Genomic DNA, 144179 nt, shown 5'->3' with positions numbered 1-144179 from the left:
AACTTTATGGTCCCCCTAAATGAGTCACGTGTGCACTATATATCAGAGGTTGCTACCACGTAGCTGACTGTGTGGGAGGTGCAGACAGGTGGTTTTTTTCAGATAACGACGGCTGTAGAGGACACGGAAGTATTAGTGTAACATCCAAAGGAATTCACCCCCCCACCCCCCACAGGCGAGAGTATTAAAATCATAGTAATAAACTATCGAAGCACATGCTACAAAGGGCCAGAAGTTGAAGCACTCCTGAAATGCAGTGAATCTTACGTAAGACGAGATATAGAAAACTGATTAAAACCTGCATTTGATAGCAGTGAGTGAGGAAACCTTAAGCGTATATCAAAGGAACATGCTACTGGGGAATGGGAGTGGTGTATTTGTCGCAACAGACAAGAAACTCAAACCTAGTGAGCCAAAATCACCTTCTGATATAATCGAAAACTTCAAACAAAGTCTCTGTTCCCTTTTATATAAGTGCCCTAGTCATATAGTAATCGTCGGTGGATACTTTAACAATACAACGACCGCCGGCCGGGGTGGCCGAGCGGTTCTAGGCGCTACAGTCTGGAACCGCGCGACCGCTACGGTCGCAGGTTCGAATCCTGCCTCGGGCATGGATGTGTGTGGTGTCCTTAGGTTAGTTAGGTTTAAGTAGTTCTAAGTTCTAGGGGACTGATGACCTTAGAAGTTAAGTCCCATAGTGCCCAGAGCCATTTGAACCATTTTTTAAAATAATAGACGCTCATGCACGGGATAATTTGTGATCAGAAGGATCATTCATGATGGGAGGGACCTTCCATGGCATACAAACAGTGCAAATAAACTTCTAAATAAACACTGATTACTGCATAGTAAGTGAAAAACGAACTATACTACCATAGGTAGAGAGATGCTGCACAAAATACATTTGGTTATCAAGAGAGCAATGCGTGAAGCCTTCAGTGACTACCGTAGCAGAATATTGTCAAATAATCTTTCAAAAAACCCAAACAAATTCTCTTCGTATGTACAGGCTGTTGGTCAAACCGAAGTTAATGTCCAGTCACTAGTGGATGAAAGAGGAACTAAACAGGAGAACAGCAAAGCAAAAGTACGAATGCTTAACTCGCTTTTCAAATATTCCATTACAAAGAAAAACCCAGGAGTATTGCCCCAATTTAATCCTCATTGCACAGAAAGATGAATGGAATAAATATTACTGACAGTGTCGTTCAGGAACAGCTGAATTTCTTAAAACTGAACAAAGATCCAGGACCTGACGGAATGGTTCAAATGGCTCTGAGCACTATGCGACTTAACTTCTGAGGTCATCAGTCGCCTAGAACTTAGAACTAATTAAACCTAACTAACCTAAGGACATCACACACATCCATGCCCGAGGCAGGATTCGAACCTGCAACCGGAGCGGTCGCTAGGCTCCAGACTGTAGCGCCTATAACTGCACGGCCACTCCGGCCGGCCTTGACGGTATCCCTATCAGATTATGTACTCAATGTGCAGCTGAGTTATCCCCTCTCTTAACCAAAACCTATCGTAGATACCTCGAAAGAAACACCGTAGAAAGTAGTTGGGAAAAACACAGATCAGACCGACTGCAACAAGGGTAGAAGACTTCGTTTTATTGGTAGAATGTTTGGGAAACGCAATCATTCTAAGAAGAAGATTGCTTACAGACTACTCGTGCGACCCATTCTAGAATGATGTTCAAGTGTGTGGGACCCATATTAAATAGGAATAACAGGGTCATTGAACATCTAAAAAGAAAGGCACCACGAATGGTCACAGGTTTGATTCAGCCATAGAAAAGCGTCACAGAATTGCCAAAGAAACTGAACCGGCAGACTCTTGAAGATAAACTATCCCGAAAAAGCTTACGTATTAAGTTTCAGGAACCGGCTTTAAGTGATGATTCTAGGAATATACTTCAACCCCCTACGTGTCGTTCCATAGGGATTGTGAGGACGGGATTAGATTTGTAAGTGAGTTTTATTAAATAACATTTTCAGGTTAGAGGATCTGGCGAAAGCACAGAAAGGAGTTCAAAGGGTGTAGGATAAATACAGCTCAAATGTAGACATAGCAACAATGATTACTGTAATTGTAAACTGTCGTAGCTTTTTTGGGAAAGAGTCATAGCCCCTGGCGCTAACAGAAAGAGTTGGAGCTCAAATAAATACAGGTAACGAAAGGTGGCTAAACCCAAAAGTAAGTTCAGACGAAATTTTCACAAAGGACATAAAAGTGTTCAGAAAGGATAGATCAAATACGATACAGTTGGTTACGGTGTGTTTATTGCAGCTGGAAGTACTTTATTTTTGTAGCGAAACTGAAGTAGCTATTTCCTGTGAATTAATGTTTTATAGGGAATATTTGACAACCAGAGTAAATTAAATTAATAATTGGTTTAATTTACCGACCTCCTGAGAAACTTGATCCGGTGCTGAAAAAAAATGTTGTTCAAAGAAAAATCGATTATCGTCTCAAAAATACAACCCACTCATACAGTTATAGTTAGTGGTGATTTCTGTGTACCGTCGTTATGTTGGTGTAAAAGACACATGGAAAGCCGGCGTCAGGTATAAAACATCGTCAGAAATCGTATCAAATATTTTCTCCGAAAATTATTTTGAGCAGTTAGTTGAGGAACCTCCTCGAAGCGTATATGGTAGCGAAAATATAATCGACCTCATAGCAACAAGTAGTCCTGACCGAGCAGAGTGCATCAGAGCGATAAAGTGATTGACGACCACAAGGTCGTTCAAGCTTGAGCCGAGACTGAGCACCGCAACATCCAAAGCCACCAAAAGTGAACGCAAAATGTATTTAAAGAAGCAGATCAAAATTCGCTAGACGTCTTCCTCTCCGCTCCTTCCAAACTAATTGTTTAAGCGTAGACCAGATGTGGCTCGAATTCAGAGAAATAGTATCGACGGCAGCTGAGAGATTTATACCAAATAAATGAATAAAAGATGATACTGAGCCACTATGGTGCACAAAACAGGTCAGAACACTGTTGCAGAAGTAACGAAAAAAAGCGTGGCAATTGAACACAAAATCCCCAGGATTCTTGTTGCTTACTAAAGTTCGAAATTTAGCTCAGACTTCAATGCCAGATGCTTTTAATAGTTTCCACAACGAAACTGTGTTTCGACATCTGGCAGATAATCTAAAGAGATTCTGGTCATGTGTAAAGTACACCATCAGAAAGACCCTGCACAACAGCAGTGGTAATACTATGAATGACGAATGCCACTAAGGCACAGTTTCTAAACACAGTTTTCCGAAATTCCTTCGCCAAAAAAGACGAAGTAAACAGACCAATAGATTCGTTTCAGAGTATGCTGCAATAGCTGCATACTTAGCAATCATATACAATCGCCAGCTCGTCGAAACATCCGTACGAAAAGAGTGGAAAGTTGCACAGGTCACATTAGTGCTCAGGAAAGGAAATAAGAGTAATCCGACGAATTACAGACCCATATCACTAACGTCGATATGCAGTAGGATTGGGAACATATACTGTCTTCCAGCATTACGGATTACCTCAGAGGTAACGGTCTATTGACACAGAGTCACCAGGGGTTCACAAAATATCGTTCTTTATTCGTTCTTTATTCGCACGAAATAATGAGTGCCGTCGACAGGGTAACTCAAATACATTCAATATTTCTTTATTTTCAGAAGGTTTTTGAAACCGTTCCTCGCAAGAGACGTATAATCAAATTGCGTGCATATGTAGTATCGTTCCAGACGATCAACTGGATTCTGATTTCCTGTCAGAAAGGTCACAGTGCGTAACAATCGACTGAAAAATTATCGATTAAAACAGAAGTGATATCTGAGTTCGAGTCTCGGTCCGGCACACAGTTTTAATCTGCCAGGAAGTTTGATATCTGACGTTTCGCAAGGAGATGTTTTAGGCCCTCTGCTGCTCCTAATTTATATAAACGATTTAGGAGACAATCTGAGCAGTGCTCTTTCATGATCCTGTCATTTACCGTCTAGTAAAAGCATCGCCGGCCGGGGTGGCCGAGCGGTTCTAGGCGCTACAGTTTGGAACCGCGCGATCGCTACGGTCGCAAGTTCGAATCCTGCCTTGGGCATAGATGTGTGTGATGTCCTTAGGTTGGTTAGGTTTAAGTAGTTCTAAGTTCTAGGGGACTGATGACCTCAAAAGTTAAGTTCCATAGTGCTCAAAGCCATTTGAACCATTTTTTAGTAAAAGCATCGGAAGACCGAAACGATTTGAAAAATGATTTAGACACGATATCTGTAGGGTGCGAAAAGTGGCAGTTGTCTCTGAGTAAGTAGAAGTGTGAGGTCATTCACGTGATTACTAAAGAAAATCGTTAAATTTTGGTTACACGATAAATCGCACGAATCTATAGGCTTTCACTTCAACTAAATATCTAAGAATTACAATTACGAACAATTTAAACTGGTACTATCACGTAGATGATGTGGGGAAGCCAACCAAAGACTGTGTTTTATTGTCTACTAGAGAGACTTCGTATACTACGCATCTTAATCATCTGATAGAGCGCCGCTTTTTCTTACCAGATAGGATTGACGGAAGACATCGAAATAGTCCAAAGAAGGGCAGCTCGTTTTGTATTATCGCGAAACAGGGGAGAGAGTGTCACAGATACGATAAGCGAGTTGGGGAGACGATTATTAAAACAATTGAGTTTTTCGTTGCAGCGAGATTTTTTCACGAAATTTAAATCACCATCTTTCTCCTCTGAAGTCGAAACAATTTTACTGTCGGCAGCCTAAATAGGAAGAAGCGATCATCGTAAAAGAATAACAGAAATTAAGTCTCGTACGGAAAGATTTGTGTGTTCATTTTTTCCACGTGCTTGAGGGAGTGGAACGGTAGGGAAATAGTCTGAAGATGGTTCGAAGAACCCTCTGCCAGGCACTTGAGTGTGAATTGCAAAGTAGTTTTGTTGATGTAGAATAGTGATTGTTACGTTTCCTCCACTGTTACAAATAGATCCAAGACTTTTCCGTGGGCTTATTGTAACTTTTAACAACACAGTCGAGGTGTGGCGATATGAATGAGTGCTAAACCAAGAGTTTATAAGAGCAGCCTTGTGAATATGGCTCTTCTCGTACTGAAAACGGTATTGTCCACACCATAATCATCATGAAGATGTAGAAGGAAAGGCAACTCTTGGTCACCAAAAACGTTGAAATACATTGAAGAGCCAAAGAAACTGGTACATCTGCCTAAATCGTGTAGTGCCCCCGAGAGCACGCAGAAGTGCCGCAACACGACGGGGCAAGGACTCGACTAAGGTCTGAAGTGGTACTGGAGAGAACTGACACCATGAATCCTGCAGGGCTGTGCATAAATCTGTAAGAGTACGAGGGGTGGATATCTCTTCTGAACAACAAGTTGCAAGGCGTCCCAGATATGCTCAATAATGTTGATGTCTGGAGAGCTTGGTGACCAGCGGAAGTATTTAAACTCGGAAAAGTGTTCCTGGAGCCACTCTGTAGCAATTCTGGACGTGTGGGGTATCACATTGTTCTGCTGGAATTGCCCAAGTCCGTCGGAATCCACAATAGACATGAATGGATTAATGTGATCAGACAGGTTGCTTACGTACGTGTCACCTGTCAGAGTAGTGTCTAGACGTATCAGAGATCCCATATCACTCCAACTGCACACGCCTCATACCATTGTAGAACCTCCACCAGGTTCAACAGTCCACTGCTGACATGCATGGTCCATAGATTCACTATGTTCTCTCCATACCCATACACGTCCATCCGCTCGATACAATTTGAAACGAGACTCGTCCGATCAGGCAATATGTTTCCAGTCATCAACCGTCCAATGTCGGTGATGACGGGCCCAGGCGGGGCGTAAAGCTTTCTGTCGTGTAGTCGTCAAGGGTACACTAGGGGGCCTTAAACTCCGAAAGCTCATATCGATAATGTTTCGTCGAATGGTTAGCAGGCTGACACTTGTTGATGACCCAGCACCGAAGTCTGCAGCAGGGGATGCACTTCTGTGACGTTGAACGATTCTCTTCAGTCATCGTTGGTTCCGTTCGTGCAGGACATTCTTCCTGCCGCAGCGATGTCGGAGATTTGATACTTTATCGGATTCCTGATATTCACGGTACTCGTTCAGGGTTTGATGGAGATCGTTTAAACGCATTAATCCACAGTGATCCACGTCAGTGTACTTGAGAATTGGCGTATGTGACGAACTGTGATCATTCCACCGTCGTGCGACATTTGTATGCAGTGGGAAAGGTTCAAAAAGCGGGTGTATGGGTACCGCGTGTTCTAAGCCTAAATCACAAAAACCAGCGAGTGGCCATTCGTGCATCTCTGCTTGCTCATCATCAATGGGATCGTGAGCAACACCAATCATTCCTGTCCTGCATCGTTACTAGTGACGAGAAATGGTGTCTTTATGCTAATGCAAGGAAAAGAAAGGAATGGTTGAGCCCAAACAAAGCAGCGCCTCCCTGTGCAAAAACCATCGCATCCACAAAAGATAATGTTACGCACCTAGTGGAACAGTGAGGGTGTGGTGTACTATGAATTGCTTCCCTGATGTGTAACCATCACTGCCGACATTTATTGTCAACAAATGAGACGTCTTGCAGACGCAGTCCAAGAATAACGACAGGAAGACTCCACGATAACGCCCTCCCACATTGTGCTAAACTGATAAAAAACACTATGCAGGAGCTGGGTGCGAAGTCATTCCACAACCAGCTTATTCCGCTGGTCTTGCGCCCTCGGATTTTCTCCTTTTCCGCTCTCTTCCTTTTCGGATAAAAATGTGCTCCATACATGGCTTCACAAGCTCTTCGCTTCAAAAACACCTGATTTACACAGTCGCAGAACTAAAAAGTTAACCAAAGTTGGCAGACTGTTGTAAATAGTGAAGGATAATACGAGCCAATTATTATCCGCAATTTAATTATATTCTTGTTTATTTTGGTAGTACTGTCGTTTTACGTTGATGACGCATGCTTTGTTTGTTTGTTGTTATATCTTTGCAATTTTCAAGCTGCTAGGTTAGTTTCGTTATCACTGCCGTGCTGTTAATCATGGCTGCTCCGCTGTCTATTTGCACCAAAGAATAACAACGTTCAGTGATCCGTTTTTTGTGGTCGGAAGGCGTATCACAGGCCGAAATTCATCGAAGACTTTCGGTACAGTACGGGAAAAGTGTCTGAAAATTAGTCGCGGTTCTGCCTACGAAATCATCCACAACAGACTTGGGTTTCATAATGTTTGAGCAAGATGGGCCCCAAAACAATTCACACAGTTGCATAAACAAACGCGCTTGGACATCTGCTAAAAACATTTGGATCGCTATGGTAACGAAGGGGACAACTTCTTAGACAGGATCATTTTTGCTGACGAAACATGGATCCACCACTACGAGTCGGAGGGTAAACGGCAGAGCATGGCATGGAAACATCCAAATTCGCCGTGCAAGAAAAAGTTCAAGACCCAGGCGTCTGCAGAAAAACTGATGTTTACGGTCTTTTGGGACGCACAAGGTCCAGTACTGGAACATTATGGGGAAAGAGGCACAACAATAAACAGTATACGTTACAGTGAGATCATTACTGCCAGACTAAAGCATGCTATTCGAAGCAAACGCCGAGGATTGCTGTCAAAAAATGTTGTGTTGTTGCACGACAATGCCCGTCGACATACTGCTGTCTACACTGCTGAAACGCTCCAGAAACTCAAATTTGAAGTACTGGACCATCCTCCATATAGTCCCGATCTTGACCCTTCTATCACTTGTTCGGTCCACTCAAACAGGCATTAAGGGGCCGTCGATTTCCCTCGGACGAAGCAGTGAAAGAAAGCGGTGCATTCCTGGCTCGCTGCTCAACCGAAAACCTTCTTTTATTACGGCATCAGGAAGCTTGTACAACGATGGACCAAGTTGGAGCGCAAGGAGACTGTGTCGAAAAATTATGTTCTTGTAAATTTCCTATTTGATTACAATAAAATTTTATAACTACTTTGCGGATAATAATTGACTTACCCTCGTATAATTTGAGGACTAAAGTCTCTGTTAAATGTATCTGTTGTGTTTATCAAACTTATGGAAAAACGCTACAAACTTATGCAACAACCCCATACCATACTCAAGTATTAATTAACACTTTTATTCTTTGATAGTAATGCATTGTTGGTTTTGTGATTCCATTGATGCAGCTATGGAACTAATGTCGTACAAGCAACGTGAGTTTCTCGTTAGAACATTATTTAAAGTGCTGACTGCTCAGCTCGTTCTCGCCATCACTTCAACGTTAAAACTAGAAAAGAATGGAGGAGGACCCATAGTGTCATTAGGATACTATAGTAAGGTGACAAAAGTCATGGGATGTTGTTGTTGTTGTGGTCTTCAGTCCTGAGACTGGTTTGATGCAGCTCTCCATGCTACTCTATCCTGTGCTAGCTTCTTCATCTCCCAGTACCTACTGCAGCCTACATCCTTCTGGATCTGCTTGGTGTATTCATCTCTTGGTCTCCCTCTACGATTTTTATTCTCCATGCTGCCCTCCAATACTAAATTGGTGATCCCTCGATGTCTCAGAACATGTCCTACCAACCGATCCCTTCTTCTAGTCAAGTTGTGCCACAAGCTCCTCTTCTCCGCAATTCTATTCAATACCTCCTCATTAGTTATGTGATCTACCCATCTAATCTTCAGCATTCATCTGTAGCACCACATATACACAAATGGCGGTTGTAGAGCGTATATGAGGTATAAAACGGCAGTGCATGGGCAAAGCTGTCCTTTGTGCTCAAGTGATTCATGTGAAAAGGTCTCCGACTTTATTATGGCCACACCACTGGAATTAACAGATCTTGAACGGGGAATGGTAGTTGGAGCGAGACGCAGGAAACATTCCATTTCGGAAGTCGTTAGGGAATTCAATATTCCGAGGTTCGCAGTGTCAAGAGTGAGCCTAGAATACCAAATTTCAGGCATTATCTCCCACCATGGACAGTGCAGTGGTTAACGGCCTTCACTTGGCGACCGAAAGCAGCGGCTTTTACGTAGAATTGTCAGTGCTAACATACAAGCAGCACTGCGTGAAATAACCGCAGAAATCAATGTTGGACGTAAGACGAACGTATTCGTTAGGACAGCGCATCGAAATCTGGCGTTAATGGACTATCGTAGCAAACGACCGACGCGAGTGCCGTTGTTAACAGCACGATATCGCCTGCAGCGCCTCTCCTGGGCTCCTGACCATTCTGTTTGACCCTAAACGACTGAAAACTGTGGTCTGCTCAGATGAGACCCAATTTCAGTTAGTGAGAGCTGATGCTAGGGTTCGAGTGTGGCGCAAACCCACGAAGCCATAGACACAAGTTGTCAACAATGGCCGGCCGGAGTAGCCGTGCGGTTCTAGACACTACAGTCTGAAACCGCGCGACCGCTACGGTCGCAGGTTCGAATCCTGCCTCGGGCATGGATGTGTGTGATGTCCTTAGGTTAGTTAGGTTTAACTAGTTCTAAGTTCTAGGGGACTGATGACCTCAGATGTTGAGTCCCATAGTGCTCAGAGCCATTTGAACCATTTTTTTGTCAACAAGGCACAGTGCAAGCTTGTGATCGCTCTGTAATGAGGTCCAGTTGAATCGATCACTAACTGGAAATGGTTATGTTCGGCTACATGGAGAGCATCTGCAGCCATTCAAGGACTTCTTCTTCCAAAGAACGTCACTGGGCCACAATTGTTCAAGATTGCTTCGTAGAACATTCCGGACAATTCGAGTGAATGATTTCGCCACCGAGATCGCCTTACATGAATCCCATTGAACATTTACGTGAGGTCATATCGTGCACGACATCCTGCACCGGCAACACTCCCGCGATTGTGGACGACTATAGAGACAGCATGACTCAATATTTCGGCAGGGGACTTCCAATGACTAGTTGAGTTCATGCTACGTCGAGCTGCTGCACTACGCCGGGCAAAAGGAGATCCGACACGATATTAGGAGGTATCCATGACAAAAGTTATGGGATACCTTTCTTCACCCCAGCGTGCACTGCAAATGTCGAAGTCTAATACGTACTGGTAGACGTTTCTCCCCCCCATGAACCATAGACCTTGCCGTTGGTGGGGAGGCTGTCGTGCCTCAGCCATACAGATAGCCGTACCATAGGTGCAACCACAACGGAGGGGTATCTGTTGCGAGGCCAGACAAACGTGTGGTTCCTGAAGAGGGGCAGCAGCCTTTTCAGTAGTTGCAGGGGCAACAGTCTGGATGATTGACTGATCTGGCCTTGTAACACTAACCAAAACGGCCTTGCTGTGCTGGTACTGCGAACGGCTGAAAGCAAGGGGAAACTACGGCCGTAATTATGGTTAAATGATGATGGCGTCCTCTTGGGTAAAATATTCCGGAGGTAAAATAATCCCCCATTCGGATCTCCGGGCGGGGACTACTCAGGAGGACGTCGTTATCAGGAGAAAGAAAACTGGCGTTCTACGGATCGGAGTGTGGAATGTCAGATCCCTTAATCGGGCAGGTAGGTTAGAAAATTTAAAAAGGGAAATGGATAGGTTAAAGTTAGATATAGTGGGAATTAGTGAAGTTGGGTGGCAGGAGGAACAAGACTTTTGGTCAGGTGAATACAGGGTTATAAATACAAAATCAAATAGGGGTAATGCAGGAGTACGTTTAATACTGAATAAAACAATAGGAATGCGGGTAAGCTACTACAAACAGCACAGCGAACGCATTGTTGTGTCCAAGATAGACACGAAGCCCACGCCTACGACAGTAGTACAAGTTCATATGCCAACTAGCTCTGCAGATGACGAAGAAATTGAAGAAATGTATGATGAAATAAAAGAAATTATTCAGATAGTGAAGGGAGACGAAAATTTAATAGTCACGGGTGACTGGAATTCGGTAGTAGGAAAAGGGAGAGAAGGAAACGTAGTAGGTGAATATGGATTGGGGGTAAGAAATGAAAGAGGAAGCCGCCTCGTGGAATTTTGCACAGAGCACAACTTAATCATAGCCAACACTTGGTTCAAGAATCATAAAATAACGTTGTATACATGGAAGAAACCTGGAGATACTGACAGGTTTCAGATAGATTGTATAATGGTAAGACATAGATTTAGGAACCAGGTTTTAAATTGTAAGACGTTTCCAGGGGCAGATGTGGATTCTGACCACAATCTATTGGTTATGAACTGCAGATTGAAACTGAAGAAACTGCAAAAAGATGGGAATTTAAGGAGTTGGGACCTGGATAAACTGAAAGAACCAGAGCTTATACAGAGTTTCAAGGAGAGCATAAGGGAACAATTGACAGGAATGGGGGAAAGAAATGCAGTAGAAGAAGAATGGGTAGCTTTGAGGGATGAAGTAGTGAAGGCAGCAGAGGATCTAGTAGGTAAAAAGACGAGGGCTAGTAGAAATCCTTAGGTAACAGAAGAAATATTGAATTTAATTGATGAAAGGAGAAAATATAAAAATGCAGTAAATGAAGCAGGCAAAAAGGAATACAAACGGCTCAAAAATGAGATCGACAGGAAGTGCAAAATGGCTAAGCAGGGATGGCTAGAGGACAAATGTAAGGATGTAGAGGCTTAACCCTCCAGGGGTAAGATAGATACTGCCTACAGGAAAATTAAAGAGACCTTTGGAGAAAAGAGAACCACTTGTATGAATATCAAGAGCTCAGATGGAAACCCAGTTCTAAGCAAAGAAGGTAAAGCAGAAAGGTGGAAGGAGTATATAGAGGGTTTATACAAGGGCGATGTACTTGAGGGTAGTGTTATAGAAATGGAAGAGGATGTAGAAGTAGATGAAATAGGAGATATGATACTGCGTGAAGAGTTTGATAGAGCACTGAAAGACCTGAATCGAAACAAGGCCCCGGGAGTAGACAACAGTCCATCAGAACTACTGACAGCCTCGGGAGAGCCAGTCCTGACAAAACTCTACCATCTGGTGAGCAAAATTTATGAGACAGGCGAAATACCCTCAGACTTCAAGAAGAATTTAATAATTCCAAACCCAAAGAAAGCAGTCGTTGACAGATGTGAAAATTACCGAACTCTCAGTTTAATAAGTCACGGCTGCAAAATACTAACGCTAATTCTTTACAGACGAATGGAAAAACTGGTAGAAGCCGACCTCGGGGAAGATCAGTTTGGATTCCGTAGAAATATGGGAACACGTGAGGCAATACTGACGCTACGACTTATTTTAGAAGCTAGATTAAGAAAAGGCAAACCTACGTTTCTAACATTTGTAGACTTAGAGAAAGCTTTTGACAATATTGACTGGAATACTCTCTTTCAAATTCTGAAGGTGGCAGAGGTAAAATACAGGGAGCGAAAGGCTATTTACAATTTGTACAGAAACCAGATGGCAGTTATAAGAGTCGAGGGACATGAAAGGGAAGCAGTGGTTGGGTAGGGAGTGAGACAGGGTTGTAGCCTCTCCCCGATGTTGTTCAATCTGTATATTGAGCAAGCAGTAAAGGAAACAAAAGAAAAATTCGGAGTAGGTATTAAAATCCATGGAGAAGAAATAAAAACTTTGAAGTTCGCTGATGACATTGTAATTCTGTCAGAGACAGCAAAGGACTTGGAAGAGCAGTTGAACGGAATAGACAGTATCTTGAAAGGTGGATATAAGATGAACATCAACAAAAGCAAAACGAGGATAATGGAATGTAGCCGAATTAAGTCGGGTGATGCTGAGGGAGTTAGATTAGGAAATGAGACACTTAAAGTAGTAAAGGAGATTTGCTATTTGGGGAGCAAAATAACTGATGATGGTCGAAGTAGAGAGGATATAAAATGTAGACAGGCAATGGCAAGGAAAGCGTTTCTGAAGAAGAGAAATGTTTTAACATCGAGTATAGATTTAAGTGTCAGGAAGTCGTTTCTGAAAGTTTATGTATGGAGTATAGCCATGTATGGAAGTGAAACGTGGATGATAAATAGTTTAGACAAGAAAAGAATAGAAGCTTTCGAAATGTGGTGCTACAGAAGAATGCTGAAGATTAGATGGGTAGATCACATAACTAATGAGGAGGTAATGAATAGGATTGGGGAGAAGTGGAGTTTGTGGCACAACTTGAGTAGAAGAAGGGATCGGTTGGTAGGACATGTTCTGAGGCATAAAGGGATCACCAATTTAGTATTGGAGGGCAGCGTGGAGGGTAAAAATCGCTGAGGGAGACCAAGAGATGAATACACTGAGCAGATTCAGAGGGATGTAGGTTGCAGTACGTACTGGGAGATGAAGAAGCTTGCACAGGATACAGCAGCATGGAGAGCTGCATCAAACCAGTCTCAGGACTGAAGACCATAACAACAAGTTCTAGGGGACTGATGACCTTAGAAGTTAAGTCCATTAGTGCTCAGAGCCATTTGAACCATTTTTATCTCTAACTATTAGTGAATAGAGTTACTGACTCACGAGAAAAGTTTGTGTACACAGAGTGGTCCATTGATATTGACCGGGCCAAATATCTCACGAAATAAGCATCAAACGAAAAAACTACAAAGAACGAAACTCGTATAGCTTGAAGGGGGAAACCAGATGGCGCTGTGGTTGGCCCGCTAGATGGCCCTGCCATAGGTCAAACGGATGTCAACTGCGTTTTTTAAATAGGAACCCCCATTTTTATTACATATTCGTAGTACGTAAAGAAATATGAATGTTTTAGTTGGGCCACTTTTTTCGTTTTGTTATAGATGGCGCTGTAATAGTCACAATTGTATAAGTACGTGGTATCACGTAACATTCCACCAGTGCGGACGGTATTTGCTTCGTGATACGTTACCCGTGTTAAAATGGACCGTTTACCAATTGCGAAAAAGGTCGATATGGTGTTGATGTATGGCTATTGTGATCAAAATGTCCAACGGACGTGTGCTATGTATGCTACTCGTTATCCTGGACGACATCATCCAAGTGTCCGGATCGTTCGCCGAATAGTTACGTCATTTAAGGAAACAGGAAGTGTTCAGCCACATGTGAAACGTTACCCACGACCTGCAACAAATGATGATGCCCAAGTAGGTATTTTAGCTGCTGTTGCGGTTAATCGGCACATCAGTAGCAGACAAATTGCCCGAGAATCGTGAATCTTAAAAACGTTGGTGTTGATATGGTACATCAACTTCGATTGCACCCGTACCATATTTCTATGCACCAGGAATTGCATGGCGACGACTTTGAACGTCGTGTACAGTTCTGCCACTGGGCACAAGAGAAATTACGGGACGATGACAGATTTTTTGCACGCGTCCTATTTAGCGACGAAGCGTCATTCACCAACAGTGGTAACGTAAACCGGCATAATATGCACTACTGGGCAACAGAAAATCCACAATGGCTGCGACAAGTGGAACATCAGCGACCTTGGCGGGTTAATGTAGGGTGCGGCGCTATAGGACGAAGTATAATTGTCCTCCATTTTATCGATGGCAATCTAAATGGTGCAAGGTATGCTGATTTCCTACGTAATGTTCTACCGATGTTACGACAAGATGTTTCACTGCATGACAGAATAGCGGTCTACTTCCAACATGGTGGGTATCCGACACATAGCTCGCGTGCGGTTGAAGCGGTATTGAATAGCATATTTCATGACAGGTGGATTGGTCGTCGAAGCACCATACCATGGCCCGCACGTTCACCGGATCTGACGTCCCCAGATTTCCTTCTGTGGGAATGTTGAGGAATATTTGCTATCGTGATCCACCGACAACGCCTGACACCATGCGTCAGCGCATTGTCAATGCATGTGCGAACATTACGGAAGGCGAACTACTCGCTTACTCACTGTTGAGAGGAATGTCGTTACACGTATTGCCAAATGCATTGAGGTTGACGGATATCATTTTGAGCCTTTATTGCATTAATGTGGTATTTACAGGTAATCACGCTGTAACAGCATGCGTTCTCAGAAATGATAAGTTCACAAAAATACATGTATCACATTGGAACAACCGAAATAAAATGTTCAAACGTACCTACATTCTGTATTTTAATTTAAAAAACCTACATGTTACCAACTGTTCGTCTATAATTGTGAGCCATATTTTTGTGACTATTACAGCGCCATCTATCACAAAGCGAAAAAAGTAGTCCAACTAAAACATCCATATTTCTTTACGTACTACACGAATATGTAATAAAAAATTTGGGTTCCTATTTTAAAAAACGCAGTTGACATCCGTTTGACCTATGGCAGCGCCATCTAGCGGGCCAACCATAGCGCCATCTGGTTTCCCCCTTCAAGCTAGACAAGTTTCGTTCTTTGTAGTTTTTTCGTTTGACGCTTATTTAGTGAGATATTTGGCCCGGTCACGATCGATGGACCACCCTGCATACATTGTGTCATGCCAAAGCCAACGTAGCCGTTGAGGGCCTGCAACCTACATTACACCACAGAGAACAGGGTTGTCTATGTCCAAGGTGTACCAAAAGCACCATGGTAAACGCCGGCTATTTACATACAAGATAATGGAAACAGACATTCCGAGCACTACTTCCTGCAAGGGGAGCTCGAGCCACAGCCTACAGGAAATATCACTACGTCAAAAACTGACTGGCGGAAGACAGCTATTTAGGGGCTAGAAGCAGCTCGAAGTTCAGTTCACTCCGGTTGCTGACCTCGTGGACTTCGACCACTGAACATTACGTCTTCGTCTCTGAATTGGACTTTTACTAGTGTGTGTGTTACCACGAACCTTTGTGGAAAATTAGAAGTTAACTTTTGTTGCCTCAATTAGGAGACTTTTACTGGCATCGTTATTGTTATCTTTCTCTTGTTGTTCAGTCATCAACCTTGTAAACAAACATAATTAAAAGTTGTGTTTGTGAAAAATTGCGAATTGTCAGTCACTAGACATTGCTTGACAACTGTTAAAGAACATCTGACGCCTTCAACGCTTTCTAAGGAACAACTTGCCAGTTCCTACAGAGCAATCGACTACTGCTACGGAACAGCTGACTAATGGAAGTACAAGGAAACGTAGAGGGCGGGACGTGTTAAATGTAGCGAAGCCTGTTTACGAACACTCTGTATGCATTCGATACATCATGCAGTACGGTGGTGAACGAAGGTTGTTGTAGAACCAATTAGTGAGACATTCCATGTGGTATGACAATATGTCTGTAAGACGTCATTTTAGTGCTTACGATCATGGACGAGAAATTGGAGGGCGCGAAGCCTGCCAGAATGTCACTATTGTGGCCGCAGCAATAGCTGTGCCCGAAAGTGTCATCTCGCGATTAAAAGACCGCTACAGGTGGGAATGCTACGCGAAAGCACTCAGGTGGTCATAGACAGACCACTACACCCCAAGAGAACCGACATGTAGCCCTAGGGACGAAAAGGAATAGACCTTTCACTCCTAGACAGACAGCTGTAGATCTTGCGACTGCTATTTGCACACGTGTCTGTACCAGAACCATTTCGCGCGATTGAATGAGACTGGTTTGTATGTTCGGAAGCCCGTTAAATGCATCTCATTTCATAAACGTCATCGTCGAAAAAGAGTTTGTCGGTCTAGGCAGCATGTTGTTTATGGTCAACAACAGTGGTCCAAGGTGATGTTCTCCGACGAATCCCGCTTCACTGTGGCAAGTGATTCTGTCCACCACAGTTAGTATGGAGATAGATGGGAACACGTTGAACACTACAGAATATTCATGAACGTCATCGGTATGGCTAGACGTTATGATATAGGAGAGCATTATGCACAGCGGCCTTTGTGCGAAGTACCGTTATAGCACAGCAGTATTGCAGGGAGAGAAATTTGGATCACGTCCGTCTATTTCAGTTGTGATAGGTCGCGAGTTTCTGTTTATGTATCACAACGCCGCCCATACAAGACCGCTGACTTGTCGGACACACTGGAAAGTGAAGAGAATGAAAGTATGGAATGGTCTGCGGATTACCGGGACCTGAATCCTATAGCGCATGCCTGGATTGCTCTAATCAGACGTGTTTCCCACATAAATCCCCTCCCCGAAGTGTACAAGCATGTAGTACACGTCACGCCAATTTGACTTTTGTTGAATGCCGTTTTCAAGATATCGCAATTTCAATGGCGACTGGTTTATTACCAGAAACGAGTAGTTGTGTAGTTACGTAGCAGCAAACGCCACATTGTTTAAAGAATCGAACCCCCATTATAAGACAGAGTCTGATTACTTTATAAATAAGTTAATGAGTAACGTGTTCTCAGTTCACGGTGTAGTGGTAGCTGGCACGCTATCTCAGTGGGTTCGGTCAGTGGACTGGCTATCCTCTGTAAAGAAAATTAAAATAAAATTTAAAAGATTTAAAAAAATCTGAGTCAGTTTTTTACTGATGGGATGTGAAGGGGTCATGCGGCACCCTCACAGAGCAGATACCGAAAAATGACAGTGGAACAGATTGGTAGAACGTAAAAAAGTGATTAGCGTTTCTACCTGTAGATGGTGGGGTCCTGGATTTGATTCACAGCCGGATCGAGGATTTTATCCACTCGGGGAATAGCTGTGTTGTCCTCATCACCATTACTTCATTAACATCGATGTGTTAACCACTGGAGTGGTGTCAAATAAAAAAAGTTAAAAAGAAATAAAAGAAAGAAGACACGGTTAGTGCAGCCTCACAACCCCACATAAGGTCTCCCAGCTAATAACGCCGTAGATTACGACAGCATTTTCAGTTTTTAAATTCGGTCAATAACTACTTGAAATATTAAAAATCTAATTTTCGTTGCTCCTGGAAGCTGTTAGATAGGCTATTACTTGATTCCGGGTTCTGGGTTCTCGATTAGAGGCTTAAGGTGCCTTGTCCAAGGTGCGACAGTGGCTTGCGGCAGCGACAGGATCTTCCCGGGGCGGAACGTGCTCGCGTATGTGTAGTCTTAGTTTGGGCTGCGACGAGCGGCTGGTGCCGACGCGACCACAGCACTGCACCAGTGAGTGACACTGTTGCGAGGGAAGCCGTGCGACTGAGATGTTCTACGTAGTGTTCTCCAAAGAAACCTACAGGCACCCACAGAAAGTAATTCTCTGTGAGTTAGACTCTCAGCATCAGTGTCTTTAGACTTAAAGCATCAGAATTACAAGGGCGCTTTATTCCAGCAACGTCACATTTGGAAAAGCGCCGTTTGGTCGAAAATTCCTTTGCTTGTTAAAAAAGTTCTTCTCTTTATGGAGCTGGTAAATAAATAGGAGACATTTTGTAAACAAATACGAACAGTACTTCTTCGACAATTCTGATGTATTCCGTAGAGATTCGGAAGGAAAATGCTGTAGGTGTGTAAGATTCTCATGTTGACAAAAACCTGAAAAAAGATAATTAAGCTAGTATGCTTTTTCAATAAACCTGTATTTCACAGCATTTTAAGTGATATTTTCAATAACATATGGAGAAACATTGGGTTCTCATGTCGGAGAAATAGAAGAGAAGGAATGCTTGGAACATGATCAAATGCCTCGGCGAAACCAAAGAAATGAGTTCTGTTTCACCACTAGATTTTCCTGGATACAGTTCAACACGAAAGACAATGAGTAACGTTCTTGATTTTAAGCGTACCACGTTCATATGCCAGCAATTTACGTTTCTTTGCCTTCAGAAATAATAAATTTGGGCTGTTACAGCGCTTGAAAAAAATTTAAGGGATCGCCTAAATTTCGTTGAATCCGCATGGGTCCCTAAAGTAACAGCATTTCAGTCAGTAGTTTACGAGATGTTATTAGACCTGTTAATTACGAGTTTTCAGTTAAAATGTCACTCCTGTAGTTCTAATACCTTGGGAGATCAAATGTTTTACCGTTTTGTAAACAGAGCTCGAAACATCCTGTTTCTCTGACTGAAATGTTTCCTTCGTCGAAAAATGCTGCTCCTAGAGCTGTGAAATTTGTACCGATGGTTTATTACAGCATACAAATATTAATATAATGTGAAAAAGGTACTTCTCATTTCGTCACCTCTCAACCAAAATTTTTCCACTATAAATTCAGTGGCAGAATTGGCCAGTTTCGTTCTGGGATAACTCCCGATTCCAACATCTAGATCTATTTTGACTGCGCATCCATTACAAACAAGACACGGAGAAAACAACTGCGTCGTCACAATTCGTCTAAATGTTGCCAATCGGTAGTTACTGCGAGACCAATTTTGTCACAGAATTTATAGGGAAAAACAAGTTTCTTTGAGAGGTAACCAGATCAGTAGGAATTTTTTCCCTCGTTGTCTTATTTTTTGTGATTTATATGGTATAATGGAGCGGCATTAAAGATTGCATATCACTAAAACCAGTAGTTATAGAGAAATAAAACATTTCAGTTCGGAAAACAGGATTTATATCTCTATCTACGAAACGGGAAAACATTAATTCCCCAAAAGTATCAGAGCCACAGCAGTGAAATTTTAACTATAAAGTCGTCATTCAGATCTCTAATAACACCATGTGAAACATTTAGTGAAATGTTGTTATTTAATGGAGACAAGGGGATTCAACGAAATTTAGATGTGTCCTTGGACTTTCTGGAAGCATTGTATTGATACATCTGGCGAACTAAAACAGGAAATACTTTGTTGCAGATCTGTCTCCAATATTTGACTCTTTCTGTCGGAAGAAAAGACCGACAGTACTATTTCAAAGATTGTGACTGATTCCAGAGGTAATACAGAAGTTGGTTGGTTGGTTGATTTGGGGGGAGTTACCGAAGAGCGAGGTCATCGGTCCCATCATATTTAGGAAGTGCCTTTCAAAGGAACCATCCCGGCTTTTGCCTGAAGCGATTTAGGAAAAGCGTTAATTAAATTTTTGCTACATTTTGTAGGTTTCTTAAAAGCAGCTGGCCATTTTAAAAAATACTATTTATATTAAGTTCTCTATCGGTTCGTTTCCATAAACCCATCGATCGTGGGAGGGCAAATAAGGACTTTTATCACAATGATCAAGTACCATGGAGAAGTTATTACCTAAACAATGTGCAAGAATGTTGACAAATAACTATCTTCCAAACGTTTCACTGTATACACCTTAAAGGAGGAATATGACACCATGTAACAGGAAGGGGTTCAGTTAGTATCTGCAAACATTCGCTCTTAATAAGAAATAAGGAATTACTTAATGCTTCACAATGCATAAAACCGTTGAGACTTGTTAAACTTCTACAAGTGTGAAAAAATTAAAGAAAAAATTTAAGAATTTTAGAAGGAAGTTTGTGTATCGGAGAAGAAAGTTAGCGTCACTGCGAGTTTTAGAAGGAAGTTTGTGTATTGGAGAAGAAAGCGTCTCTGCGAGCTTTTCAGCAGCACTGATGGGTTTCTTAAAAAGGTTACACGTTTTCTTTCCTGTTAAGTTGCAAAATACTTGCAAAATATCATGAAACAAAGTCTGAATCTGGTGTCATCCTTTAAAAAGTGCCTGATAATCAAAATGTTACCAGAACCTTCAATGGCATATGTCGCAGAAATACTATTAATCCTCGTCTTCTTCTTCCTGTTGAGAAGCCACTATAATGTTCCCGTGTCATCCTCATCTTCTTCTAATAGAATATCCACGAACGGAAATTTTGCAAGTTTGCGTTTACTTTGCCACAAAATAGTATAAACAGGTGATAGAAAAGTAGAAAGTATGTGTAGAATAGAGAACGTAAGCAACGGCGACATGCAGAACGGCAGACGAAAATGTTATTCATTTTTTCCAACTTAACAGATTTGCACACACTTTTCGACAACTGGTAAATGTACTCACTATGGGGTGTGGGCACCTCTGGCAGCAATATTGACCTGACAACGAACTATCATCCTGTGAATAATGTGATCAGTATCATGTTGAGGCAATAACGCCGAGCCGGCCGGAGTGGCTGTGCGGTTCTAGGCGCTACAGTCTGGAACCGAGGGCCGCTACGGTCGCAGGTTCGAATCCTGCCTCGGGCATGGATGTGTGTGATGTCCTTAGGTTGGTTAGGTTTAATTAGTTCTAAGTTCTAGGCGACTGATGACCTCAGATGTTAAGTCGCATTGTGCTCAGAGCCATTTTGTGTCAATAAAACAGAAATATACGAGACATTTCCAGTGTTTACTAAATTCCATAATCAGCTAGCACATAGACAATAATGTCTGTGAACATTCAAGGGCTATTGAAGGAAGCCGATAAACCTTTTTACAAACAGATTTAATAGGATTCAACGAGTGCATGCAGACTGCTAAAGTAACTAAATGTAATCACTCAGGGAAACAAATTAGTAAAAATAGACGGGAAGTCAATTGATGTCTTACTCCAGAGTAATAAAAAAACTGTCTTTGGATGCGTCGTGGCTGAAAGTGTATGAAATATTTCTGGAAAAACGCTATCAGTTTCCAACTGACTAGTTCACACGACTAGATTCACAACGTGATTCAGAGATGTTTTATGCCCGGCCCATACGGCAGGGAATGGTTCTTAACTAGCCTGGACAATATACTGGGTGATCAAAAAGTCAGTATAAATTTGAAATCTGAATAAATCACGGAATAATGTAAATAGAGAGGTACAAATTGGCACACATCCTTGGAATGACGTGGGGTTTTATTAGAACCAAAAAAATTCAAAATTTCAAAAAATTTCCGACAGATGGCGGTTCATCTGATCAGAATAGCAATAATTAGCATAAAAAAGTAAGACAAAGCAAAGATGATGTTCTTTACAGGAAATGCTGAATATGTCCACCATCATTCCTCAACAATAGCTGTAGTCGAGGAATAATGTTGTGAACAGCACTGTAAAGCATGTCCGGAGTTATGGTGAGGCATTGGCGTCGGATGTTGTCTTTCAGCATCCCTAGAGATGTCAGTAGATCACGATACACTTGCGACTTCAATTAACCCCAAAGCCAATAATCTCACGGACTGAGGTCTGGGGACCTGGGAGGCCAAGCATGACGAAAGTGGCGGCTGAGCACACGATCATCACCAAACGACGCGCGCAAGAGATGTTTCACGCGTCTAACAATGCTTCGTTTTTTTTTTTTTGTTCTAATAAAACCCCATGTCATTCCAAGCATGTGTGTCAATTTGTACCTCTCTATCTACATTATTCCGTGGTTTATTAAGTTTTCAAATTTATACTGACTTTTTGATCATCCGGTATACACACAAACTTTTGAGATCAGGTCCGATGCAGGGGGGTGGAGGGGGGGCGGCCGGGGGAGGGGAGGGGGGCAACGGCCAAGCGGTATCTGTGCACTCGCGACGACGGTGGGTGTGCGGGCATAGCCAGCAGGCAGCCCCTTTCGCCATGGGGCGTGAGGTATCTGTTGCTGCCGCAGTCCGAAGTCGCACCTCGGACAATACAACTGTAGCGATACAGATTACACATTAGCCCATTTTTAGTACCAGTATCTGCATTTCTGTTGTAGGAATAGCTGATAGATGGTGCTACAGCAAAGTTGTCGATGCGTGACAGTGCGGTTCTGCACAGGTGGTGGCGACCATGTCGCGGCCAGAGTCTCCGGAGCTGGGGTCTGTGTCGCTGTCGGTGACGGCGGCGTCGGCGTCGGAGGCCGAGGAGGGCGACGCGGGGGGCGAAGCGCCGCGGCGGGGCCGGCAGCGGGACGACGCGGCGTCGCAGCAGGCGGCGCGGCTGCTGCTCAGCATGCAGCGCGAGTCCGAGGTGCTGCGCAGCTTCCTGCGCTTCGACATCGGCGGCGCCGACTCCGACGGGGAGGCGGAGGCGGGCCGCGCCAGCCCTGGCCCCGCGGCCAGGGCCTTCCGCCGCGCCGCCGCCGCCGCCGTCGCCGTCTCGCCCACAGGCTCCGCGCCACCGCCCGGCGACGCCTCCAAGCGCGTGAGTCCCGCAGCACGCGTAGCTGCATTCGAGCACAGCGCTTCTTCCAACTGTCTTTCGTATCCATTTATTCGAACCCAAACGTTATCTGTTACTCATCTTCCAGTTGGAGCTCACTTCTATGTCTGTGTTTTCTAATATAAAAATTTGTTTTTGTACAGGTCTGCTAATTCGGCAATCGCTACGCTCCTGGGACGCCGCGTCGGGCGTAACCTCAGCATCGCCGTCGAGGCACCCACCGTTGCGGAAGGACGCGCTTTGCGTGAAATATGGGCCGATTTCGGCCGAAAATTTCGATTGTTTGTATTAGGACGTCAGCCGAAGGCCCCTTGTGGGGTGCCAATAGAGTATAGAGGCGCCAACGGCCACACCGTGTCGAATAGACCGGTTCTCGTCCGATCACTTAAGTTAAGCAACATCGCGCCCGAATGACCGCCTGGGAACACCGGGTGCTGTTGGCTCCTTGAGTGCCTGGTACCGCGCGCCGCGTAATTTGAATCCCCGCCAGGCATCACGGACGTCGAAGACCCATAGAGGGCTCTGTACCATCGCGCCGTTAAGCTGTGGCGGCGCGCGCCTCCTGGTCCGCATTTAGAGTGAGGGCGCCACAGTGGAACACGTGGTTCCAGCGGCCAATAGCGGCGTTCCCAATCGAGTACTTAAGCGCCTGCCTGTCGCTCAGCCTGATATGCCCAAACCTCCCCCACCTGTTTATCTTCTCCAGTTTGCTGATGACACCGCCTTCCTTGCCCTTTCTCCTGCCCTTCAACGGTCCCAACGTACCCTCCAAACCCACCATGACCAGTGGTTCCTTCATATTAATCCCTCCAAGACCCAGGCGATCATCATAGGCCGCACCACCAGCTCCTTCCGCCTCCATGATTTCTACCTCGCCATTTATGGCCGTCCTATCCACCTCACTCCTACCCTCAAATACCTTGGCCTCACACTCGACCGCCACTTCACCTGGACATCCCATCTCCTTACCACCCAACAAAAAGCTCACAACCGCCTCCACCTCCTGAAAATCCTGTCCAGCCGGATGTGGGGTCTTCATCCTGCCACCATCCTTCACACCTACAAATCCTTGATCCGCCCCATCCTCTGTTATGCCAGTGTGGCTTGGATTTCCGCCCCTCCCAGGTTCTATAAATTCCTCCAAATCTTCGAACGCCATGTGCTCCGCCTCACCTTCCGCATCTGCCTTCCGTCCCCCATGCGCATCCTCTACGATCTCATCCCCTTCCCCCACCTCCTCCTTATCCTTCAACACATCTGCACCCTATATATTGTTCACCGCCTTGGTCCCCCTCACCCTCTGGTGTCTCCCTTCCTCTCCACCCACAACCAGTTGCCACGGCTTTACCGTTGTGTCCCACCCTCTCTCCATCTCCACACCCTCCCTCTCCTTTCCCAATGCAACTTTCACCATCTACCCCTCCCGGATGATGAGCTTCGCCCTCACATCTACCCTTCCTACCAACTCTAACCCCTTATTCCTGCCTCCTCCTCAGGGCTCCCTCTTCTCCCCCTCCATCCTCCTGAGCGGCTTCCCCCTCCTACTCCCCCTCCCTCTCTTGTGCCCCCTTTCAGTGTCTCTGCACTCCCTCCTGCCCTGTCTTCCCTCTTCATCTCCCGCTCCACGTGTCTCCTGCCTCTTCGTGTACCCGCTGACGCCCCTACTCTCTTCATCCCGCCGCTTGCCCTGCTGCCCCTTGCTCTCCCCTCCTTTTCCACCCGCACGGCCACTCTGGCCGGCGGAACCACCTTTACAACGTACCCCGTTCTTAACGGGGTAAGACAGATCAAAATTGAACTGACCAAACATGTACCGTCATATCTTGTCATCGGCGGATGTAGGGCGATCATAATGTATGACGGTCAGCCACGCACTTGCTCTGGTCGTAGCCAAGAAGGGCACGTCCGGTCGGGTTGTCTCCGACGACGGCTTACTCAAATCCCGACAGGTGAATCTATGACTCCTTCTACGGTGACGACCCTTCCTCTCAATTACGCCGAAGTTGCACGGGCAGCAACCCTTTCTGATGCTGACCACATTAGTCCGATAGCCGCCCCCGATAGCGAGACCATGATGGATTCTGCAGTACAGGATCCGGCCTCTACAACGGCGCCCCCACCTGAAGATAATCATCGACCGACCTTGCAAGAAGGTGTGGATGCCAGGATGGACATCGACCCACGGGTTATGCCGACAGCGGCTATTCTTTCCCTCGGCAGGTCCCACCTGGCAGTTTTATTCTTCGTCGTGTGCGCTACAAGTGGGTTTTAAGTGTGTTGTTCTGGAGTGTTTTTAATACTGTGGCTGACTTTTAACCTGTGCATGTCCATTCAGTGTCTTCTCTGTGTTTTACGAATCGCCAACTGTGTTTTTTTTAACTTTCTGGTGACTTTTTTAACTGTCCCCCATGAATGTCTCCATGTCAATCTATTTTTACCTCCAATTTCTCCCTATACTCTGTTTTATGTTCCCCTTTTTTATCGCCTTATATATGTACCATTTTATTCTTATTTTATTTGTCATGTCACTCGGCTGAAGAGCGGCGGATTGTGCCACTGACAGCCCTCCCCTGCCCATATGGGGCAGGGGAATTAAATCACAATAAAGGAAGAAAAAAGCTCAGCCTGCCAGTCTAACCTCGCGTGCGTCTCAGGACATATCGCCTCTCATTAGACAGCGTATTGACTCTCGTGTTTTCTTTATGAGTGGACGTGATTGTCTTGTTTGGTTCGTGACTCTGTTGTCTGTTCTTGTTGTGTCGTAAGGTCCTTCGTTGGTCGTGTCAGTCCTCTCCCGTTGTGTTGTTGTTCGCGGGCCGCTCCGCGGGTCCCGCCGCGTTTCCGTCGCTAAAACCCCACGACCGTTCCGGTCGCCGTTACAACAGAGTGAACAAAATTTTATCTTAATCCGGCGTCCGCGTTGTCGATACGACTGCACCTTTTTCTTATCTACCCGTTTCGCTGAATTTACAGCATTTTCAGTGAGTTTTCTGATTACATGCTGTCAAATAAAAGGAAAATTCATTTTTACTCTCTGTACATAAAGAGTTTCAGTTTTAAGTAAGATATTTACAAACTGGAACAAAAAAGTTATAGAACATACTGGAAGATTAAAACTGTATGCCGGACGAAAACTCGAACTCGGGGACCTTTGCCTTTCGCGGGTGTGTGCTCTACCAACTTTTTTCCCTTGTGACCTTTGCCTTTTGCGGATAAGTGCTCTACCAACTTTTTTTTTTCACGCGAACCTTTCCGCCACTGAAAGGACAGAGGGAGAGGCATGAGCCAAGTCGGAAGGCGTCGCAGCTCGAGACCTGGCCACCATGTCCCGTTCCCTCTCTCTGGAACCAAGGAAACCGTAGGGAATCAGGACTAGTAGAAGCACAAAGCAAATCAAAGGCACAAGTTTTATTTTCTTTAAATTTTTTACACCACCACGCATTGAAGGAAAGACATACCGTGCAGGAGGGAGTGTCAATTCGCACACTCGGCGAGATTATCCTTGCATATTGTCTCAGAAATGATTCCAATGGCCAGACAATCAGTACTTAGAGTAGAAAATTCGTCAGTCAACTGCTCATTGCAATAACAACCCAACTCCGGTATGGGTTAACAAAACAAACAACTGCACAATGTCATTCATTAAGGAATTGCCAAAAATCAAGGACATTTTTCTCGTCATCAGCAAACAAGTAGTGAACCGTGTGTCCACAAGTCCACTTCATAAATCTCCTCTTTGTTTACGGGAAGTATTCCAGATCCGGAAGGAGGAGAAAGTGAGGAGGTATCTGATGAGGAGTCGACGAGTATAAAGGCCAGCATCTGTTGCGCCAAGAACCAGACACCTATGGCCGACCCGCACACCAGACATTGCTCATCTGTGTCCAGAAAATCAAAGGCATCACACATCAAGGTGTCTGGAAGGTGAATCCCATGGTGGACTGACCAGCACACTTGCTTCCCACTCACAGTAACCTACCATGCAGACTGGACTTGAGTGGCAAATTAAGGGGCACACATCTATCGCCAGACTCTCGAGTAGACGTGGGTGTGCTTACCCTCAATCACATTCGGTATCCTGTTCTGCTGAGGAAAGTCATAGACCACCTCATGTTTATCAAGTGCATTGGCAATAGCACATTACGTACATAGCTCAGTTCGAGGAAAAAAAGCGAAAGTAAAAGAAGGGCAGCGGCACGTCGGAAAGCTGTATAGTGGCTGAGAGAGAGCATGGAGCGACGGTCTCACAAGGGGCTGGTGAGGCTTGTGGGACAATGTCACCACAGCACTATCCGAGAGCTGACGAAAAAGGCTATAGGTCTGTCAGGGACTTGATACAGGCCTAAACCGCCGCTGCACTGTGGGAGTGTGAGGGTCTCGTACTGAATTTTGAACAAGCCTTGGCAGACGTACGAACCCAATGATGCCAGCATGTATCGGACCATGGAGGGTGGAAGGGGGAGTGTCTGTGCCATATGGAGGATACATGATGTCAAATATACATTAACATATTGCGTCCGTTGCAGGAGATCAAGGGCTCATAAATGATGATCTAGGAGTTCAGCTCGTAATTGGGACAGTAGGCGGCGGCCGTTGAGGGCTATCGTGCGCCGCAGATCACCCACGAAATCGAGTCCTAACCATCGGACAGTAGCAGCTACACCCAATGCAGCAGAGCTGACGTCAGGAAGCACTGCACCTACAGACACAGCAGTCAGTTTTTGGACATTAAAGCAGCTACTAGAAGCATCGCCGTAGGTGGTAACACGCGCCAAGGACCCCCTGACTTCGGCATCACTATAAAGAACGAGGACGAGATCATCTACATAAGCAGGGCAGCAAAATACGTGGTCACCAAGAGATTTCCTAGAGAGGCGTTGATGGAGGCCGCAGAGGAACAATTCCATGGCAAAAGCATACGATAGTGCTGATAGCGGGCAGCCTTGGCGCACTGAACGATAGATCAAGATGGAAGGCGCGAGATGGCCACTATAGAGCCGGCGAAGGAGACGCACTACGACTTTGACGGTAGTATCAGGGTATCCCACAATGCGGAGCTCCCCTTCCAGGTAGTCGAAAGCCTGCCTGAAGTAAAGAGCGGCTAAAAGCCCAGCAAGAGCGATTACGTCTCAATAGGGCAAAGGGCAGTGAGAATATTATTAGCACTGCCACAACAGATTTGATCAGAGGAAGCCACGTACCACGCCGTCCGGTTAAGCTGTGTAGCCAACAGCGGTGTAAAGATATGCCTGTCGGCGCTGAGCGACGTCAAGGGACTATGTACCCTGAGGCTTGCGGATGGGAATGAGGAAACCGTCGAGGAAATCGTCGGGGATCTGCACGATAGGTGACAAAATGTTGACAAATTTCCGTCCATGCCAGTACTAATAGGAGACGAAATGTCCGATAAAACTCTTGTAGGAGGCCGTCAGGGCTGGCCAGCTTGCTAGAAGCCGTCGTGATAGCATCACGCTCCCTAACATCGGCGAGTATATCCATTATTGCATCCCCAAAAAACGAGCCAAAGGAAAGTCGGGAGACTGCCGCAATGGTGGTGGGGTGACGACGTTGCGCAGAGTGCAGTGTAACATAATATGTGTGTAGCGCAAGCCCTATATCACGTTCGTTATCTAAACGCCGTCAACCATCAATCGTAAAAAGTTAACCAAAGTCTTCCAGTGGTGTAGCCTTGGCACAGGTCACCATCGCTTGATGCTCTGGGGAATACAGCACCATAGTACATTCCCCCCAAGAAACATGGACCTTGCCGTTGGTGGGGAGGGTTGCGTGCCTCAGCGATACAGATAGCCGTACCATAGGTGCAACCACAATGGAGGGGTATCTGTTGCGAGGCCAGACAAACGTGTGGTTCCTGAAGAGGAGCAGCAGCCTTTTCAGTAGTTGCAGGGGTAACAGTCTGGACGATTGACTGATCTGGCCTTGTAACACTAACCAAAACGGCCTTGCTGTGCAGGTACTGTGAACGGCTGAAAGCAAGGGGAAACTACAGCCGTAATTTTTCCCGAGGGCATGCAGCTTTACTGTACGGTTAAATGATGATGGCGTCCTCTTGGGTAAAATATTCCGGAGGTAAAATAGTCCCCCATCCCGAACTCCGGGCGGGGACTACTCTGGAGGACGTCGTTATCAGGAGAAAGAAAACTGGCGTTCTACGCAGCGTGGAATGTCAGATCCCTTAATCGAGCTGGTAAGTTACAAAATTTAAAAAGGGAAATTGATACGTTAAAGTTAGATATAGTAGGAATTAGTGAAGTTTGCTGGCAGGAGGAACAAGCCTTTTGGCCAGGCGAATACAAGGTTATAAATACAAAATCAAATAGGGGTAATGCAGGAGTAGGTTTAATAATAAATAAAAATATAGGATTGCGGGTAAGCTACTACAAAACAGCATAGTGAACGCATTATTGTGGCCACGATAGACACAAAGCCCACGCCTACTACAGTAGTACAAGTCTATATGCCAACTAGCTCTGCAGATGACGAAGAAATTGAAGAAATGTATGATGAAATAAAAGAAATTATTCAGATAGTGAAGGAGGAAAATTTAATAGTAATGGGTGACTGGAATTCGGTATTAGGAAAAGGGAGAGAAGGAAACGTAGTAGGTGAATATGGATTGGGGCTAAGAAATGAAAGAGGAAGCCGCCTGATAGAATTTTGCACAGAGCACTTCATCATAGCTAACATTTGGTTCAAGAATCATAAAAGAAGGTTATGTACATGGAAGAAGCCTGGAGATACTGACAGGTTTCAGATAGATTATATAATGGCAAGGCAGAGATTTAGGAACCAGGTTTTAAATTGTAAGACGTTTCCAGGGGCAGATGTGGACTCTGACCACAATCTATTGGTTATGAACTGTAGATTAAAACTGAAGAAACTGCAAAAAGGTAGGAATTTAAGGAGATGGGACCTGGATAAACTGAAAGAACCAGAGGTTGTACAGAGTTTCGGGGAGAGCATAAGGGAACAATTGACAAGAATGGGGGAAAGAAATACAGTAGAAGAAGAATGGGTAGCTTTGAGAGATGAAGTAGTGAAGGCAGCAAAGGATCTAGTAGGTGAAAAGACAAGGGCTAGTAGAAATCCTTGGGTAACAGAAGAAATTTTGAATTTAATTGATGAAAGGAGAAAATATAAAAATGCAGTAAATGAAGCAGGTAAAAAGGAATACAAACGTCTCAAAAATGAGATCGACAGGAAGTGCAAAATGGCTAAGCAGGGATGGCTAGAGGACAAATGTAAGGATGTAGAGGCTTATCTCACTAGGGGTAAGATAGATACTGCCTACAGGAAAATTAAAGACACCTTTGGAGCAAAGAGAACCACTTGTATGAATATCAAGAGCTCAGATGGAAACCCAGTTCTAAGCAAAGAAGGGAAAGCAGAAAGGTGGAAGGAGTATATAGAGGGTCTATACAAGGACAGTGTACTTGAGGACAATATTATGGAAATGGAAGAGGATGTAGATGAAGATGAAATAGGAGATATGATACTGCGTGAAGAGTTTGATAGAGCACTGAAAGACCTGAATCGAAACAAGGCCCCGGGAGTAGACAACATTCCATTAGAACTACTGACGGCCTTGGGAGAGCCAGTCCTGACAAAACTCTACCATCTGGTGAGCAAGATGTATGAGACAGGCGAAATACCCTCAGACTTCAAGAAGAATATAATAATTCCAATCCCAAAGAAAGCAGGTGCTGACAGATGTGAATATTACCAAACAATCAGTTTAATAAGTCACGGTTGCAAAATACTAACGCGAATTCTTTACAGACGAATGGAAAAACTGGTAGAAGCCGACCACGGGGAAGATCAGTTTGGATTCCGTAGAAATATTGGAACACGTGAGGCAATACTGACCTTACGACTTATCCTAGAAGCTAGATTAAGGAAAGGCAAACCTACGTTTCTAGTATTTGTAGACTTAGAGAAAGCTTATGACAATGTTGACTGGAATACTCTCTTTTTAATTCTAAAGGTGGCAGGGGTAAAACACAGGGAGCGAAAGGCTATTTACAATTTGTACAGAAACCAGATGGCTGTTATAAGAGTCGAGGGACATGAAAGGGAAGCAGAGGTTGGGAAGGGAGTGAGACAGGATTGTAGCCTATCCCCAATGTTGTTCAATCTGTATATTGAGCAAGCAGTAAAGGAAACGAAAGAAAAATTCGGAGTAGGTATTAAAATCCATGGAGAAGAAATAAAAACATTAATGTTCGCCGATGACATTGTGATTCTGTCAGACACAGCAAAGGACTTGGAAGAGCAGTTGAACGGAATTGACAGTGTCTTGAAAGGAGGATATAAGATGAACAACAACAAAAGCAAAACGAGGATAATGGAATGTAGTCGAATTAAGTCGGGTGATGCTGAGGGAATTAGATTAGCAAATGAGACACTTAAAGTAGTAAAGGAGATTTGCTATTTGGGGAGCAAAATAACTGATGTTGGTCGAAGTAGAGAGAATATAAAATGTAGACTGGCAATGGGAAGGAAAGCGTTTCTGAAGAAGAGGAATTTGTTAACATCAAGTATAGATTTAAGTGTCAGGAAGTCGTTTCTGAAAGTATTTGTATGGAGTGTAGCCATGTATGGATGTGAAACATGAACGATAAATAGTCTGGACAAGAAGAGAATAGAAGCTTTCGAAATGTGGTGCTACAGAAGAATGCTGAAGATTAGATGGGTAGATCATATAACTAATGAGGAGGTGTTGAATAGAATTGGGGAGAAGAGAAGTTTGTGGCACAACTTGAGTAGAAGAAGGGATCGGTTGGTGGGACATGTTCTGAGGCATAAAGGGATCACCAATTTAGTATTGGAGGGCAGCGTGGAGGGTAAAAATCGTAGAGGGAGACCAAGAGATGAATACACTAAACAGATTCAGAAGGATGTAGGTTGCAGTATGTACTGGGAGATGAAGAAGCCTGCACAGGATATAGTAGCATGGAGAGCTGCATCAAACCAGTCTCAGGACTGAAGACCACAACAACAACAACAGTACATTCCTAAAGAACGGTGCAGTAGAAATCCTGGGTTTGCCGCAGCCACGCAGCGATTCCCTTCTATAACCATTCAAGGCCTTTTGGAGGTAGCATTTGTGCAGAGGATCCACCATGACAACGAAGACTGATATGCATTGCAGCATCAACGACAAGCTGTCCACATATTCTCGATGAGCGGCAGGCAGTTGGCTGAAGTAAGATAAATTTTGTTCAATTTCCATGGGCTCTGGTCGTGCCATAACTTTTGGCGGCAGAGATTGACGGCACAGCTATAGGCGTCAGGTCAGAGAACGCAATGGGCCAGACGTCAGCAGCCTCCATCCCACCGACTGTTTTGCTGGAGATATAAACACGATCGAGGCGGCTGGAAGAATGTGTAGTGAAACGCCTAATCCCCAGATGATCATCATGAATATGCTCTAAAAAGTCCGTAACGTTGAGTCTCTGGAGAATTGCCTCTAGCTCCACCCATGGCGAGTGACGTGGCGATTGGTCTGTTAGCCCCTGAGTGGAGTTGAAACTGCCTCCCATGATCAGTGCATGCTACTGGCCCAGGAAGAGAGGCATGAGAGTCTCGGAGAAGAAAGTGGAATGTTCGCGACGGTGACCCAAACCAGATGATGCAAAGGCGTAAATAATCCTGACGCCTCCAAACCTGAGTGCCATACCTCGGGCATCTGGGAGATAGGAAACAGCGTGAACAAGGATACCGTCACATGAGAGGACTGCCACCCCACTACCAGTAGGGGAAGCAGAGGGACGTGTGGCTGAAGGGTAGATCACTGTAATAGGGTTGGAGTCGACCGGACCAAGGGGGTTCCCTCATCCTGTACACCTCGAGAGCGTCCATCCTCAGCATCGAGGTCGTCTGCCTAGTAGGCAGACGTCTCATCACGCTGGTTCAGTGGAACAGTTTCAAAGGTGTACCCTCAGGCAGCGTCAGACACAGGAAGGTGGGCAACTGGAGACATATTCTACATTATCCGGTATCAGGGCGTCGAAGGACAGTGCATTATCAGTAGGAGGATAGTCATCCGGTGCACACATTCGACGAAAGCAGTTATCAGAAGGGGTGCGACGCCGCCTCGTCCGTTACCTCAACGACCGTTGCTTCCTAAGATGCTGTTTCGAACCGGATGGTGGATGGCTTTTGTCCGAAATGTGAAAAGTGGAGGTCGGTGCAGCTCGACGGCCACCGAGCGTCGGTACTTCCGCTGTCAGTAATGTTGGAGACACAGGCCAAATATCCATCGCCTCGGCCAGAGGAGTCGACTCCAGTGCCGACTGAATCAGAGTGGATGCAGCAGGCAACCTCGCTGCAGACGTGTACGATAGAGGTAACATAGTGAGAGCCGAAGGGAGAGCGATGTCTCCAGTCTATATCTGAATCAGTCTTCGTCGAAAGCATTCAAAAAGGACGGTATTCGGTCTCGCTGCAGAACTTTGCGCTGACAAATTCCTGTATTCGTGATGAAGCTCTCCATTTGCTCAGAATTGTTTGTTGTTAAAAAGTTTAGTATGTTCTCAAGACCATTTACAGTTCGTGTGGGTTCGTGGACCAACAGCAAAAAATTACCAATACAGTAACCGGTCCGACCACAGCATTGGGCCGATCTGCGGCCACTTGGGACGTACTGGAAATCCGTTGTGTATCTAAGTCCGTTGGCAACAGCCAGAAGTTGAATGACCGAAGCCAGCACCCACTGGAGCTTTGAGCGAAGACTCCAGCTCAGCTCACATCCGAGCGTGGCATTGACAATAGCTATACATACTAAAGAAGGTGGAAATCTACACTACAAAAACACAAAAAAAGATTAAATTACTCAGACATACAGGCTAGACTAAATAAGTTACTTGTTCCTGCTTAGAAGCTCGTAATATAATGAACAAGTAAACAACCAGCACGGCCACTGATACACGACTGGTGGCGAGCCCCTTGCTGGAATGTCTACAGTGCCCGCTGTCCTTTCAAAACATACAACAATTGGTTACAGACGGAGTAAATCTACGCTAGAGTCACCAAAACGAGAGACAATACCTCTTAACTACAGAAACACTCAATAAATTTAAGGTTAAACGACGGAAGCTCACAGACATAGATAAGTAAGTAACTCGCTTCTACTCAGACCAGTAAAGCGCCGATTCTTTAAAGAATGGAACTCCCATGTACAAAATAGCTTCAAACGTCTGATTACTTTACAAATGACTTAATTTGTTAAATAACTGACATTAAGCACGTAAGCGAGAAAGGGTTTGAAATTATGTTCAAAGGTTGCTGGAAGCACTCTCATTATGAAACACTGGCTGACTAAAGTCTGCGGAATTTGTGCTCCATTTTAAAAGAAAGCTAGTATTTCACAAATCTCTATATTTATGACGTATCTCCTGAAGTATGTGCCGTAGAATGATATAATTTTGGAGGTACAGTGAGTGGTGCACGTCGATACTGCCTGCAAAATCCGCTGCGAAAAGATTTGGTGGCAAGCAAGTAATAAATTGAAATGTCATGCCTGATGCTAAAGTTCTACTGCAAGAACAACGAAAATGTAGTAAACGATAAACTTCTCCCCCTTCATCCTTTTGTGGGTGGCGGAAAGGGGAGGTTGTCAGTGTGATAAAGTTTCAAAAAGGTTTTAAATTATGTTTAAAGATTGATGGAAGTCGCTAAGTGCTCTGATCTCAAATACTAGATGAATATAGTGAGGATAATTTGCGCTTAGTGATTTATGCAGAACCTTGCAGAACTTGCACTCCTGAAAGAAAGGATATAGGATAGTTCTGCAAGGTTCGCAGGAGAGCTTCTGTTAATTTTGGAAGGTAGGAGACGATGTACTAGCAGAAGTAAAGCTGTGAGGACGGGGCGTGAGTCGTGCTCGGGTAGCTCAGTGGTAGAGCACTTGCCCGCGAAAGGCAAAGGTCCAGAGTTCGAGTCTCGGTCCGGCACACAGTTTTAATCTGCCAGGAAGTTTCATATCAGCGCACAATCCGCTGCAGAATGATAATCTCATTCTTACACTGAGGGGACAGAATTCATTAAATACAGGGAAAAATCATGGGTCTAAATTCTAGGGGGAAGCCAGGAGACGTACTGGAAAATCTCGTTTCCTTCCCTTTTCATGTAAGGGTACCTAGCGCTCCTAACGACCACTAGTACTGTTACTACTACTATTATTACCAAGACGATGGCCGGGCGCTGTGGTCTAGCGGTTCTAGTCGCTTCAGTCTGGAACCGCGCGATCGCTACGATCGCAGGTTCGAATCCTGCCTCGGGCATGGATGTGTGTGATGTCCTTAGGTTAGTTAGGTTTAAGTAGTACTAAGTTCTAGGGGACTGATGACCACAGATGTTAAGTCCCATAGTGCTCAGAGCCATTTTTTTGACAGAGTGAAATGTTTCTTTTTGCTGGGAAGAATATAGTCTCTAGTTCTACACGTAACTGAGAGCGGCTGAAGGACGCACTATAATGAATCCAAACCGCCTACAGAGAAACGCAGTAGGCATAATTGGCGGATGGAGTAAGATCGCCTAATGTATGAAAGAGCAATTTATCACGATGTGGAAGTCTTGCTTCCCCAGCTGTGTTACAATATTATCCAATACCTCGATGTATACCTGTTTGTATTTTGACATCAATGGACTGCCAATGCATTCATTCATCACTTCACCTCTATTCTTGGAAGCTTCAGGTTGCTTATCAGCCGAGCGTTTCGTGGGATTTAAGTCGATCAATTTAACTTCATTTCCTAAGTTCTTTTCGTGTAAGCTATTCATTCTGAGACAGCATTGTTACAAAACTGTGCATCATTGTTTTTTTCTGAAGAACGTTGAAAAGCAATTCAGTTTTTAAAAAAGCTTGGAAACCAGAGAAAAGTAAAACAAAGTCAAAGTATGGGAGGCGAGTTTCGAAGCCACAAACTCATGCAGTCGTTCCACTAAAGTCTGGACTGTCAATTACTCCATTTAAAATCTCAGTTACCCCCAGACGATTCTTGAAAGGCATATATTATTCTGGCGTTACTGTTCCATTTCGTTTCACTGTCGGAAGGAATGCGTTTACTGATAATACTGTCGACAGTTGCTATGCGATTGGAAGGCCGGTGGAAGAAGACAAGAATACCCTGAAGCATGGATTTAAAAAAATCCTTAGATACTAGTATTATACGAGAAAAGGGTCCCTGCAAAACTAAATTTAAACGATGTGCAAAACAGAGAGTAAAAAGAGCTTCCGCAGGGGAGAATGGCAGTTTCGTAGGTCATTTAATTTTCCTGCTAGAACGGAAGCACCATCATAGGTTCGGACCACCAGTTTGTTCTTCATATCATACTTCAGAAACACACCACTCATAACAATGAATAAAGTAACAGCAGTCCTAGCTTGGCTAACATCATTGACATCATCAAAAAATATTCTTGAATGTCACCGTTGGAGTCCACTCGTCTCAGAACACTAGAGCATTGTCTGAAAAGTCTGTTGTTTCGTCCACAATGCAGGCATAAAACGAAGTTCAATCCAAACCTGAATGGATATATTCACAAATCGTCTTATTTATACGTTCAATCAGTTCGTCCTGTATAGTTTTTTAAATCCCTGAAGATAGCCCATTTTCTTCCAGCTTGCTTTCGAATCTTCGTTTCTGTTTAGCACAAGCTAAAAAATGGCTCTGAAATTTCCGAGATCCAGGGAATCTTCTGTCTCGTCTTGACCTCTGAAAGCTACCTCCCACTTACACGAAAGAGTTGTGACGTCAGAATTTTCATGACGTTCTGTTAACTTTCACTTCATTGTTGTCTGATTTTCATCAGTTTGTGATGTTCATTAAGTAGGTCTGAAATACTAAACACTTGTTTGCATAGTTCTTTATATGATGTAAAATTACTTACATGATCTTTAGAAGAAGCAAGCCGTGCTAAACCTAGATTCTTCAGATAGTCGAATCCCTCAGCAAATTACACAGTTTTGTGTTTTTTTTTTATGCTTACGGGCAAACATGGTGGGCAGAGTAATTTAGTTTTGTAGGGCTAACACATAACTACTTGTGCTGCTCATAACATAAACTTCGGAAAGCACTTGTCGTTTTGAAGGTGTAGCGCCGGTGTTTTGACGTCCTTTCTTCAAAATTTTATGTCGTTTAGCTTCACATCCCCTTGAAAACGAAAGCTCTTCCTTGTACATTAGGGTTAAGATTTCAACTTTGATGTGGTCTCTACTGCTGGCGGCTAGGAAGAAATAACACAAGCTAATGTCTTTCACTCTCGCTGACAAAAGTGCATAAAGATTTATTGTACAAACTATTATTGCTGCTGCTGCTGCTGCTACTTCCGCCACGGAAAAGAGAGGAGGCCTAACGTCTGTTGCCTTCTCTGATGAGTCGCCACTGAAGGGATAGCGATATGCACATATACAGACGACGGTAGTATCGCGTACGCAACGCATAAAAGGGCAGTGCACTGGCGAAGCTCTGGTGGTTCATCTGAAAAGTTTTCCGTCTTGCCTATGTATGGCTGCACGATAGGAATTAACAGACTTTGAACGCCAAATGGTAGTTGGAGCTAGACGCATGGAATATTCCGTTTCGAAAATCGTTAGGGAATTCAGTGATCCGAGATACACAGCGTCAAGAGTGTGCCGAAAACACCGAATTTCAGCCGTTACCTCTCACGCAGGACAGTGCAGTGGTAGACGGCCTTTACGTAACGACCGAGAGCAGTGGCATTCGCGTAGAGTCCTCAGTGCTAAAAGGCAAGCAATACAGCGTGAAATAACCGCAGACATCAGTGTGGGACATGCGACGAACGTCTCCGTTAGCACAATCAGGCAAAATTTGGCGTTAATGGGGTGTGGCAGCAGACGACCAACGCCAGTGCCTTTGTTAACAGCACAAGATCCCCTGCACCGCCACTCCTGAGCTCGTGACCATGTCGAAGGACCTAGGCGACTGGAAAATCGTGGACTGGTCGGATGAGTGCCAATTTCAGGTGGTAAGAGCTGCCAATGGGGAGGTTACCATGAGAAATAGATTGAATAATCAATGGAAGGATAACATTCTACGCGTCGGGGCGTGGAATGTCAGAAGCCTGAACGTATGCCAAGGCTCAATCTAGATATAATAGGGGTCGGTGAAGTGAAACGGAAATAAGGATTTCTGGTCAGCAATGGTCGAATGTATAGTGTCCATATCGCAGACGAGCAGTCATCGACAAGTCTTGGAGCGGGTGGTCGGACTAAAGGCCTGGCCAGACAGAATCCGGCCTGCCGCTGCGACGGACGGCGCAGCGGTGGGCCGGACATGTCAGCGGCCAGGGACGCCACACAGGCAACGGCCGGCCGGCCGGCCGCAGCGACTCTTGATGCTTCAGCTGTTACACTGTGGAAGGGGCCGAACCCCATTATTAAGCTTGCATGCGTAGTGCGATTGTCTTGCGTTAGACGATTTGGAATCTTCACGCGGGACACGTTATCTTTGTGCGAGTTCATTTTTTTTTTAATTGCAGAAATGAGTAGCTTGCACTAGCGATACGTAATGGCACCAAGAACAGAAGATGTTGGGTGCACGACATTGATAGCAAGAGAGAAAGCTTAGGAGAATACCATCGTCTGTGTATTGATCTAGAGTCTGACGAAGATAGGTTCTTCAAATATTTTCGTACGTCGCGAGAATGTTTCGAGGAAATGCATCGCCTGATAAAAAGGTAGCACCGAGAAGTGCACAATGAACTGGAGAAAACCAATTGATACAAGGCACAGACAAGCCGTTTGTTTGAGGTAAGTTTTACCGTTTGTGGCCTCTTTGCGCTTGAATTAGAAGTCATATAAATTATTCCATTTCAGTTTTGCTGTATCATATGAAAGGTTCGGCGGAAGAAAGTGCTATCCCACAACGTATTTACTAGTGGAGTGATAAATTTATCTGCAGTGTTTACGAATACAGCAAACGATAGTAACATCTAGTTCCGTATGTCCCGCTAGAGAGAACTTTCTACTTATAGATTGTTTTGTTTCATTGTATTCATAACATTGTCATTGAATTTAAACAAACATACATTTGGTCGTTAACTTATCTATTCGTTCTATCGGCATAATTGATTTTAATCTCTTCCATATACTTGACTACAGGCGACAGTCAACAGATCATAGCTTTTTCTTTTCGGTTAGGACGTTCAACAGTCTCAGAAATTGTGAAACAAGTGTGCCAAGCAATATGGACTGTTCTACAGCCCAAGTATTTACCTACTCCTACAACAGAGATGTGGAAGAAATCTGAAGAAGGATTTATAGAACGGGGGGTTTCCGAACTGCCGTGGAAGCATAGACGGAAAGGCTATCAGGTTAAAATGCCCGAAGGATAGTAGATCCCAGTTCTTCTGTTACAAACAGTTCTTTTCGTTAGTTCTCCTGGCGATCGTTGAGCCATACTACCGAGTTTACAGTAGTTGATATTGGAAGTTATGGACGTCACAGTGACAACACTATTCAGCTTTCTATCAAGAGTATATCGAGGACAAAGGTATTCTACCTCCAAATCAGGATCGCGTGTATCATACAAAAAGTTGTATTCTCTCACCTCCTCTATAAGTCTTTCTGTGTGCATGCACTACGAGCTGCAAGACAAAAACCGCCTGACGCCACTGCTTCTAGTGTGACAGCAGAGCAGTTGAAGGCGCCAACAGATGCAGGCAGCCGCTCCGGCTTGCTGCGAATCTGTAATCTGTGACAACCCGGCGGCGGCCGCTGCGGCAGGCCGGCTGCTGGTGCGTCAAAGCCGCACTCTGTGTGACCGCCGCCATACAGTAACGAGAGATGCAACAGTGCGGCCTGCCGGCTGCGGTTCAAGGCCACAGGCCGGACGGCCAGGCCGCATTCTGTCTGGCCAGGCCTTAAGCGGTGATTCGGACAATCCGAGGTCGGACTAGCGAGGTTCTACTGTTCTTCTCAACGTAGTCACCTTTGCGACGCACACGTTGTAGATATTGTCACAGTAAAATGTTTGATTTTTTTGACGAAGCCACAATCTCACCTATGCTTGCACAGCTTCATTATCGATGACAGTGATCGATGACAGTGAACCCAAGGCACCGGACTTCTACATATGTCTTAGCCCTCGTGTGTGGTCTGGCATTGCCATGATGAAGGAGCCTACTCCATGTGTGGACGAACTCTTCACATTCGAAACTCGATTACATCACGCTGTTTCTCACGCACCGACATAGTTACGTTGCACACCGCCATGTTACACGTTATAGTTCGGAGCCATCTAGCGGCAGGGGGCTACCAATAAGTCAACATGAAGACATGATGTAGAATGTTAATCACGGTGATTTTATTTAAAAAGCTTTAAGAGTTTTCACGTAAAAATGTGGAGACATTACTTTTCAGCACGCCCTTATAATACAGGAACCATTTTCCGTGATTCTGCCCACCTTCTCCTAAATCCGCAATAAGATTCATAAGCAGGTTTCTTCGCTTACAATTTATCCCCTCTTCAGTCATTGTTATCAGTAAAGACTGATATATTATTTACGTGTTCAATTTTATGTTCAGTGCGGGTTGTTGTTTCGAGCAATAAACTCTGAGAATTAATGAAATCCGTTTACTGAGAGTAATTCTACTTCAAGTCAGTTCCTTGCCTCCTCCAAAACGTTACCTCCCCGTAAAAAGGCGGTGGAAAAGCTAGTAAAAGACAATGGAATAGTGAAGGATGACCTTATGTTCGCATAATCCAAGCCACTTCCAAATGTAATCGACTTCGCTCACAAGGAGCGTTCCTTTCCGATAGTTAAATCAGCGATCGTTTTAATCAAAATTCCGATCGACTCACAACATACGCACAGGAGTAAACATTCGTAATAACGATGCATGTGGCTTCAGATAACTCAGTTTCCTATCTCTTTTCGAAACTGTAGACGTCTTACAGCAGCTGTGAAATGGCGCCCAAAATACGCTGGTGGCCATTAAAATTGCAACATCACCAAGGAAGCATGCATGTAACATCAAATTAACGTTAAGTGTATTTCATGTTTTAATACGAAAGTTTAAGTCCAGCTGCACAAATCAGACTGGAGTAGCGGCCTGTACAATCCGTATGCAAGAAAAATTGCATAGGCGTTTCTCATTCACAAATCGCAATTCAATGTTGGTTGTTTGTGAAAATATTGTGTTATGCCTGCTTTAAGAAGGAGAAACATCTACCACTACGTGTTGAAATACAACTGTAGAAGGATCGTGGCCTTTTAATGTTGGTTTTATGGTTCCTGGGACATTTATGTGAATATGGAATCAGTTCAGGAGGGCCATTCACGTAATCAGGCTGTGTCTCAACGACCCCCTCCGCGCCTAGCACCCGAGAGGAAAGAGATATTGTTCGCTACACCATGCGGGATCTCTCAGCTACGTCGCAGTCAGGAAATGGGCCTGTTTGCAGTTAGACCTTTATCAACACGGACTGTCAGCTCGGAGAAAGCAGTAGCGACTTCCGTTGATGTTGCAGCAGGGACAGTCGCACCGGCAGTGGTACGTTCAACGACACGACTGGTCACAGAAGTACTCCATGTCGACTTCGCAGACGAATTCCGTATCTGCTTATAACGTCAAGAGGGACGTGCCGATTTGTGCTGGCTCCAAGGAGAACGAATGTCAGATCACATTAGTCGTCTTCATATGGGCCCAACACATGGCGTGATGTTATTTGGTGCTATTGGGTACACAACACAATCACCTCTGGTCCGAATAGCCAGTAATTTGTTCAACAGGCGTCATATTTCTGACGAGTAAATTCGGTGGCTGTACACTATTTTACAACTCTTCTGGATGTTATCTTTAAAAACACGTTGCCCTTGCTGTTCTGCCCTGCCGCCAGACGGTGTGTGGTTATCTGCCACTCTGCTACCCTCTCACCCAGTGAAAACATTTGGTCGTGTGTTATCGAGAGACTGATTTACCCCCATTTGCCAGACACTGCGTTTCATGAACTCTGGCGTAGGGTTGAAGCAGCATGTTATGGCTTACCTATTCTGTCATCCAAGCTCAGTTACGATCGATGCTCAGCTGGGTTGGAACCAATGTCGCTTCCAGAAATGGCAACTCTGTATTCACACCATGTATATTCACGAACCACCAACATATGTAATCATGTGTTCTTCGCACAATACTACGCATGCACAATAAGTAAAGTGTCGGTATTTGCCATCCTTCCTGATGTCGACTTTTTAATGGCGAACAATGTACAGGTTGACCCAAAAGTCCGTTAACGTTTGAAAAGTCAACGTTCAAGGAATAACGTAGGCAGAGAGGTGAAAACTGACACACGTGCTGTAAATGACTTCGGATTTTATTGAAACCAAAGCAAGTTCACAAAATGACGCAGATACAGCGCTTCATATGATGTTGTTGTTGTTGTCTTCAGTCCTGAGACTGGTTTGATGCAGCTCTATCCTGTCCAAGCTGCTTCATCTCCCACTACGTACTGCAGCCTACATCCTTCTGAACCTGCTTCGTGTACTCATCTCTTGATCTTCCTCTACGATTTTTACCCTCCACGCTGCCCTCCAATACTAAATTGGTGATCCCTTGATTCCTCAGAACATGTCCTACCAACCGATCCCTTCTTCTACTCAAGTTGTGCCACAAACTCCTCTTCTCCCCAATTCTATTCAGTACCTCCTCATTAGTTATGTGATCTACCCATCTAATCTTCAGCATTCTTCTGTAGCACCACATTTCGAAAGCTTCTATTCTCTTCTTGTCCAAACTATTTATCGTTCATGTTTCACATCCATACATGGCTTCACTCCATACAAATACTTTCAGAAACGACTTCCTGACACTTAAATCTATACTCGACATTAACAAATTCCTTTTCTTCAGAAACGCTTTCCTTGCCATTGCCCGTCTACATTTTATATCCTCTCTACCTCGACCATCATCAGTTATTTTGCTCCCCAAATAGTAAAACTCCTTTACTACTTTAAGTGCCTCATTTCCTAATCTAATTCCCTCAGCATCACCCCACTTAATTCGACTACATTCCATTATCCTCGTTTTGCTTTTGTTGATGTTCATCTTATATTCTCCTTTCAAGACACTGTCCATTCCGTTCAACTGCTCTTCCAAGTCCTTTTCTGTGTCTGACAGAATTACAATGTCATCGGCGAACATTAATGTTTTTATCTCTTCTCCGTGGATTTTAATACCTACTCCGAATTTTTCTCTTGTGTCCTTTACTGCTTACTCAGTATACAGATTGAATAACATCGGGGAGAGGCTAAAACCCTGTCTCACTCCCTTCCCAACCACTGCTTCCCTTTCATATCCCTCGACTCTTATAACTGCCATCTGGTTTCTGTACTAATTGTAAATAGCCTTTCGCTCCCTGTATTTTACCTCTGCCACTTTCAGAATTTGATATTCCAGTCAACATCCTCAAAAGCTTTCTCTAAGTCTACAAATCCTAGAAACTTAGGTTTGCCTTTCCTTAATCTAGCTTCTAAGATAAGTCGTAGGGTCGGTATTGCCTCACGTGTTCCAGTATTTCTACAGAATCCAAACTGATCTTCCCCGAGGTCGGCTTCTACCAGTTTTTCCATTCATCTGTAAAGAATTCGCGTTAATATTTGGCAGCCGTGGTTTATTAAACTGATAGTTCGGTAATTTTCACATCTGTAAACATCTGCTTTCTTTGGGGTTGGAATTATTATATTCTTCTTGAAGTCTGAGGGTATTTCACCTGTCTCATACATTTTGCTCACCAGATGGTAGAGATTTGACAGAACAGGTTCTCCCAAGGATGTCAGTAGTTCTAATGGAATGTTGTCTACTCCCAGGGCCTTCTTTCGACTTCGGTCTTTCAGTACTCTGTCAAACTCTTCACGTAGTATCATATCTCCTATTTCATCTTCATCTACATCCTCTTCCATTCCCATAATATTGTCCTCAAGTACATCGCCCTTGTATAGACCCTCTATAACTCCTTCCACCTTTCTGATTTCCCTTCGCTGCTTAAAACTGGATTTCCATCTGAGCTCTTGATATTCATACAAGTGGTTCTCTTTTCTCCATCTGAGCTCTTGATATTCATGCAAGTTGTTCTCTTTTCTCCAAAGGTCTCTTCAATTTTCATGTAGGCAGTATTTATCCTACCCCTAGTGAGATAAGCCTCTACATCCTTACATTTGACCTTTAGCCATCCCTGCGTAGCCACTTTGCACTTCCGGTCGATCTCATTTTTGAGACGTTTGTATTCCTTTTCGCCTGCTTCATTTACTGAATTTTTATATTTTCTCCTTTCATCAGTTAAATTCAATATTTCTTCTGTTACCCAAGGATTTCTACTAGCCCTCGTATTTTTACCTAATTGATCCTCTGCTGCCCCACTACTTCATCCCTCAAAGCTACCGATTATTCTTCTACTGTATTTCTTTCCCCCGTTCCTGTCAATTGTTCCCTTATGCTCTCGCTGAAACTGTACAACCACTGGTTTAGCCAGTTTATCCATCTCCTTAAATTGCCACCTTTTTGCAGTTTCCTCAGTTTTAATCTACAGTTCATAACCAATAGGTTGTCGTCAGAGTCCATATCTGCCCCTGGAAATGTCTTACAACTTAAAACTTGGTTCCTAAATCTCCGTCTTACCATTACATAATCTGTCTGAAACCTGTCAGTATCTCCAGGTTTCTTCCATGTATACTTCTTTTATGATTCTTGAAACAAGTGTTAGCTTTGATTAAGTTATGCTCGGTGCAAAATTCTACTAGGCGGTTTCCTCTTTCATTTCTTATCCGCAGTCCATATTCACCTACTACGCTTCCTTCTCTTCCTTTTCCTGCTATCGAATTCCAGTTACTCATGACTATTAAATTTTCGTCTCTCTTCACTATTGAATAATTTCTTTTATCTCATCATACATTTCTTCAATTTCTTCGTCATCTGTAGAGCTAGTTGGCATATAAACTTGTACTACTGTAGTAGGCGTGGGCTTCGTGTCTATCTTGGCCACAATAATGCGTTCACTATGCTGTTTGTAGTAGCTTACCCGCACTCCTATTTTTTATTCATTATTAACCATACTCTTGCATTACCCCTATTTGATTTTGTATTTATAAACCTGCATTTACCTGCCCAGAAGTCTTGTTCCTCCTGCCACCAAACTTCGGTAATTCCCACTATATCTAACTTTAACCTATCAATTTCCCTTTTTAAATTTTCCCAACTTCCTGCCCGATTAAGGGATCTGACATTCCACGCTCCGATCCGTAGAACGCCAGTTTTCTTTCTCCTGATAACGACGTCCTCTTGAGTAGTCTCCGCCCGGAGATCCGAATGGGGGACTATTTTGCCTCCGGAATATTTTACCCAGGAGGACGCCATCATCATTTAACCATACAGTAAAGCTGCATTCCCTCGGGAATAATTACGGCTGTAGTTTCCCCTTGCTTTCAGCCGTTCGCAGTACCAGCACAGCAAGGCCATTTTGGTTAGTGTTACAAGGCCAGATCAGTCAATCGTCCAGACTGTTGCCCCTGCAACTACTGAAAAGGCTGCTGTCCCTCTTCAGGAATCACACGTTTGTCTGGCCTCTCATCAGATACCGCTCCATTGTGCTTGCACCTACGGCACGGCTATCTGTATCGCTGAGGCACTGAAGCCTCCCCACCAACGGCAAGGTCTTTGGTTCATGGGGGAGGGGGGGGGGGTTAGTGACTCCTATTAGGAGGGACGAGGGAATAGAGTAGTTTGACGAAGTGTGGCTGCTGCTCGCTCCGTGCTCTTAGTGGCAGTAGCTGGAGTCTGTCCTCGCTGAGGTCAGACACCGCCGTGCCGCCACTGCCAACTCCACAGAACAGTTTTATGGACATCAAAGGACAGGACGCCGTAACGCCGCCCGAGCAGTATAAGAATGTCGGTTGCTTTTGTTACAAGTTTTTGGCGTATCCAATCAAATGAGTCGCCGCTGCCACCGTACCTCCGTACCTAGCACAGAGAGGATGACCTATCGTCGGTCCGCTGATATAGTCTTTCATACAGTCTGATACCACCCCCCTCGCCCAGACAGAGCGTTGGCGTCATTTTATGTAAGTTATTCTGAGATTTTACGGAACTTTGCTCTCTTTCAATTTTATGTGAACTTTGTGCATCGTAAAGAACAAATAAATGTCTATCGTTTTCAAACTAGATTTAGATTTCAAGATACCTTAACTGTCTTAAAACCTTTCCGTGCTTAGGAGGCCCATAGATAACAGATACAACATGTAGTATATTGAAGTTGTTGTTTTTGCTATGAAGGTGTTTTCGTTGTGTGCAGCAGCCAAACATAAGCAATTGATGTTTGAAGTTAAAAGAGAGACCCCATTGAGTTTCGAGGTGATTCACATTATTACAACTAAGCAACCCACATGTCCTGTCTAGAATAGGTAACGCGCACAAACAGGGGAATTTGCGGGAAAGAATTGTCTTATTTACAACGAGTTAATTTAAAATGGTTGTGAAAATACGAATTAGTTTCTTTATTTGATCTTGTAGGGTTGATAAATTCGAAATATATTTTACAGAGCACGTTTTACAGATCTATTTCTGTTGGTCCTCAACGAAATTTTGCTGACTTTCTCCAGGTGTCCGCACAAGCCGAGGTTTCGCTCCACTGCTGCGCGCGAACCGAGCGTGCTAGGCAGCCGTACAATCGACTGCCGCTCCCAGGCCGGCCCGTAGTGGTCGATTGCCACGAAACTCACGTCTACGAAGATAGGGCGGCCACATTAGCTGCCTGAAATTGCCTCCAAGGAAAATAAGGAATGCATTACTATGCAGCTAATAACTATTTAATACGCCACATGTTGCACCACGTCTGTGAGAACTTAACACCTTGAAAATTATAATCTTCTTTGTTTTATGTAAAACTTATTTCCTAACATAACCTCTGCCTACATTTTTTTTCTTTCTCGTATTTTTCGGAATTCATGTGGTATTAGTACCACATTATTTGATAATTCTACGATGCATAGTCATAAAGTTTTAATTATCACCTAGGCAAAAGGAAATAGCGCCGCAATGATTCATGCTAAATTGGTAGAAGTGTACGGCAGTAATACGCGATCATATAACATAGTTGTTAGGTGGCTTATATGCTTACACTGTGGTCAGACGAGTTTGAATGACGAAGAACGAAGTGGTAGATCACCTCTCCGTGAAGAGCCGGGAAACTCAACAGAAGTGGACGCACTGTTTCTCCAAGAGCGGAGTATCGCCATGTAGACGATAATGAGAAAAGCTATAACCAGTCATGGATCACCTTTCAACTTCTCAGACGACATTTTGAACCTGACAAACGTCGCCGCCCGCTTGGTTCTGCGACTGCCCTCATCCACTCAAAAGTCACGCCTAATCGAGTAAGTAGTGGCAACGTTGCAGCTGTGTCAGGATAACTACATGACTTCCTTAGCCGCCTAATCACCAAGGACAAGCGCCGGGCGCATGACTATAATCCAGAGACAAAGGAGCAAAGGAAGCAGCGAAAACATGTGGAGTTACCAACGCCGAAATCCGAGAAGACCCAACCATCATGTGACAACGTAATAGAGATAGGTTTCTCGGACTGTCAGGAACCGGTGCTACATGTTTATGCTCGTAAGGAGTAAAATGTATAATTTTTTTTGAATAAAAATAAATAACATAGCGAATGATGTGAACTATAACTGTACTGGACTGAACTGGTTTCTACCTTTTACTTCTTGCGTGTCTGCATTGCAATCGTGGACGATACAAGTGAAACTCTGCCTGATAAGAATGAGTTGCCAAAACTATCTGAAATTGTATAACTGTATTTGAACTAACATTTACCAAACTAATCAGAAAACGTGAAACTGTATGTTAAATAAGCTATCCTAAAAACTCTGTATTGTGCAGTGCAGTAAATAGTGCTACAATGCGTGAGGTCACGATACGTGATTTGCAATTCCGACAGACGAAACTAACAGAATAAAAATGCTTCATAAAATTACAAAACTAATTTTGAAAGAATAAGTGACCAAAAATGTTACCCAAAAACTGCCCTGTAATTCTACGTGAACAATTGACTGAATAAACTTACAAACGCTATCTCATACATATGCAAATGTAGCACTGCACTGTAAGAATAAATCTGTCTACCTAAACGATACCTGACAACAATTTTGAAATGCAACACACGATTGTGAATGATTTAACTGTGTCCTGACTGTAATTTTAAACTGGCCCTGATAAATCCTTGCGGTTATCTGTGGCAACGGAAAGTCGGTACTACTCCAAGCGATGAACGCCAAAAGCACAGTGCAGCAGCAAGAACATGCAACCATTCTAAGCACACCATGCTTCACTTTTAAGCAGCTGTGTTCCACTTAGTGCAATGCGGCAACACGTAATGCAAAACCGAAACTTCCGTGGCGAGACGGTGGAGGATTCTGCATTTACTGAGTGATGTAAAAGAGACTAGCATTCAAAAAATTATATTGTAACTCTGCTTCCTTCTTTAACTATTACAACCATCTTTACAAAAAAAATCATTACTTCTTCTTAAAAAATATGATTATGCTACGAAATTAATCATTGAAATCATAAAGAAGTAAATGTATAACTTCAGAGTGCAAGCCATGTCAACCAGTAACTTTCCTTATTTTCTTTTGAGCACTGACAGTAACTAACTCGAACCAACAAAGAAAAATCCCGCTAAGGCTTTCGTTTTGCAAACACGTCATGAAAAATGAAATGATCGTATGGCATCGTTTGCCGGAAAGCCCCATTCGGGGTGTTCGGCAGCCGTATTGCAAGTCCTTTTTAGCTGACGCCGAGTCGGCGACTTGCGAGTCAATGATGATGGAAATGATGATGAAGAACCTGGACCCCCTGCGTGGTAGGTGGTAACGCTACCGCTACGCTACGGAGGTGGACTCCAAACACGTCATAAATTAGGCGCAGACAAGCAATGCACCAACAACATTGCCTGAAAATCTTCACACTTCTCAAATTTATCTTTATCAAATCATATTTCCAAAACTCATCACACTCTGTGTTTTTGTCTCTGAATTCTCCGAGCTACTTCGAGACCGCTCAAAAAGGATGTCTCTCAGCTCGAACAGGAATTCGGTGTTCTTGCTGTATTTAGAAGCTTTACATACCATTGTGACTAGCATCGTTAAAACACTCGACTGTGTTACTCTTAGTTTGCCCACAAGAACACTTCAAAATTGCACATAATATTCCTCAATAAAAAGCTGCGTGGCGTAGCCGAGCGGTCTGAGGCATCTTGTTACGGTCCGCGCGGCTTCCCCCGTCGGAGGTTGGAGTCCTCCCTTGGGCACGTGTGTGTGTGGGTGTGGGTGTGTGCGTCGTCCTTAGCGTAAGTTAGTTTAAATTAGATTAAGTAGTGTGTAAGCTTAGAGACAGATGGCCTTAGCAGTTTGGTCCCATAAGACCTTACCACAAATTTCCAGTTTCCTCAATACAATTCATGAAACAATATGCAACATCACAAATAGGCACATTTGGCGAAAACAGTATCTCGACATTCTTCAGAACCACACTCTTCACCTGCAAAATCAAATGCCACTTAAATCACATTCTTGAATTCAGCAGCTTGTGCGACAGTATTACATCCAGCCACCTGTCAGAAATATTGAGGCATAGGCTGGAGCAGACAGCTGGTTATGAATAACAGAATGTATTTTCATTATGAAAATTCTATTTCCTATTTTAGTGTCGAAGTCACTGCATAGAGTCCTTGTAGAGCCCGTCATCCTTCTTGCATATATTTTGTATTGCCGGGAGCTGTATACATCCGGAGGCCTACGCATTTAGTTGATTTTGGCGGAATGATCTTGCATACAGTGTATTTACCCGCAAATAAATCAGTTGCTATTGTTGTGTTCTTGTAAGCTCAGCAAGAACTGCAAAGTAGTACACATTTCTGATTATATGCCGCACTGTCATTAACAACGTTCACTAAAAAGGATTTTAAATGATCAGTGTTCGACATTCAGTGTAGTTGTCGCAGTTTTCTGGTTTATTCCTTCAACAAAATGGGGCCCAGACTGGCGAGTAACTTGGTCTTTCCGTACATCTCTGGCTGTCATGAAATCAGTTATACGTCTGCGGCATATTTTGTGTTCTTTCTTGACATGCGCTATGAAAGCTGCAGAACATTTAAACTTTATCTGCTCAATTTCTCTTGCTTTTTAGCATTGCCATAAATTCCAGATGCCAGTATTAGACTCATTCTCTTTCATTCTTTGGTATGTCAAATTGGGACAGAATGAGTTGTTATACCTGCAGTTTTCTGATTGCCGTGTTTCCTCGAGATGGATGTTCGTCACGCCTTTCTTCCTCTGCATAATCAAATGTTACTTTGATTAACGATGTGCTTTTCATAAACGGATGTCTCTTCAGTAACGACCTGCATGTCGCATCTTTACGTGAAGCTGTACGATTATCATCATAAATACGTTCAAGACCTTCTTCCAAAAATTTTATTAAAATAGTAACAGTATTGGATTTCTTTTCTGGTGAAGGTTCATAGCCATCACAACTTTAACTTCTCTTTGAGGCGTACTGTTTCCGTCACCGCCACCAGCGCTACCATCTTGAATACTATTAATTGCGTTTCCGTCTACAAAGTCGTTTTTCTTCGTCCACTATTCTGTCCAATGTAACTTCAGTTGAGCATTCAAATGACTTCGTGTTCCTGAACAATCAGAGCCACCAAAAACATTGCGAAAGTGTCATCATCCTATCATACGCTTTCTTCTTTTAAATGACGCCTTCTTAACTTGGATGCCATGGTATTTAAAACGTTTCAAACATTAATGATTTCGTTCATTTTTGCTGTATATGTACGATATTTTTGGACAACATGGTCGTGGAGAAAAGCAGAGAAGCAGGAAACTATCTGTTATAATGCCGCCAACCGGTTTCAACCCGACGTAGGGGTCATCTTCTGGGCGTTTACACCATTGGTCGACTGCTGGTGGTTTCACCCCTTTCTACATAACGGCAGGAAACTACGTAAGAAAATAGAGTGTATCAGAAAAGTTATCTGAAATTTATATCTTTGTTTTACGTGAGAGACATTTCTAGAAGTGGTCGACTTTTCGTTTTAAATGACAAGTCTGATTCACTTTGGGAAACAGCTATACAAAGGACACTATATGGCAAAAATGGTCAACATTTCTCTCAGTGATGAACCTCAGCCATAAAAAAGGAAAATTGTTTTCTCACTCCAGAAACTAATTTACAATATCTGAAAATGAATGTAAATCAAACCGTAAGTGGCAAATATTTCCATCAGCTGACCCCTCCATCACATGACAAGGGTTATGAGGATGGCTGTAAGTCATATTGCAATGACTGAATAACAGACACAGGCAAAAAAATTACTGGTAAACTAGTTTCCTGCCGTTATGTAGACAGGAGTGACACCACCAGTAGTCGATCAATGGCGTAAACGCCCAGAAGATGACCCCTACGTCGGGTTGAAACCGGTTGGCGGTATTATAACAATAATAAATGCGATTAAGATTGTTCTTGAATTATTGATGTACGATAGTATTGACACGCGTATACTGAACATGGCAACTGCTTGTTGAGGTAACTAATTTACTGGCGTGCTAGCTGCCACCCCCACCCCCGTCTCCTCTAACTTCCCTCCAAAACTGCGATCGCTGTTTTGAATAAGCCAAAAGATACGCAATAACAAGCCGTCGCAGGCGTTGTTAGCAGCGTGAGGTGGGTCTGTGCACAAATATTTAAATACAGATCCCCAAAAAAATGGTTCAAATGGCTCTGAGCACTATGAGACTTAACTTCTGAGGTCATCAGTCCCCTAGAACTTAGAACTACTTAAACCTAACTAACCTAAGGACATCACACACATCCATGCCCGAGGCAGGATTCGAACCTGCGACCGTAGCTGTCGCGCGGTTCCGGACTGAAGCGCCTAGAACCGCTCGGTCACTCCGGCCGGCTTACAGATCCCCGTTCGAGCCGAGAGATGTGTGACCATACCTGACTCTCTCACTAACTTCTTACAGAGTACTACAGCAACGAAAGTGCTTGTACTCACAACCTTTGTGGCGTAACATATCGGCAATTGAAGACTATTGTCTGAAAAATGTCCACGGTACAGATATGAAGTAGGACACATCGAATGAAAATATAGTGCTTACGTCATATTCCTTAAATACCAAAAATAATCTAGAAACCTTATAACTGTCCCTGGAGCACATTACCGCAAACTCCTGATGAGGTTACAGGAAGCTACCAAGGTTGCGAGGGAAACTAGCCAAGCGGCTTTTTCTGCTTCACGACAACGACCCAGCTCATTCTCCACAGGACACAGTCCCATATACTGCTTCTTTGAGCTGTCAGATTTTGCTTCACCCTCCAGTATTCTTCTGACATCTCATCTAGTGACTTCTTCCGCTTTTCCCAGATGAAGAACCCAGGATGACGACAAGGTGAGTTTCGACGTGCAATGTTCCCTCAACGGCCAAAAAGTCAGGTTTCTACAAGAAGGATCCCCTCCAAATCATCCATCGTTGGGAAAAAATTTGTCGTATTGAAATGTGAATATGTAGAGAAGCACACCATCGCCAGATCTGGGGGTTGCAGCTTCACTTTTACGACGCAGTAATTTCAAACTTTATGAGGACCTCTCGTGCTTCCAGAGCGCAATTTCACTTTTGGTAAAACTTTGGTATTGACGCCTAAGTTGACAGACGTTATATCACATCATGAAGGTCTGTACGACTACGATGAAACTGATCCTCCTAATTTATTTTCATTGTTGTCGTCCTATTGTTATTATGGTCTCCCGTCTGAACCTGATGCGGCTCTCCATGATAGTTATCGTGTTCAAGCCTCTCCGTCTCTGCATAAGTACCGCGACCTACATCCATTCTAACCTGTTTACTGTGATCTAGGCATGGTCTCCCTCTACAATTTTCACCACCCATACTTCCTTCCCTTATCAAACTGACAATTTTTTTGATGTCGCAGGTTGTGTCCTATCAACCGATCCTTTCTTTTAGTCAAGAAAATTTTTTCCTCAATTCGAATTCTGTAGCTCTTTGGATTTTAGTCGATCTACCCATCTAATCTTTAAAATTATTCTATGGCACCACATTTCAAAAGCTCTCACTGTCTTCTTCTGTATTGCATGTCCACGTTTCACTTTCATTCATGGTTATCATTCAGGCTTCATATACCTCACAGCTTTTTGGCAATTTCAGTTAAGTCAATATCAATGCATAGTCTCGCGGCGATATGACAGAATAAAATCTTCTCGTGCTTCCAGTCGCTTTACGTGATTATAGATCCACGAACTTTTTGCCAAGGGTCCATCGGGCATTGTCAGTTGGAGACTGTTACTATTAATAACCTGTGTTGTCGATATAAAAAAACTAAGAGTCAAAGAAGAAGATGTCCTCGTGAGTAAGAAAATAGTGTATCAGAAAAGTTATCTGAAATTTATATCTTTGTTTTACGCGAGAGACATTTCTAGAAGTGGTCGACTTTTCGTTTTAAATGACAAGTCTGATTCACTTTGGGAAACAGCTATACAAAGGACACTATATGGCAAAAATGGTCAACATTTCTCTCAGTGATGAACCTCAGCCATAAAAAAGGAAAATTGTTTTCTCACTCCAGAAACTAATTTACAATATCTGAAAATGAATGTAAATCAAACTGTAAGTGGAAAATATTTCCATCAGCTGACTCCTCAGTCACATGACAAGAGTTATGAGGATGGCTGTAAGTCATATTGCAATGACTGAATAACAGACATAGGCAAAAAACCTACTGGTAATAATTTTTGAAAAAAACTGTGTATAGTAATGGGGACGATGTTATTGTCGTTGTGGTCTTCATTCCGTAGATTAGTTTGCTGCATCTCTGCACGGTAGTTTTCCTATGTAAATCTCATCGTCCCTGTATAACTACTGCAGCATATATCCATCTGATACTGCTTACTACAGTCTCCTTGTACAATTTTTACCGTTCACACTTCCCTACAGCATCAAAATGATGATTCCTTGATGTCTCACAGTATTTCCTATAACCTATCCCTTATGCTGACAATTTATGCCACAAATTTCCTTACCCACCAATTCAGCGAGTCAGCTCGTAATGAGTAGTTCAGTCCATCTATGTAATTTCCAGCTTTCTTCTGTAACACCATATTCCAGAAGCTCTGTACTCTTCTTGTCTGAATTGTTTATCGTCCGCATTTCTCTTCTGTACAGGGCTCAACACGACACAAATACCTTCATAAAAGTCATTCTGACCTTAAATTTATATTCGGCGTCAACAAAATCGTCTTTTTCAGAAATTCTTTTCATGTTGCTGTCAGTCTGCATCTAACATCCCCTGTAGTTTAGCCATCATCAGTTACTGTTCTACAGCATATAGCCAACGAGTGTGAATATCGTCGTCAATAACGAGTCGTTCCTTCACGTCTACAACAATGAATGCTTTAACTTCGTTCTGCCAGCAATGTTTACATCTTTTCACGACGATACATGCAAGCTCCATTTCATGCCTGAACTTCATAGATTCGGCCACAGGTTCTATGTCCAACCTCTTTCCACACCACCTCTTTGGAATCGACGTCGTCTTTACCGACCATTATTGCTACTGATTCAGTAGCTTGGTTTTCAAGTTCTGGCACTGCCAAACCGACAAAGTCACAATCGTAACCGTCTTCGTGACTGAATAAAAAATTCAAACTTGTATCTACCGACGTTTTCCTCTGCTTTTTATAAAAAACATTCACATGGGACTTGATATAACAATAGTACAAAATCAGCTGTTACAAATTACATATGCGCGCTGCTGTAAATAGTAATTTTTGGTTTTACCTTATACTACATCGCTCAGACACCGCCATCGCTCTCCACGACCGGCCCAACCGCCCGACTGCGAGCTACTACTCCTACTACTGCTGCCGACACTGCTCTCTGGTCTGCGATTCTATTGTGGCTTACATATCGTAGGCAGCGTGTGAGCAATCCATCGAAATTACATCTGCTCGAGTGCGGTAGCAATAAATTCCTTAGTCATGGACCTCTTTCATGGACCTCTTACAAAGTCCCTGCGGTCGTGACTGCACTGGTCGCTATATATCCCTCTCAGTAAATTATTACATTGATGACTATATGTATCTAGACTGAAGGGGCCTTAGTATAAATTTTCACTCGGTGCTTCAGTCTGTATACATAAACTCACATCTGTATGAGACCACTAAAGTCTCTGAAATCGTGTCATTTAATATGCTACATTAATTCTCACTGATATGCATAATCAGGAGAAACATTCTGTTAGATTGGATATACAGGGTGATTTTTCCATTGATCGATGAGAGGATACGGAAAAAAACAGGTCTAATAAGGTCATGTCCGGAAATGCATGGTTTTCATGCTAGAGACAATTTATTCAATCATACATTGTTATGGAGACTGCGATCTAACACGTGCTGTACCATGCATTCATAGTTACAGTATGTGTTGAAAACGGTTTCCTTGTGCCTCAACGCATACGTGTACGCCCCATAGAACGTTCTGTCTCACACGTTCATATCGGCGAGGCTGCATCCGAACAGTGTCAAAGGCAGCATCAATACGCTGCTCCAGTGTCTCCACATCTGGAATGGGCTCTGAATACACGATACCTCTGCTATGGCCCCATAACGAGAAATCGCACGGACTGAAATCCGGTGAAGAAGCAGGCCATGCAACTGGATCCCCTCGTCCCTTCGATCGATCAGGGAAGACAGGATTGAGCTGTGTCGCGACGTTAACGGCGAAGTGGGCTGGAGCAGCATCATGTAGATGCCACATAACCCTTCGAAACATCAATGGCACTTCTTCCAGTAGGGGAGGCAAAGTCAACCACAAGGAGTACTGACAGTTGCAGGCTGTTAAGCGACTTGGAAGGAAGACTGGTCCCAGAATACGGTCGCCAATTATACCGGACCATACATTCCGGTTGGACCGATACTGATGATTCGCCGTTAGTATACCATGGGGGTTCTGCTACCGTCCCACAGATAACTGTTATGAAAGTTGAAAGGTGGCCTCAGCTGTGAATAGACGGATGACACAAATCCCAGGATCGTGGTTGCCTGGTGAAGAAATCAGTGATAAAACTGGTCCCAATGTGGAAAATCTGTCGCTAGCAAGCCCTGCACACGCTGTAAGTGATAGGATTGTAATAATTGTCATTGAGAATGTTCCACACAATCGTCTAGCTTACCCTGTACTGGTGGGTCAACTGCCTGGTACTGACACCGGGATTGCCTTCCACAGCGTTAATCACATTTCCTCCAGTTCTGTTGTTCAAACATTTCAGGTTCGTCCTTCATGATTTCCTGCTTCCTGAAACGACCCTGTCTCAGACAGATGGCAAAACACTGTTGTAAATACTGAATGCTGTGGTGGCTCTCGGCGGGGACAGGTCTCCTGATACAACCTTGCTGCCCACTGCCCGTTGCCATTTGCTATTCCGTTAGTAAACACCATGTCGACAAGCTCTCGATGCGAATACGGAACCATTTTGTACAACGCTGTATCACATCCACTACAAGGTGAGTCAGCAAGAGAAGTGAATCGAACACAACATTACCAGTTACTATGGCAAAAGAGGGCGCTAGGGCATGACGTATGCGGAACAGTACCACCCTCCAGGAGGAAACCGTGCATACTGAAACTGTGGCTGCATGGTACAGCGGTATCAGGCCGCCGTCTCTGTAACGAACTATTATTGAATAAATGGTTTCTAGCACGGAAACAACGCATTTCCGGACACAAATTCATTAGAACTGTTTCGTTCCGTACCCTCTCATCGAGCAATCGCTAGAGTTTGTTCAAATGGTTCAAATGGCTCTGAGCACTATGGGACTTAACTTCTGAGGTCATCAGTCCCCTAGAACTTAGAACTACTTAAACCTAACAAACCTAAGGACATCACACACTTCCACGCCCGAGGCAGGATTCGAACCTGCGACCGTAGCGGTCGCGCGGTTCCAGACTGAAGCGCCTAGAGTTTGTACACGGCGGAAAAAAACACCCTGTATACAAGGGGCAGGGGGGGGGGGGCAACAAAATATTGAAACAACAAACAACAACACATTACCATGCCTAGTATGGTGCGGGAAAAGTGTTGACTTTGAAAACCGCTGCCAGTCGTCTATGGATAGATAAATACAGTTCCTGTATTGTTTTCAAGGAAATTTTATACCATTCTTCCTACAAAATACAGGCTAGTTCAGCTAAGGATGGTGAAGGTGGGTAGCAATCGTGCACCCTTCTCTTCAAAGCAGACCACAAGGCACAATAATATTGAGATCTGATGACTGCAGCGGCTAGGGGAAATGCGGCAGTTCACCCTCGTACTCAGAAAACCAGTCCTGGACGATGCGAGCGGTTTGAAAAGGGGGTGTGTCGCCTTGGAACACACCATCACCACAGGGGAACACTCATTTTAGCATGGGAGGATCAGCCAAATTGATCACATAATCATTTGCAGTAATGCGACCTCGCAAACTAGATGACTATTCCGCAATTCACTCTTAAGCGCCTGGCAGATGTTTCATCGAACCACTTTCACCTACATCTCTAGCCTTCCTCTCTGTAACAGCGCTAACAGCTCGACTCTGTAACAGCGCTAACATTTATCATAGGTTCCGTGGAATATCAGGCTAAGGCTGCCCAAACCATCGCCGAACATCAACAATGTTCCTGTCTTGGGACGCAAATTCGGCCAGAACTTGGAAACTGTGAGAAACAAAACTCATCCGACAAAACGACTCTGTTCCATTGCGCCGTGGACCGGCCGCTGTGACCGCGCTGTTCTAGGCGCTTCAGTCCCGAACCGCGTTGCTGCTACGGTCCCAAGTCCGAATCCTGCCTCGGGCATGGATGTGTGTGATGTCCTTAGGTTGGTTAGGTTTAAGTAGTTCTAAGTTCTAAGGGACTGATGACCTCAGAAGTTAAGTCCCATAGTGCTTGGAGCCATTGTGCCGTAGTCTACTTTTAATGGCTTCGCCACCACGTTTTCTTGTTACGGGCGTTTTCATCACTGAGGAGTGGCTGTGGCATTCCAGTGCGCTCTGCAATTCCCAGCTTATGACGTTGCTTTCGTGTAGTTTTGGTGCTGACAGAGTTTGCGAGTGCGGCATTCAGTTCTGCAGGGACTTTTGCGACTGTCGTCCGTTTATTTTTCGCCACAATCCTATACGCTGACCGCCGTCACGATCATTTCACACACAATTTCGTCCGCGTTGTGATTTAGATGGTGATGTTTCCCCACCTTCCGTGTATGCAGCATAAATCTTCGATACGGTGCCTCATGAAACACCAAACGGATTACGGATGCCATCATCATAAGAACACCAACAATTTGCCCACATTCAAATTCTCTTGGCTATGACGTAATGCACTCTCAACTACACAGAACTCTATTCCAACCACGAGTGACACGTGCGTATAGGGGACAATGCAAAGGTGTCGCTCAAGGTCGTAATACAACAGCGGAAGCTGCAGGCTTGGCTAGCGTCTACATTTATGTTCATGCATACATCTTTCTCCGTGTTTCCGTATTTCTGTCCAGTTCCTGTACATATGACGAATAAATAATTTCACCCAACAGCTTGATGAGCGTTTTCATTTGGTAAGTCGATTTTCTCTGGGCTTAATTATTATAAATTTTATTACAGTTATTGCAAAGAGACGTAGGCCATTTCATTTTCAGTCATTACTTAATTAAATACTTCACTTCCATAGCCAGTCTATTTGGTCAGCGAACAGTTGAAAGGATTGCCAGGATCCATACAAGGAATCAGTCACCAGCTGCTATGGGAGAGTTCCGAGAAACGAAACGAGCAGAGGCAGCTGGAAAGAGACGACAACAAAGCGAAAATCAACAGTTGGGCAAGTCATTTATTTACCTATATGACTTTACAACGGAAATTTTGTACTTACGTACGTTTGAAAATCAAATAAAACAAGTATCTATTTCTCGTTGAACGCTGAGAATTTACTCTTATTTCAGTCATTTAACTTACTATTCTTATCATTTTTCTTAGATCAGTTTGCCGAATAGGTGTCGTCAAGTTCAAGCAGTTATTTGAGTTCGAGGAAGTTCCAGGAACATCTACTGATAATATTGACTCAAAAATCCCATCGCCACAAGTAGAAAGAGAAGAGGACGTCAAGTAATGACTCCGAATCTCGCTGCTGCCTTTGATACGTATGAAATCAGTGACAAGAAATAAGTTCACTTGCTAATAGCTACAATCAAAGCACTAGGTCTACTTATACGACGGTCGTCCAGAAAGTAAGTTCCGATCGTCGCGAAATGGGAAACACTGGGAAAATCCGGTAACGCTTTGCACAGATGTGTTGGGCAGTGTCTCTAGTATGCCCGTCGATCGTGTCGCGTCGCTCTTTTCAGTTTTGAGTGAACAACGCGCACGTAAAGATGCGTAGGGAATAGCGTCTCCCGCCAAGTATGAGGGTTTGGTCAGATATTTCGCCTGTGTCATGCAGCCCACATAACACAACTGTCGAGCAGTTCCTTCTTCATGCCAATTCTCGGCCGCGCACTGCAGGGGCAACGAAAGACGCTCCTGCAGCGTTTCCGATGAGAAGTGTTCGCTCAGTCCATAATTGGCTCCCCCTGAGTCTCATTTCTGCTCACAAGAACCGCTGGCTATGAAGACAAAATGTTTCCACAGACAACGAGCTGCAGACCAGTGCAGGTAACTGGCCGAAAGCACAGGCGGCTGCTTTCTAAGACGAGGATAATGGAAAGCTGATACAACACTACGGCAAAACTCGAAGTTGGAGCGGCGACTATGTAGAGAAGTAGGTGGAAGGTGTACCTAACTGTTGCAAATAAAACGTTTCTTGTTTTCACTGTGGTTTCCATTTCGCGACCGATCGGAACTTACTTTCTGGGCAACCCTCGTAGACGATTTTTCAGTCAACAGTTCTGTTTACAAGTTCCCAGAAAAACTGTCGGAGGAAAAGGTTACTTTAGTCAAGAATAAGTTTAGGAGTAAGAATTTGCAGGCTGCTACTGCCAATTGGAATGGTAAATTACTACCAGCATTAACAGGTAACGATACGGTAAAAGGACTTTCTCTCATTGTTTCAAATTGTGGTACTGAGCAGCTTCTTGGAGTGCCTGCATTGTCACCTGCGATCGGAAAACAGCAGTCTACAGCTATGTTTGAAATTCTTATTGAATAAAGTCTTCAGCTCTATGTTACAACATTAGTTTTTGACACAACAGTATCAAATACGGAAATTTTAGATGTGCATGTGTTACAATTGATACCCTTTTACAGAAAGGAGACCTCTTGTGTTTATTTTGCTGGCATAACACATATGGAATCATTCTGAAAAAGTGCTTTTGAGGAAAATACACTCTGCGGAAACACAAGTCTGAATGTAAAAATCTTTAAAGAATTTCAAAATACTTGATCTGTAAATAATGTTAATTAATTCCGAATTGGAACTCAGTATTTAAAAGCCAAGAAACACTCGAATGAAATTTATGCATCCTGTATAGTTGACTTTTCCAGATGTTTGAGAGAATAGCAACCTAGATTGAATTATAAGATATCGACGAGTGGATTTCAACGTCATTTCAAAGGTTGACTTTTTGATATATCTCGTGTAGCTTTACAAAAACTAAAAGTCATTTATCTTACCGATTTCCTGAATAGGTCCTCTCTTCATTCTTTGATCCACATCTGTCTTCTGTTTGAAAAATGAGTATGGGCAGTGACTTGAATCATGAGACAGAACCGTCAAGTGAAAATTAAAACAGTTGAAGCAGCAAACAACAGAACCCGATTTCGTCAATAATGGAATCGAACAATTTGTTTCTAACAAAACAAGACTATTTTGTACGAAAGTTGACTTGATTTCCATAAGGGAGATGAAAATAACGTTTCATCGCCGATCTACACGAAGTCATTAAACAGAAGGTTTGAATGACCTGGAAGGAAGAGGTAGCAAGCTCATGGAGGACTACAATGCATTATTTACAAAAACTGAGCAATATGAGTTTCCGGTTGTATTCGAGTATCGCCCTAAGTTTCCAAGACACAAATATGTGACTTTATCAAAGACTAATGATTTTTGGAAGAAAAATATGTATTTCATAATATTTGACTCACAAATATTGTATGTAGTTGAGTTACACAATTAATTATTGGAGGTAACACTAAAAATATCATAATTAAGTTGAAAGTTACTGTTTTATCAACAAATTCAATATAATACTTTCAGATTAAAGGTAAATGAAATTTTTATATGATTTTTTATTTTTTTCGTGTTAGGGTCTAGGAGCACGATTTCTCATTTTGATATACAGCTTAAATTATATAAAATCATCTTCTCGTGCAATAGAACCAAATTATGGTGTAGCACAAAGAAAATATGAAATTTGAAAAATTAGGGCAACCCTTACATCAGTTTCATGAATTCTCAAAAATCGCTTCCAGAAGATTGGGAGCTCCGTTGGAAATAACCAACAGCCATTTAACAAAGAATGTATGTTTCATTACATTTTTAAACTCATAATTTATGTATAATACATCAAATTAGATTCCTGAGCAGGCACCCACCAAATATAAAAGCGACAGATGATAAAAGGACACACCCAAGTGTGCTACAATATATAATGGGCAATCAAATGAAAACGAGACAGATGGAAATTAAGTAAGTAAACTGTCTATTATTTGAAAAATAATCTCCACAACTGTTAATTCATCTGTATCACTGTGAAACAAGACGGTCAGTGCCTTCATGGATACATTTTTGCCTAGGCCTGAGTCTCTTCATCTGAAGCAAATCGATGGCTACGAATGTCTTTCTTCAGAGCTGTAAAAATATGGCAGTCGCGTGTGGAGACTACACGAAGGATGTGTACGGGGTGTCCAGCGAAACTTCCGCAGCTTAGTCGAAACAGCCTTGACAACATGTGAGCCCGCCATTTCGAACTACCCCTTGTAATATACGGAGATCAGTTAACTGTTTGTGTGGCTTGCCCGATTCGCGATCAGCTAATGTTTGAATTTTATACAGTTGCACTCTGTCGCCAGACGTCTTTGTCTTCCGAGAAGGATGAGATTTAGCTGCTGACGTGTCCTCGTTTTTACAATAGAAACAAAGATCGTAGCGCGTAGACCACTGACGTATAATCAGTACTGGATGGAAAACTATTGAAAAACGTTGTGCGTCATCTTAAATGGGCCTCATCACATCCGAAGGAGAAAACTAAAGACTAACGTAATACCAGGAAAACTGAAAAAAAGGAGACCATGAGATGTCTCAGGACTCAGATGACGATGCCTCGGTCATGTTGTTGTTGTCTTCAGTCCGGAGACTGGTTTGATGCAGCTCTCCATGCTACTCTATCCTGTGCAAGCTTCTTCATCTCCCAGTACTTACTGCAACCTACTTCCTTCTGAATCTGCTTTGTGTATTCATCTCTTGGTCTCCCTCTACTGTTTTTACCCTCCACGCTGCCCTCCAATGCTAAATTTGTGATCCCTTGATGCCTCAGAACATGTCCTACCAACCGGTCCCTTCCCCTTGTCAAGTTGTGCCACAAACTCCTCTTCTCCCCAATTCTATTCAATACCTCCTCATTAGTTATGTGACCTACCCATCTAATCTTCAGCATTCTTCTGTAGCACCACATTTCGAAAGCTTCTATTCTCTTCTTGTCCAAACTATTTATCGTCCATGTTTCACTTCCACGGTCATGCACATTGATATTTGCTTCAGCGAATCGTCAAGGTCTCGCCCAGCATTCTCCAAGAAGTAGAAGAGAAAGAGGGAGACAGAAACCTCAGGCAAAAATGGCTCCTGTTCAGAGGAGCATAAACAGGTTGAGAAAATTTATAGAGGAACTGAAACTGTTAGTTCAGAGAACACCGCTGTACTTGAATCTCCACAAAACATATGCTGAACCTACTGACGCCCCTCCAGCGAACAGACGTCCTCAATAAGAACATACCAAAGACGAAGTGGGTACCTAAGTCAACGATTCATACAGGCGTTGAACAGAAGTGTGGAAACACCGCGAGAAATACATGCTTGAACATAAATGCAGATGCTAACCGAGGCTGCAGGTTGCGGTGTTGTGTTTGACCATTTACGGTACCTGTGCAATGTCCTCAATATCCTCAATACGTTGTTAAGTGTCAGTAGTGGTCATAACGGTGTTGTGTGTAGATGTGAGTGCGTTATGTCGGAGATGAGAGCATTCGAATGGGGGCAATTTGTTGTTGCTCGTATGGTGGGTGCATCCGTAACCAAAGTAGACAAAGTATTTGGTGTTTCAAGAGGCACCGTAGCGAAAATTTATACCGCATACAGGGGAAGAGGAAGAACATCAAGCGTTAAGTCAAACGTGGATAAGTGTATGTGTTGAGTGATCGTGACGATGGTCACTGAAGAGGATTCTGATGAAAAATAAGAGGACGATAGCTACAAAAATCAATGTAGAATTAAATGTCCCTCTCACGAACCCGGTCAGCATAAAAACAACATGAAGGGAGCTCCGTAAGCAGGGGAATGCGGGAACACGCAGGCATTTCAGAAACATATATCACTGATGCAAATGCCTGTAACGGGAAACGTGGTGCCGAAGCCACAAAAACTGGACTATGGAGCAACAGAAAAAATGTCATTTGGTAGAATGAGTCTTGTTTCACACTGTTTCGAGCTTCTGGCCGAGTTTAGGTTCCAAGAGTGAAATAGGGTAGGCATTCGGCGATGACTTTGGCAGACATATCGTGGTGTTCCATGGGTCCCATGAGTACTTTGCAAGGGCGCTTTACTGTAGGGATTGCGTATCCATTTTTGCTGATCAGGCCCACCCTTGTTACAATATTTGTTCCCCCATGGTAATGCTGTGCTCCAGGAAGACAGGGCCCCTGTTCATACAGCTCGCATAGTTTTGTGAACACGTGGATGAGTTGTCGCATCTCCCCAGGCCGCCAGTTTCACCAGATCTCAATGTTATTGGAGAAAAGGGTGCGCGATCGCTATCCATCTCCTTCATTGTTACGTGAAGCAGCCACTTTTTTTCAGGAGTAATGGTATAAGATCCCCTTGAGGATCATACAGGACAGGTATTTATCCACTCCGAGACGACTGGAAGCTGTTTCGAATGCCGGCAGTTTTCCTACACCATATTAGGCTTGGTAATGTTTTGTGTCTCCACATATTTGTCCACTCCGTGCACTATTCCACTTCTATCTTTCTAACGTCGTTATTCAAGCAGTTACTATTTCATTGTAACGTTACACTGTGCAACATCTGCCATCTAACGATCTGATTTCACAACTGTTTCAACAACAGATTTTAAGTTTGAGAGTTCCAAGGAAAGTATTAGGAAATGATTATCTGCAACAGGCCGAAGGAATACATCATCAAAGATGACTCCCACTAGATGAGTAACGTATTTCCATGCCAAAGGGGTACCGATTGTGCCCGAGAAGGAGGTTGTTAACTGAGGCCGGTTATGTCCCACAGTGGTAGCCCATAAACTCGAAAATTTTGTAACTAATTTTATAACTAACATAATCGACTTGAGACCCTATACATATTTAGCCTGGCAATAACACCTGTCAGTGCTTTGGGCTACTCAGATACTGACCATGTTTTGAGTAGTATTGTTCACTCCACGAGTACTTTATAATATGGTTGCAGTTAATAAACTCTTTTTCGCGCACAATTGGTGCCGTTTCGGCACGCAAATACGTTACTCATTTACTGATATGATATGGTACTCTTCGCACACTCACTTGGTTTTTACCTTTTCCCGTACCCACGTTACCTATAGCGACACAACTTGCTATGTCTTACTGTTTAGAAGGGTTCGTTATCTATGGATACTTCCTTTCACTCCCGAGGAAATAGTATGACATTGTCGGCTGAGAACTTGGAGGACTGCCGTTAGCTAAGCAGGACTTCAGATCCTTGTTGGTTTGTTTCACTGTGGCAATGCCGACGTGTTGTATCGTATTGAACTGGGGATCTACACTCCTGGAAATGGAAAAAAGAACACATTGACACCGTTGTGTCAGACCCACCATACTTGCTCCGGACACTGCGAGAGGGCTGTACAAGCAATGATCACACGCACGGCACAGCGGACACACCAGGAACCGCGGTGTTGGCCGTCGAATGGCGCTAGCTGCGCAGCATTTGTGCACCGCCGCCGTATGTGCAGTTGACGGACTTTGAGCGAGGGCGTATAGTGGGCATGCGGGAGGCCGTGTGGACGTACCGCCGAATTGCTCAACACGTGGGGCGTGAGGTCTCCACAGTACATCGATGTTGTCGCCAGTGGTCGGCGGAAGGTGCACGTGCCCGTCGACCTGGGACCGGACCGCAGCGACGCACGGATGCACGCCAAGGCCGTAGGATCCTACGCAGTGCCGCAGGGGACCGCACCGCCACTTCCCAGCAAATTAGGGACACTGTTGCTCCTGGGGTATCGGCGAGGACCATTCGCAACCGTCTCCATGAAGCTGGGCTACGGTCCCGCACACCGTTAGGCCGTCTTCCGCTCACGCCCCAACATCGTGCAGCCCGCCTCCAGTGGTGTCGCGACAGGCGTGAATGGAGGGACGAATGGAGACGTGTCGTCTTCAGCGATGAGAGTCGCTTCTGCCTTGGTGTCAATGATGGTCGTATGCGGGTTTGGCGCCGTGCAGGTGAGCGCCACAATCAGGACTGCATACGACCGAGGCACACAGGGCCAACACCCGGCATCATGGTGTGGGGAGCGATCTCCTACACTGGCCGTACACCACTGGTGATCGTCGAGGGGACACTGAATAGTGCACGGTACATCCAAACCGTCATCGAACCCATCGTTCTACCATTCCTAGACCGGCAAGGGAACTTGCTGTTCCAACAGGACAATGCACGTCCGCACGTATCCCGTGCCACCCAACGTGCTCTAGAAGGTGTAAGTCAACTACCCTGGCCAGCAAGATCTCCGGATCTGTCCCCCATTGAGCACGTTTGGGACTGGATGAAGCGTCGTCTCACGCGGTCTGCACGTCCAGCACGAACGCTGGTCCAACTGAGGCGCCAGGTGGAAATGGCATGGCAAGCCGTTCCACAGGACTACATCCAGCATCTCTACGATCGTCTCCATGGGAGAATAGCAGCCTGCATTGCTGCGAAAGGTGGATATACACTGTACTAGTGCCGACATTGTGCATGCTCTGTTGCCTGTGTCTATGTGCCTGTGGTTCTGTCAGTGTGATCATGTGATGTATCTGACCCCAGGAATGTGTCAATAAAGTTTCCCCTTCCTGGGACAATGAATTCACGGTGTTCTTATTTCAATTTCCAAGAGTGTAGAAACGACGGAGAGGCTTCGTCCCTCAGTGGTTCACAACCCCACAACACGCTACAGCAGTCCACTCAGCCCACCGCCGCCCCACACCGAACCCAGGGTTATTGTGCGGTTCCGCCCCCAGTGGACTCGCTCCCCCCCCCCCCCCCTCTCCTCCCCGAGAACTTCTCACACCAGATGAGTGTAACCCCAAATGTTTGCGTGGTGTAGTAATTATGGTGTACGCGTATGTGAAAAAGGTGTTTACGCAGCAACCGTTGACATAGTGTAACTAAAGCGGAATAAGTGGAACCAGTTCGTATTCGCCGAGGCAGATGGAAAACCCCCTTAAAAACGATCCACAGACTGGCCGGCACACAGGACATAGACACTAATCCGCCGGGCGGATTCACGCCGGGGACCGGTACGGCTTCCCACCAGGGAAGCAGAGCGCTAGACCGCACAACTAACCGGGCGGGCGCCGACGTGTTAAGTGATATAAAGGATACCAAATCATATCTTTTTATTTCGATTTATTGTATAACCTAAGCCCATAAGGTATTTGTGAATATTCTTAGCGTGCTCTTCGCATGCAGTTTTTTTTTTCTTATTATGTTGTCTGCCGTTGGGTTTTGCGTCAAATTGTTTTTTGATGCTTGACAACTACTTATGTCACCAGTTGTGATAGTACCTAGGCGGTAAATATGCATTTTACTGCACTTCGTAGATTACTGTGTGACATTTTACTTTAAATGAAGATAAGTCCTCATAGATACTAGGGGTTTCTTCATCTATAACATTTATATAGGATTTTATATTAAAATAAATAAACAATGCTTTGTTTCAGCAGAGTGCCTAATTGTATGCTGCCTAAGTTCTGATCTGTTTCATGTTTTTATATTCCTCTTCTAAATCAGTGGTGTTAAACCGTTTTATGACTAACAAATATGTTAGTCATATTGAATGAGAATGGAGGGCAGTACATCAGATTTCGGGAACCATATTTTTCCTTTTAGATAGCAAATTTAAACTTTTTAGGGACTTTCGTCTTAAATTACTTTAGTAATGGTGTTCATGACCTTAGTGTTGGACTCTCTGTTCATACAACCAATCAACAATTAGCATTAGAGAATGTAGTAAAACTTGACGTTTATCATTGATGACGACCGCAAACCAATGCGAAATGGCAGTAACTGATGTTTAGTGCTTTTCGTTAAATTTTCCTGTTATTTAGAAAGAAATTAGTAATGCGGTCACTAAATTGTGACCACTTACGCCATGAATGTTAATGTGTATCAGGTAGCAATTCTGTTTTAATTCTTTACGTCTGCCCTATCGTTTAATATATGAAATTATCGAAATAAGTAGGTAGACAAAGATCACACAGTCTTTGCATCTTACTGCCTACAAGTAGATTTTGGATGTGGTTTACGAGCACATCTGTTCCACAAAAAAGGTTTGATGGATAGTGATATGCCGTGCAAGAAGAAAACCAGCAGAACCACGAACTGGTACAGTACAGTTTCTTCCTTTTTTATTCTCTTCGCTTGCCTGGGAACTGTCATATATTCTGACCACGTGCAAGGAGATTTCGTAAAACTGAAAGGTTGCACGTCGTCACAGTGTGCATGGTACTTTTTTTTATTCTTTCTCGTTATTTCACACACTTGACCCTCACGGGTGGGGATGGACTCGCAGAGGTCCGACATTTCGCTCTTCATCCATAGATTATATTAATTTGATAAGATAAACGTCCCTTTTTAAACATAATAAATGTTTGATACAATCACGATGTGTCTAGTTTTATGATATGTTATGACGCGGTTGTGAGTGCTCCAGGTGCAGACAGAATTGTTCCAGAGGTTTCTGAACGAGGGTGTGTACGTGTAATGGGATTGAATAGATGGAGTGGTGGTGTCACGCCACGGGTGGGTTTTGTTGAGTAGAGGTTAAGGGTTGGAACGTTCAGTGGGCAGGATGGCTGAGGGAAGGATACGGTTGACAGAATCAGTGGGTTCCATGGGTGATCAGGAATCAGACGAAAGGAAAAGTTCGCTGTTTCCATGTCACCGAAGTGGAGAGGGTAGGATGTAAGAGTGGACAGATCAAATTCGGGTGGATAGCTAGTTGCCCGCATCTCGTGGTCGTGCGGTAGCGTTCTCGCTTCCCACGCCCGGGTTCCCGGGTTCGATTCCCGGCGGGGTCAGGGATTTTCTCTGCCACGTGATGGCTGGGTGTTGTGTGATGTCCTTAGGTTAGTTAGGTTTAAGTAATTCTAAGTTCTAGGGGACTGATAACCATAGCTGTTAAGTCCCATAGTGCTCAGAGCCATTTGAACCATTTGGATAGCTAGTTGAACATGAAGTGTGCCTGGTTAGGTGGAATACAGACTGGGATGCTAGGGAAAGTTGTTGTGAGGACATTGGAAAAGATGGATGTATTGTGGCGAAGAGGCCAATATCATCAGCTCTGGGAGAACGGCAGAGGGAGGTATTTCAGTGGAATGGGCTGTCAACTGGTCGGTTGGGTGGAAAAGGAAATGACGTAGTAGGTAAGCAATGTGTAGTGTGTTGTTGGTAGGCTGGCTCGGCCGCTCCAGCGTCGAGACGCCGCCCCCGCTCGCTGCCGCTGCCGGTGCCCATGGAGGGCGGGAAGAAGCTGTCGCCCTTCCAGCAGATCATGCGGGAGATCAAGATGAAGCGCAACGCCGCCAACTCGCGCGCCTCCCGCTCCAGGAGGTCAGTGCTTCCTGTTACTTTTCTTCTGCACTAGTCTAGGCCCCTGTTGTTCCTCAGCCTCGTAGACAACTACTGCTAATTTACAGCCTCGTCTGTTTCTAAGATGATCAGAAAACCACTACATTTGTGTGACAGGAATGTCTGTAGATGTCTTCCAAAGTGTATGATGTACCACCTGCCCTATCCGTTACAGCCAATAAGATCAATGAATGAAATATTAGACTGAAAAGGAGCGAACTAGACGCTTCGGAGCACTGTAGTTGATGTAGAGTTGGTGCCAGGTGACGGTTCAGCGTCGAAGCCATTGTGCTGAAGAGTTTTATATGTGCCAGTCTGCATAATGGAATCAGCGCAGGACTGTGGGTCGACGTCGAGACATTGCAGAGTGGCACAAAGAAGCTATCGTGTTTCGACGTGCCCACGACGTCACCGTGAACGAAGTTGCCCCAGATACTGGTGTACATTGGTGGGCTGCCCAGTGTCACTAGAATGAACTGTCACTCGCAGCCGTGTAATACGCCACAAGAAGAGTTGTCGCAGAAAGTTCCTTCGTGACAGGGATCGTAGACGAGTGTCAACACTGACTATGAAAATAAGTTTCAACGCCGACAGCGGTTGCTTTTGTCAGTGAATGCTGGTCGATCTCAGCTAGTTTTCGAGCGAACATTACGAAGGGAATGGCTTTCAGTGGACATTTGGAATCGGATACCTCGCAAAAGTCCACTTGTCACAGAGGCACTTCTCCAGGGATCCAAGCGATACAAAAATCAGCCAGGAGCTGACGGGAAGCGCGTCGTCTTATCCTATAAGTCGCCATTTTGCCCCTTTTCAAATGACGCAAGGCGTCGAGTGGACAGACTCTCTTCCTTGCCGAAATAAGGCCATTATCACAGCCAGAGGCGGTGTCACACGGTATCAGCGTGATTTTTTGTCCGTTTTGTTTACCAAATTCCGCCTTGAAACAAAACTCCGCATGGGGAAATCAAACAGTGTTGCCAGTATTTACTTCTACTGCTATACACTTGAGGACGTAAATGAAACCAAAAACGTTCAAAAGTTGAGGGCACGGTTATAGTTACGCATGGCCTCAAGTCCCGAAGCAGTCCATCTCAGATTCTATGAAGAACTGACGAGTGAATTAGCTCCAATATTAAGCATAATTTACCGCATATCTCTTTACCAGAAGGCTATACCCCTCCTTAACCAGAATTTATTTCTCACAATTTGTCAACTTCTGCATTGTGCAACCTTTCTGGATGTCTAAGGGAGGGAACTTGTTTGTGCCATCTGTCTACGACTCGTGTAAACTTTGTTCTGTGTGTTATTGTGTTCTAGCTGTTTGTGAATTTTATGAAGCGGAGTTTGGGCACCAGGCTACCATTTTCGTAAAACAGCGTGGAAAACTGCCTAGGGACAACACTCAGGATGACGAGAGTACTAGACCTGGAGTTGTCTACCCGCCGACCCGATTCGCTACAGATACGACACACACTCCCATCTCGCAAGCATCGTCATAACAAGCAGATCATGGAGATCGAAAACATTGATCATACCCACATGCGATTGGTAACAGTAAACTTATATTCTGTAGAAAATGCCAGCACCAGTTGTACTTTTCTTTTTAAACCACGACCGGTTTCTGTTTCCAAAGCTGTTATGTAGAAGTCAGGCGTCCTCAGAGGGCGTAGGAGCCTGACTGCTTTAAAGAAACAGAACAGCACAACTGGTGCTGAGACATTTTCGTCAAAACCATTACCACACTTGCGGAATCGTCACCAAGTGTTCCATATTCTGTATAAGAACTTACGTTAACTTTTAGTTTCAATCGATATCAATAACAGTTACGGTAAAGATAACCAAAAGTGTTCGCATTTAAAGGCATTCTGCTGTGTGGTGTGGATACCTTTTCTGTTGCCTGATGCACTCTTCAGATTTAAATCCTTTCCACTGGTTAGGATTAGTTTTGAAGATGCTGTGCAGCCAGGTCAGATCAGCATATCCGACGGCTTTTCCGGAGGAAGTTGTTAACAATCTCACCTAACCCACGCCACACAGGCACGAAGCAGAGGTGCCATATGTGATCAGCAAACACGGTATTAAGGGGGGGGGGGGGGGGAATTACGACTAATTTGGGTCTCCTTTATGTGACTGACAGGTACAAAAGATGTTTTTTAAAGTCTTGGATCATATAAAGAGCAACGAAATTGCAACTACGCGCTATATTCAAGTAACTTATAGTGTAACTCCTAGTGTTTATCTCCGTATGATATAAGAGCGAATTAACATTTTCTCTATGTGAATTGTTACCTTTCCTTTCAACCTCTATTGTTTTGACCTGTGTAATTTCTAATGGGTTTTCAGGCTGGTAACAGTTCGAGAGGGATTTGTCAAGAGGAGACCGAATTAAACTTACGGGCCCATTCTGCAGTATAAAGCATGAATTGCTAGAAGTATGAATATTGTGGACAATACTGAAAATCTTAAGAGTCGGGTGGAACGATAATGATAGATGCACGAGGGCATGCTGAAAATAATGCGTCCGAATTTTTATGTGAAAATCCTTTAAATAAAACTTACGTTATTAACAATCTACATCTTTGTTCTTCATGTCTACATATCTACAGATCTCTGCAGCTAGATGACTCCGAACATGGTGGTGTGTAACGTAAGTATATCAGTGCGAGAGAAACAGCGTGCTATAATGGAGTTTCGAATTCTGAGAGTTCGTCCACACAAGGAGCACCCTCTCCTTCAGCATAACAATGCCAGACCACACATCGAGCGCTGCGATATCAGCACAATCCGACGGCTTGGGTTCACAGTCATCGATCATCCTCCGTACAGTCCCGACTTGGTCTCATACGATTTACATCTGTTTCCAGAACTTAAAGAACGCCTTCGAGGACTCCATATCGATAGTGATGAGGCGGTGCAAGCAGAGGCGAGGCTGTGGCTCCGTCGATGAAGTCTGAGACTCTACAGTGACGGTACTAACAAACTGGTCTCTTGTGTTCGTCGATCGAGGTGACTAAATTGACAAATAATTATGTAGACATGAAGAATAAAACTGTACAATGTTAGTAACGTTTGTTTTGTTTAAAAATCTTTAAGAGGTTTAACATAAAAAATTCGGTGGCAGTAATCTTCATCACGCCATCGTAGTAAAAGACTATGATATGAAATCTAAAGGTCAAACATACTACTGATCAGGAACTCCAAGGGTAATAGCGGTCTCGTTAGCTGAACGGTTGGGTACTGAAATTTCTATGATAAAATAATGATAACATTAGACTGATTGATAAAATAATGTAAGAATTAGAAAAGACCTTCAGGTGTTGTAGAGTGGGGATTGAGATAGGTGTAGAGGTGTAGAAGACTGAAGGAGAGAGAAATGGACTGAGAGACTAGTGTATAGAATGGGATGTACTGAGCACATAGGACCCGCAAGAGACACCATTCTAATGCCATGCGAAACCTCATCTATGCTTGATAAGGGCCTCAGAAGGGGCGAGGAACAGTGGTCAGAAGCTCTTCTGGAATTCCATATGCCACTGAAATAGCTCCTTGATAGTTAGATGCTGTAGAGCTACCAAGTTAGAGGGATATTGATTGTTATGCTTCACTCGCTTTTCCAAATAGTCCCAGTCTCTTTCAGTGAGAATGTAGAGGCCTAGTCGAGATATTGCAAGAAATCTAGGTGTACGTCAAACCAAGAATCTATGCGCGCATCGCTGTCAACACGATCGTTGTCATATTGGAAGATGAAAGCGTCGACATCATGCCCATCCTGGCGGTTTAGACTTGGTCACCATAATGGCGAAATAAATAACCTGGTTCATATTGATGGTAACCTGAATGAGTGGGCCTAACTCATGGTACGAAAAACACCCCCTTAACGTGATAGAACCACCTTCGGCTTGAACTGTATATCCTGTACAAATTGCGGCTTCAGTGCAACATTGGACTGTGCTGCGCTGTCTGCAGGGCCAGTTCGAGAACATTTTTCACACACAAGTGACATAGTATTTGCCCCTCCTCTCCCGCCCCCCCCCCCCCCCCCTCTGACTTGAGTTGCCTGTCCTTGTGTCTCTCGCTCCTTAAAGCGGCCCTGCCCGTCAGTGTAGTCGACGCCTCGCATCATTTGACTCGTTGGACCGGACTACACGCCTCCAGTCATCTAATTTCCAGTTTCTGTGATGTTTGGCCCATTGAATACGTGCAGCTTCATGTATCGCTCTGATAAGTGACGTTTTCTGAGGTGTGTCGTTGGGCAGTTGGTTGAGATGGACCTTCGTTCAATGACAGCAACAACACCTGTCTCGTCTGAAACTGGTCTTCATTGAGAAGGTATGACAGCCGTCTCCGATCACTGTCGATTAGGACATTTTAGCAACCAGTGAGTGTTCTTACTTCGTGTTACGTGGCTAAAGTGGTACACCATATATTGTAGACACTTTGGACAGTTTGTCTTGACACACGTACTAATCCGGCAACTTCATTCAGGGTGCTCTAATAGTTATACTCAAACGTGATGGCTTCTTTCTGCTATTCTGATACTTCTTCTCCTTCTCTCATCTTACTGGACTGATTCCATACAAATCACAAACGCTTGGCAAACACACACAACTTTACTGCCGTTATGTACGTCTGGTAGCAGTTTTACAACACCTACAGCGGACCAATGCGACCAGTGTGCTGTTTAATGGGAATGACTAATATTTTATTGATGACCTTATGAAGAAGAAAGGACCAAATAAAGGTGGAGAGTTCTGATGCGAAATAGAATACTTAGGGATGCAAGAGCTAACGCTGATGAGAAGGTGAATATAGGGGCAAATTTCATTGTCTTGGAGAAGAAGCCTGTTGAATTTTCATTAGAACGGGGTTTGAATGCTTTACACGTGTAAGTTTAATAAAAAGTATTGTTATATACGGCCTGCATACCAGAATTGGGAATTAGAGACGGAACAGTGGGATTATTAGAGTAGTGTGCGCACTTATTGCGGGATGTGAGAAGGTGGTGAGTGTGAGAGTGGAGGGATGAGACGTTAATGAGATGATGAAGGGTCTCTGTAGTGGAGGGAAAACGAATTTGCGAGGTAAGGCGGAGTAATGTGTAAGCTAAAAAGCGCAGTTATGTCGTAGAGTTGGAGGTACGGAGAAAATGTGAGATAGCAACGGCTGTGTGTGTACTGCGCTATGTATCAGCTATATTGGCTGACGGAAATTAAGGGCAGTTCCCAACTGAAGCTAATGCATCAGCGCAAAAAAGAAAAACGAAGAAGAAAGAAGAAACAAAATGGTGCATTACTTGAGGATGGAGACACGTATCTGGAGCAGGGTGTGAGGATGGGAGGGAGAGGTGCGGCCCTCGCTCTCTAGAATGTTGCGTACAGACTTTTTATTCATTCCCGAATTCTCACGTATTTCTCAACATCATTGTCTGTGAATCCTACTGTAACGCAGGCTTAACATCGACTATTGGCAGAAGAAACACTGTGGCTTTAGCAACCAATATATAGTACATTGTATTTGTTTGGTTGTCGGCCTGTTGGCAGTCCCCACGCTTCTCTCTGTCGCTCCCTCATATAAGCCTTACCAAGCTGCATGAAGGAGTCGTTCCGACGCCGAGCAGAAAGTAAACTTGGATGTACTGTACGTGCACGACACCTGTCCCCGATTCCCTAAAAGACACCCACTTACCCTGCTGCACAAGGTAATCACACCAAATGTATAATATTCGTCTGTAGACAAAGAAGATCCATCAAGGTTTGCTGAAAGTATATTCAGTTCTAGACGATAGAGTGGTAGTACAAGACTTCGATGAACACAGGACTGTACTGTGAAGGTGCTGAGATACGCATCCGCCAAAGACGCAGACCCGGAATGGGCACCAAACTGACCAAAAAACAATAAAAAGAGACGGCTTGAGAATTAACCCGTAGAGGTAGTGAATTCTATCCCGTTTCTTTCTGTCTTCTGCCTCTGAGAAAAAGCCTTTCTGTCGATCCACTACCGTAAACCAACACTGTTGTCACAGTGGCATCTCGTACAAAAAACGTCATAAACAAACGACTGCTACCGAACAAAAGTCTTTCGCTAACATAGTTCATGTGGCAGCAGCGCGCTTGGTTCAAACAGCTGACGCCTCCACAGCTCGCGTTGTTCGACAGTGGAGTTCGTGCTGTTACTTCGCTACGGTATTATTAAGGTCACAAGGGATGGCGAGCGGGTGCTGAGGCAGATTTGCTGTTTGACAGAAGGCTTCCTATTTTTGACGATTTCTCTCAACTGAGGACTATAGCAAGATGCGACAGTAGATTGAGTGAGGAAAGAGGTGTAGGGAATTTGTAATTTACCTACCCCCTCAGGCCAGTACTGCTGCTCTGAAATTTCGAGCGATATTATCTGTTGCGTAAAGAAAAAAGTTCAAGAATAAGAGTTCTGTGGTTAATTAATAATATTACGGGAGTTCATGTTCTCGTGTGTTTGAACTAAATCATTTTTGTAAATGTTTCCTCCATAAACTGGTAGGCAACTCTATTCTCTGTCTTTCTTCCAACTTTTCCAAATTGCGTTTATTGCAACAACATTATTTCTGAACGCAACTGCACAATGTGTTGTGCGTTTGAACTTAACTTCACAAGTATGTGGTGGCCGTGTTCTTTACATAAGGCAGTAGAGACTCTGAAAGGAGAGACAATGTGTTAGAATGCAATAGACAAACCCACAAAATTGGCTATAAATATTCGTCAGCTAAAACTGAACATATATTATCACATATACAACCGGTTTATGTTAGTAGAAAGAATATAGTACCAAATTACTCAAGGCATATAACATTTTCTCTTGCGTAAAATGGTAAAAGCAAAATAGAAAGAAACCTGAGGCAAGATAACTGTCCATAGATAGGTATATTCCGTTCATTTGAGTTGTATATGTAAATAAGTGTATGTTCTTTTGCCAGTTTGACCAGCAAACTAAAGATGATAAAAAGCTTGTGTGGTCCAATATGAGCGAAAGCAGATGGTCTTGTCAACAGAGTACGACACAGCTGCTGAACTTAACTTCAGTGACATTATCAATGAGTTTTCTTTGTTCCAAGCACGGGAATTCAAAGTAAAATAGTTATAAAAGAACCGTGCCTGGAATGGAATATTTTCTCAACTATTCATTTCTAATCAATAATTTATGCACTATTAATAATTTATGAGGAGCAAAGAAAATATGTTCTTTGTTCTGCATCAGATTACATCAGTATACTGTAGCTGACATAAAGAATAAGACATAGATTTCGAATATCTCTCAATTTGAGAAATTATATACAAAAAAATTTACTGGTCACTCATTGATGACAGATATTCTTCAAATGGAAGATGGTTTGATGGAACTGTCATAGAATTTGAAACATATGTAATTCCAAAGATAACGAAATTTGTGTTATAACCACTGAATCAGAATTTTCTTCAAACTGAAGACAACACGACGGATGCCAAACCGATCGAAAATTTAAAATATACGTAATTTAGATAGACCTTAAAACTTGTTACCTAACTATTCAGAGCATATTATTCATAAAAAAGGACAAATGTCAGTTATCAATGAAATCGAATGGATTTCTTCTGCTGGCCTAATTTTTCTTTCTATTTCAGATTATTACTTTTCATTATTATTGTAACATTATAGTATATGAACAAATTTTTTGTTAATAGCTTATAGTTTTACTATCAAACTCGCTGGATATGAGGATTCAATTTCAAGCTGTTAAATCAAAAACAATACTCACATTACTGATACCAAAAATCGTGCTTTGCTTATACTAATGAAATATGGCTACCTTTCATATATCACTGCAACTTTTAATTATTGAGTGTATATCAAACAAAAGTTTGAGGTGCACTAAGTTTTACATATTTCTTGCCAAATTAAGATCTTAGGACATGGCACCTCCTCACATTCCCCAATTGAGCTATACACAAAAATAGAAAGTTCCTAGAATAAATTTCAGTTTAATCTCTGAGGTGCCTAAGATTTCTCAACATGCCCTTAGATAGGAAACTAGCTGATTGATTCTGATATGCATAATGGTATTTGGTATGTTTGTGCTATAGGCTACTTTTCTTGACAGCAGTTGGCAAGAATGAGGAATAAATGAATGATGACATCCAAGTGTTGCTCAGCTGTGTTTTCCACTTAAGGTGTCTATTGTCAACTATCATAGTTTTTGTGCTTTTGATATTTTCTACTCCAGCCTATAAATTGATTCTGTAATATATCTGAGCTAGAAGCTATTTCGAAGTACTGTATCAGATTTCTTTCCATGAGGAGACAATAATGTTCTGCAACACTGTGACAAATATTTTGAGGTTATGGGAAGAAGCGTGTACATTCTCCAAGAAAATCAGCAACAGTAATGAGTTTCCTTACTGAAAAGACACACAACAATCAATAGCCAAAAAAATTAGGTATTTCACGAATATCAATGAACAGAATTTAAAAAATCTGAAAATGGTGGCCAAATAAATGATTTAAACTTCTAGAATGGGGAGAAGACGTGAGAATCTTATATTTAGCACTCAAAAGTTTATAACCACTGATCCAAGCAAGACAATGTATCAGATTGTGATTAAGATTTTTCCTAACAAAGGAAATTACTCAACGACAATTTGAAATAAAGGCTAGCTTGAAAGAACAATAAGATTACATCTTCCATGGAAGAAGGTATATACTCTTTCAAAGATTTCAGTTGTTTTGTAAGATCAAAAATCCTTTCTATTGTTTGTATTACTTTGGTACTCTGTAACACAACAGCTGGTAGTGGTGCTTTATTCCTTTCATCTTGTATGCTTCACCGATGAAAGTGTCTTGTCAGTTGTAGAAGAGACCTACCAGTACGTGAGACAAAGAGGTGGACAGACAAACTGTGAAAGGTCCTACAGATAGTGTGGTGTTGCATGGGGGCTTAATTGAATGCAATGAAAATAATTTTAATTTCTGCTTTAGTATTAGTCTGTCCGATTATGAAGTCTCGTAACGGTTGGCCCTGACTGTTATTATTACGCAATCTGACTGCTTAGAACAATAACAAAGAATGAAATGGAAATTTTCATTAACACAGTTAATTAATTAAGTCCCCAGCAACTATAAAACCAACGCAACAACAAGCACAAGAGTAACTGTTCTGTGTGTGGGAGTGTGACTCAACGTACGCATCTGGCACGGTTCTTCTTCAACAACACAAGAATTTTTAAATAACATTTATACTGAATTAATTAAAGAAAATACAAATACCATAATTACTCAAGAGATCCACAATTACACTCTAATCCAAGAACACAAGCCAGATGCTTTGTTGACTGAACCTGTAATGACACATTATTTAAAACATGGAAATAATGAAAAATAAATCAAGTTTCGTTACCTTCATATATTGACCAAAATCACTCTCATAATTACAATATAGCTCCACACCGCCTCGCTATTACCACATCTCAACAAGAACTTTTCAGTATCACATCTCAGCAAGCACTCCCTACTAGCACGTCTGAACACGAACTGACTACTACCAGTCCTGGACAAGCACTGACTTCTAGCACATCTCAATAATGACTGCCCGTGGAGGCGGCGGAACAATGCTCTCTAGCGATCTCTGGCGCTGTGGCTCAGTGTAGCCACCTTTCATATGCCCTTCCTCCACGGCTAGAATTTGATGGTATTTTTGCCATCATTGGTGGTGAAAATACCACCAAATTCGTCAAAAAAATACAGACAAAAATAAAAGATAATATTAATACGTAAACATCATATAACTAAATAAAATTTTGGCTTTGCACTGACCTTTTAATAACCTATTATATAGAATACAGTAAGCAATACAAATTCTGTCATACATGTGACTTTACATAACAGTTTACACAAGTATTATGTGGTTAAACAGTTCAATCAATAGCGTCAGCAATGACGAATATGTGCAGGTAAGAGTCTCTTAACTTTTCACAAACAGTAATACACAAAAATCAGTTTATACAAATATTCACATAAACGCTTTCCATAGCTCAAGAATAAGTAGTTGACAGTTCCAGCAGTAGCACCCAGCAATGGTCAACAGGTGCAAAAACCAATAAGTAACATTTTTTCAATAGAAGCAGTCCATCAGTGGCACCCGCAATGTTGATCAGGTGCACACAGCAACAGGTGACTTCATTTCAGTAGAAGCAATCCATCAGTGCACCCAGCAATGTTGAGTAGGTGCAGACACCAACAAGTAACACCATTTCAGTAGAAGCAGTCCATTAGTGGCACCAGCAATGTTGATCAGGTGCACACAGCAACAGGTGACTTCATTTCAGTAGAAGCAATCCATCAGTGGCACCCAGCAATGTTGAGCAGGTGCAGACATCAACAAGTAATACCATTTCAGTAGAAGCAGTCCATTAGTGGCACCAGCAATGTTGAGCAGGTGCAGACATCAACAGGTGACATCTTTTCAGTAGAAGCAGTCCATCAGTGGCACCCAGCAATATTGAGCAGGTGCAGACATCAACAGGTGACATCTTTTCAGTAGAAGCAGTCCATCAGTGGCACCCAGCAATGTTGAGCAGGTGCACACAGCAACAGGTGACTTCATTTCAGTAGAAGCAGTCCATCAGTGGCACCCAGCAATGTTGAGCAGGTGCACACAGCAACAATTGACATCATTTCGGTAGAAGCAGTCCATCAGTGGTACCCAGCAATGTTGAGCAGGTACACACAGCAACAAGTCACATTTCTCAGCAGAAGCAGTTCCATAAAATACACTGTCACTGATCACACTGTTCATCAGAGTTTATAAGCAGAAATTAAACATGTCCTAGTGGCACCAATATTGTAGAAAAGGTACAAGTAACAGTCCATAATTTTTTTACAATCACTGATCACACAGTTCATCAGCAGAAATTAAACATATCCTTGTAGCACCAATCATGTAGAAAAGGTGCAAGTAACAGTCCATACTATTCACCATAACTACTGAGACAGTTCAGTCATGAACAATAGTTTGAATGCACATACAATTTCTTTAACAAAATATAATCAATGCTCTTACACTAAACATACAAATCATAATAAACACACAAATGATATCAGTTAATTGTCACATTAACTATTACAGTACACAATAACAGTTAACCTATAATATTTATGGGTGTCAGTGCAAGCCACAACAAACAAAGTGAAATAATATTTAGGAGATAGGTTGGGATCACTTCTCTGGGATTATAAAAGGAAAACACACAAAACACACTCACTCATCTTTCATCCACATTAGTGCTACTGTGTAATTGAATAGTGTTAACTGTGTAAATGCAATTCTGTCAAAATTTTATGTTCATCATGTGTATCAAGTAGTAGTGGCAGCAATGTATAACAGTCAATAATAGTTAAGTCAACGTCATAGTCATCATGTCAAGACCAATGTTTGCCAAGCCAGATCAAAATGTACGGTTGCTGAACAACTGTCAGTGAGCCAAGATATGCACATGCTTCCTCTCTCAAAAAAAAGTATATACTGCTTAGTGATTTAACAAGTGTGTGTATAGACAATCTTCCTTCCACTTTAGTGTTCTAGTCTGCCATCTTCATCCTCCTTGTTCCATATAAACCAACAAAAACAATATGCTCCTCATTTACTTTACCTCTTATCCACCAAAACTCCAATAATCATCAACTTCACCTAAACTCAATACCTCAATAATACGTCGATACATATAAACCTCAGCACCAATATCATTTCACTTCCATAACAACTCTTTCCTCTAGTCAGTCTCCTCGAACAAGTACAGACAAAATCCTAGTGCAACTTCAATTCATCATCCCATACAATCCGAAGACACAGTGTCCACACACAACCTCTGTGTAATCCATCTGACCCAAATTTTCTACTCATTATAAATTATAAGATACATTTTGGTTCCTTGTCCATCATTAAATAAAAGAAATGCATACATGACCTCTAACAGACTTCAGTTCGATTAACTCTCAGTAATTAAGTACGATTACGGAGTGTGAATGATCATCATATTTCACAGTGTGTACACCACTTCAAGAATCATAGCAGAAGCAAACATGTGGAGTATTTTTGTGTCAAGTGTCACTTCCTATTTCAATTGCTCACGAAAAATGCAGTGTAATGACTGTCAATAGTCTATACCTAGTTTCGGTATGTCATGTCGTTAGCTTCCTTCCTAGTAACATAAATTTATACAGCTTCCCTAAAACCTCAGCTCATGTGACTTCTATGAAGTTTCTTGTACTAATGTCGTTCGTCGAATTATAGCAGTTCATTTTCCTATCTTAAAAATATAAGGCACTGAGCGTAAGCAAAACAAGCAATAGCGAGTAAATATACCAGTAGAGAACAGAATGTCAACAAGTGGATGCAGCACAATCCCTACAACGAGGCTCTGCCAAGCGAACAATCTATAATTAATACCACAGTGTAACCTAAACTCTATATTTGTACACAGTATATCAGCATTTCTATATACTAGATTGAAGAGTAGTTATGACAACAAAACAGAAATGTGTAAATATGCAATCCATACGCACAGCAGCAAACATGCCTTACACAATAAACAGGTCATTAGCATCACATCGACATAAGCAAATAAATGTTCATATGTAATCTTAATAAGTACACATGAAGGCGCAAGCAGATAAATCACAAAGTATAACTTACATATCTAACCACATCAGCACAATTAATCAGGTGACAATTATAATTTAAATAAATAAGCACAGCAGGCACATAATAGAAAAATATGACATCAGTGAAAAAGCATAGCAGCCAAGCGATGCATAATATACACAAGTAATAACACTGTTCATTAATCAATAATTGTCAAAATCAGCAAATGTACACAAGCACGTCGCTTCACAAGTAAATTCATAGAACATGAAATTTAGCACAAAGTATGAATCACGTAATCGCAAGCAGCAAATTACGTCTAAAGTACGTACCTAAGTGGAATTATGTTACCTGAAAAATAAACTCAATCAATAGTTACCCTTTTTAGTTTATTACCTTTTTTTTTTTTTTTCGAAATTACATTCTTCCTGAAATTTTCTCCATAGTAAGTCGTCTTAACGTCGGACATGCACAGAATTTACCTGAAGGTCTTAAATATTTTACACAACCGTATCCTGAAAAATACTGAACGTTAATAACATAATTTATAAACTCACCATAGCTTTATACAGAATTTAGTCGGAGAAATTAGACTGTGTATTTGTTTACGTCTGTCAGTGCATTCGCACTGAGCGCTCGATCAGCTGTAGGCGCGTGACGTAGAAAGTGATTGTTTGCGGTTAACGACTGCCTTGTGCGGCGCGCCGACTTGACTGTTGCTTTGAGTATGTGCCGCCGCCAAAACACAGCGCGGTATCCTTGTACTCTCTTCGTGTTTACATGTAGCTGTTGGTTTCTCAAAAGTATGTCATTCCACAAAAATTTTTACGTTGGATATATGATGTATTCCCTTAGAGCGCCGAGATTTAAGAGTTTCTACTTCAACAGTGTTATCATGAATAATTTTGCGAACTCTATACGGACCGTTATAAAGCAGAAAAAATTTGAGACATAAGCCTTTTCCTTTATGAGATAAACGGTGGGACTTAATTAACACCTTCTGGCCAACTGACAAGATTTTTAAACGACCAGGACGCTTAGCTGATTTCTCTCTTCTAGCAGCCGCCGATGCAATATTTTGTAGAGCCAGGTTGACAACTTCTGAATGCCGCAGTTTCCGTGAAGGCGGAAAAGGAACGATTTCAGAAATGCGATTTGTTGGTACTTTATTTTTTAATATCAGTATAGGCGGTAAAGAAGTTGAATCATTAGGAAGTTCATTCAGAATGTTTTGAAAAATATGAAGATACTGATCCCAAGTTCTGTGATTCTGATGACAATAAAGACGGCACAATTTATTGATTTCCTTCATCCATCTCTCTGAAGCATTAGATTGAGGGTGAAAAAGTGAAATGAAAATTGGTTTAATCTTCCGACGCCGTAGAGTACGAAGCCAAATTTTAGAGCGAAACTGTGATCCATTATCTGATATAACCTTATCAACATGACCAACTTCTTTAAGAAAATGTTTGATGAAAGCGTTAGATACTGAACGAGCTGTTGCTTTGCGTAAAGGTGTAAAACACACATATTTTGATGTCAACTCCACTGCTACGAAAATGTACGCAAAACCATTAGTAGAACGAACCACTGGACCGAACAAATCGACTGCAGCCATCTCCTTTAATTTCGCTGGAATGATAGGAAACAACGGTGCTCTGTGAGAAACAGTTGGCGGCTTAGCCTTTTGACATAATTTGCATTTGGCAAGAACAGATCGAATACGTTTTTCCATATTACTGAAGTAACAATTTTCTCGTAATTTATGAAAGCATTTTCTGGGACCAAAATGCGCATAACTGAAATGTGTGTACCAAATCAATTTATTGACCCACTCATCAGGAATACAAACTAACCAAACAGAGTTGTCGACCGATTTTCGTTTGAAAAGAATGTCATTGCGAACTAAATAATGCTGTCTAATCGCTACGCTTTCCTTTCTCCTCCACTTCTCCTTAATGTCCTTCCAGATTGGATCCTTATTTTGCTCCTTAGCGATGTCCTGGAGCGAAGACAAAATAAAGTTCTCAAACGCAACACCTTGAATGTACATCAAACAATAATGGTTTTCTTTGCAGTCCTCTTCAGCACATTGTTTCAAACCCATAGGTGCACGTGATAAAGCATCAGCAACAATATTTGAAGATCCCTGTATGTAAACAATACGAAAATCAAATTCCTGTAGGTACAACGCCCATCGTGACAATCTGCCATGAGTTAATTTTGTCGACATAAGAAATTCCAGAGCTCGATGATCGGTGTAAACCTTAGTATGTCTGCCAAACAAAAATGTGCGAAATTTTGTGAAAGCCCAAACAACAGCCAAAGCTTCAAGTTCCGTAATCGAATAATTCTTTTCGGATTTAGAGAGAACACGACTTCCAAATGCAATAGTCTTCTGTACTACAACGCCGTTTTCTTCTATCTCTTGAAATAAATGTGCACCTAGGCCTTTGTATGATGAGTCCGTCGCCAAACAAAAATCTTTAGATAAATCCGGATGTGAAAGAAGTGGGGCAGCAACTAAAGCATCACGAAGTTGTTCAAATTCTGACTGAGCTTCCTCATCCCAACACCAATTAGAATTTTTTCCAGATAATTCACATAAACGAGGTGTGGCCAAATTGTCCAATCTAACAAAGCGTCTAAGAAAATTACAGACACCAAGGAAACTACGTACATCACGTTTTGTGGTAGGAACAGCATAATTACGAATAGCGTCTAATTTTTCTGGATCAGGAAGAATACCTTCTGTAGAAATAATGTGACCGAGAAATTTCACCTGAGATCGACCAAATTCAGATTTTTCCAAGTTCACTGTCATGCCAACTCGTGCAAAAATACGTAATAATGAATCCAAAATTTTGTTGTGCTCACTCCAAGAACGTTTAGCAATAAGAATATCGTCAACATATAAAGTAATATTGTCACGAAGATAAACAGGTAAAATTTCATTTAAACTACGAATGAATGCTGCAGAAAATATAGTAAGTCCAAACGGTAATTTCCAAAGTCACTTTTGGGTAAAACAGTCAAATCCGGTTATTCTTTACCTACTGTCTAGATAGATTGATAGTAGAAGAGTTGTTTTTATAGATACAAAGAATAGTGAAAGAGTAGGCAGCGGTGCAGAAAACTAAAAGGGAAATAGCACCACTACAGCTCGGGGCCCTGTGAACGCTACGGCACATATTCACTTAGTATAGTGAATCCCCTGAGGACTTTAATAGCTGCACATAAATTCCAGTTTGTGACTTAGTGGCAAATTTGGTGGAAGTGCGTACATAAATTGATCTAACCATGCACATGGATGTATGTCATTCTTAGAATTGCGAAAGATCTTAAATTTCCGAACCGTCAAAAAGTGTTTATAGTCAAAGTTTTCGCCTCGTGGCGACAAAGACCTACCGCGTCTGGCCCAGTCCGAATGTCGATTATTGTCAAGTTCACGCGCCTGGCGCTCTCTTGTTGCATCTCGTAAATGAAATAAATTACTTTCTTCAAACACCTCTGCTATCTGTGATTCTAAGTTTCTTCTACTGTCTTTTCCTACGATTTCGCCTTCAATTTGTTTGACTTGCTTTTTTAATGCCTCAAATTCCCTTTTCACGCGTTCATTAAATTTTGCCGGATTTTCAACATGCTTATTTATGTTCTGGTACTCTTCAGTTTCCGCAAATGGTAATGGTACTATATCATCTAAATCTCTGTCCCCATTTAAACTAAGACTTGTCAATTTATATGAAATCTCCTCATCTCTTTCCAATAAGTTTACGTCTTCCGTAAGTATCGCAACTCGGGTTTCGGTATTGTTACATTTAGTAGTTAACTGTTCACACTGTTGCGTTAAGTTATTTATTCTGTCATTTGGTACGGATTCCTCAATTCTCTCAATTATTTTTTCCTTATCGTGTGCACGTTGTAAATTTAATTCTGAAAATTTTTGTACGATCACGCGATCTCTTTCTTCCTGTTCTCTATCCTGTTCCCTTTGTCTAATCTCTACTGCAATTAATCTATTATTGTGAGAATTCAAAATCGGTTGTACTTCCTCTCTAATTTCTTTCTTTAATTCATCTTTCATGTTTTTGAAACATGTCCCTATTCGGGAATCTAACCGTGTTTCCATTGTTTCTATCTCTGTTTCTAGCCGTGTTGCCACTGTTTTCAGTTCAGATCCTAACTGTGATCCCAGTGAGTCTAACCGTGTTTCCATTGTTCCCATATCAGTTTTTAATTCAGATCCCAAAGTTTCCATCTCTGTTTTAATTGTTCCTATCTCTGTTTTAAATTCAGATCGAAACTGCTCCATTGTTCCCATTTGTGTTTTAAATTCAGATCGAAACTGCTCCATTGTTCCCATTTGTGTTTTAAATTCAGATCGAAAATTTAATATTGCACTCATCAACTGCTCCGTATTAAATGGTTCAAAATTCTTTTCGCCCCTAACATTTCCCGCAAAACTAACTTCCTTCTGCATAGCCATAAAGCTATCTGTGTTCGATACAATTCCAGAATCTTCTGCCGTTAATCTCGGATTCTGTGAATTTTCTGATTGAGAAAAATTTTGAAGTGGTTCCGGACTATTTTCCCGACTTATTACATTGTTTTCAACTCCATTATTCATTATACTGTTTTCCTCTGTTGGCGAGTTCGCCATGTTAACAATTTCGTCATTCTCACTATCCATCATTTTTGCCTTTATCATCGATCGCGTAATCATTTACAAAACATACAAAACTCGTCACTATATGAAAATTACACACAATGACACTTTATCTCCAACAATACCATTCACACGAAATGTTTCCCTCAAACACGATTAATCGAACAATTGAAATAATTGCACTAAATTGTCAAACGCGTATACAAGACAACAAAATTAAATTCTGAAAAAAAAATACCATTATAAGAATGACAATTACCAAATCTACACATGCAAAACAGACTATAATTACTAAACTACAAATTGCTACAACAATCCTACTGTCTACTATTTCTACAATCAGAAGATTCCAAGGGACGATCCGAAGCAGCGGTCGCCACGTGCATGGGGGCTTAATTGAATGCAATGAAAATAATTTTAATTTCTGCTTTAGTATTAGTCTGTCCGATTACGAAGTCTCGTAACGGTTGGCCCTGACTGTTATTATTACGCAATCTGACTGCTTAGAACAATAACAAAGAATGAAATGGAAATTTTCATTAACACAGTTAATTAATTAAGTCCCCAGCAACTATAAAACCAACGCAACAACAAGCACAAGAGTAACTGTTCTGTGTGTGGGAGTGTGACTCAACGTACGCATCTGGCACGGTTCTTCTTCAACAACACAAGAATTTTTAAATAACATTTATACTGAATTAATTAAAGAAAATACAAATACCATAATTACTCAAGAGATCCACAATTACACTCTAATCCAAGAACACAAGCCAGATGCTTTGTTGACTGAACCTGTAATGACACATTATTTAAAACATGGAAATAATGAAAAATAAATCAAGTTTCGTTACCTTCATATATTGACCAAAATCACTCTCATAATTACAATATAGCTCCACACCGCCTCGCTATTACCACATCTCAACAAGAACTTTTCAGTATCACATCTCAGCAAGCACTCCCTACTAGCACATCTAAACACGAACTGACTACTACCAGTCCTGGACAAGCACTGACTTCTAGCACATCTCAATAATGACTGCCCGTGGAGGCGGCGGAACAATGCTCTCTAGCGATCTCTGGCGCTGTGGCTCAGTGTAGCCACCTTTCAGTGTAGTGGGTCATATGGTGGCATAGTTGTGGTACAATGTGTATGGCTGAAGGGACAATGAGATACGATCACTGATGGGCACAAATGGACCAGTTATTTGGGAGAGAAGGAGTGCCTTTTTATTCAGGTTGGGGCTCCCTGTCAGAGATCAAATTAAGTTTTGACTTTTTGTTTTACCAGAAGGGTATAGAGATACTTGATTAACCTGTAATTCATCCAAAAGAAAAGCTGAGAGATATCAGAATAACAACATGGAATGAGATCGGTTCTACGGTCTGTCAAATTTGATTGGAGGACTGTGGTATCATAAAAACATATAAAACTTAAATAAATGTAATATTAAGGTGACAGTAGTAGTAGTAGAAGTTGTTTTTGTTGTTGTTGTTGTTTTATTCATTCATGGATTACTTTTAAAATGATACTGGACAAATCTTAATATTACAATTTAAGACAAGAAAGAAACCATAGTTCATATATACTGGCATTACACATACAAACGCTTCTTGTTTGACAAGGGTGGGACACATAGTCAACCGTAGCTGTATAGTAGGAACCATCTCGGTATTTGCTAAAGTAATTCCAAAAAACCACATAAACCCATATCAGGATGCCTATATGGAGATTGGAGTCTCCATCCTTCAATATAAAAGACCAGTCTGTTTAAAACAGCTCAACGTTTTTCGATTTATACCTAGTGTACATTACTGTTTTACAAAGAAGTTATTTATTGTTGTGATTCTTCAGTTTCTCCTGGCGTATTTCTTGCTCGAACAGTCCACGGGTGCACTGCCGGTTCATAGTGTCCAACAGGCACAATATTTCGGCGATCAGACATGTCGCCATCGTCAGGTGAGCTGACGAACTGAGTCCCTGACGTTTTTTTTTTTTTTGGCACTTTTCATTCCCCCATCTGAAAAGGCGTGCTGAGGGCATGCTGGCTTCCCTTTTCAGCCGTAGGGTTTTAACGTATTTACTTCTATTTGATACAATTTATTTTTCCTGCAAGTGCGTTGTTATATATGGTTGACAATTTCGTTACAGCAGGTTTTTGGCAAAAAAAAAAAAACAAAAACAAATACATTAACATAATAGAATTTAAGTACAAAAAAAATAAAAGGTATAAATTACACAATGTATGTAACGATGAAGGAGAAAAGACATATAGAATACAAAAACACGTTAACATTACAGGAATTAATTAGGTGATTAAGTTAAATATATGTAATGTATATATGTATATGTATGTGGTTGATAATGTGGTATGTGGGAAGTTGAGATATATATACAATTAATCTGTTTTATATTTCGGATTCCGAGCTTAGCTGGTTTTACAACTGTATATATACAGACCGGACATGGAGGATATTCTCACCATAAATGGAAGAGAAAACAGAAAACCTATATATATATATATATATATATATATATATATATATATATATATATATATATATTACAGTATACATTTATACGTGGTGATGTGTTTTTTTCCTTATGTGTTTTCCATTTTGTTGCGTTTTTGATTGTTGATTAATCCTGAGAGGGGGTGTGCGGTGTTTGGTGTTGTTTATATTGTTTGTGTTTCTTGTGGTGGTCTGTTGTGTGTGTGTGTGTGTGTGTGTGTGTGTGTGTGTGTGTGTGTGTGTGTGTGTGTGTGTGTTTGTGGTTAATCTGTTATTCTTTCGTCAAGGTGAGTTGGTGCTCTTGTGTTTGCAATTAGGGGTTGCGGGATTGGGATGAGGTCAGGGAATGTTTTGGCTGTGTTTTGGGCTATTGTGCGTGATGGTGGAATGTATTTGTACTTAGGTTTTCTGTTTTCTCTTCCATTTATGGTGAGAATATCCTCCATGTCCGGTCTGGTGTGGAGTATGTTTTCCGTATCTCGCCCTAAGTTTGGTCATTCTGGTTTGTAGTGGTTCTATGCCTGAACTTGTGCATACTTCATGGCTGGGGGTTGTAGGGGGTAGCTTGGTGATGCTGCGTATTAGTCTTCTTTCTGTTTTGTATAGTTTTTCCGCTATGTGGGCCTGTATTCCCCCAAGTGAGGCAACTGCATATTCCAGTATTGGTCTTATGAATGTTTTATACGTATGTAGGGCCGTTTCATCGCTGCAGCCGTGGAAGCGTCCTTGAACCTGTCTTATTAAGTTTTGTCTTAGTCGTGTTTTGTTTAGGAGGTGATTTTTCCAGTTCAGGTGTCGGTCTAAATATACTCCAAGGTATCTGGCTGAGTTGTTCAGTGAGAGTGGCGTGTTCCATAGCGCTAATCGGATGTCGTTGTCGTCTAGTTGTCGTTTCTTTTTACCAGATGTCTGTGTTTGAAGAGAACTGTTTGTGTTTCGTTGGGGTTAGGGCGAATTCGCCATTTGGTCATCCATTGCTCTAGTCGTGTCAGGTAGTCGTTCGTCTTCCGTTGCACAGTGTTTGTTTTCAGTTCAGTGCACCAGTATGCTGTATCATCTGCATACAGACCTACGGTTTCGGTTCGTGTCCTGACAGTGGGGACGTCGGCGGTATATAATGTGTAGAGTAAGGGCGATAGTATTCCGCCTTGAGGGGTTCAGATTTTTCTTTTCCTATATGTATGATGCAGGTTCTGTCAGTTAAGTAGGCTTTTATTAATCTTGTCATTTTTGATGGGATTCCTATTTCAGTTAATTTATATAACAGGCCGTTGTGCCACAGTTTGTCAAAGGCACGCTCGATGTCCAGAAGGACAGCGAGTGTGCAGTGTCCTTTGTTGAATGCTTTCGCTATGCTGTCAGTCAGTTTCAGTTGGGGGTCGTTGGTCGACTGCTTATGTCGGAAACCTGCCTGTATCGGAGGGATTAGTCCTTTGTCATCTGTGTATTTCCGTATCCTGTCCGTCAGTATTCGTTCGTATGTCTTTCCTATTACGTCTAGTAGTGATATTGGTCTATATGAACGAGGGTCAGTCCTAGGCTAGTCGTGTTTGGGGATCTTGATTGTATTGCTGGTTTTCCAATTTGTCGGTATTATTTCGTGAGTCATGCAGAAGTTGTAGATGAGGGATAGTAGAGGGGTGAGGATATGTAATGGGGCTATTTGGAGGTAGAGTCGTTTGATACCGTTTTCGCCAGGGGCAGAGTTTCGTCCCGTGTAGATTGCGTCTGCTGTTTTAGTCTCTGTTATGTCTCTAGTGAGGGTTAGTTGTTCTTCTGTTTCGGTTGTGGGGGTTTCTAAGATTTGTGGCAGTTGGGATTCTACATGTTACCCAAATTGCTCGTCAAATTTGTCGTCGGCTGGGAATGAATAAACTTCTTTGTAGCACTTGTTTAAATGCTTCTGCCTGTTCTTTGTGGTCGGTCGTTGGCTCTTTGTTTACCAGCAGGGTGGAGAATGTCGTCTTTCGTTGTCCAGTTAGGGTCTTGAATGTGTTCCAGAATTTTCTGCCCTCACTGTAATTTAGCTGAGCACAGGTGTCATCCAATTGCTGTTGTTTGTGTGTTAAAATGACTCTCTTGACCCTAGCATTAAGTCTATTCCACTGTCGTTTGAGGTCTGGGTTGTCTCCACGTCTCATTTGTCTTTGTAGTTGTTTTTTCTGTCGGATGAGGTTTAATGCTTCTGGGAGGATGGAGGGTTTCCAGTTCTCTACTGTTTTTGTTGGTATCGCTTCTGTTATGGCTGTTTGGAAGGCTGATTCAAGTCTGTGGGCGACAAGTTGTTGGTCGTCTGGGTCTGTGATACTGATGGAAGCAGTTCTTCTGTTATTATGTCTCGATATTTTTCCCAGTCCCATTTCTGTATAGTTTTATGGTTCTGCTGGTCGGGTGAAGAGGAGGTGGTTGTGTGGCTGTTGTTGTGTGTGTGATGGGGATATGGTCACTTGTGATGGAGTCGCCTACTTTTGGTTCGGTTAAGGTGTCGTGGAGGTCTGGGCTGTAGAGGATGTGGTCTGGGTTTGATGTGCCTTGGAAGTCTATGAAAGTGGGTTTATGAATTGGTAGTCTGAGTATGGGTTCGGTAGTTAAGAGGTCGAACAGTAGTCGGCTGTTTCCGTTGTCTAGTCTGTCTCCTAGCATGTGATGTCTGGCGTTTCGGATGATGGTGCGGTTTTGTCACGATGTGTTGTATGAATTGTGTTGGTAGAGCCGTGCCTGCCGGGTTATACACACAAACTATTTGGAGAGTCCTTCTGTCCCTGTCTTTGATTTTAATTATTATGGCTTGAATGTTATTGTATGCCTGTGGGAGTGCAATTTCGTGGGCTGCTATGGAGTTGTTTACGTATATTGCAACGCCTCCTCTTCCATCTTGCCTGCCTTTGCGGAAGGTGTTGTATCTCGTGAAGTCTCTTTTGTCGTGGTCGTGGATCCAGGTCTCTGCAATCGCAGCAATATGTATTTTCTCATCGTGAAGTGTGTGTGTAAGGACAGTCCGTTTACTTTTTATCCCTTGTACGTTTGCAAAGAGGAGTTTTAGGTGGTTTCTGTCGTTCGTGTTTTCCATGGTGGAGTGTGTGTGTGTGTGTGTGTGTGTGTGTGTGTGTGTGTGTGTTAGTGTTTTTTGTTGTGCTTGTCTTTTGGCGCTGCTTTCTAGATGTGGGTGGTGTGGAGTGGAGTGGTGGATGGGGGAGGGGTGGGATGCGGTGGAGTGGTGGGGTGTGTTTGTACTTAAGTGTTCTGTGTCTATGTAGTTTTCTGGGTCCCATGCCTCGGTAGTGGTGACATGTAGAGTGTTTCTGATTTGTGTTGCTATCATCCCCCTCTCAAGGATCTTTTTGGATGCGTAGCCGGCCGAAGTGGCCGTGCGGTTAAAGGCGCTGCAGTCTGGAACCGCAAGACCCCTACGGTCGCAGGTTCGAATCCTGCCTCGGGCATGGATGTTTGTGATGTCCGTAGGTTAGTTAGGTTTAACTAGTTCTAAGTTCTAGGGGACTAATGACCACAGAAGTTGAGTCCCATAGTGCTCAGAGCCATTTTTTTTTTGGATGCGCGGTCGATGGATTTCTTTGCGTTCTCGCGTCGGTCTTGGAAGAGATCGATCAGGATGGTGGTCATCAGACGTACTAGGTCGTTCTTGAAGACAATATGGTTTGCTGAGACCGTTTTCGTCTTTTTGTCGGTGGATGATCTGGCCCATCCATTATTTTTATCGAGGCGCGGACTTCAGTGTTGGATGGTTCCTTGGGTCTGGGAGGGCATTTGTAAGACAGGGTGGAGTGTGATCCTGAGCAGTTCGCGCATTTTTCCTCCTTCAGGTTGCACTGTGAGAGGTTGTGCTGCCCTCCGGACCTAGGGCATTTGGCTTGTTACTGTGTGCACTTTATGGTGGGGTGCTCAAAAGATAAGCATCGGCCACACTGTGCTGGTTGGGGAGGGGGGTCATGTGGTGGTTCCGCCATTCTCCGTTAGAAGTCTATGTCGACGCCTTCTGTTAGCAGTTGGTCGACGGTCTGTTGGTCGTGAGTTATGACCCGGAACTGTTCTGTTGGCTGTTCGTTTTTTTCTGGAGATGATGAGCCATGCTTTCTCCACACGCAGTCCTTGTTTTAGCATTTGTTCTCTAACTTCCTCCTCGGGTGTGGTGACTGGGATCTTTTTGAGAATTACTGAGAGCGATGGTGTGACTTTGCGGTTGTGATTTGGCCTCGGTCCCCTTGATTTTTGCCATTGGACCTTAGTTGTGGGGTAACCCGAATTTCGGAGATCTTTCTGTAGTTCCCCTTCCATCCCTTTCACCCTGACCTCCAGGAAAGCCGTTTGGAACCTTGTAACTGTGAGGCTTTTGACATTATTTATAATTGCGCTTTTGCAGTATCGACGAATAGTGGAGGCGAGATCGTGTTGCGTGAAATCACTGGGCAAGCCCGTATCACGTATGTGGGGCAGACGGGGTCGCACGTGGAGCGTACGTGCGCACTCGGACTGCAGCTCCCTGATGAGGAAGGTGGGCTGGTGATGGAGATGTTCCAGCTTCTGCTGTCAGGTGTTGGTAATGAGGGGGAGTCGGTGGTTTGGACTCTTTCTTCTTGCCTGGCGGGGAGTGGAGGGTTGTGGGTCCTGGTGCGGTCCATGTTGTTGCAGTATCCTTGTTTGTGTGTGTGGTCGTACTAGGGATCGCCGCACTCCCGCTTAGTTGGCACCTTGCTCGGCAGATGCCTCGTCTGAAGGTCTCCACGGGTTGTGCAGCCCTGTCTTTACACGTGCGCGGGACTAGGGGCAGCGCCGCCGGCCCTGGCACGGAGATGTCCCTAAGCTCGGAGGTGGCAGAACTGCTCTGCCGTACGACACTGGTGTGCTGTGTGTCAGGACAATTTTTCGGCCACCGGATGATAGCCGATAGTGACAATGTACTTTTCCTTTCTTTGTGTCGCGAGTGACACAAAGGACAAAGAAACACGGCAGTTTTGCTTTTTTGGGCAACACCGCCTGACGCTGACGCTGGAATGACGAGCCTGTTCTTGGCTCGTGGTGGTGCAGTTTAGACAAAAATTGGTCAATCCTGCGGTTCCTGTAAGAGAGAGAAATATATATTACCACTCTTGTCGGTTGGTCCTGTCTGGTTTAACCTGAAAAAGAGAAAGACACACTCTGTTGAGGGATTAGTAAAACTTAATCCCTCAGCAGGTCAGGCCAACGCGTGGTTGGCCTGTGATGAGGTTGTTGGCCCAGTCCACGGATGAGCCGGTTGCGGGAGCGTCCCGTCTTCTCGTAGAACTTCCTGGCGATGGCACGGAACCTGTCTCGGAGAGGCAGGATCCCGGTGTCCTCGTGGAGTTGGCGCGTCGAAAAGCGCCTCGGAAGATGCATAGCAGTCTTCAGGGCGCGGTTCTGTATCCGTTGCAGAGTCACAATGTGAACATCTGCGGCTTTCCCCCAGACCACGGCCGCATACTCTAACAGTGGGCGAACCAATGTTAGGTAAAGCGTGATTCCGTGTTGCTGTGGCAATGACGACTGTGGGTTTAGCAGCGGATAGAGGGCGCGGAGGCGTCCAATTGCTCTCCCTTTCACATCACGGATGTGATGCTTCCATGTGAGCCTGCGGTCTAGGGTAATCCCTAGGTATTTCGCCGTATCACTCCATGGGATAGGTTCTCCCAGGATTTCGAGCGGCGTAAGCCCTGGCGGCAGAAGTCTTCGGGTGAAGACGACTGTCTGGCTCTTTGTGGCGTTGAATTTCAACCGCCACTTTGTTGCCCATGAGCCCAAGGCGTCGCACCCGCGTTGGAGGCGGTTTCTCAGCACTTGGGCGGTCATGCTGCGGGTGAACAGGGCTGTATCATCAGCGTACAGCGCCAGTTCGACTCCTGCCACATTCGGCGCGTCTGCAGTGTACAGGGAGTACAGCGAGGGGCCGAGAACCGACCCCTGCGGCACCCCTGCACGTATCTGCCGGTCTGTGGACGTACCGTCGTCAGCCCTCACGCGGAAGGTTCGTTCGGACAGGTACGACCGCAGCAGCGTCATGTGGGACGTCGGTATCCCTTGTTCAAAAAGTTTGAACTCGAGACCGTCGTGCCACACCGAGTCAAACGCTCGGGAGACGTCGAGGAACACTGCGCCAAAGAATTCCCTTGTTTCCAGTGCCCTCATCGCCGGTTCTACCACCCGCAAAAGCTGGTGGGAAGTGGCATGCTCTTCTCGGAACCCGAACTGCTCGTCCGGGATGATGCCCTCCTGGGTGACGTTTCGCATCAGTCTTCTCGCGTACAGCCTCTCGAAAACTTTCGAGAGGGACGGGAGCAGGCTGATGGGTCGGTAGCTCGATGCCTGGCGTGGGTCCTTGCCGGATTTCAGGATGGCCACGACCTCCGCGTGTTTCCACGCAGAGGGGTAGTCACCTGATCGGAGAGTCTCGTTGAAAATATCGGCAAGTTGCCGGTGTAGGCCCGGCGGAAGGTTCTTCAGCAGGAGGTTTGTGACGCCATCGCTGCCTCCAGCCTTCTTGGGGTTCAGCGAGCGAAGCTGCACAGCAACTTCCTCCTCCGTTATCGGCTCGATAACGTCGCCTTCCTCCCTTGCGGCGCGGAAGGTTGGTAGTTGCTCTTGGACCCGCCGTATGTGGTCGTCGTCGATGACGTCGGCCACCGGTGTGAAGTTTGCTGAAAAGGCGTCAGCCAGGACGCTGACTTTCGCGTCGGGGTCGCTGGCGAAGTCGTTCCCGACCTGTAAAGGCGGTATTCGCTGTCGCCGGCGTGGGAAGGACTTTACCACCCTCCATGCACTGCCATCCTCAGGATTGAGGGTAGACACAAGGTCTTCCCATTCCTGGTTCCGGTGATGCTCGACTGCTGCCTTAATTTCCCGTCTCATGCGGTTTAATCGGTGCTTCGTGTCTGGTTGGCGAATGAGCTGCCATTCACGAAACAGTCGGTTCTTCTCGGTGATCGCGTCCAGGATAGGGCGCGGTAGCTGTCGCGAGAAGTCTCGTGGTCCTTGGCGACGTCTCGGCGTGGCTTCCTCCGCTGCTCGGAGTATTCTTCGGGTGAAGAATGCTAGGGCGGCGTCTGCCCCTACCACGGCGGGGTTTGGCGCGTCCTCGAGCAGTTCGAGGGCTTTCGTCTGAAAGCGCTCGGCGTCGAGCCTGCGTTAGCTCGGACGGCTGTCTGGAAGAGAAGCTCCGGCCACGTCGAGGCCAAAAATGACCGGTACGTGGTCGGAGGAGAGAACTTTGCGCGTCTCGACGGTCGCGAAGTGCCCGATGCCCTTCAGAAGGGCAATATCGAGCACGTCGGGCTGTCCCCGTGCAGGGAAGATCGTGGGGTCAAACGGCCCCACGGTGATCGCGCCGTTGCGGTGAACAACGCGGGAGAGGCGGCGCCCGCTGCGGCTAACAGTTCGCGAGTTCCATTCGGTGTGTTTCGCATTGAAATCCCCGGCAATGAAAGCTCGCCCCTCCAGCGACAGCAGGACGTCGAAGTCGGCTTCGTGTAGAGGTCTGCTAGGCTGCCGATAGACCGACACGAAAAGAATCTTTCCGGTGGTGGTGTTGACGGCCACTCCTGTGGCTTCCAGCGCGTTGAGCGCCGGCAGTTGAACTCGGTGGTGGCGCAGTGACTTCTTCACGTAGATGGCAGTGCCGCCCCCGTGGGTGGCTCTGTCATCTCGGTAGCAGCGAAAATTTGCTGCTCGCACGTCGACCCCTGGTTTGAGGAAGGTCTCCTGCACAAGGCAGATGTCGACCGCCTCGTCCCGTAGGAATTGGCGAAACTCGCCCTGCTGGGGGTGGAGACCCCGAGCGTTGAACGTGCATATGGTTAACCCATAAATATGGTCGTTATCCATATTAGGGCTGGCTTCTCCCGGCGGTGGCCTGGAGGGCCGCCGTCACTGCTCCCACGAGGACTGGTAGCTGCGTCATCAGCTGGTTGAGCGACCGCAGGACCGCGGCCAGCTCAGTGGTGTCTTCCTTCGCCGTTTCGGGAAGGTTTGACTCCTTCGCAACGTTTCCCGCAGTCGGCAGCGGAGCGGCGTGCTGGGAACGCCCTGCGCGGGCGGCAACCCCTCCTACAGCCGCGGGCGCCGGCAAGTCGGCCTCCCCGACTGCAGGCGGCGCCGCGGGCGAGGGCAGCTGCGACGGCTGCGGTGCCGGTGCGGCCTCCCCTGCAAGCGGCCGTGGCCTCTCGGAGGGGGCGGCCAGCTTCCCCTTAGCAACGTCCGCGAAGCTGCGGCTCGGGTTTACGCGGCTGGCGCGTTTCCCGCTCTTGAATGCGGCGCATCCCCGGTAACAGGTGACATGGTCCCCGTTACAGTTGCAGCACGTCGGTCTGTCCTCCTTCTTCTTCGGGCAGTCACGCGACGGGTGCTCCTCGGTGCACTTGCAGCAACGCACAGGCATCCTGCAGAACTTTGCCACGTGGTCCATGCGTTGGCAGTTGAAGCACTGGGCTCGCCTGCCTTTCGCGCGGAGTGGCTCGACTTTCACGTCGAAGTCGGCAATGTTTTCAACATGAAAAATTTTCCGGTTGTCCACATTGTCGACTAAAACCACAAGGAACAAGGACATGTCCCTGTGGGTCCTGGGCGACCTCATCAGGCCGACGTGGCGGGTCTGGAAGCCGAGTTCCTCCAGCTGCCGCTGTAGGAATGCCGGTTCCACCTTCAGCGGCAGGTGACGAACGACGACCTTCAGCTGCTCCGTACTCTGCGTGAAGCAGAACAACTTCTCGGTCTCACAGAGTTGCATGAGTTTCGCATGGTCCTCTATGCACTCTGCTCTGACCTTGTAAAATATCGGTCCCCGCGAACATCTTCAGCGGTTTTGCCATGGAGTACAGCTTCTCTCTGAGCTCGCTGCACTCCTTACTCCAATGGATGGTAATCAGCGGAGGGCGGTGGGGCGGTTTCGTCGCCGTAGTCGGTGTTGTCCCGTGCCCGTCTGTCTCGGCTACTTCCGGTAGATCTGCAAACCGGTTTTCAGCCTCGACCTGTTCTGGCGTCACCAGTCCAAACGACCTGGGTCTCGCTGTGTGGCGCCGGGAGGGCGCGATGAAGCCTTCTTCATCCGGCTTCCTCGGCGATGCGGTCGTCGTCCTGCGCCGTACCCTCTTCTTCTTCCGCCTGGCGCGACCGGAACTTGCCTGGGGGGAGGGAGTGTCCTCTACGGCCGCGGCTGGGCGCTTCCGTGAGGTTTTCTCGACCTCGGCAGGCTCGTCAGGTGTTGCCAGCCTGGACGTTGTGAGGGCGTGGCGGCTTCAGTAGCCACCACGGCTGGTGCGACTGCTGGCGCGGCAGCTGTCGTGGCAACTGCGACAGGCAACTGCTTGTCGCGACCCACAGGTACCAGGGACCGGAGTCTCGTTAGAACCTCCACTCTGTCCGCATCGGTTCCCATGGCCAGACGTTGCATGACGATGCAACTCTCATCGGGAGTCAGCATGGCGATGGCGGCGGCAAATTCCTCCTTTGCCAGGGGGATCGGCGGCTCGATCCGTCGTCTCGGCAGAGAGAGTGTGCGGGCGCGGCGCCGTCCGTTCGCGGAAGTTTCCACGTTCGTCCGACGACCGCGAGCAACACTCTCACTCGTCGTCCTCGTCGGTGATGGGGGGCCAGACGCTGCCGTCGTCCGGGAAACTTCCCTTAGACCGCCATCTGCCTCACCCTGCGTCCCGCTGGAGCGATCGACTCGTTCGAGCTCCTCCTCCATGTCGTAACCCCGAACACGACAATTTTGCCTCTTTTGAAAGACACGATTGCTTTCTCAGAGAATGGGCTCACGCCACGTGAATTTTGCTGCACGAGTTCCTAAAGGCCCTTGCAGGCTGATGTCGACTCTGAAAGAGAAAACGCTGGTTAGCGAGAACACGCAAGGCGAGCAGCCAATTGCGTGAACCCGCGCAACCGATCGCTACAAAATCACGAGCGAGAGGTTTGCCTCGGCAGCTTCAGCACAGAGCGTCCGCACACTTCGGCAGCCACAGCGCAAGTCGCCGCGTGCGTGGGCAACACCGCCTGTTGTGGGCGGCCGTCTTAAATCCCCTCCCCTCGCGAGGCGTTCTCTCCGCGGTCCGCGCGCGGGCGTCAGCGGTCGGTGAGATGCTGGCGTCGGTGTCTGTGGTGGCGTCGGTGTAATTGCCTCGTCCGCCCTAGTCGCCCGTTCGTTTCCTTTACTGAACGTCTTTTTAATTAGAGTCAATGCTGGTTCACATGCCCGGCTGAGGTTGTAGCCGCAATCTCGGTTGATGAGTCCGTCCCTGGTACAAATTTCGATAGCCTCTCTAACGAAGCTGTCCCAGTATTTAGATGTCTGTGCCAGGGACCCTGGTATGTTGGTAGTTCATTTCGTGATTTTCGGACAAACAGTGCTCTGCGACCGCCGACGTGTTGGGGTACCCAAGTCGAGTGTGCCTCTGACCTTCTCGGCAACGATCTTCGATGGTTCACACTGTCTTTCCAATATAAGTCTTCCCACATTGACACGGAATGTGGTATGTGCCGGCCTTCCGCAAATCGAGATCGTCTTTCACACTTCCCAGTAATGCTCGCATTTTATTTGCTGGGCAAAAGACAGTTCCTATTCGGCGTTTCCACAATATTCGTCCTATTTTACCTGATAATGCGCCAGTATACGGTATATAGGCAGTGGCTATCTCTTTCTCCCTGACTTCTTCCGTCTCCACACGCTGTACTGTAGAGGTGCGGCGGACAGCGCGTCTCATGTGCCATTCCGAGTACCCGTTTTTCCGGAATACAGTTTTGAGGTGTTCCAGCTATTGGGGCAGACTCTCTGCGTCAGAGATGGTGCGCGCCCTGTGCACCAGTGTTTTTAGCACCACATAGCTCTGCGCAGGGTGGTGGTAGCTATCCGCTTGCAAATACAGGTCGGTGTGCATTTTTTTCCTGTACACTCCGTGGCCCATGGTGCCATCGGCTCTTCTTTTGACCATGACGTCCATGAATGGTAATCTTCCTTCTGCTTCGGTCTCCATAGCGAATTTGATGTTCGGATGTATGGAGTTCAGGTGTGTAAGGAAGTCTTGGAGCTTCTCCCTTCCGTGGAGCCAGATCACGAACGTGCCATCCACATAACGTAGAAAACAAGTAGGTTTCCGCTTGGATGACGCCAAAGGTTCCTCCTCGAAGTGCTCCATACAGAAATTGAAATTCACGACCACCGGCGAGAGTGGGTTACCGATGGCGACTCCTTCCGTAGTATTCTCCATTAACGACAAACGGGCGACTAGGGCGAACGAGGCAATTACACCAACGCCACCACAGCCGCCGACGCCAGCGTCTCAGCAACCGCTGACACGCGGGCGCGGACCGCGGAGAGAACGCCTCGCGAGGGGAGAGGATTTAAGACGGACGCCCGCCCTCAGGAGCTCCAGATTCCCATTCGGCTCCCTCAGGTAATGGTCCTTGGTACACCAGTCCCCTGGACTCGTACTGCTAAGTACCTGGGTGTTACCCTGGACCAGCGCCTCACCTGGCGCCCCCACATCGATGACGTGCGTCGTAAAGCAATGGGGCGGCTACGCCTGCTTTACCCTCTCATCAACCCAACCTCCTCACTACCCTCCCACCTTGCTGTTAGATTGTACACCTCCCTTGTCCGCCCCATCCTGGAATACGCGGTGGTGGTGTGGGGCAATGCTGCCCCCACCCACCTCCGCCGACTCCAAACCGTCCAGAACCGGGCTCTCCGGCGTGCCCTGCACCTCCCTTTTGACTTCCCAACCCAAGAGCTCCACATCCTGGCCGAGGTGCCGCTCCTTCGCACCCGTATCCTCTCCGCAGCCAATTCCTTTTATCAACAAACCCGTCACTCTCCTAATCCCTTAATCCTTTCCTTGGGCACCCGTGTCCATCGACTAGCCACCACTCGCTGGCCGGACCTTCTGTTTCGCCCCCCATGATCTGCACTCTTCAGTCACCACAATTCAGGTAGACTACCATCTCCCATATCATTGATTCATCTCCCCTAGTCATGTCACCCACCCCTATAGAATGCCACCCTCATCAGCCCCACACCCTCCCCACTACCGGCCTAATCATGACAGGCTCTCCTTTTTCACCTCTTATCTGTCACTCTCACACTGCTTTCTCTTTCTTCCCACCCCACCTCCCCACCTCACGACTGTCTGCCACCGCCATCAAAAGATGCTGCCAAAAAGAAGAGGCCAGGAAAATGGCCTTTCGCTTTCTATCAACTCACGCTGTTCCTCCTCCTATCCTTTATTCTTTCACCAATTGTACTTAATCATGATTCTCGGCCAGCCAATGGGCCATTCGTCTTCCAACCACTTCTACTATCCCTTCTACTGTCCTATATTCTTAAATATATATATATATACTGGCCAGTCAATGGGGCCATTCGTTTTCCAGATTCTTCCACTATCGCTCTAACTATCCTTTCACCTATCCAAAAAAAAAAAAAAAATGCACAAAAATGCAAAAATTCCAACCGCCACGTCATCCAACATCAAGCTTCAAGTAAGAAGGAGAAGCGTCTTCGCTACGCTAGTACTTCGCAAACTGCAGAGGGTACATCCCTCAGTCTTGTGCCTCGGACCTCGGACCTCAGGAGCTCAGTTCGTCAGCGCACGTAACGATGGCGACATGTCTGATCGCCGAAATATTGTCCCCGTAAGACACTATGAACCGGCAGTACACCGGTGAACTGTTCGAGTAAGAAGTACCCCGAGAGAAACTGAAGAATTACATACTTTGCTTTCATCCAATGTAACGAATATTATTTCATTATTAAATGTCATTTTACAGCAGTCAGTACGTTCATATAAATCTTTTCGTAAGTATGGTAGAAATTTTAGAACTCTGACTCATTATTTTTTTATGGAAGTGCGATGCTGAAAGATATTGGAGGGATTTTTAATGCCTGATGTTGTTCATTTATTTTATTTCATTTATTTATTTTTAATAGATAGCTACTGATGTGGGTACTTTTGTAAAAGAAATTTCAAAGTTCAGTTGAAATAAAGTTGATTTACATGGTTGTTCTATACTACCAGTTCTCATTGTCACTAACAAGGGAACCTCCCCATCGCACCCCCCTCAGATTCAGTTATAAGTTGGCACAGTGGATAGGCCTTGAAAAACTGAACACAGATCTATCGATAAAACAGGAAGAAGTTGTGTGGAACTATGAAAAAAATAAGCAAAATATACAAACTGAGAAGTCCATGTGCAAGATAGGCAACATCAAGGAAAGTACGACATCAGGAACGCCGTGGTCCCGTGGTTAGCGTGAGCAGCTGTGGAGCGAGAGGTCCTGGGTTCAAGTCTTCCCTTGGCCGAAGAGTTTAATTTTTTATTTTCAGACAATTATTATCTGTCACCAGTGTCGTATAGAATATATCAGACGTGTTTCCCTGTGGAGTAATCGGTTGACCTATGACCTTGCGATCAAATGTTTTCGGTTTCCATTGGAGAGGCACGTCCTTTCGTCTACTAATCGCACCGTTTTGCGGTGCGGTCGCAAAACACAGACACTAAACTTATTACAGTGAACAGAGACGTCAAGGAAGATTTGAACCAAGGACCTTTTGTTCCGCAGCTGCTCACGCTCCCACAGGACCACAGAGCTCCTGAGCTCAAGCACTCCTTGATGTTGCCTATCTTACATATGGATACTCAGTTTGTATATTTTGCTTATTTTTTTCATAGTTCCACACAACTTCTTCCTGTTTTCTCGATTGATCTGTGTTCAGTTTTTCAGGGCCTATCCACTGTGCCAACTTATAACTAAATCTGAGGGGGGTGCGATGGGGAGGTTCCCTTGTAAGAGGTATACAGACGGAAATGTGAGTGTGCTCATTTTGTACCCAGGTCTCATTGCTCCTCGTGGAACTAATGGCAATATGTCAGTATACTCGCTACTCTATCCTGTAACAATTTAGCGACGCGCCCTGCCTAGCGCCGGCCGCGTGTCTGTAGCTGCGGTGTGCTTTGCGGGCAGGTCGCGGCGCGTGGTGCAAGAGGAGGAGTACACGGACAAGGACCGCGCCGCGGCCGCCAACATGGGCTCTCGCGACATCAAGCAGTCGCTGCGGCTGAAGCGCAAGCAGGAGCGCAGCCGCGCGCTGCAGATACCCGAGGAGGCGCGGCCCGGCGCGCTGCTCGCGCTTGGCAGCAGAGAGATGCGGCGCGGCAACCTGCGCACCGCCATCGGATTCGTCCACAAGGTCCGACGCGGCGCACGCCTGCGCGTGCTTTTATACACACGCTTATTCCTTAAGCCGTCGACACACGGACCGTGCATCCGAACGTTGAGCGTTGAGCATGCCGAGTTTCTGACGTCATAGCGTGGAATAGCACGTTCGGGAGTCTTTCCGAACGTGCAGGGCAATATCTAGCATGTCAGATATTGTGAGCGTGCGTCTGAGCGTTGACCAATGAGATAGCACTACGCCACCTACGTCACATGCACGCCACCTCCCTTCAACACAGAATTGTAAGGCGCCATATTGGCATTCATTTGAAGCCTATATTTATATATGCCGTTTCTGAGCACCAGTAACTTGAGAGTCACTCAAAAACCGGTTGTTAACTGTGTGATTCGTTGAAAAAAAAATAATGAGAAACATCATATTCGTGACAAAAGAATTACTGTGACTTACGTATTATGAGAGTGCGCCATTTGAAGACAGTGACACTCTGAGGATCTACCAAAAACACATTGTTCTTGGTACAATTTGTTATAACTAAATTTCAGTTAGTAACATAGCTAGGATTAAAGCTTCTAGGATTTCGAAACACGTTAGGATTGGCAACAGCAAATCTGTCATCTGTTTGGTGCAGTGAGTAGTGTAATTGACTTATAACGTGTTGCGGCATGTGGTGGTGGTTCGCGTCCCGCCACATCGAAATATTTTTTCCTGACATTCCCGTATTTAATAGGTTCTGCTGCTTTATTATTAGTTTAATGTAAGTACATACTACAATATTTTATGTTATGTACATATAAATTCACCTTTTTTGAGTAGTGAGTTTATTCGATTGGGTTAATCTATAGTACAGCTTGCGCTACCTGTCGAAAGATATTTTGTTCCTTTTTCTTTCAAGTTTCGCTATTCACATATTGTAAAGATACTGCTACTGGGTAGGAAGAGTGATCGAGTAAGAATGATTTTAGGATTTCACTAAAATGTGGGAATGATAAAATAATTTTTATCTTATGTGGAGAACTATCGCAAATTTGTGTCGCACTGTTTGTAGTGGAACTTTTATAAGCCTGCAAACTTATTGATTGGAAATCGTACTTTCCTTTTTGTCTTAAAACATGTACATGGACATTGAAGTTTTTGTTTGTGTATAATACATATAGAACAACGTGACTAGCATATGGATAGTGAAGGAAATGTGCGTTTTAATAGAGCTAACGTAGGAATTTTACGCGCGCCCGTTTAGTAAACAGTGTGATTTTCGAACTAAAAACATCCCGCAACTGCCGCTGGAGTGCGTTGGGATCGCGGATACCACGTTGGGTCCCACGTACTGTGTGCACAAGTCGCATCGTTTGTGAGCGTTCAGTAGTACGTTGAACTCGGCACGCTCAACGTTGACGTTCACAATACACGGTCCGTGTGCCGAAGGCTTTAGTACCCACTCGAACTCAGAAGATGATTGTCCGAAATCTACCAGACATATAGATACATGACATATATAAATCGACAGAGCATCTTTCCGAGTTTCGATTCGTAATACGAGACGTGACGTAGTTACAGAAGTCGCCACTAGGGGACGGGTTTGTCAGAACTTGTAGCCAAATGATATGTTCCGTACTTTCGCATCCAGTTAGTTCACACCTGACGATGGGCGACGCACTGAAGTGATTTCCCAAGTGAGCTGTACTAGCGTCTTCTCCGGTAATTCGTGTCAGTGACTTGAATAAATTTCGAGCAAATATTGATGTTTGCTGCATCATAACTGCTGTCCATACTGAGCACCCGTAATGTGAGTCAAGAACTTGGTCAGATGCTCTATCAGTAATATGTTTTTATTTTCTGATACGTAATGTGGTTTTCACGAATTCGTCTTGTAAAATCCCGCCGGTACTTTTGAGTAACCCTCTACTGCTGCCATTAAGATTCCAATGTCAGAAAGGACAGGTAATAACGGAATTGTACGTATTGTGCGTGCACAGTATAGCAGGAACAATACGTAAGTGATTCGGTTGAATACAAGGTACAAAATTTAGTGTGCAGGACTGCCACCTCTGGCAGCAGCAGTAGCTCTAACCCAGCTGGGCATCAACTCAAAATGAGCTCAGATATCATACATGGTTAGGTCATTGCAAGCCGCTTAGACTGTACGCCACACCTCATCAATCCTAGTCGGAGGCGAGTGGTGGATTTCCAGTCACTAGCCAATCCTTGGTCAGACGTTCTCAGTTGGTGAAAGATCTGGGGAACGTCTGGCCAGGGCAAAAGCCGAACATCATCTCTATGGCGATAGGTCAAGTCAGCACAGGCAACATACTATCTCCTGTAATCCCGTTGAGGGAATACGTCACGGAGATCTCGAAAATAGCGCACTGACGCAGACCTTAACACGTCAGAAAACAAGCCCTTGCTGTACAAATTACCAGCTATGCTAATAAAAGGCGATGGTTTTATGTAGTCAGTGGTACTCCATTCCTTCAGGCCATATGCTGTGCGCGTGTAACGATTACGGATACAGTCTGCCAACATTCACTCTCCTCAGAGCCTCCACACGCGGATTCTTCTATCACGACACTGTACGCCGAAGTGGGACTCATCGGAAAACATGGCGTGGTGCGACTACTGCGTCCAGCATTGGGTTCTTGCGCACCACTTGTCGGCAGGCTTCAGTCTGGTGCCCGTCGAGTGAAGCCACAACGGTGGCCTCGCTGAGGACGAGTTGTAGCGCTTCAGACATTATTGCGTACTCCGTTTGGACATTTGTTTTTCTACAAAAAAATTCCACATCTTCACTTGTGATGTACCGCGTGACTGTACCATCTTGCAACACCGAGCGGACAATGTGCCTGTTCTCTAGGATGTTAGTTGTATTGGGCCATTTAGACGCTGTATGGCGTGAACTGGGATCGTTGTGAACTCATCAATATTCCATACCCACATACCAGACCTGTGCTCCCGACCAACTCGAGCAGCAATATTGTGAAAAGAGAAATTGCTCTCTTCATACACAACGATCCTGCTGCTGTCGACCTCCAACGCGTGCTGCAAAATGTTTGTCATTCTTACAAGCTCTTCTATCAAACAAACCACTTTCAAACAAGATTTCGGAAAGAAATATTCACTGTGTAATATTTTCTTCTGCATACAGAACGTAGATACTGTCCCTCCTGCATACTTTGTGGGGTTGCCCTGATGTGCTAAATAGCTGCGTATCCAATCACATAGTACAGTTCGTGCGATGAAGAAACACAGACACCGTGTGTCATTCTCTACGTTCATTTATCCTAACTTAGAATGTGTCTTCCTTTCTTCATTCCACTAAAAATTGTCACGGTGTCTTCAGACATCATATCTTCAGTTACGATACTTCAAGTCAAATAACATATGTTGCAATATTAATGGCTTGCACTGTAGATGTAGGCACTTTTATGTCCAGCCGAGTACTTTCGAAAGTCATACTGACTATTCTTTGATATCATGTGTTCTTTCACGTGTCAGTGCAACAATTAATGTTGTTTGGAATAACAATAATGATAATAATAATTATCATAATAATAATAATAATAAAAGTTATAATAGTAACTGTAGATAATGGTAAAGGAAAGATGACACGGATCGAAGAAAAAATATCAATATGGAATTACTGAGTATTAAGAAAGAGGAATGCAGATACACTGATTCATCAGGGGGCTTGGGCACGGGAGAATGTCCGATGGTAAAACGTGGTAATTATTTGTAACAGGGTGAAGTGTGACTTTAAAATCGAGAGAAAACATTGTTGTTTTTTAATCGACAAGTCATTAGTTTCTTTTGAAGCTGTAACTGTAAGCCCCATGGTGTTACGAGGAAGATACATCAAGAGTCGGACAACTTGATTTCGAAAAGACAGCTGTTTGAGTGAAGGAGATGAAAAGGCTTTCTGCTCTAATGGGCGCAGGTGATCTTGCCGTGCTGTTCAGCTAAGAGCCTTTGGATGAAGGAGAGATAGGAACTATATACCTTGATCGGACGGTAAAACAGTAAATGTACAGACATCTCTACTCAGCGTGGGCCTCTGCGGCCAGAGTCAAATAAAAGTTTTCCGGGTATGGCACCGCGTCATATTACAAATAACTGTCACTGGTGAAACCAACGCTCCGCCCATGGTTACATTTTGTCATGTCTGCTGTACTGAGAATGACATTCCGTCACAATTTTTTTTAAAAAAAGTTTATATTGTTAGTCCCTTGTGGGAAAAGAAGTGGGAAACTTAATTGTAATTGATCCCTGTGGTGGAGCTGGTGGGGATCTGCTGTTGTCTACTGCCTCACACAGTTTCCGGCATGATTTTCAGTTACAGACGAATGGTGTGTTAACTCCTGTTCTCTTCATGCAGAACACAGACAGCGCGGCGGCGGCTACTCACTGGTAACACTTGCGTCCAGTCGTATTGAAATGGTGTCAATAATTTGACCAAGGCCGCACAGACGTGAGTTGTACACTAAAATATTTTCATCTTGCCGGAAAGCTGAAAGAACATTGGAGGAAACAGATTTTCCAACTATAAAAACATTCGCACAGCAGTTATGAATGGTTCAATGACCAAGAAGAGGATTTATAACGTAGAGTAATTGAGCAGTTCGTAGAACGTTCCGACCACTGTATGTGGAAACTTACTGACTGCGTTGAAAAATAGTGTCATGTGTGTGTATCCCTTTTTAAGTGTAGTGCAGCATTCAATAAAAGTTATTTGGTCTACATTATAATGTGTAACTTAATTTTGAAGTTCGTCGTACCATTACGCTTCTTACGCCGTGTAACTGGCTGTGAGTAGTTCACCAACAAGAGGGGCAGCTTCATTACCGGTGTGGTTATGGGTACAGCCATACACGGTAGTTCTTTACTACTAGTCTATGACGTCTGCTGGTCGATGCACCTTACTGCGCAGATTCCATATAACTTCACTCCATGACACAAGTCAGTAGTTGAGGTTGACATTACCGCCTATTACCAGTTCAGCACAACTACAGCATCTAGTGAGCTTATCAAGAGATGAAGGTAGAAACAACGGTGTGGTTGGTATCAAGTTAACTGGACTGGTAAACAACATTATGTACTTCAGTACGGATAATGTGATGCAGGATTCGTGTTGAGACGCTAGGCGAATGCAGAAAGTGAGATGGAGTGGATGGCATTCAAGGATTTGGAGAGGTTTGTGGGATTTTGAGGATGTAGATATCCAGGTGACATTTTCAGACGAAATTTGGAACTGATATGGCTTTTGTTGATGTACAAGACGGTGAGAAGGTAACGTTCCAGTGTTCCCAATTTATACAGTGTCATTCGTAATAACCTCTGGCGTTGCAGAAGACAACTGCGCGAAAAGTACAAGATATACAGGAAGAGTACAAAGTTTCTATTGGTAATACGCGCCGCGGCACAGTTACTGGGCACTCCAGTAGGGGGCAGGGATATCAGAACATGGCGTGTAATGAGTCGATACGTGCGTTTGGTGTCCCTGACTTCCATAAATGTGAGTCAAATATAGCGGTTCAGCGACATTTTAGTGCCAAACATCGGGTGAAAGCTCCAGCACACGAAACGATCCACGATTGGTGCAACAAATTCCGTCAGACTGGCTGCCCTTTTTGTGCAAGGCAAACAGGGGAGGCAGGGCAGCCAGTAGAGAAGGTGGAGCGTGTGTTGGAATTAGTTTTCAGGAGTCCAAAGCAATGGACGACACTTGCGAGCTAGAGAACTGCAGATACTGCAGTCAAATGTCTGGATGATTCTACGCAAAAGTCTATTTGTAAAAGTATGCCTGCTGCCATTGCTAAATGCGTTGACTATTTGGGACAATGAACTTCGTTTTAATTTTTGCCGGATTTGTGTTGGCTGATGAAGGAAGACGACGTGTCGCAGAAGCTGGTTTTCAGTAACGAAGCCACGTTTCAATTGTCTGAAAAGTGAATTGTCGTAATGTGTGTGTTTCACGAATGTGGATATGCTGTGGTAAAGGCACGTGCCAGAATTATAACAAGACAGTGGAGGATTCATTCTGAAACAAGATGGTGGCCCACCATAGCTTTCTTCGGACCTTCATGATTATCTCATAACTGAACTTCCTCAGTATAGTATGGTCCTAAGTGACCCCATGGTTACGTGAATTAACTCCCTGTGATTTCTGTGATGGGGCTACATCGAAGATAGTGTATTCCTGCTTCTACTCACACGTCATCTGGAAAATTTGCAAGGAATGATAATTAATACAGTCGCTGGTATCGACCTTGATATGTTGGAATGTGCATGGCAAGAGTTTGACTATCGTACTGACGTTGGCCACGTCAGATATGGTGTCAATGCTGAGTACCTTTAGTGCGAGTTCAAAACTTGTAGAGATGTTTTTTTCCATTGATATGCGTCAATTTCCTGTGGTCTTGTAGTTTCTGCACTGACGTGTTCTGGAACCCCGGAGGTACTTATGTACACTACTGGCCTTTAAAATTGCTACATCAAGAAGAAATGCAGATGATAAACGGGTATTCACTGGACAAATATATTATACTAGAACTGACATGTGATTACATTTTCACGCAATTTGGGTGCATAGATCCTGAGAAATCAGTACCCAGAACAACCACCTCTGGCCGTAATAACGGCCTTTAAAAGCCTGGGCATTGAGTCAAACTGAGCTTGGATGGCGTGTACAGGTACAGCTAGCTGCCCATGCAGCTTCAACACGATACCACAGTTCATCAACAGTAGTGACTGGCGTATTGTGACGAGCCAGTTGCTCGGCCACCATTGACGAGACCTTTTCAATTAGTGAGAGATCTGGAGAATGTGCTGGCCAGGGCAGCAGTCGAACATTTTCTGTATCCAGAATGGCCCTACAGGACCTGCAACATGCGGTCGTGCATTATCCTGCTGAAATGTAGGATTTCGCAGGGATCGTATGAAGGGTAGAGCCACCGGTCGTAACACATCTGAAATGTAACGTCCACTGTTCAAAGTGTCGTCACTGCGAACAAGAGGGGACCGAGACGTGTAACCAATGGCACCCCACACCCTCACGCCGGGTGATACGCCAGTATGGCGATGACGAATACACACTTCCAATGTGCGTTCACCGCGATGTCGTCAAACACGGTTGCGACCATCATCATGTTGTAAACAGAACCTGGATTCATCTGAAAAAATGACGTTTTGCCATTCGTGCACCCAGGTTCGTCGTTGAGTACACCATCGTAGTCGCTCCTGTCTGTGATGCAGCGTCAAGGGTAACCGCAGCCATGGTCTCCGAGCTGATAGTCCATGCTGCTACGAACGTCGTCGAACTGTTCGTGCAGATGGTTGTTGTCTTGCAAACGTCCCCATCTGTTGACTCAGGGATCGAGACGTGGCTGCACGATCCGTTACAGCCATGCGGATAAGATGCCTGTCATCTCGACTGCTAGTGATACGAGGCCGTTGGGATCCAGCACGGCGTTCCGTATTACCCTCCTGAACCCACCGATTCTATATTCTGCTAACAGTCATTGGGTCTCGACCAACGCGGGCAGCAATGTCGCGATACGATAAACCGCAATCGCTATAGGCTACAATCCGACCTTTATCAAAGTCGGAAACGTGATGGTACGCATTTCTCCTCCTTACACGAGCACCACAACAACGTTTCACCAGGTAACGCCGGTCAGCTGCTGTTTGTGTATGAGAAATCGGTTGGAAACTTTCCTCATGTCAGCACGTTGTAGGTGTCGCCACAGGCGCGAACCTTGTGTGAATGCCCTGAAAAGCTAACCATTTGCATATCGCAGCATCTTCTTCCTGTCGGTTAAATTTCGCGTCTGTAGCACGTCATCTTCTTGGTGTAGCAATTTTAATGGCCAATAGTGTAACCCTGTACAAGGTGAGGGAACATTGTGCTCTGATTTTGTGTGTCACAAGAAATGCAGAGACGAGGAGTGCGCGGCGGTGTGTGAGGCGTCGGTGTCTGGTGCCTGCAGGCGCTGGAGCTGAACCCGCGCGACAAGAACGCGCTGGTGTGCCGCAGCAAGTGCCACCTGCTGATGGGCGAGCCGCAGCTGGCGTTGCACGACGCCGAGGCTGCGCTGCGCATCGACAAGAACTTCGTCAAGGGTAACCACGCGACCTGTCTGCTGACCGCTCTGTTCTGCGAGGGGCAGTCGATAAGTTGTAATTGTCACCTCGAAAAAATAAAATTACGTAATTCGTGGTTTTCTTTTTTTACGGGTAAATTTCAGCAGCCCTCGTACACTGAAATCTCTGCGGCACAGTACCGTAGCGCACCATCAGAGCACCCATAAAAAGTGGAGTGTCGTGCGGTTATTTGATTGTCACATTTGAAGTAACATTGCAACAAACCAGTGCTGAGTTGGTGGAAGCGTATAGCAACAATGCACAATAAAATCACACAGTCAGTAGCGCAGACGCTTCCAGTGTGGTCAACGAGTCTTTAGTGGCGTAGAATGAGGTGACAGGGTCCCGGCGGAGGTTCGAGTCCTCCCTCGGGCATGGGTGTGTGTGTTTGTTCTTAGGATAATTTAGGTTAAGTAGTGTGTAAGCTTAGGGACTGAAGAGCTTAGAGGTTAAGTCCCATAAGATTCCACACCCATCTGAACATTTTGAACTGACAGACCAACTCTTGGACAAGAAACGGGAAATGATAGAGAAGTGGAGGCCGAGATATCAAAGACCACCGTAGCATACTCGGAGCGATAGTGGAACACTCGAAAAATCAGTAATGCATGAGTTTCCGACGTTGTCCATATTTGCGACATGACAGAGGTCCCGTTTACTGGGTTCACAGATTACTCATGTCCGTTCGGAAAACCTGCCGAAAAGAAGTAGCAGTGCAATTCTTGCGGCTCTGTCGGGCCTATCTGGATTACTTGTTTAGCTGCCTAATCACCGCGTACGAGTGCTGAGTGTATCATCATGACCCTGAGACAAAAAAGCGAAGCAGCCAGTGGAAGCAAGTCGACTCACATCCGCCGAAACTGACGAAGATCCAACCATCATCGGGAAAGGTGATGCTGAGACTTTTGTAGACTGTCCTAGTGTGATGGTGACATATTGCTCGTAAGAAACGAGCTATTAGAGAAACATGCTACCGAAGTTTTCTGTCGCGGTTAGGGAAGAATGTCTAGACGAAGAGTCACAGAAAGCTATCTAAAGGGCTGTTTTGATCCACTATAACGTTCCTGACAGTCTGTTACAAGACGCAGTCATATATGCTGCTTCTCTGGACAATCAAATTTTGCCTCACACTCCCTTCATTCTCCTGGCCTTGTATCCAGTGACTTCGTCCTCTTCTTTAGCATGAGGAAACCAGTGCATGGGAGGCATTTCCAGAATGACGACAAGGTGAGTTTCGACGTGTAACATTCCCTCCACAGCCAAAATGCAGGCTTCTGCAAGAATGGTCTGCGTCAGGTCATCCATCCTTTCCAAAAAAACTGCACCGTTCAAAGGTGAATATGTAGAGAAGAACTGACATCACATCAAATTACAAGGTCACAGCTTGAGTTTTTCGAGGCGACAATTAAAACTTTGCGACTGGCTCTCGTGATGACTTGTGCTGACTATCTGAGTATCCCAGACGTCATCCTCTCATACGTAGTGGCAACAGCTCCTTTTCCACTGCACATTCTTACCATTTCCACGACCACTTTCCAACGCTGCGATTCCTTTGATTTTTTATTTCGCACGTCTAGTATTGTAGCACCAAACTGAGGAGTAAATCTTCATGGTCGTCCAACGAATGGAGTAATAATAGACAAAATAAAATTACACGAGTCCTACGCGGACGACAGGCTGCGAGTAGGTATTAGCATAACCAACAATTTTTTTCCAGGATCTCTTCGACAGAATGAGATTGAGAGTTTAGCCTTGAAAATGCGAGGACAACCGCTAACATTGTTTAAATTCTTATGGTGCTTACTGGAAACAAACGTAGCAAAATACTCCATGCTTTCCTGCACAGGAGTCAAGGAGGTGCGATCCAAAGGCAGATTGGCTTTCTGCCTAGTACTAACTAAGTGAAAGCTGTTAATTCTCAGGAATTAGCTCATGTTGTTAATAACAAACGACACTAAAGAAAATATATATTGAGAGGCCAATATCAAAATGCCCAGGTTCCTGAACGAGGATCGGCAGTTTCGCGAGCTAACATCACATATTCCTGTAACTGCCCGTTTCTAAGCCAAAAAAAGCCCTTGCATATGGGAAGAGTTACCCCAGATTACAATGTCGTATGTCATAGGCGAAATGAAAATAAGCAAAGTAGATTAATTTTCGTGTTGCACTGCTTCGTATTGTAGGTACTGTTCTGTTCTATATAAATAAAAATGTAAATATTCGTTTATTCAAAATCGTATATCTCCGAAAGTTCTTCACCAATTGCTTTCAAATTTTTACAAAACGTTGCGTTCCAAAGCCATCTTGTTTTTGTATGCCTAATTTTAATATATGTAATATATAAATAAACTTGTAATTAATAAAGGGTAAAGGTTATTACCAAAAATCTCCAAAAGTTCTTGCCCAAGCTACTTCAAGTTTTTATACAATACCCTAACGAACATTCAAACCGACATAGGCTATATATCTTTAAGCTATATGATATATAAATATGCATGTAATGTGTAAAGGGGAAATACTGTTACCAAAAATGTCAGCAGATACTCGACCGATTTACTTCAAATTTTTACCTGATACTGTAATAAACGTTTGGATACATATATAGTGAAAGTTTCTGAACAAACAGGAAAGTTGTATTTGTGGTTTATCGGCTTATGACTAGAATACTACCTCAGAATCTGAATTTATGACAACAATAAAGAGGCTCAGTGTCAGAGAGAGCGGTGAAGAAGAGGGGGATGCAGGGGTTGGAGGAAACGGATATAGAAATGGGAAAGGAGGAGATGGATAGAGAGGGGGGGTAGCAGGAGATGGATAGATGGGGGAGAAGAAGATGGACAGAGAAATGGGGGAGGAAGTAATGGTCAGAGAGAGAGGGCAGAAGGAGATGGAGAGTGAGGGGGCAGGAGAACGTAGAGAAAGGGGGAAGGAGGTGATGGACAGAGAGAGCGGGAGGGGGGGGGACAGAAGGAGATGGAGAGGGAGGGCGAGGAGAAGATGAAAGGAGAAAAAAGGAGGACGTGCTGGACAGAGAGAGGCGAAAGAGGAAGAGGTGGACAAAGACGGGGAGAGGAGGACAAGGACAGAGAGAGGAGGGATAAGGCGATGGGGACGTATATCCAATTACCAAACATATTAGAAACATGTCCTTTCTCTTTTCTTGCTTTTCCATTTAACCAGACTGAGCCACTGCAACGCGCGGCCGGCTACAACTAGTGCCATATATAGCAGCATTCAATTTTTGAACAAGATCCACAACGCAGGCTTTCCATGTCATCTGCCATCTATCTGAACACACAGTAATTTGAACTGTTCAGACTCACTAATCACATGCCCATCCTCTGCTGTCAAAATGTCAGTTTTATTTGAATTGTGTGTTAGAAACTAAAAACGGAGTCTCACTGTGATTTAGCATCAATTTACTTTTTGCAAGCCATGAACTTATGTCTTGAACTGCAGCGTTTCATACATTGACTATATTGCACTCTACATGCTTCATTATCAGCCTCACTTCTGTGTAGAGTGACTTTTTGCCGTATGTTCTTGAACTATGAGGGGTAGTGCTCTCTTAGCAGAGTCCTGACCATAGTCCGTCACCAAACACCGAGCGAGAAGTCTCAGTAGTCAGTAGGCTGGACGGACGACGGTCCAAATCCGCGTCTGGCCATCCAGATTTAGGTTTTCCGTGATTTCCCTAAATCCCTCCAGGCAAATGCTGAGATGCATCCTGTAGAAGGTCAGGGCCGATTTCCTTCCCCATCATTTAAGAAACAGTTCGAGTTTGTGCCCCGTATCGAATGACCCCGTTTTCGACTGGACGTAAAACCTAATCTTCCTTCTTTCCTTCGATACCAAAATAAGTGATCCATTTCATAGATATTCATGGGATCTTCTGAAATAGTACAAGTTCCTCGTCGTAGAGTGTCCAGACTCTCATGGAAGACACAGAAACTGAAATTGAGGAGAGTCAATAGATGGAATGAAATACGTTTTCAAATTTTTCTTCACAAAGAAGATTCCGGAAGCATTGTCCTGCTTAGCTCTCACATCTTTACAAAGATGAGTGATGTAGTTATATGTACCATTGACATTCAGAAACAGGTAAAATCGCTAAAATTATACGAAGCTCTAGGGCTCGATGGAATCCCTATCAGATTCTACGAAGAATTTCTGACTCGGTTAGCCTATCTTTTAACCATAATATAACGTAGATTCTTCGACCAAGTATTGTGCCCAGTAGCTGGAAGAACGCACAGGTCACATCCATCCACAAGAAGGCTAACAGAAGTAATCCACAAAACTACTGTTGAATGTCTTTGATATCCATCTCTTGCAGAATATTGAATTCAAAGATAATGAGGCATCTCGAACAGAACGACCTCCTACAATCAGGATGGACTCCGAAAACATTGGTCGTTCGAAACCCAATTCGTCCTTTTCTCACGTGGCACCCTGAGGGCCATGGATCGAGACTGTATGGTAGATGCAGTACTCCTTGACTTCCGAAACGCAGGTGACAACAGCAGCATTTATTAACGGAAGTAGAATCACATCGGGGATCAAACGAAGACTATGACTAGATTTAAGATTTCTCGGCAGGGAAGATGCAGCAAGTTGTTTTGGAAAGTCATCAAAAGATGTAGAAGTAACTTCACTAATCCTCGAGGAAACTGTGTTGTGACCCTTGCTGTCCGTGTCCTGGAACTCGTGGTGTCGTGAAAAGGAGAGGATCAACACGAAAATTTCGCTGAACATTGGGTGTCTGAACGGTAATCTGTATTAAAAAGGCGTGCATGCATTTCCACGGACGTGTTCGAGACGGCAAGGAGCGTTACCTGCCGCTGTAACTCACAGACGTAAAGCAGATTTGTCTGCTGACGAAACTCGAACGCACCGAGTGTAAGGTCTCGTTCCGTAGTCTGCCGTCGGAGAGTTCTGCATTGTTGGCTCGGGCTTTCGAAACTGTAGATGAGAACGGGTAAATTTCCCATAGAACAACGTGACCCGGTGCAGAAACACGTTCTTTTCCTGAGTGCTGAACAAATCTATCCGTTTGTGCCGAAGGAGCGGCCGCCTGCCGACGTGCACACTTGGACCGTTCTCGTTGCTATCTCTGGCACCAGAGTTGCATCGAAAGTTCTTAATAATGAGGCAAGTGTGATTTGGCGCAATGCCACTAAATGTATATCGGAAGAAGCTAAGATCTCATTACAGTGTGTACTTCAAAAGGTTTCAGGAACCACTAACTATTCCAGTCGCATAATAAAGAGTATAAAGGAGAGCGAAAACACAGCTACAAGTACTTCCCAAGACTTCAGCACCTCCAGAAAGACGTATAAGAAGGAGAAGATAATTTTATAATTAGGTAATAATTTGGTAATCAGGCATGTGAAATATCACTTTCATGTCACACATGTTCTTCGTTTTATATTGCCAGCATCATAGTAAGCGACATTATCTGTTACGCTACAGTTTTTTCTCGTTTTTTGTTATAGAGGATTTTCTTCTGACAATGTGTAATCAGACTTGTTCTACTTTGGCTGATTATGTTTTATGCCAGTATTTCTTTTTCTGTACTCTAATAAGAAATTATTGACTTTCAATGTCAACATTTGTGGAAGTATAGTCGCATTTACATAACATGTTAACACGATCGTTTGTGGACTCGCTATGTGTAGCTTACAAGTTACGCTAGGTGTGCTTTTATGTGTGTACCTTACATCTGTCGAATTGCGCTGCCCTTACCACTCCGTGGCCGTTCCCACACCACTGCTCTTGTCCCCTCCACTATACACAGGAGAACCCCCACAACACCTCTCTTGTCCCCCCCCCCCCTTCTGCGCCGTCCGCACAGGTAAGCGCAGTTACCTTGTGCGTACTCAACAGTGTGTAAGACATCCTCAACTCGTGATATAAAGTCAGGTAAAAAGTGGTTATTGTCACTGTCTCTACATCATGCGGTCCGGAGTTTGATTTCCCGTCCAGTCGAATATTTTCTCTGCCAGAGGACTGGGTGTTCGTGTTGTCCAGATCATTTCATATCACCTTAAACGATGCGCAAACAACCGAAGTGGCGTCGGGAAGAACGACTTGCACCAGGCGACTAAACAACATCAGATGGGTTCTTCCGGTCATTGATACCAAACCATCATTTCATTTCAGCATTGAGGTCTTGATAAAACACTTCAGGATGGGAAAACAAATATTTTGATGATATGTCATAAAGAACATCAAGAAAAGTCGGGGACACCCTCTGTTATTAGCATCGCTGGAATTAGAGGCTGCGAAGTCATGTTGACGCCAGCATTCACAAAGATTGAGGTAATATCTGTTCTCGATATAGAGAAAGTAACTTAGCTGACGAGTAGAAGGAAGAACGTAAGAAAAATGCTGGAGACGTTCCTGTCACATGTGCACAAAGCTCATATTATCTGCAGACCAAACTATAATTACTAGGATTCGACCTGCAGCTACCAGTTACACGTATAGCCCAAACTACAAGCAATGGAATGGTGTTCTTTATCTTCCCCATATATCAAAATGTTCGTTTCTTGAAAGTCAGGATCAAGACAATATTGATCACCTTTTTCAATTGCAGCGGCATTCTTCGTGAGGAATATTTACCTAAAGATTAAACAGTCAGCTCCGATTTCTAATAACCAATTTAAGAAAAGATTCCTGTTCCGCATTCTTAATGTTCGTTCGGTTACACAGAATTGGGGAGGAGGGGAGGGGGCAAATCCGGTGCATCAGAAAGCCCACTCTCGGACTGCGATCCATGTGTGTAGTTTCTTGGCTAAGCATCACATAACTCCTCTTCAACATCCACCGTACTACATGGATTGCTGCAGTCGCAGGTTCGAATCCTGCCTCGGGCTCGGATGTGTATGATGTCCTTAGGTTGGTTAGGTTTAAGTAGTTCTAAGTTCTAGGGGACTGATCACTTTAGATGTTAAGTCCCACAGTGCTTAGAGCCATTTGAACTACACGGATTCGGGGCCAGCAGATTTATTTTTATTTGCCCGCTTAAGGGATTCCTGAAAGCAGGCAGTCTGCGGGTATACCGATCATACAGAATGGTAGTAGTAGGAGGAGGAGGAGGTGTTAGTGTTTAACATCCCTTCGACAACGAGGCCGGAGCATAAGCTTGTGTTTGGGAAGAATGGGGAAGGAAATCGGCCATGCCCTTTGTCAAAGGAACCATCCCGGCATTTGTGTGAAGCGATTCAGGGAAATCACGCAAAACCTAAATCTCGATGGCCGGACGCGAGTTTGAACCATCGTCCTCCCGAATGCGAGTCCAGTGTACTAACCACCACAGAATGGTGACGCAAATCGTTCGATTTCCAAAGACATCTTCGCTGACGGTTTCCATCAGCTGTATAATCTTCGCTAGCAGTCCATTTTGGCCAACAGAGATTACTTTGAAGGTGAGTGCATTTATTTTGCTTGTATCCTTCATGTTTCTTATTTTAAGATATAATGCAGCAATGTTTTTCTTTGCAACATTTACAAATGTAGCGCACACATTGCAGTATCAACATAATTTTCGTGTTGCAGACCATTCCTGTAACCTAGTCGACGTGGCAGTATCCAGCAGTTTTGTATGAACGGCAGGTACTGGTGGGTCCTGGTGCCACGTGAAATACAATGACCGCAATTCGTTATCTGTTACACAACAGAAAGATTATCTTGCTACGTAACACCCTTTGGTACTGATCGGTCAAATGTATTTAGGCGTAGATCTTCTGAGGCAGAGTAGTGTGGCATGTCAATCATGGACTTGACTGACACAGTCATAACGTTCCAACAAATACTGACAAGTATCGACCGTCCCTCCCTATCACTCCCAATATGCTGTTTCTTATATGCTACGTAATAATCTTAAACACATTAACTGGCAAAGAAGAATGTCTGTTACTCGTTCTTTGCACCTGAAGCCTAAATTCACTTCCAGAAACGAATAAGTTATTGTTATCTACAAGGTAAAAATCATTGATCTAGAAAATGAGGAAAAGTGATTAAAACATAAGCAATTTATTGTTAACATTTCGTGATTACAGCTTAGCTTTATTTGACTCTACTGCAGAGTGGTGGTCCCCGTTGAGTATCACAGTTTGTACACTTGTTGGAATTTTCTTCAAAATTTAGATAACTATCTATCCACAATCTTCTCCTATAGTAAAAAAATAATTACTTTCATCTATTTCTTCTCCTTCACAGGTACACGTCAACAGGATATGAATTGCACACCTGCATGTCACTTATAGTAACAAGCAACATTTTTAAAAAAGCTGCATGCAGTCAAAGGTAATTAACGCTTTTGTAACGCCTAAATTCTAAAATGGAACGTATTTAAGATAAAATATAAAGTTGCACTTGGATTACGAGTTATGTTAAAAGGAAATATTTCAAAATACATAAAAATATTTTCCTTTCAATTAGATGCTCGCATTAATATCTATACATCAACATGGCTAACAAACTTCGATAATTTCTTCGCAACTGTTTCCCAACTCCAATTTGAATCGAAAAGATTCATCCTATTTCTCAAGACTGTAAGGCCAGGTTCTCCTTCAAATGAGCAAAAAATAGGCAAAGCTTGAAATAATTGTTTTTGGACAGTGAAAAGACATACAAAGGATCTTTTTGGGGATTACGATTTATCATACTCTGAACTTTATTTTAGATTTTCAACACACACAAAAAAAAAATGCCGCTCGCAATTATACACTCCTGGAAATGGAAAAAAGAACACATTGACACCGGTGTGTCAGACCCACCATACTTGCTCCGGACACTGCGAGAGGGCTGTACAAGCAATGATCACACGCACAGCACAGCGGACACACCAGGAACCGCGGTGTTGGCCGTCGAATGGCGCTAGCTGCGCAGCATTTGTGCACCGCCGCCGTCAGTGTCAGCCAGTTTGCCGTGGCATACGGAGCTCCATCGCAGTCTTTAACACTGGTAGCATGCCGCGACAGCGTGGACGTGAACCGTATGTGCAGTTGACGGACTTTGAGCGAGGGCGTATAGTGGGCATGCGGGAGGCCGGGTGGACGTACCGCCGAATTGCTCAACACGTGGGGCGTGAGGTCTCCACAGTACATCGATGTTGTCGCCAGTGGTCGGCGGAAGGTGCACGTGCCCGTCGACCTGGGACCGGACCGCAGCGACGCACGGATGCACGCCAAGACCGTAGGATCCTACGCAGTGCCGTAGGGGACCGCACCGCCACTTCCCAGCAAATTAGGGACACTGTTGCTCCTGGGGTATCGGCGAGGACCATTCGCAACAGTCTCCATGAAGCTGGGCTACGGTCCCGCACACCGTTAGGCCGTCTTCCGCTCACGCCCCAACATCGTGCAGCCCGCCTCCAGTGGTGTCGCGACAGGCGTGAATGGAGGGACGAATGGAGACGTGTCGTCTTCAGCGATGAGAGTCGCTTCTGCCTTGGTGCCAATGATGGTCGTATGCGTGTTTGGCGCCGTGCAGGTGAGCGCCACAATCAGGACTGCATACGACCGAGGCACACAGGGCCAACACCCGGCATCATGGTACACCACTGGTGATCGTCGAAGGGACACTGAATAGTGCACGGTACATCCAAACCGTCATCGAACCCATCGTTCTACCATTCCTAGACCGGCAAGGGAACTTGCTGTTCCAACAGGACAATGCACGTCCGCATGTATCCCGTGCCACCCAACGTGCTCTAGAAGGTGTAAGTCAACTACCCTGGCCAGCAAGATCTCCGGATCTGTCCCCCATTGAGCATGTTTGGGACTGGATGAAGCGTCGTCTCACGCGGTCTGCACGTCCAGCACGAACGCTGGTCCAACTGAGGCGCCAGGTGGAAATGGCATGGCAAGCCGTTCCACAGGACTACATCCAGCATCTCTACGATCGTCTCCATGGGAGAATAGCAGCCTGCATTGCTGCGAAAGGTGGATATACACTGTACTAGTGCCGACATTGTGCATGCTCTGTTGCCTGTGTCTATGTGCCTGTGGTTCTGTCAGTGTGATCATGTGATGTATCTGACCCCAGGAATGTGTCAATAAAGTTTCCCCTTCCTGGGACAATGAATTCACGGTGTTCTTATTTCAATTTCCAGGAGTGTAGTTTTATCAAGGATCCGTGAGTTTGAAATATGCAGAGTGCATGCAATGTAGCCCCTCAGGAGTTTTCTCAAATCAAAAATGGATAACATCAGTCGATACTACATTAAATTTATGGGAACTAATACCTAACCACAATGTAATAACCTTAAATTTAACGATACGGTTCTAACATGAACTTTTAATTTTGGGGTTTTTCACTCTTTGTGGCTTTAGAAAACTTTTATATGTACTGTTAGTTCAATTTGCACAAAAACTACGTATTATTACATATATTTGATCTCGCTAAACACAAATCTGAAATTAGATTTTCAAAATTCAAAAAACAAAACCCAATATTACGGACCAAAAATTATGGTTTAACCAAAAAAGAACTCTTTTCGTTACTTACGTTTAGTCTGAAATTCCAGAACCTTATATCAAACCTTCCTCTAACTCGAATTAATCCTGGAGAGTAATTCCCTCGTTCTTCTTGGCGAGAAAAGCCGATGTGGCGGAGCTAAATACGCTGCGTTCGGCAGCCTGCACACGTTGTTCGTCAGCTGTTTCGGCGAATATGTTTGCATGCGTACAGCAATATAAATTATTTTGTGAACGTGCGTCACGGCACAAGTTTTCTACCCGAGCCGGGCGTCTCCGGTTGAGAGGGTCCCACGACGGACGTGACACTGCTTCAAACAATGGGCTGTAGCAGCTTTCGTAACGCACGGACTAAAAAATATTTTCGTCCTATTATTCTAGACACGCATACTTTTCAAAAAATCGAATTTTCGATCGTTTTGAATGAGGACCTGACCTTAACTTGTACACGAATGCAGACAAAATCCGGGGGTTAACTTACGCACAGGACTACAAAATTTTATTTTCATAAGATTTATTCCATTTTGAAAGTGTGTATCTTTCACATAGATGCACATTCGATATCGGGGCACTTTTTGCACTTACGTATAGCATCAAAGTTATCATTTATCACTCAAAGATACTCAGTGTGCCCTTAACTGAAAGTACGACAAATGCACACAGACTACAGTCAGACTCATCCTGTACTTTGCAATATTTATAGCTAATCGGCCGTGGCATAAAATCACTTAGTCAACACAAACTGCCTCGAGATACGTCGTGATCACGCGATGGGCACGTGAGTGACAACGGGTAACGACAGGGAAGGTCCGTGGGTGATCACGTGAAAAATGAAGAAACAGGTTTTCTCGTCTCCCATCGGCTATCCCTAAAAAGGAAGCGTTGCCTTTTCTGGCCTCTGATCGGCTGAAAGTTGAGAACAGAGACTCCAGAACGGCTGGACAACAGGTTCGTGGGATCACTTCAGCTCTGATGGTTGGGTTTGTCAGTTCAGATTTGGCAGTTAAGTTTGGAAGTTCAAGTTCGGAAGGAGAGTTAGGATGATAAGGTCTCTCTATATGTATATAGTGAGACAGCGCTTTTTTATTTCGTGCATAATCTTTATATTGTGATTGCGATGAAGTGTAGTGGCTCACATTGCACCATGGTAATAAACTGCTCTGGTAACCCTGAAAATCACGAAGTCATTCAGCAGTCATAAAAAGTGTATTCGACAGACCTACAGCCACGCGAGATCATCCACAACAGGGACCAACAATGACAACATGCAACAAGAGTGAACAAACCTTTGAGACATGTCCCTGAAATGAACGCGTCCAACCATAACTCCCACGTGAACTATTAGGCTGCAACGACCAGTCAAAATCGTCACGTTTTCGAAAGCAGTTTCGAGTGGAAATGCTGCAACTTCCGTATACCTGGAGTTATTGCATTCTGCTTTGCTATACGGCGATGCAGTTCCCCCAAAGTTGATGAGAGGCACATACACATGGTCATTCCAATGCTCACCTTCCCAAAAATGTAAAAATGACAACAAAAAACACGTGCAGTAAGATCAGGCGATCTCACACAAACAACCAGTGTCTTGATACTGCTGTTTCCATATCGAATGCTTTGACCTGCAGGAGGTGCAGTGCTGGATTACTGATCAAATAGACCCTATTCAAAAGGACAAGGCAAGGCACGTTTTGTTGCTGTGTTATTGCCATCTCGACTCGTCGCACTTTGCATAAAGAACGAGGGAGTCCCCTAGCGGAAGCCACGTGAACCGGCGACTTACAACGGGCACCAAGATAGGATTTTTATTCTAATGTGCAAGTTAAAATTAAAGCTATATTTATCGCTACTGTAAGGTAAATATTCCAACAGAATTGAGGACTTTCGGTGCATGGTTGCTACAAGTTATTTGGCTTTGTTTATTGTCTAGGGAACAATCAATTCATTTGTCACAACACTCTATTAATCATCGTATTCTGCTCAATAGTTTATGCAAAAATACAGGCAGAGTTTAAAAATACAATGATAAAAAATTTAAATAATATTATCAGCTCACACAGGTTTTGGTTTAAAATAAATATTGTTTACTGATTCTCTTATACATTTAAATTATCACAACGACAGACTAATGTTTCTTGAATTTATAGACCAGAGCAGCGCATCACATTAACTACAGGGTTATTACAAATGATTGAAGCGATTTCACAGCTATACAATAACTTTATTATTTGAGATATTTTTACAATGCTTTGCACACACATAGGAAAACTCAAAAAGATTTTTTAGCCATTCACAAATGTTCGATATGCGCCACTTTAGTGATACGGCAGACATCAAGCCGATAATCAAGTTCCTCCCACACTCGGCGCAGCATGTCCCCATCAATGAGTTCGAAAGCATCGTTGATGCGAGCTCGCAGTTCTGGCACGTTTCTTGGTAGAGGAGGTTTAAACACTGAATCTTTCACATAACCCCACAGAAAGAAATCGTATGGGGTTATGTCGGGAGAGCGTGGAGGCCATGACATGAATTGCTGATCATGATCTCCACCACGACCGATCCATCGGTTTTCCAATCTCCTGCTTAAGAAATGCCGAACATCATGATGGAAGTGCGGTGGAGCACCATCCTGTTGAAAGATGAAGTCGGCGCTGTCGGTCTCCAGTTGTGGCATGAGCCAATTTTCCAGCATGTCCAGATACACGTGTCCTGCAACGTTTTTTTAGCAGAAGAAAAAGGGGCCGTAAACTTTAAACCGTGAGATTGCACAAAACACGTTAACTTTTGGTGAATTGCGAATTTGCTGCACGAATGCGTGAGGATTTTCTACCGCCCAGATTCGCACATTGTGTCTGTTCACTTCACCATTAAGAAAAAATGTTGCTTCATCACTGAAAACAAGTTTCGCACTGAACGCATCCTCTTCCATGAGCTGTTGCAACCGCGCCGAAAATTCAAAGCGTTTGACTTTGTCATCGGGTGTCAGGGCTTGTAGCTATTGTAAACGGTAAGGCTTCTGCTTTAGCCTTTTCCGTAAGATTTTCCAAACCGTCGGCTGTGGTACGTTTAGCTCCCTCCTTGCTTTACTCGTCGACTTCCGCGGGCTACGCGTGAAACTTACCCACACGCGTTCAACCGTTTCTTCGCTCACTGCAGGCCGACCCGTTGATTTCCCCTTACAGAGGCATCCAGAAGCTTTAAACTCCGCATACCATCGCCGAATGGAGTTAGCAGTTGGTGGATCTTTGTTGACCTTCGTCCTGAAGTGCCATTGCACTGTTATGACTGACTGATGTGAGTGCATTTCAAGCACGACATACGCTTTCTCGGCTCCTGTCGCCATTTTGTCTCATTGCGCTCTCGAGTGCTCTGGCGGCAGAAACCTGAAGTGCGGCTTCAGCCGAACAAAACTTTATGAGTTTTTCTACGTATCTGTAGTGTGTCGTGACCATATGTCAATGAATGGAGATACAGTAAAATTATGAAATCGCTTCAATCATTTGTAATAGCCCTGTACATTTAGATGCGATAAACAACCAATACTATTCATAATACAACCACTTGTGTACAAACATAAAGTTCAACACTAACTAAACAGCATGAAATTAATCATTAATCGAAGTTTAATTCGTGTTAACTCACTCAGATATTCCAAATACACTTGTTCCCAAGATGTAAAAAATTATTAAAAGTCAGACCGTTCGCTATCTGGGGAAAACATGTTGGGTTAGAACTCTTCAACTTGTGACAATTATTACAAGCTGGTAATAATCGCTAACAAGCAGAAATTTGCAGGTTCACTCGTACTTTTTCCAAAAATCTTCTAAGTTTTCGCAACCAAAGTGCGAAGTTTCACAAGCCCCCAATCTCGTACTTACCTCGACTTACTCGTCTCTAATATAAACACAAGATTATTTTGCTCTGCCTCTCGAAATCAGCTGTTTTTAGACCAAAATGTCAGCTGGCTGTTTAAGCTCTCGTATTGTCATCGCTGAAATTCATATACAATATATATCATACATTTCAACACTTATCTAATGTCAAACGCACACTGAGCTGACAAAACTGTACATATAGAGATGGCGGTAATATCGCGTACACAAGGTATAAAAGGGTAGTGCATTGACGGAACTGTCATTTGCACTCAGGTGATTCATGTGAAAAGGATTCCGACGTGATTATGGCCGCACGACGGCAACTGACAGACTTTGAACGCGGAAAGGTAGTTGAAATGGTTAGTTGGTGAAGGAAGTCGACCGTACCTTCTCAAACGAAGCATCCCGGCATTTGCCCGAAGCGATTTAGGGAAATCACGGAAAACCTGAATCAGGTTGGATCGATGCGGGTTTGAACGCTCGTCCACCCGAATGCGAGTCCAGTGTGCTAACCACTGCGCGACCTTGCTCGGTAATAGTAGTTGGAGCTAGACGCATGGGACATCCCATTTCGGAAATCATTAGGGAATTCAGTATTCCTAAATCCACATTGTCCAGAGTGTGTGAAGAATACCAAATTTCAGGCATTAACCCTCACCACGGACAACGCAGTGGCCGACGGCATTAACGACCAAGCGTTTGCGTACAGTTTTCAGTGCTAACAAACAAGTAAGACTGGGTGAAAGAAGCGCAGAAATCAATGTGGGACATACGACGAACGTATGCGTTAGAACAGTGCAGCAAAATAAGGCCTTAATGGGCTGTGGCAGCAGACGACAGTCGCGAGTGGCTTTGCTAACAGCACGACATCGCCTGCAGCGACTCTCCCGGACTCGTCGCCATGTCGTTTGGACCCTAGACGACCGGAAAACCGTGAACTGGTCAGATGAGGCCCTATTTCAGTTGGCAAAATCTGATGGCACGATTCGAGTGCGGCGCAGAGCCCACGAAACCGTGGACCCAAGTTGCCTGCAAGGCACTGTGCAAGCTGGTGGTGATGTCAAAATAGTGTGGGCTGTGTTTACATGGAATGGACTGGGTCCTCTGATCCAACTGAACCGATCACTGACTCAAAATGATTGTGTTCGGCTACTAGAAGACAGTTTGCAGCCGTTGATGAACTTCACGTTCCAAAACAATGATGGAATTTTTATGGATGACATTGAGCCATGTCACCGTCTCACAATTATTCACAATTAGTTCGAGGATCATTCTGGACAGTCGGAGTGAATGATTTGGGTACGCTGATCTCCTGACATGAATGCCACCCATCATTTAAGGGACATAATCGGGAGGTCAGTTCGTGCACAGAATCTTACACCGACAACCCTTTCGCTATTACGGACGGCTGTAAAGGCGGCAGGGCTCGTTATTTCTCAGGCGCCCTCTAAAGATTTGTTGAGCACATGCCACGTCAATTTGCTGCACTACCCCGAGCAAAAGGGGATCTGACACAATACTAGGAGATATTCCATGACTTTTGCCATCTCGTTTTACGTACAAAGTATCAGACTGGCCTGAAATTTTTCTCAGCTTTCCAATAACGTCTTTTTTCTGAGTCTTTCATCTTTATGGTAAATTATCAGCACAAAAGTTAGATTACAGTATTTTACTGTTTAAAAATTATAAATATTTAAAACTAAGTACATGTATGTATAAGTACCTTAAGCTAATTTGCTGTATTGCCGCTACTTTGGTCAATTTATTATTATTTTGAGAGATATTTTCTGGCATATAGTTCAAAATATTTACAAAAAGTATATTGATATGTTCTGATAGGGCTTCTCGAGCTCCATTCATTGATACTTAGTTTATATAAATCGTACAAGGCGTTGGAAAGATATTAATTTTTAAAACTAATATTATTTGCTAAACTTAGATAACTGATAACTGAAATACCACTATTCTGATTTAGAGCGCGTTTACACGCATGCACTCGTCTCGTTTTCCATTTCTGTGGACGTGCTTGATTATTTTATAGCTGTCTTGGATTGAGTTACTTGTGCCATGGCGGCTTGACCCTCCACACTCCAACGGCCGAGCGCCACTGGGTTTTTCCCAGCTATGAGCCAAACCAACAGTTTAGCTGCTTCACTTGGGCAGCTGAAGTCTTTCTCATACTTTATTCAGGGCCTTAAGTTGCATGAGAAGCGTTAATTGGCTTTTTATTTTCTTCCCTTTTTCTTTTCTCGCGAATAAGAAAACGTTTTCACACACGCTCTTTCAGTTCAGTTTCATAAAATATATACAGCAAAATAAAAATGGTTTTACATAAAAATAAATTAATATTTTAAACAATGGAAGTAATTAATTGCTATTGACAAATATTCTATATTTTTAAAATAACTAGAAATAAATTTAAAAAATATTTCATTACCTTAAGGAAGCACCATTAATTCGAAAGAAATATGAAAACAATTATTTTCTCAAAATGTTATTCCATTGCCAAATAAATACAGCATCATAAAGATGTATAACGTGGACACCTTAATACAACCTAATACTGTAAAAAAATTAACATCACTCCAAGGGGACAGAAATATGAAAAGCATCTACTTTCTGTCTCTACAGAACTGGTATCAACCCTCAACCAATTAAGCAACTATTAGTACTGCTGATCTTACTACATCTGTGAGTAATATCGGTAGACTTGTCTTGTTCATTCACTGGCGTTAATCGAAACTACAGAATGTTGTTTCCACGAAAGGATGTGCCCTCAAGCTGTCGCTGCCACCAGCTACTGTCTGCTGGATTCCTTAGGCGTACGGCAGTACCTCAGCTGCGTCTCCCCTGTGGCAATTGTTCCGCTATTCACTCTAACTTCTTACAATCCATATTTCCGTAATCACTTGCAGCACACGGTAGACATTCTTGAAAACTGCGCATTTCCATTCAGTGGTCACAGACTTCAGGTACCTTCTCTCAGTGTGAACAGAAACTTGTCTTTCCGGAATGGTGGCATGCTGATGTGTGGATGGCCTGTTGAAATCCTCCTAGGTCCTTCTGGATACTGCAGTTGCTGTACGATTCGTTCCTCAGTGCTGCTTTTGGATCCAGCGTCCTTGATGCTTGACGATAGTTACTCGCTCCATCTTCGTAGAGCACACAGACCCGGAACATGTGCTCTGGAGTTCCCACACTTTCCCAATCATAACTATAATTTACATTGAAAGGCAGCAGTCCATTCACCTTTCACGTGATTTTGCGGTCTCATCAAATTCTGCAAAGGGTCTTTTCTCTATCGATGTTTTCTATTTTATTGCGTTAGATATTGAGCACGCCGTTACGTTTAACCAACTTTCCTAAACATGAATGATTGCTAGATTGTATGAATGGGTGTAATTGCAAACTCATGCCAACTAGTAAATTCAGGTGGACTTTCTCGGCCCCGCTTTGTAGCAGGGATATCGGCCTGAAATTCCATTGATTAGAGCAGAATTGTCTTCAGTGATGAGTCCCACTTCAAATTGATCTCCAATGACCCGCGAAGACATGTCTGGAGACCCACTGGCCAGCGGTGGTATACCAACCTGACTGTCTCCCTCTATACGGCCCGACAACCAGGAGTGGTGGTCTGGAGTGTCATTTCATTTCATGGCAGGACTCCTGCGATTGTCATCCGCGGCACCATTACAACACAGCGGTACGTCGACGATATTCTACGGCCCGTTTTGTTGTCATTCGTAGCAAGCCATCCTGGGCTTACATTTCAGCAAGGTAATGCCCGCAGGCACATGGCGAGAGTTTTATGTCTTGTCTTCGTGTTTGCGAAACCCTACCCTGGCCAACAAAGTCGCCGATCTCTCCCCAATTGAGAACTCATGGAGCATTATGGACACGGCCCGTCAACCATCTCGGGATTTTGACGATCTAACGCGCCAGCTTGCCAAAATTTGGCACGATATCTACTAGGAGGACATGCAAGAAGTCTGTAAATCAATGCCAAGCCGAATAGCTGCCTGCATAGGGGCTATAGGTGCACCAACGCGTTATTGATTATCTCACTTTCTGAAGCTGTTTCTCTTGAATAAATCATCCAGTTTTCCAAAAATTAAATAATTTGTTTGTCTGTACATGTACATCACATCTACCGATTTCCGTCCCATTCGGATAGTTCCTTCTTGGTTCGTCTATTTTTTTTATCTTAATAAACAATTAATATCACATTATTCACATAAATCTTAACCATATATTGAATAAATCATGTGTTTAACACACTGAAATAGTCATTACGTTACTTTTGAGCCACGTTCGTATGTCGTTTACGTGCACCTCGACCAAGGAAGTGTTTCACCAACATTAGATCGGAAGAAGCTCTTCCCTATTGGAGTTCCAACTAAAGCAGTATTTTGCCCAGCTGTGTTGTATCCTCTGTACGTGTAATAACGTCTTGCGATTGAGCGCCAAAAACATGGCTCTGAGCACTATGGGACTTAACATCTGTGGTCATCAGTCCCCTAGAACTTAGAACTACTTAAACCTAACTAACCTAAGGACATCACAAACATCCATGCCCGAGGCAGGATTCGAACCTGCGACCGTAGCAGTCGCGCGGTTCCGGACTGAGCGCCTAGAACCGCTAGACTACCGCGGCCGGCATTGAGTGCCAATTTTGTCATCTAATCCATCACGCCTACCGTCATTGTCTACAAACGCACAAAAGGCGATAATTTCGGAGACAGCATTGTCGTCATTGGGCAACTAGTCATTTACGTTTATAACACCGATGTCTCAGCGTCCTCGAATCTTTGCAAAAGTCTCAACATCAAATTCAGTTGCAATGTCTTTCAACTGTTTATCTGTATTCATGGTATGCAATGCTTCTGACTGTTTTTCCATGGACACTACTATCTTCTTTCACTTTGATATCACTTTATACTCCGAACAAACGTGGGCAATACAGTTCTGTCCAGTTCAACTGACAGCTTGTGAGAATTTGTTCGTGACGATTGGTTAAACTTAATTTTAATAATTCCCGTCGTAGATTGTTGCCGCCATTACGTATGGATTAATGAGGGCCGCATAACAGAGGTTCCACTGTATCTTTCCTGCTTCTGTTTGATTTCCTCTGTTTAACCAATACTGGGTTCCTCTGTTTTTGATTTCTAAGTGCGACAGGCTTAGTCCCACAATTACCAGTAATACAGTACTGGCCATTAAAATTGCTACACCAAGAAGAAATGCAGATGATTAACGGGTATTCATTGGACAAATATATTGTACTAGAACTGACATGTGATTACATTTTCACGCATTTTGGGTGCATAGATCCTGAGAAATCAGTACCCAGAACAACCACCTCTGGTCGCCTGGGCATTGAGTCAAACAGAGCTTAGATAGCGTGTACAGGTACAGCTGAACATGCAGCTTCAACACGATACCACAGTTCATCAACAGTAGTGACTGGCGTATTGTGACGAGCCAGTTGCTCGGCCACCATTGACGAGACCTTTTCAATTGGTGAGAGATCTGGAGAATGTGCTGGCCAGGGCAGCAGTCGAACATTTTCTGTATCCAGAAAGGACCGTACAGGACCTGCAACATGCGGTCGTGCATTATCCTACTAAAATATAGGGTTTCGCAGGGATCGAATGAATGGTAGAGCCACGGGTCGCAACACATCTGAAATGTAACGTCCACTGTTCAAAGTGCAGTCAATGCGAACAAGAGGGGACCGAGACGTGTAACCAATGGCACCCCACACCCTCACGCCGGGTGATACGCCAGTATGGCGATGACGAATACACGTTTCCAATGTGCATTCACCGCGATGTCGCCAAACACGAATGCGACCATCATGACGCTGAAAACAGAACCTGGATTCATCCGAAAAAATGACGTTTTGCCATTCGTGCACCCAGGTTCGTCGTTGAGTACACCATCGCAGGCGCTCCTGTCTGTGATGCAGCGTCAAGGGTAACCGCAGCCATGGTCTCCGAGCTGATAGTCCACGCTGCTGCAAACGTCGTCGAACTGTTCGTGCAGATGGTTGTTGTCTTTCAAACGTCCCCATCTGTTGACTCAGGGATCGAGGCGTGGCTGCACGATCCGTTACAGCCAAGCGGATAAGATGCCTGTCATCTCGACTGCTAGTGATACGAGGCCGTTGGGATCCAGCACGGCGTTCCGTATTACCCTCCTGAACCCACCGATTCTATATACTGCTAACAGTCATTGGATCTCGACCAACGCGAGTAGCAATGTCGCGATACGATAAACCGCAATCGTGATAGGCTACAATCCGACCTTTATCAAAGTCAGAAACGTGATGGTACGCATTTCTCCTCCTTACACGAGGCATCACAACAACATTTCACCAGGCAACGCCGGTCAACTGCTGTTTGTGTATGATAAATCTGTTGGAAACTTTCAACATTTCAGTACGTTGTAGGTGTCGCCACCGGCGCCAACTTTGTGTTAATGCTCTGAAAAGCTAAACGTTTTCATATCACAGCATCTTATTCCTGTCGGTTAAATTTCTCGTCTGTAGCACGTCATCTTCGTGGTGTAGCAATTTTAATGGCCAGTAGTGTACATCATTCAGGGGCATTCAGTAGGCGCCCGTTTATTTCTCGCTGCACTCTTCTGACTAATGAAACTAGATTCACAAGCCCACAGATCGCAGCTTGGGAATCCATTAGTCGGAATAGTGCTACAGGGTATGCTACTGAAATTAGTGGGCGCTTACCGTCATTCGAGATCAGGAGTACAGGACGCCTGCAATGGTTAAAGAGAGGCAATCGCAGTTCAAAAACACCTCCCTCCTAGAACTGCCAGGCTAGAGTGTCCGCGCTTTAAATGCAATGTTACTACAGTCGTCCGCAAGTAAGAAGGCTGTTGCTGATGCGCTCTGCACAGTTAGAGGAGAAGAATACTTTGCTGCGCTACCAGTGTGCTCTCTGTCCCTGTCCCACTCCACATGGCCCATCTTTTGCCTACCCTGCTAACTGTCAGCGTTGGGGTAACAGTCACAGTGACGCTCTCTATCTGCTTCACACTCTGCCAGCAAGAATTTATGTTGTCGGACAACTATCGCTGTCGCTTCTTAATGCAATACTCGATTTGTTTGCTCCAGACTACCCACAAACGCCATAAAGGCTAACGGCCTCCACCAAACGTAAGCTAACATTGAAATCAAGACTAACTGTTCTAGTCGCACTCTAAAGTCCCCACTACAGACACGCGTGGCAGAATGGCGCTACTGTCTGGAAAGTCACGCGGTACAATGCCCCTTCCTCCTGCGCATCGCCCGACCACCTGCCTTCTTAACTGCACACCGCTGCAATTCAGTGGAGATTCACGTATGTACTCGCTGCTAGAAATATGTTTCCTGTCACACGAAATTGTTGGTGGCACTCCACAGCAGCGCTGACCCAGTGCCCCTGGCGTGGCAGCTATCTTCCAGAAGGCGGAGGCGCTGTACAACACGGGCGACTTCGAGCACAGCCTGATGTTCTACCACCGTGGACAGCGCCTGCGCCCAGAGCTCGACGCCTTCCGGCTGGGCGTGCAGAAGACGCAACAGGCCATCCAGAACACCATCGGTGAGCTGCCTTGCTCCCTCTTACAAGTCCTCTTTCGCCTACATCTGCAACCTTCATCCGTATTCTGCACGCCACCGTACCATAGGCTAAGGCGGGAGGAGTCAGTCTGAGGTACTCACTTTATTCCTTACGTAATTCTTAAGGATTTCTAGAAATGATTGTCTGTGAGTCTGCTTAACCTTTTAACGTTGCTGAATGAAGCAGGAAACGCTGCGGCTTTAGCAGATACTGCAGAGTGTCGAGAAGTCTCTGTACCCTTACGTCAAAACATTGTCGGAGTCATTTATGAGTTCCTACGAGGCTTCATAAGACACCGCGTAAAAAAATAACACTTAAAAACACTTATCAGTAGATAGAGCATAGCATAGTTGCACTAGGTGGGGCAGGTCTTTCAGAATACGCTATACAATCAAACGTATCCTGACAGCACAGAACGTTAATGAGGTGTGTGTCCACGTTTCATCTTCTTGGTGACTTGAACTCTGCTGGGGTCAGTTTCATTGAGGTACCTGAATGTCTGCCGAAGAATAGCAGCCCATGTCTCCTCCAGAGTCGAACCAAGAGCAAGTAGTGACAATAGACGCTGGGATCTGGAGCGAAGTCGACCTTCTAACTCATCCCATAGGTGTTCCATTAGGATTAGGTCGGAACCCTAGGCATACCAGTCCATTTTAAGAATGTTATTGTCCGCAAACCATTGCCTCACAGATGAAAACAAAGCAGGTGCTGACAGATGTGAAAATTACCGAACTGTCAGTTTAATAAGTCACGGATGCAAAACACTAACGCGAATTCTTTACAGACGAATGGAAAAATTGGTAGAAGCCGACCTCGGGGAAGATCAGTTTGGATTCCGTAGAATCAGACCATAGTAAGGGCGGAGAAGAAGAAGTGGATGGAAAAATGGACAAGAATGTTAGATGAGGACAGTGAAGGGAACAAAAAAGTACTTTACACCATGGTAAGAAATAAGAGGAACGACAGAAGCGAGTGCCTGAGGATCATGGATAATAATGGAAGAGTTGTGGAGGAAATGCATGAGCTCAAAAAGATTTGGAAGGAGTACTTTGAAGATCTGTTGAATGCCGCCAAGCGGGTAACTAACAGCGATGGAGAGCCTAAGGCAGCAGACGATTATAATAGTGGGGAAATTGATGATCTAACTTGGAATGAAGTGGAAGAAGCCATAAAGAGGATGAAAGGGGGCAAGGCACCAGGTTGGGACGAAGTAACAGTGGATATGATACGAGCAGCAGGAGAAGTAGGAACCCAGTGGCTATACAGAGTGCTGAGGGTGGTGTGGAAGGAGAACAGAATTCCTGAGGATTGGAAGAAAGGAATTATAGTCCCGATCTTCAAGAAAGGGGATAAAAGGAGATGTGAGAACTACAGAGGAATCACCCTGCTATGCCACTGTGGAAAAATCTATGAACAGATCCTGGAAAAGAGAATAAGAAGCAGTATTGAAAGTAGACTGCAAGAGGAGCAGTACGGTTTCAGACCGGGAAGATCAACAACGGACCTCATATTTGCGGTAAGGCAACTGCAGGAAAGGCACTATGAGTACGGGAAGGACTTAATCATGGCCCTTTTAGATATTGAGAAGGCGTATGACAGTATCTGTAGGGACAAGCTCTGGGATGTGCTGAACGCAAAAGGGATAGATGAAGAGATAACACGAAAAGTCAGAAAAATGTATGAGGGAAGTGAGAGTTGTGTGAAAGTGGGGAGGGAACGTACTGCATGGTTCAAGCTGGAAAATGGGCTGCGACAGGGAAGTGCACTTTCGCCTTTATTGTTTATTATTGTTATGGATGAAATCCTACAGCAAGTATCAGATGCAATTGGAGATCATAAAATGAAAGCAGTGCTTTTTGCCGATGACCTGATGTTATGGGGAAATTGCGAGAAGGAGGTGCAAGAGCAGTTAGATGCATGGGAGGCAACGGCACCTCAATATGGAATGCATTTCTCTGCAAAGAAAAGTGAAATAATTGTCACAACAAGGAAGAAGAATAGGCCAAATGTGGATATAACTTGTGGAGGGGAAAAACTACAAGTGGTAGAGAACTTCAAGTACCTGGGAAGCATGATTGAAAGTAAGGGGGGAAACGCAATGGAAATAAATGAACGGTGCAGAAAAGCAGGGCAGTTCAACAAATGCATTAGGGGGCTTATTTGGAGCAAGGAGGTGCCACAGAAATCCAAGGGAATTATATACCGAACCTACTTTGTCCCCATATTGGCATACGGAAGTGAGACATGGGTAATGCACAAAAGCGACAAAAGTAGAATACAGGCTAGTGAAATGAAGTTCCAGAGGAGCAGGTTGAGTGTAACAAGACGAGACAGATTGCGAAATGTGTATGTGAGGGAAAGACTAAAGGAGGAACCAGTACAGGACAGGATAGAAAAATTAAGACTGCAGTGGTATGGACACATGAAGAGAATGGATGAGGGAAGAATTCCAAAGAGGATGTTTGATCTGCAACTGGAGGGGAAGAGGCCCAGAGGAAGACCAAGAGATAGATGGGTGAAGGGAGTGAAGGAATGTGTGACGAGAAGAGGAGAGAACTGGACGAAGGTGGAAGAGGGGGAATGGTGGAAAGACAGAACACGATGGAGAGGCTTGTGGTCCCGACAGACCCAGCCAGTGGCTGGAAACTGTCCAAGATGATGATGATGAGAAATGTTGGAACACGTGAGGCGATACTGATCCTACGACTTATCTTAGAAGCTAGATTAAGGAAAGGCAAACCTACGTTTCTAGCATTTGTAGACTTAGAGAAAGCTTTCGACAATGTTGACTGGAATACTCTCTTTCCAATTCTGAAGGTGGCAGGGGTAAAATACAGGGAGCGAAAGGCTATTTACAATTTGTACAGAAACCAGATGGCAGTTATAAGAGTCAAGGGGCCTGAAAGGGAAGCAGTGGTTGGGAAGGGAGTGAGACAGGGTTGTAGCCTCTCCCCGATGTTATTCAATCTGTATACTGAGCAGGCAGTGAAGGAAACACAGGAAAAATTCGGAGTAGGAATTAATATCCATGAAGAAGAAATAAAAACTTTGAGGTTCGCCGATGACATTGTAATTCTGTCAGAGATAGCAAAAGACTTGGAAGAGCAGTTGAGCGGAATGGATAGTGTCTTGAAAGGAGGATATAAGATGAACATCAACAAAAGCAAAACGAGGATAATGGGATGTAGTCGAATTATATCGGGTGATGCAGAGGGAATTAGATTAGGAAATGAGACACTTAAAGTAGTAAAGGAGTTTTGCTATTTGGGGAGCAAAATAACTGATGATGGTCGAAGTAGAGAGGATATAAAATGTAGACTGGCAATGGCAAGGAAAGCGTTTCTGAAGAAGAGAAATTTGTTAACATCGAGTATAGATTTAAGTGTCAGGAAGTCGTTTCTGAAAGTATTTGTATGGAGTGTAGCCATGTATGGAAGTGAAACATGGACGATAACTAGTTTGGACAAGAAGCGAATAGAAGCTTTCGAAATGTGGTGCTACAGAAGAATGCTGAAGATTAGATGGGTAGATCACATAACTAATGAGGAGGTATTGAATAGGATTGGGGAGAAGAGAAGTTTGTGGCACAACTTAACTAGAAGGAGGGACCGGTTGGTAGAACATGTTCTGAGGCATCAAGGGATCACCAATTAAGTATTGGAGGGCAGCGTGGAGGGTAAAAATCGTAGAGGGAGACCAAGAGATGAATACACTAAGCAGATTCAGAAGGATGTAGGCTACAGTAGGTACTGGGAGATGAAAAGCTTGCACAGGATAGAGTAGCATGGAGAGCTGCATCAAACCAGTCTGAGGACTGAAGACCACAACAACGATCGATGTCAGTTTCAAATGGAATGAATGTGTCGTTTAATATCCGTTATGTGATGAACATTTCCACAAACTCTGATAAGCATCGGACTGGCGCTTCACGGTGTAGCATTTCCCTTTGCCGTCAGTGTACTTTGTGTTGGTGACGTACAGGACAGGCGCTGACTGGCCCCGAAGCGAGACGGGCGCTGCGCTGCCAGTCGGCCCGGCGGCCGTCCGAGGAGGAGGCGAGCAGCGGGGGCGGCGGAGGCGGCAGCGGCGGCGCCAGCACGGGGCCCACCTCCAGGTCCGGCTCTGGGGCCAGCGGCGGGGGCGGCAGCCGGTCTCGGGAGCGCGCCAGGTCCCCCAGCGGCCGCCGCCTGCTGGGCGAGCTCTGCGTCGACAAGGAGTACCTGGAGCAGCTGCTGCAGAACCCCGGTCTGTGCGCCGCGGCCACACGCCGGCCCACACTTGTTTCAGTACAGTACAGCCGTATGGCGTTGTCCGTGTGTGCAGGGGGAATATTTATGGGGTGTACATTCAGAATTTTTGTCGCCGAAATACACTGACTTTAGAGGTCACGTGACTACTGGCTGGTGGAAGGTCTGTCCGTCAGCTCTCTGCATATTTTAAATGCCATAACATCACCAATATTTACCGATCATTTTGTACACACGTTTCGTAGGAGTCTTAACAATTTGCATTCGATAGGTGGAATGTACCTGGCATAACCCTGTTGCCACCTTTGGATCAACACGAGCCGAAAAGAAGTTTGTTCTTCCATGAAGTTCTTATATTTAAATACTAGCGCCAGACAGTGCATGACTTCGTATTACTGTACACTCTAAAGAGTGTTTCACAATTCAGTTTACAAACCCTAGAGATTGTAGAGGGGACTTAGTAGATCAAGTTTTACGTACAAACCTATGTCCGAAACGTCATCCAACGGCGCTACAGAGTGTCAAAGTTTAGGCGCCAGTGCCTGTAAATGTATATACATACAGGATGATTCAGTGATGATGTTAGAAACTTTCTTGCATGATGGAGAAGGGGAAACGCATCAATTTGAGGTAAGTTTCCCTGTACTGGGCCGGCCGCAGTGGCCGAGCGGTTCTAGGCGCTACAGTCTGGAACCGCGCGACCGCTACGTATTGCAGGTTCGAATTCTACCTCGGGCATGGATGTGCGTGATGTCCTTAGGTTACTTTGGTTTAAGTAGTTCTAAGTCCTAGGGGACTGATGACCTTAGAAGTTAAGTCCCATAGTGCTCAGAGCCATTTGAACCATTTTTTCCCCTGTACCGGAAACGAACGAGTCGAACGTTATCAGTTAAAACTGTTCTGATACCTCTGACAGTGGAGTACATGTACTGGTGCTGTTGTTGCTAAGATTGTAGGGTAGTGAACTTTCAGAGGTGACAGTACGGATCAAAACAGGAAAAAATGTCCAGTAAACATTGTCTCTAAAATGCATAGCTGAAGATCTATGAGCACTTGTTCAATAGGGGAGATGTGTTTCACAGTAGCGAAGATCAACCAGCACTCATAGCTCCTCATGTACGCATTTTATAGCCCATGTTTATTTGACTTTTTTTTCCTTGTTTTGGTCCATATTAACACCTATGAAAGTTGCCTACGCTACAATCTTAAGAACAACACTACCAGTACATGTATCCCACTGTCAGAAGCATCAGAGCGGTTTTAGCTTATCACGTTCGACTCGTTTGTTTCCGGTAAAGCTACCCTTACCTCAGATGGATACATTTATCCTTCCCCACCATCCTAGAAAGTATGTAACGTCACTACGGAATCACCCTGTATATATATACATTTACAGGCGCCGTAGCGATCTTGAATGTCGTTTCCGTATATGGGTTCCTATGTAAAACATGGTCTACTAAGTCCCCTCTACAACCTCTAGAAGGGCGTAACTAGAATTCTGAAATACTCTGCATATAGCTTAAAGTTCAAATGAAAAAATAGGGCCTGTACGACTCAACTGTTTAAGGATTCACAACATGTGTCAAATGTTGGTGGTAAAATTTTATTTCTGTGTCTTTCAGACGCATGTACATTTTTTAAAAACATTGTAGGTTTTTCATGATTATTGTTGAAATTTGAGAAGTTAAACAGCAAAGCTGCTCGCTCTTTATGTTCAAACTATCAAAGCATTACCGCTGCCAGGAATGTTTCTCCAACTGCTGTTTGCAGCATTCCTGAAGCTATTTTACTCAATAATGCTTCAGTGGCATTTCTAAATGGTTTCCTTGTACGCCAAAGTGAATCTGTTCCGAAAAACTTCAAATTGTAGTTTTGTCACACTTTGAAATATTTTTAGCTACGAACTTCTTTTGTTTTTACTTCCTGGTACGATTTTTGTTCATTCATTAGGAAGATAAAATATTAAGCACTCATAAGCGTTTGCCATCTCGTAGGAATTTTATTATTACTGTAAAATAAACACAGTTACTTTCAAAACAGAATAACAGGGGAAATTATGCAGATTGTCATACAAAAATTTTATCTACAAGTGTGCATTGCTCGAAATGCATACACTTTCAACGGCTTAACTAAGAGTACACACCGACGCTACCGAATGCACCCAGTATTTCTCTCATAAATAAGGCCAAAAGTTTTTTGGTTCCCTTACACTGTGTCACGACATTAATCAACACATAAAGCATCTGTTACTTCTATGATAACTGTCATTAGATCTTTCTAGTACTAATTTGCGAAACATAACTTTTCCTCTTTTAACGTATTTCAAGTTGCAACAGCAACAGTTCAGCGCAATTGCTGTTACTAATAAATAAATGTGTGAAAACATGGCAAATATTTGTTCGGTCATAGCGTAAAATTTAAACAACACCGTTAAGCCAAATTCGTGTGACTATTTTGGTTTCATGTTGACGACATGTGCAGTACGCTACGCCCTCTCCATAGATATTCCCTCCCTATGGTTATTTGCAAGGAGGACTGATGGACAGCTATGCACGATCCCCCTGATAGGGATGGACTGGCTACGACAGAGTTGCCACTCTTCAGTCAATTTGTTATACAATGTGGTCAGTGGCAGTCTGGAAAGCTTGTAAGGGTGTTGCAGGGTATGTTGTGCTGAGAAGTAACTGTCCATAAAAAAATTCGATACGCTGGGCCGTTTCCGAGTCAATTAGCATTGAAGTTAGCCAATCAGGCTATTCCGAGCGCAGATTCAAGCGGCTCTCCAGACACGGTTTGTGTCGGTTGTGCTCATACGTAGATGATGGCGCACGAGACTTCTCACCCTTTGGCTCGGGTTCGATCCTTACTGCCGTCCTATGTCCAATTTCTGTATAGCTCTCTTGTTCGGTTTTAGGAAACCAAATCAAGTATACGTTTGGCGACACCGTCTCTGCCGGACCGCAGAATTTGCGCGCTCAATGACCAGATTGACTAACTTCCCTATTAATTAAGTCGGAAACTGCCGAACGTACTGAATTTTTTTGTTAATTATTTCTCAGCACAACGTACACTGCTACACCCTTAAGAGTTTATCACTCTGTTTCTGACCGCCTGAATAAAATTTCTTCATTAACATAAAATATTTCAAGAAGATAAAAAACAAAAGAAGATCGTGATTTGATACACGTTTCACACTGCTTGTCAATAAATTTGAATCATAACGAAAAATTTACTTTTTGTGCGTGTACAGCGTAACAGGAAGACTAGATCATTAAACTAGTATGTGAGTTGTACGGGGTGCAAACTTTTGTACCCAGAGCTGCCACGTCTGGCATCAACGACGGTTCCAACACAGCTTGAATGAAAGGTGCAGGTGTGTTATTCCATGTTAATTGAACGCAATGCCCGAGTTCATCAGACACAGTAGCTGCAGTGACTTGGCGCGCGCGGGTCTTACAGCACCTTTCCGTGTGAATATTGTCTATCTGTAGACTAGCCCATTTCACGACTCAGAGTACAGTACGTGGCAAGACTGTGCGATGTTGCATGGTCGAACGAACAACATGTCCTCTTGGCCGCTAGTCGCATAGGGCCGCTGAAAGGTGCAGGTGTGTTATTCCATGTTAATTGAACGCAATGCCCGAGTTCATCAGACACAGTAGCTGCAGTGACTTGGCGCGCGCGGGTCTTACAGCACCTTTCCGTGTGAATATTGTCTATCTGTAGACTAGCCCATTTCACGACTCAGAGTACAGTACGTGGCAAGACTGTGCGATGTTGCATGGTCGAACGAACAACATGTCCTCTTGGCCGCTAGTCGCATAGGGCCGCTGAAATCGTGCTGCTGTCACGAGCCAAACCTCAACGTGGTACAGGAGATCATATTTTTGGTCCTGATGTTCGAATATTCGACGTCAGTTCTCGGAAACACCAAGCATGTGTTGGAATAGGGTTCCTGAATTGCTCAACACTACCTGGGAAACGTCAAGGGATAAAACTTTGATCTGTAATGGATGCGTAATACTGCGACTGTGATTAACGAAGATTTTTCAGAATTTACTGCAACCAGTCAACTTTTATGAAGGTTTAATTTTTATATTTCTGTGGCGGTTTCAGGCTGCCTGACGACTCATCTTCAGATGGTACATACACACATTTCCTCATAACACCCCTTTCAGTCGCAGTGCTACCCAAAATTCTCTCTGTCTCTCTCTTTGCAGATACTCAGACAAACTCCAACACCATTCCTCCCAAACGCCACATAACTTAATATTATGATTAAATGAAGCCATCAACATGCTATACTCTGATATCTGGTTCACAATCAATATATATTACGTGTTAAGCGAGACTATACCTGTTAAACGTAATTCCAGTACCAAGAAATATATACAAGTCGGAGTATCATCTTGAACTCTAGTTTTAGAGCTTTTATAAATACCTTATATTAATTTTGTAATAATGAATACATGTTACCTTTATAATAATGAATGTAATTTAAATCTATAAAATTAATGTGCAAACTTTCGAAAATGCGAGAGTTGACCAAAGAAAATATCTGCTACAACACAAAATTTTGAACATTAGCTTTAACCAGATTCTTTGGCTTGTTTACAATCTGTAAAACACGTGGAGTTGCCTGTGGCACAGTTTGTGTAGAGTTGTGTGGTCCACATAGTATAATCTATTTCTCTGAAAGTGACTTACACGAAAATAAAATCCATCTATGCTAATACCAGCAGTCTCTCCATGCGACCTTATGATGTAAGTAATTCCTGATAGCCCACCACATTCAGTGCTTACTTGGTACGATTCTTCTGACTTGCCACAGATACATAACGATTTAATAATGCTACAAAGAATCACTGTAGAAGCTAAGCCACCTGTAAAGTGCTTCAGAAGTACACTTTCTGTAGCCAGCCACAGCTAGTTATAAGTCTTCTTATGGTGAACGTCTATGACACAGCTCATCAGCATGCATTTAGTAGAAACCGCTACATTCTGTAGATTTATTAACCTCCTGTTTTTCAACAACAGAAATTTCAAATCTGTATTTAAGTTATCGTAGTGGGTCAGTTTCCTAGTTTCGCATAGAATCTCGTATTACTTTTTCTCGTGGCATGAGGCAGACTCCAAAGCCATTCAGATAAACAAATTCTGTCACCACATTCTCAAATGAAAGTAGCACCATACTAACGAAACAAGCGTAGGGTAGCAGATGCAGGAATTCTGCATCGCTGTTCGTAGCAAGGTCCTAGTAAAGGTGGATTGCCGTTGCCTCCCACTGGTCTGATACGAGGAGTCAAGTGTGTATCTTTGTCGTGTGCATGACTATGATGTGTGCGCGTGCAGTGCAGTGTTGATTTTCTGTTGTTATGGACGAACAGAAGGGAGAAGTTGAAACTCAGGGCCGGCACATAACCTGGAATAGCATCATGGGGCCGCCAACCTTAAGACCTCATCCGACAGACAGATCACCATCATCGGTGCCACAAGCCCTCTCTTCATGAGACATTGCAGGGAGGTTTGAAATTCAATCCAGGATAGTGGCGCAGTCCGCAGCTCGTGGTCTTGTGGTAGCGTTCTCGCTTCCCGAGCATGGGGTACCCAGTTCGATTCCCGGCGGGGTCAGGGATTTTCACCTGCCTTGAGATGACTGGGTCTTGTTGTGTGGTCTTCATCATCATCATTCATCCCCATTACGGTTGGAGGAAGGCAATGTCAAACCACCTCCACTAGGACCTTGCATAGTACGGCGGTGCGGGTCTCCCGCATCGTTCCCCTACGCTCTGTCAAGAAGAAATGAAATGATGAACATCATATTGGTTCAAAGTCTGGCGATCAGAAACTTGACGCCACCCCCTCTTCTCTCCTAGCCGGCCAAACACTGGCAGTGAAAAGTTTCCACCACCAGGATTTGAACCGGCTTATCTCCGAGTCGAGAGCCACCGCACAGGCGGGCGTTAGCGACTTGGGCTACGGATGCGCGTCTCTCCCCATTTTGCACTTTTAAAATCAAACACAATAATTTTGATGCACAAAGGCTTTCACACAACAGATGTTTCGAACGTACAGACGGAGTCGGTCCTAATTTTTTCTGTTACGAAAGTTTCAACGAGTTAACGTAAGCTTTTATTTTGCAGATATAAACAGTCTGCAGCCGAACGGTGCCAGCATCATAGCTGCTGAAGCTGAGGAGGCGGTCTCGTTTCTAAAAACGCGGCAGGAGTTCTGGCGACAACAGTACCCAATCAGCATTAACGCATCGAAACTGAAAACACACAGAAACTAGCCTATGTTTTCAACTTTCTTTTAGCATATCTCTCCTGTGCAAAAGAAACAAAATTATTGGATTACTAAATGAATTAACAAATAAGTCAAATTTGTCATACAATTTTCATCAATAAATTTAATATCCATGTTGAATATACCTGGCACTATCAACTTTCATGACTGTATGTTTATCACCTCGCTACCTGAAAAGCTTGTTTCCCTTTCTGTATAATTGTCACCACTATGCAAGTGTTTACGAAGACGATAAAGGTTTGTTGAATGCCACTACCAATAAAAGATATAAAACAAATATTGTCGATGTACAGCGCATACAGAAAAACTCTGAGTGATCAGTGAAACATCTCCTACTTTCTTACCAGATCATGTAACTTTTTACTTGTAGAAACTAACCAAACAAAAGTATAATGTCTGTCATTACTATTGTTATTGTTGTTGTAGGAAAAAAGGGTTCCAACTTTCATGTAAACTACT

The 144179-nt window shown here is 44.1% G+C and overlaps 1 protein-coding gene across 1 annotated transcript; it reads left to right on the top strand.

Annotated features, from left to right (window-relative positions):
- The first annotated feature begins 68908 nt into the window (after positions 1 to 68908).
- LOC126234589 (outer dynein arm-docking complex subunit 4-like) lies at positions 68909 to 143757 on the top strand. The gene is made up of 6 exons (XM_049943303.1): positions 68909 to 69020; positions 102846 to 103071; positions 111036 to 111168; positions 133000 to 133149; positions 137149 to 137412; positions 143558 to 143757. The coding sequence occupies exons 1-6, from the start codon at positions 68923 to 68925 to the stop codon at positions 143704 to 143706; spliced, it is 1020 nt and encodes a 339-aa protein (XP_049799260.1). The 5' UTR covers positions 68909 to 68922; the 3' UTR covers positions 143707 to 143757.
- The last annotated feature ends 422 nt before the right edge of the window (positions 143758 to 144179 follow it).

This window comes from Schistocerca nitens, chromosome 2 (assembly GCF_023898315.1).
Source record: "Schistocerca nitens isolate TAMUIC-IGC-003100 chromosome 2, iqSchNite1.1, whole genome shotgun sequence".
Lineage (NCBI taxonomy): Eukaryota > Metazoa > Arthropoda > Insecta > Orthoptera > Acrididae > Schistocerca > Schistocerca nitens.
This window is presented reverse-complemented; position numbering and strand designations above follow the sequence as displayed.

Coding starts and splice junctions, on each gene's coding strand:
- LOC126234589 (XM_049943303.1), top strand. CDS start 68,923: ATGGAGGGCGGGAAGAAGCTGTCGCCCTTCCAGCAGATCATGCGGGAG. Junction 69,021..102,845: donor CGCGCCTCCCGCTCCAGGAG/GTCAGTGCTTCC, acceptor CTTTGCGGGCAG/GTCGCGGCGCGTGGTGCAAG. Junction 133,150..137,148: donor GGCCATCCAGAACACCATCG/GTGAGCTGCCTT, acceptor GGTGACGTACAG/GACAGGCGCTGACTGGCCCC.